Source organism: Symphalangus syndactylus, chromosome 7 (genome assembly GCF_028878055.3).
Source record: "Symphalangus syndactylus isolate Jambi chromosome 7, NHGRI_mSymSyn1-v2.1_pri, whole genome shotgun sequence".
NCBI classification, from domain to species: Eukaryota; Metazoa; Chordata; class Mammalia; order Primates; family Hylobatidae; genus Symphalangus; species Symphalangus syndactylus.
Window position 1 is genome coordinate 61,310,833 of NC_072429.2, and position 144,179 is coordinate 61,455,011.

General features: G+C 40.1%; 3 protein-coding genes and 1 non-coding gene across 13 annotated transcripts; 3 read left to right on the forward strand and 1 right to left on the reverse strand.

Moving 5' to 3' along the window:
• Window positions 1-25,322: 25,322 nt before the first annotated feature.
• On the reverse strand, window positions 25,323-32,178 carry CHCHD7 (coiled-coil-helix-coiled-coil-helix domain containing 7). 5 transcript variants are annotated; one of them, XM_063643309.1, is made up of 6 exons: window positions 32,060-32,178; window positions 30,987-31,134; window positions 29,224-29,293; window positions 27,402-27,500; window positions 26,465-26,607; window positions 25,323-26,341 (listed from the first exon to the last, which is right to left on the reverse strand). In XM_063643309.1, the coding sequence occupies exons 2-5, from the start codon at window positions 31,043-31,045 to the stop codon at window positions 26,503-26,505; spliced, it is 333 nt and encodes a 110-aa protein (XP_063499379.1). In that variant the 5' UTR covers window positions 31,046-31,134; window positions 32,060-32,178; the 3' UTR covers window positions 25,323-26,341; window positions 26,465-26,502. The 5 variants fall into 5 exon arrangements, with proteins under 5 accessions (XP_063499379.1, XP_055142339.1, XP_055142337.1 ...); XM_055286364.2 differs by having other exon boundaries at window positions 25,323-26,607; window positions 31,007-31,134; XM_055286362.2 differs by having other exon boundaries at window positions 25,323-26,607.
• Window positions 32,179-32,537: 359 nt separating this feature from the next.
• Window positions 32,538-82,905, forward strand: PLAG1 (PLAG1 zinc finger). 6 transcript variants are annotated; one of them, XM_055286366.2, is made up of 5 exons: window positions 32,538-32,776; window positions 64,275-64,379; window positions 72,614-72,712; window positions 75,418-75,776; window positions 76,300-82,905. In XM_055286366.2, exons 4-5 carry the CDS (start codon window positions 75,535-75,537, stop codon window positions 77,558-77,560), a joined length of 1,503 nt encoding a protein of 500 aa, XP_055142341.1. In that variant the 5' UTR covers window positions 32,538-32,776; window positions 64,275-64,379; window positions 72,614-72,712; window positions 75,418-75,534; the 3' UTR covers window positions 77,561-82,905. The 6 variants fall into 6 exon arrangements, with proteins under 6 accessions (XP_055142341.1, XP_055142344.1, XP_055142342.1 ...); XM_055286369.2 differs by lacking the exon at window positions 75,418-75,776; XM_055286367.2 differs by lacking the exon at window positions 64,275-64,379 and having other exon boundaries at window positions 32,552-32,776.
• Window positions 82,906-124,918: 42,013 nt separating this feature from the next.
• On the forward strand, window positions 124,919-125,029 carry LOC129487076 (small nucleolar RNA SNORA3/SNORA45 family). Its single transcript, XR_008659202.1, has one exon. It is a non-coding gene; the product is annotated as a small nucleolar RNA SNORA3/SNORA45 family (small nucleolar RNA).
• Window positions 125,030-132,278: 7,249 nt separating this feature from the next.
• MOS (MOS proto-oncogene, serine/threonine kinase) lies at window positions 132,279-133,438 on the forward strand. The gene has a single exon (XM_055286371.1). The coding sequence runs from the start codon at window positions 132,279-132,281 to the stop codon at window positions 133,317-133,319; it is 1,041 nt and encodes a 346-aa protein (XP_055142346.1). The 3' UTR covers window positions 133,320-133,438.
• Window positions 133,439-144,179: the final 10,741 nt, after the last annotated feature.

Here is a 144,179-nt window from a genome sequence, read left to right on the forward strand (position 1 = left end):
ATTCCAGCCAAAGTTGCCTTTTTTCAAAAACTTCACTGGTAGCCCAATCTAGTGGCTTCCACTTCTATCTTGTTGTCCAGAACTAGCTCACCTGGCAACCTCTGCCTGTAAGAGCATCTGGAAAAGTTAGTGTGTGAGCTTTCCAGCCCCCCAGTAGAGGACGGGAAAGGACATTGGCAATGGCTTTTGGAGCAGCCAAACTCCAGTATGTGACTCAGAGCTTTGGCTGTGTTCTCCATCGTGCCCTCACCGTTGTTTGGCCAAGTGAAGACAGTGCCCCCAACTCTTGTTGGTGCCCTACTTGGATATGGACCCCACCCAACCCTGCTGGCTGTGTTCAGTGGCTCAGTGAGATGTGGAAGCTGTGGCCTCATGTGTGTCACAGCCTCAATTCATCCCAGAGCTAGACATGGGACATAGCATGCCATGACATACTTGGAGCAATGCCACCTTACCAGACCAACTTTGCCATGATGTGTCTCCCATCTTATTCTGAAGCTGGTCATTGAAAGAAACTTTGTAGGTATGCCAGGCATCTTAAAGAAAATTCCTATGCCCTCTCTAGCATTTCACGTTCGCTCATCTTTGGGAGGTCTTCTATATATCTCCAGACATGGCTGCGTCTGTAGAGGGCATGCAGCTTGGGATCTGACTCTGGAATCTTCACAGATCTAAAAGGGGGAATGAAAGAAAGTGGAAGGAAATGGAGTTTCAGGAATGCCAGTGCTCAGGGCTTAGGTGGGGCCACAGAAGGCAGTATTGAACACCTACCACTTGCCACAAGCTTAAAGTCTACATTTTAATTATAAATGTGTTGTCTATTTATAAAACAGATCAGAAAAAAAGTCTTGGAAATACAGTGACTAGTACAACACTGTATTCATAAGTTTCATAAGAATTTGTATTTGATTGGTTAGATATTGGTTTGCTGGTTGGCTATTACTTTTAGTTACATTATATGCTAAGAAATAAAATATGTAATTTTTATTGTGTATTCTAGAAATAGCCTCACTTTAAAATCAATCATAGAGAGTTCTAAATTTTTCAAATCAGAGAAGTTGTACCCAACTCAAATGCATCATGAAAACCATACTTACCCCTCTACTGAATATGTTAAATTGGTCATGTGTGAACATTAACTAGGAATATAGCTAACATTATTGCATAGTAATAATTAATTTTGGTGCAGAACATCCAAATCTCATTCATGTGCATTCTCATTTGACTCTTACAATTACTAAGTCACTCCAATTTTTCTAGATTTGTCAGCCACCTCAGAAAAGTGACTGCCTTTATAGGCAGATTTTAAGGGGCACTGGTTGAGGGCCCCAGATATCCCAAAATATTTTTGCAACCTGCTCACTAAAGCTTGACATAAGAGATAAACTTTGATTCCACAATTAGAAGTGAGACCAAACAAAATTTCCACGGGATCGACCATATATTCTTCAGTGTCACACGGAGGTCCAAAGGCAATGTAGTGATTAGGAATTCAAGCTCTAGACAGACCAGCCAGTGATCAACATTGGCTCAATTATTAACTATGTAAAATGGAAAAATAATTTTCTCTTCCCCCATGTGTTTGTTTCCAGGATTGAAGAAAATAATATTTAGAAAGCACTCAGTGAGTCTGGCAGCTAGGAGGATTCAATAAATTTAGTCATTTTCTTGTTTTTCTTTTTGTTTTTTATTTTTGTTGTTGTTGTTGCTGTTGTTGTTTGATCAGGAAAGGAAAGACGATAAAAAAAAGGCACCAAGTTATCTGAAGGGAAGGGGATACATATTCCACAGAGGAGGAGAGAAAAGGACACCAAAACAAGAGGGAACCCTCTGTGGCACATAATGAACAAACAACCCAAACTTCCCAGTTTTTCTCTTTGGTCCACAGGGGCCAGCCAACAGTCCATGGGCTGGAGACTAGGACTTACTGGGGGAGGCAATGCAGCAGTATACCACCAGATGGCAGCATGGAGCCACTGCTGTTTTCACCCTTCGGCAGCATTGCGGCTTCATCATGCTGAACTCCACAAGGTTCCAAAGAATTGGTTCACAGCGATGGAAATAGCAAATGTCCCAGCCAAACTCCCCGCCTTGCACCATCTAATCCCTGAACATTGGTGTTCCTGAAATGCTATTTCTATCCACTTTCCCTCACTCAATCTTGTTGTTCTTGGGAATGTAAAATGACTAGCAAATCTGATTTACTGCAAATTCTCTTAAAAGAGAAACATTTCACACCCAAAGGAAAGAATTGCAAGGCCCACTCTGCAGCAAGTATTTGGCCTGTTTCTTTCAAACCCACAGTGGCTCAGCTACGGCTAAAATGTTATTAAAACAAAACAGCTCACATGCTTATAGGCAAATCACATTTTGACATGATTAGTTCAAAAGCAAAAATGCCAGAGAGATCCAATGGATTCATACAAATAAAGTATATTTCTTCCAAAAACTCAAAAGATTTTATAAAATTTCAGCATGGATCTAAAGAAATGGGTCATTTTCCTTTATAGCTACCAATAGGAATGACTATGAAGTGATCCATCATAGATTAAAGTATACATTATTGTTTACAACAGTCATCCTACAGTGGTACAGAACACTAGGATTTATTCCTCCTATCTAGCTGTAATTTTATAACCTTTAACGAATCTCTCCCTATTCCTCCCTACCCTCTACCCTTCCCAGCCTCTAGTATCCTCTGTTCTACTTTTGAATATATTCTTTTTTAATTTTTAATTTAATGTTTTAAATTGATAAATAATAATTGTACATATTCTGGGGTACCTAATGATGTTTTGAGACAAATAATGTATGGTGTTCAGATCAGGGGATTTTACATATCCATCACCTCAAAGATTCATCATTTCTTTGTGCTAAAAACACTCAATATCCTCTTTCTAGCTCTTGCAACTATCTAATTAATACATTATTGTCTACAACAGTCATCCTACAGTGGTACAGAACACTAGAATTTATTCCTCCTATCTAGCCGTAATTTTATAACCTTTAACAAACCTCTCCCTAACCCTCCCTTCCCTCTACTCTTCCCAGCCTCTAGTATCCTCTGTTCTACTTTTTACTTCTGTGACATCAACCATTTTCTAGTTTACACATATAAATGAGAAGATGTGGTGGTCAACTTTCCATTCTTGGCTTATTTCACTTAACATAATGTTATCCAGGCTCAACTTTGTTGCTGCAAAAGACAGGATTTCATTCTTTGTATGGCTGAATAGTATTCCATGGCATATATATCCATATTTTCTTTATCCATTTACCTGTTGTTGGACACCTAGGTTGATTCCCTACCTTGGCTATTGTGAATAGTGCTGCAATAAACAGAGGTGCAGATGTTTCTTCAATATACTGATTTCTTTTCCTTTGGATAAGTTTCCAATAGTGAGATGGCTGGATCATATGGTAGTCCCATTTGTAGTTTTTTGAGGGACCTTCATATTGTTCTTCATAGTGGCTGTACTAGTTTGCATTCCCACCAACAGTGGATAAGAGTTCCCTTTTCTTTGCACCCTTGCCAAAGTTTGTTATTTTTGGTCTTTTTGATAAAGAGAAGGTCGAAAGTGTACATAATATCCCCAAATGCTACAACTTACATTTGGCTCATAGATTTAGTCAACAAATGAGAAAAACATCCAAATAACTCCCTAGAAAATAAGCATATCCAGAATCTGAAAACAAATTATCCCTGCTTATGCCAGGATTGACTTATACTTAACCTGCTTTTGTATTGTAATAACCTAGCCTGACATAGCAATTACGTGCACACCCCTTTTCTCTGGAGATCTGTGTCACTTACTGTGGGGTAAATGTGAGCCCATATTAATTTAAATAGATAATTTTAAAACACTGCTTAACAGTGACACTACTTTGAGCCAAGGAAAACAAAAGAAACTACCATTTAAAATATGTAGTCTTACCTTAAAATTAGTACCACCGGTAATTAACTTTATCAGTGATATTAACATACCATATCATGTGCCTCTAGATACAGTGCACTGGGAAGGACACAACAGCATTTAGATCGTACTATGGCCAAAAAACTCCAGGTTAAATAACTCCAGGTTATTTAAACCTAGATCCAATGATGAGGAAATCACAGATAAACTCAAATTAACGGAAATTCTACAAATAAATGACCTGTACTCTGCAAAATTGCCAAACATGAAAGGCAAAAAAAAGAAAAAATGAGAACATGATCCAGAATAAAGGAAATAAAAAAGACATGAAAACTAAATGCAATATGTGATCCTGGACTGGCTCATTGACCAGAAGAATAAATTGCTATACAGGACATTACTGAGACAGTTGGCAAAATTCTCATAAAGACTATTAGACAATACTAATGTATCAATATAAAACTTCCTGATTTTGATCATTGTACATAGTTACATAAGCCAAGTGTCCTTGTTCCTAGGAAATATACACTTCAAGTATTTAGGAGTAAAGTGCAATGTACTCTCAAGTGGTCCAGAAAAAATATATAATTATATGTGTAGGAGGAGAGGAAAAAAAGAAAAAGAATGTGCAAATGTAGCAAAATGTTAACAACTGGTGGATCACAGCAGAGTGTATTTGAAAGTCCTTTGCACTATTCTTGCAACACTTCTATAAATTTAAAATTGTTTCAAAACAAAAAATAATCCATTTAAAAAATCGTAGCAACATCATTCCAGGCCAAAATCCTGTTATTACTTTATTAACAAAGCACCACTGTGAACAAAAAACAAGAAAATTTTTAAAAGAAAATGAAATCACCCATAATCTTCCTCCCTGTTATCCAGGTATCACCTGTCTACAGGTTTCCTCCCCTGTCTCTAAGTCACGTGTCTCTTGCACCCTCTGCTCTAAGCCTCTATCGTCTCTTGACTGGAGACTGGGTTCTCCACTTTTTCTAGTCCCCTTTCCATCTGATCTCAGCAGATGTGTGCCCCTCATGCTTGGCACTTGGTAGGGGCTCAACAAACATTTGTTGAATTAATGAGTGAATGAATCATAGTAAAAACATTCTGTCATTTGCTTTTTTAGGTAAAGCAAATTGAAATGATGTTGTACACATTCACATTTTTTTAAAAAACAGAAGTAGAGATTTGGGCAAAATGCATTCTAAAGTGCCTGCCTGAATATTTTAGCATTTGCAAAACATCCAAATGTTTAATCTCAGTTAAATTCCTTCTACTGTAGCTCATCCCTAGAGTAACAAGTGCCCCTGACTTTACCTTTATGCCCCCTTTTCCACACCATCTTTAGCTGGCTGCCCACATTCTATTGTACACTGTGGTTCTCTACCTGGGCATTATAAATCCAGGTGGCTACATCCAAATCTCTCGGATCAGATTAGATTGAGTTCTGCCTTCTGGTTGAACTAGAGCCTCCTGGGCCTCACTGAAATTGTGGCCCTCACGGAAATGGAAATCTGTAGGCATTTCCATAACCTGCAGGGTTGAGCACTTGATAGTAAGCATGACTCCATCACTAACCAGCTGTAGGCCTTTCTAAATTTTTAAATCTTTCCCGTTCTCAATTTTCAATAGAGTAAAAGGGAGGTGAGATTAAATAATATTTAAAATTACCTTTAGTTCTGAAACACTATGATTCTATTATTCTAACGCCAGGAAAAGTAGAAATCAGATAACAGAAAATCAGGAGTGGAAAATTTTTTAAACTCAACAGAATGTAAGTATGATGATCATGATTTATTTTAGGGTTTGGATGCAGAGGACAAAAGAACAGGACTCCCTTCACACAAACTGGTGGAATAGAATTAAGGTAATTACAAACTGGTAGTTGCTGAAGACGATAAATGACTTAATAAAACAGTTGACCATGACTCTTAACAGCTATGGTTGAATGACACATGCCCAAATGCTATAATTAAATTCCTCTGTAACCAAATTCTGGCAGTGAGTAAGCTTTTCTTCCTTTATACTTTCAAAGGCTTGGGAAATTAAGTACAGTCAGTTTTTTAGATTACTATATCAATGGTTCTCAAAGCATGGTCTACAAATCTATTTGACAGATTAGAACAGAGATCAGAGCACTTCAGAGTGAGACAGGAAGGGTTGATGAACAAGTCCCACTTGAGAAAAGTAAAGGCCAGATAAGTGGCTTGTCAAAGGTCACACAAAATGACACAAGAGACTCACTTCCTGAATGTCTGATTGGGTATATCACCACCATGCATCTCATCCATAAAACACTTCTAACCAGTCATTCATGAGCTGGTATCTGTTGCTGTTATTGAAGTAATGGGCATATTTCACTTCTGACATTGATTCACACACTTCATCCTTGTTCATACCTCTGGGACTGCCTGTAAGCTTAGGTAGGTCTTGTACAATGAGACTCTTGGCAGTCCTGGAGTCATTGCACCACCCTGGAATGGGGGCCAAGATGGATATCCCCTGCCTCCCTGATGTGCGTCCTTCTCTAAACTGCCTGGTGAATACAATCTCAGACAACTCTTCAGGCACAACCATTCCATTCAACTGTTTTTGCAATGGTAGTAGAAGAACAAGGCTACATATTCTTCTGGGGGCTATATTTCCACCAGAGTGCATTCTGGAAATTTGGACAGTTAGAAAGCCATTGCATCACAGCACCTTGTACATGTTTTGAATTCAAACTTATGTTATGTTAAATTAAAAAGCCAGTTCTTTTCTATAGATACTCAGCATGTCTCTTTTCTAGATTTGCCCAGATAGACAAGATGGAATTAAGAGGTACTCTCATGATAGAAGATAATTTTCTTCATTGTAACTATTGGCAAGAATAAAGATCACCTTTGCTATCTGACATGGTGATAGTAGTTTCCACTTTACCATGTGGTGGAGAAGAATGAGCACATGATCACGCCTGTGCCAGCCTTGCAGTGAGCCAGCTTCAGCACCTGGGTAATCCCTTTACCCTGCCAAAGCTAGATGAGAACTAAGCTTTCGCAGGTCCCTCCTGCTCTGTGTAAAGACTCCTCTCTTCAAAGGCTTGGGATCCAGAGGGACAGCAAAAGAATCAGTCACAGAGCCCCTCGCAATATTTTCTCACAAAAACCATATGAGGTTTTTTTAAATCAGGTCCAAAGCATCCTTAGGACAAACAAGAATGTGATTTTCTGAATCTCGTGGTCTCAGGCTTCTGCACCATCAGTAAGCCTTTCATAATCATTGGGAAGTTTCCGTATATGTGGCTCCAGCCTTTCCAGGTCTCTCAAGCTCTTCTGTCATTCATAACAGTCCCATGAAACGAAAGTGATTCCTTGTCAATTCAAAAGTTTGAGCATTCCTGAGCAGGAAATTTGGATTTGGGAGGATATAATATCTAAGTCCCTTTTTCTAGAGAATTGAGACCTGTAACTTAATTTGTGAGATCATTCACAGGAAGGGGAAGTGATCAAATCATGGGGTTCTACTCCCCTTTTTTGGGAATCAGACTGTATGAATTGGTATCCCTATTCATTGTTGTTGGTTTTATTCACATAAAGAAAATGTTCTTTTCTTCATCTTTCTGGTGATGGAGAAGAAAAAGAATTCCCAAAAAATGTAAAATTACCAATAGGCCCTCTTATAGATGTGTTTCTCAAGTTCCCATTATCAACGTTTCCCTAAAAATTAATAGCCAATAATTCATATTAAATGTTCCCAAATTATTAAAAAGCACATCCTCTCTAGAGAAATGTATTTACAAAGAAGTCTTACAGATAAAGTTCTAAAGAACATATTCATAATCGAAAACCACCAAACACAAACTAGAACAGGACACCACTGCATGCAAACTACATGAAATAGGCAAGAGAATAAGATCTGCAGAAATGTTAAATACTGGGACCATCATACATGGAATCACATATATATGTGTGATTAATAGATTTAAATTAAAGATCTACATGAGTTCTATGTACAGCAGCAATCCCCAACCTTTTTGGCACCAGGAATCAGTTTCATGGAAGAAAATTTTTCCATGGACCAGGGTAGGGGATGGTTTTAGGATGATCCAAGCACATTATATTTATTGTGAACTTTATTTATATTATTATTACATTATAATATATAATGAAATAATTATACAACTCACCATTATGTAGAATCAGTGGGAGCCCTGACCTTGTTTTCCTGCAACCAGACGGTCCCATCTGGGGGTGATGGGAGACAGTGACAGATCATCAGCCATTGGATTTTTATAAGGAGCATGCAACCTAGATCCCTCACACACACAGCACTCCTGTGAGAATCTAATGCCACCTCTGATCTGACAGGAGACAGAGCTCAGGCAATAATGCAAGTGATGGAGCGCAGCTGTAAATACAGATGAAGCTTTGCTCACTCGCCCTCTGCTCACCTCCTGCTGTGTGGCCCAGTTTCCAACAAGCCACAGACCGGTACCAGTTCGTGGCACAGGGATTGAGGACCCCTGATCTACAGGATTGAACATATGAATAAAGAATGGGAGATTATTAAATAATCAAGAATATCAAGCAAAGAATCAAAGAAAACTTCCAGTAGTTAAAATGTGGAATAATTACAAGTAATAATTAAATGGACAATTTAAAAAGCAGATTAGCCACAGATGAGGAAAAAAGCAAATTGGAAGGTAGAGTTGAAGAAATACCAAAACTGCATCTATTGAAGAAATACCAAGACCACATCTCAGAGACATAAGGAATAGGGAAATATGAGAAGTTAAAACACTTGAGGATAGAGAACTTTCTACATTTCTAGAAGCAAAATAAAGACTGAATAAGGGATGGACAATATGTTAAAGGATAACAATGAAGTTTAATTTTTAAAAATTAATGTAAAATACAAATTTTCAAATTCAAGAAGCCTAAAGAAATACATACCTAGACAAATCAACAAGAAACTAAAAACACAAAATACAAAAAAAAGAGTCTAAATACATCCCAAGAAATAATACAGGGTACTTATAAAGGAATAACGGCTAGACAGACAGATTTCTCCTAAACAAGAAGAGCAAAATTCTGAAACTATTATATAACAACTTCACAGCACCAAAACAATAAAAAACAAAAAGACCCTCAACCTAGAATGATTTATCCAGAATAAGCAGCTTATAAAGAGGAGGACCCCAAAAAAGGATAATTTTGTATAGGTAAAAATGAAGATAATTTCTAAAAATTATATTATAACTAAATAAAATTATAATTAAAATTCTTTAGAAATATGAAAGATAGAAGAAATTATCATGTTTAAGTACATTCATTTTGTTTTTAAAAAGTAGATATTAATGTCTTATTAAAATATAGAGTTAACAAGATGAATTAAAAACTTAAACATAAGACCTGAAATTATAAAATCCTAGAAGAAAACCTAGGAAAAACTTTCTGGACATTAGCCCAAGCAAAAAAGGTATGATGAAGACCCCAAAAGCAAATGCAACAAAGACAAAAATAAAGAAATGGGACGTAATTAAGGACTCTGCACGGCATAAGAAATAATCAACAGAGTAAACAGACAACTTACAGAATGAGAGAAAATATTTGCAGGTTGGGTGTGATGGCTCATGTCTGAAATCCCAGAACTTTTGGAGGCCAAGACAGGTGGATCGCTTGAGGTCAGGAGGTTGAGACCAACCTGGCCAACATGGTGAAACCCCATATCTACTAAAAATACAAAAATTAGCTGGGCCTGGTGGCATGCGCCTATAATCCCAGCTACTCCGGGGGCTGAGGCAGGAGAATCGCTTGAACTTGGGAGGAGGAGGTTGCAGTGAGCCGACATCATACCACTGACCTCCAGCCTGGGTGACATAGTGAGACTCCATCTCAAAAAAAAAAAAAAAAAGAAAATATTTGCAAATTACGCCTCTGACAAAGGACTAATATCCAAACTCTACGAGGAACTTAAACAAATCAACAAGAAAAAAACAACTCCATTAAAACCAGGCAAAGGACACGAACAGACATTTCTCACGAGAAGAAATTCATGCAGCCAACAATCAGATGAAAAAATGCTCAATATCATCAGAGAAATGCAGATTAAAACCACAATGAAATACCATCTTACACCAGTCAGAATGGCTATTATTAAAAAGTCAAAACACAACAGATGTTGGCGTGGATGCAGACAAAAGGAAATACTTATACATTGTTGGTGGAAATGTAAATTAGTTCAACCTTTATGGAAAACAGTATGGAGATTTTTCAAATAACTAAAAATAGAACTACCATTCAACCCAGCAATCCCACTACCAGGTATCTACCCAAAGGAAAAGAAATCATTGTACAAAAGACATCTGTACTCATATGTTCGTCACAGCACTATTCACAATAACAAAGTCATGGAACCAACCTTACTTAGTGTCTATCAAAGTTGGCTGGATAAAGAAAAATGTGGTACATACATATCATGGAATACTATGCAGCCATAAAAAAGAATGAAATAATGTCCTTTGCAGCAACATGGATGGAGCTGGAGGCCATTATCCTAAATGAAGTAACTCGGAAATAGTCAAATACTGTATGTTCTCACTTGTAAGTGGGGTCTAAACAATGGGCATGGGCATAAAGATGGAAATAATAGACACTGAGGACTCCAAAAGTGGGGAGGATGAGAGGAAGTTGAGGGTTGAAAAATTACCTGTTGGGTACAATGTTCCCTATTTGAGTAATGGGTACACTAGAAGCCAGTTTTGCAATATACTTATGTAAAAAACATACACACATACTCCCAAACCTAAATTTTTTTAAATAAAGTATAGAGTTAAGATATCATATAACAATCATTAAAACTGAATGGTAGATAAAGTATTCTAGATGGATCCTTATTTTCTAATTTACTAGCCTTGTGAACTTGAGCAAGTCACTTCACCTCTTCAACTCTCCTTTAGTTTATTTGTGAAAACAAGTTAGATAACCAGTTTGACCATAAACAATTAATACATTTCAACTTTTATTATAAATTCTGCTGGGAAGGTAATGTCACATTACATTTATGCTCATGGGTTCTGGAATTATATTGTTTGAGTTCAAATCCTGGCTCCATCCCATACTACTTATATGACTATGGGCAAATTATTTAACCTCAAGTCACAGGTTTTTCTCCTGTAATATGAGAATGAGAGCTGTCATGAAGAATAAATGAGAAGGAAAAGCAATGTATCCACAGAAAGCACATGGCATGGTGCTTGGTGCATACTAAGCATTTATAAAATATTGGTAATTGTTAGCCAGGCGCAGTGACTCACACCTATAATCCCAGCACTTTGGAAGGCAGAGCCAGTGGATCACTTGAGGCCAGCCTGACCAACGTGGTGAAATCCCATCTCTACTAAAAATACAAAATTAGCCAGGTGTGGTGGTACACACCTGTAATCTGAGCTACTTGGGAGGCTGAGGCAGGAGAATCACTTGAACCTGGGAGGCAGAGGTTGCAGTGAGCCAAGATCGCACCATTGCACTCCAGCCCGAGCAACAAGAGCAAAATTCCATCTCAAAAAATATATATAGGTAATTGTTATCATTAATATTAATGTAGTAGCAGCGACAGTCATGGTAGCAATATTGCTCTATTTGGGAGACAACTTATAATTATTAACTGTGGAATGTCTTTGAAAAATGTTCTTGGCAGAAGTAATGTTCCCATTCCTGACTGGAGCTCATTATAAATACCCGTCTTCTCTGAATACCACAAGGACCTTTGAAAAAGTGTTCTGAGTAAACTAAAAGTGCTCAGCATCCAGGAACATTCTAGATGGGGAACATTCTAGATGGGGAAAAAATTTTTCCCCCTTGAGGTTCCATTTAATTCATTTAAAATCTTTCTTGTGCTATTTTAACTGACAATTGGCATAATTAAAAACTACAAAACAAAAATTCCTGCCAATATTTCTAACATAAAAATTTTAAATGGCCTAACATTATGAACGTTATTTTACTTGAAGTGAACTTATTTTTTTTTTTTTTTTTTTTTTTTTTGAGACGGAGTCTCACTCTCTCGCACTGGCTGGAGTGCAGTGGCGTGATCTTGACTCACTGCAACCTCTGCCTCCCAGGTTCAACTGATTCTCCTGCCTCAGCCTCCTGAGTAGCTGGGACTACAGGCACCGGCACAACACTCAGCTAATTTTTTTTTTCTTTTTTCCCAGACAGAGTCTTGCTCTGTTGCCCAGACTGGAGTGCGGTGGCATGATCTTGACTCACTGCAACCTCTGCCTCCCGGGTTCAAGAGATTCTCTTGCCTCAGCCTCCCAAGTAGCTGGGATTACAGGTGCCCGCCACCACGCCCGGCTAATTTTTGTATTCTTAGTAGAGTCGGGAGTCTCACAGTGTTGGCCAGGCTGGTCTCAAACTCTTGACCTCGTGATCTGCCCGCCTCGGCCTCCCAAAGTGCTGGGATTACAGGCGTGACCCACCATGCCTGGCCGTGAATTTACTTTCAAGAGGCTTTATATTATATAATGGATGTGCACTGGATTTGAAGTTAAAACCAAACCAAACATACATATTTAAATGATTCTTCATCTACTGTATTAGGAAGAATATTGTGGCCCTGGACATCGCTGATTAATATTTAATCTCAATTTTCCTCAACTGTGAAAATAGAGACTTTAGAATCTGGCTTGTTTTACAAAGTTGTTATTGGATATCAGCTGATAAAAACTTGGATTAAGTTGTAATTGAAATCATTGTACAAATTTAAGTTTTTCTTATTTCAGAATGTGAGCTCACTCACCCATACAGATGCTGGTTCTTGAATTTAGTTTGTACTAACTGGGAAACAACTTATTTGGTTGGTTGACACATTTACCCCACTGGGGCCTGAATTCAGCTCTCTTTTAGGAGAGACAGTTTCAGAATACGCCATGAGATATCTGCGATGTAGATCCACGCTCTCTGCAAACAGGGCTGCGCCTCTGTAGCTGAGTCCTTTCACAGACTCCTTTAAGGAATTTCCACAGGCTTTCGCAGAGCTGTGCATGCTCCAAAATATACATTGACATGATAAACCACAGTGGATTTAAGTGTTTAAAATCAGAAATACAATTTTCAAAATAAGTACTTCAGTTGGCCGGTAGAGCAGTAATACCTGGATGCTGAATTGAATTTGTTTAGAATAAACCACAGAGTAAACTTTTTCGTTTTAACATTTTGCAATGAAGCAAGGAAAAACAAAGGGGAAAATACAATTCCATGAAATGCTTCCTTCTTTCTACAATATGAAACAATTGCAACTCGTAGCCGACTTATGCAGCCAAGCCAGAAACCCTGAAGTCTCCATAAAAATGTTTAGATTCGAATTAAAATTAAATATGCTTTCTATGCCTCCAGCTCTATCTGCTTCTTTCTGTCTTTCACTTGTTTCTTACATCTCCTGTAATCCCTTTCTGGTGCCCAGAAAATCTGCTGCAAAAGAATCCCCCAAGCTTGAAAAAAAATTGCAAAAACATTCAAGTGCCTATTTTTCCCTTATTTATTCTGTATTTTCCTGTCAGTGTTAAGAAACTTTCTCGTCCTTTGTTTATGTATAGTTCCTATATCACTGTCTAGTTGTCTCCATTGTTTTAATTTGGGTGGAATATTGTGAAATATTTTGATGTAAGCAGCGTCTTGTGTGGCTGGGCTACCCAGAGTGAACTCCAGTGTTCTGTAGTGTGGAGGTGATTTTGTCTCATTCATTCCATTCACTCAGACATCACTGCCCCCAGCATATCCTGAGAAGTGATATATTGTTTTATTATTTTGGAAGCATTCAAGCCCCAACTTGGAGCGTCAGAGGCTAAAAACCCTGTTTAACTAGATAGGTGGTTCAGCGAACACTCACCCCATATCGTGTCTTCCAATCTGTGTGGTGTTCAGATGAAAGGCTGAGCTCACCCTGGGGGTAGCCCTGGGAAGGTCAGAGAACTTGGCACAAGGGCCCTTGCTCCTCTGTTTCTCCTAAATTGGTTCTCTAGTGAAGAGGTGGGAATTGGAAAACAGTACTCCCACTGTGGCATCAATTTATAACAGAGTAGAGGTTGGCAAATTCTCCCTGTGGCTTAGAGGGGCCCTCCACATTTAGAAACATGGACTCACTGTGCTTGCCTCTGTCAGAAATAAAGGTCCACCACTAAACAACGTGGTTAGGATAGCATGGCCTCCAGCAGCCAGGACAACAAACGGAACATTTTCTAAAAGAGGGGGAAATGTTTCTTCCTTCTACCTAAGATTGCACTGCTCCAGTCTCACACAGGTATCTTATACTAGCCGCCTGATCCCAGCTCCAGGCTTGACCCTGAGTACACAGTGCAATGTCCTGGAGAAGTAAGAAATTGAGGCAATCATCTAGGAGCTTGACATTATAATAGCAAAGGACTAACTGAATTTTCCACCTAGGACCTTAGAATCCCCTGTGCTAAGGGATTTTTCTTCAAAGATGTTTGGCATATTTTTTTTAACCTTGCAAGGATGCAACAGACAGCACAGCAGAGAAGGAGCTGTCTGCCAAAGATGTTTGGCATTCTATACATTCAAAATTGAAAGTATTTTTGAACTTCATGCACAGCCTTCATTTATTTTTTATATGACAATACACAAACTCACTCCCTGCTATCTGTGGATTCAAAGTTCATTTCACTGTCTTTGTCCTGGCATCCCTAGAGTCCTTTGTTGCCTGAACCCTAGAAAGCTTTGACACTACTATTCACTGCTGCATTTTCATTACCTCAATAAACATTATTTCTAAGTTCCTTAAATGCCCACTCCTGCTCTCATAGGGACACTCATATGACCTCTTTTATTAGCACATTCTAAAACCCAGGAGAGGTTCAATAGAGAAACAGTCAGATAGGATAGCAAGAAGCTAAGTCACCCATTTGGGTGGTAGCCAGGAAGGAACAAGCTTTGCTGCCCCTGCCGCTTGTCATGTTCAGTACAGTCACACTCCCTCCTCCCCAGCATCCCTTTATTCCCCACCCCTAACCCTCTAGGCACACACCTCCAGCCCCTCTTATCTTGCCTTATGGATCCTTTTGTTCACAGCGTTTATAACTTCCTGATACTGTATCTAGTTTATTTATTGCGCTTATTGCAAATTGTCCATCTCTCTCCACTATCATATAGGTTCCATGAGGGTAGGGATCTTGCCTATTTTGTTCAGTTATGAACCTCCAGTTCCAAGGACAGTGTAACACATGGCAAGTACTCAACATTTATTGTACAAATGAACGAATGCTGAAAGATAGCTATGTCTCTAATGCTCAAGTCATTATGTATACCCCGCTCATCTCTAAATCTTTTCCTTGCTTGCTTTCCTCATTTCTAGGTGCAAAGCCTTGGCAAAATTTCAAATTAAACATTGTCCGTGTCATTCTTCTCTCTCTCTCTCTTTTTTTTTTTTTTTTTTTTTGAGACAGAGTCTTGCTCTGTCACCCAGGCTAGGGTGTAAGAGCACGATCTCGGCTCACCGCAACCTCTGCCTCCCAGGTTCAAGAGATTCTCCTGCCTCAGCCTCCTGAGTAGCTGGGATTACAGGCACCTGCCACCACGCCCAGCTAGTTTTTGTATTTTTAGTACAGACAGGGTTTCACCATGTTGGTCAGGCTGGTCTCGAACTCCTGACCTTGTGATCCACCTGCCTCGGCCTCCCAAAGGCTGGGATTACAGGTGTGAGCCACCGTGCCTGGCCTCTTCTCTCTTTTGCTACCTTCTTCCCACATTCCCCATTGCCCAGAACTTTTATTTAATCTAAACGCATCCTTTCCTTGTCCCACCCTAGCCTATATTCTTCAGAGTGCCCAATGTTTCATTATATGATGCAGTCCCTCTTTTGGTTACTCACCCCTTCTAAGAAATCCCATCCCACCATTTATTTTATAGTTTAGGAGGAAGGTCTCTATTCCAATTAATTGCTATAATATGCTCTGGCTATCTTTGGAAATATGTTACTGTCTTCTTGAAGATTAATGACTTGCAACACCATGCAATTTTATCGAGCTTGCCCTCTCCCTTAGAGATATCCAGATACTAAAATAACTATAATTAGTTTTGTAATCATTCAGCAATAACGAATTCTTACTCAAGACTAGGATGCAATTTTGAGAACATCAGGAGCTCAACAGCATGGCGGTTAGGGAATATTGATCTATTATTTCAGCAGATAAAAACCAAAATATAACCCCATTGTTTCAACAGAGACTTCATAAGTGTCTTTTTACTTTCCCTTCTCTTCAAAAGGTAGCAATAGAGAATAATAAAAGTAGCCAATATTTATTGGTGCTTCCTATGAACCAGTCACGGTGCTAAGTTTTTTACAGACATTGTCTTACTCAATATCCACAGGTCACTCTTTGAGGTTGGCATTTTACAGTTACAGAACTTAAGACTTTTAAATCTAAGAATGTATCCAAAGCTCCCAGTTAAAAATAAGTAAGGAGAATTATAAATCCAGCCAGCGAAGAGACCATGCCTCTCTAATCACCAGTGGCACACCTCCCATTGTATACCCTCTCTCCTCAGCTTTTCATATCTTCTCTTCCATCCCCATACAACAATTAAAAATAAATAAGCAAATAAGTAATGAGATTTAAAAAGGAAACATAGGAAACTGACCCAAACACTAGTCTAACACCCTTGTACTAGGCATGGGAAGTCATAACGCTGAGAAGGCTGGAGATGTACAGCCTCAGCTTAGCAGGATTGCAGGAGTATTCACCAGTCTGGGTTTTCTGCCGCAGTGGTGGTCCTTTGGTTTTGTTTTCCAGAGAGGGAGACAAATGCAATCTATTAAAGTTATGAAAGACATTCTTCGAAAGTAGGAATTATATACAGAAGCTGTCAAGGGTTTGGAATTCTGTTCTACAAGATGACATACATGTACATATGAAGTGAAAGAAACAGGGAGATGACACTCTGGTTGCCCAGGGTGTGTACCATAAATTCAAAACACCCCATGCCAGTCCACAACTCCCAAGTCTTTAAGGAGTCCACATATGTGTCAGGAAACTCCAGTACAAGAAAATGACAAAACCAGCCTACTTATCCGGGGGGGGAGAAGTCCACTTTGCAGATGATCAAGTCTTTTTGCTTTATTCTTCCTTTTGACTTTATGACAAGGGGCATGTTATAATCTCTCACCAATGTCATCTCTCACTGTTATCAGAGGATAACAGTGGATGGGATGAAGATGTGATGAGGTTGGCAGGGTATACAGAATCAAACATTTTGAAAGACTTCTTAGAGTTCATGAGAAGGTTTAGTAGAGAATCAGTTATCCAATCAATGGTGTTTGTTAATTTGTAATTTTCTCCTACAGTATAAACATCCTCATTCACTTTTACATCTTCTACAGAAGCATTTTGTGTGTGCGTGTACCACTCAGTAAGTATGAAATGGTGAAATGAATAGTAATCTGAGTAAGAGTCACAGTCAGGAGCTGCAAAGGAAATGAAGGACACTGAGCAGGTGGAGTTCACCACAGGAGAAACTGGAGACAGGGGGCAACATAGAACCCCGTTCAGTAGGCAGGTCACTTAAACTTTGTGAGTTTCCATCTTGCACCTACAAAGGAGGACAAATACTGATTTCATTGGGTTGTATTGCATCTTAAAGGTGATCATGTTTCTGACAATATCTCATAAACTGCAAAGGGCTGTGCAAATATGAAGTACCCCGGTGGTCTCTGCTTCTGCGTTTTCATGCAGGACGTGACAGATAAAACCTATGTGTACAATGTGGGATAAAATGATAGACACCAACATATAATCATGTACAGAGCCATCTAGAGCTGTACTCAGCGCTACAGCACAGGGAAGGTGGAAAGCCAGGAAGCTGCAGGTGAGGTTGAAGAGGTGCTTGAAGAACAGGACTAGGAGAGGCACAATTAGCACACAGATTTCAGTGGAAGTGAGAAGAGACTAGAGCAGTTCTTGAAGGAAATGAAGCATAGCTTTGGAAGCAAGAGAAAGGAGAGGACTTCTGGTTATAGTTACTGGGACCATCTAGCTGACAGTCAGCTTTACCTATATACGTCGTGCTCTAAATGTTGATGGATGCTATTAAGTTTCTTCTCAATGATTTGGTATATAGGTCCAATTCCTTTTATAATCTCCCCACCTCCCCGCAATAAAATGTTTTTGTACTCCTTGCTTATTGGAAATTCCAGGTATATATTAAGGAACTATGATCGTGGTAGGATGTGAAGGAGAAGAAAATTATCGAGAGAGAACATTCTGGACCAAGTCACATAATAAAACTAAAAGTAAAGGAGTGAAATAAAAGAAAAAACAATTTGGCTTTTTGTAACTTTTCATAGGAGAGGTGGAGAAGTTTTTTAAATTGTCATTTTGGATTTTTGGGGGGTGAGTGGGAGAGAAGTTTCAGAGGTGGCTAAGTAAGAAGAGTAAAGTAAGTAAGAAGTAGTATTGATATTATGGCTTTACCAGAGTCAATCAAGAATTAGCTGAGGCTTTTACTTATTACAAATACATCAAGTATCTATGTAGATGCATTTCAAATATTAATAATGTCTACTTGCACAACATGGGAACCTTCTTTGGGTTTCACAACAACCTATAGATTATTTTTTTAAATATGTATTTCACAGAAGGAAAGGTGCTGAAGATGAAGCAAGCTACTCAAGACCATCCAGGTGATAAGAGGCAAGGCCAGAACTCACACCCAGATATTTGGACTCTGAATGCAACCTTCTTTCCACACCCTGCTGTGTTTTACTTCTGTGTGTGCAGCAGGATTTGTGGTTGAGATTCTGGCACGAGGATCTTCATATTTATGGTAGATGAACTTTTATCCTCAGGACCTACTGCAATCCACAGCCCCCATCCTGTACTCAGTGAGCCATTCTCTTCTCTTGCAAGTGCCTCATCTGTCTCTATCACTTCCTCTCTTCCTGCTTAAACTTCCTTATATTATAACTGGCCCTGTTTCCTTCAGCCCACCAATACTGAAGTATGAGGCTTTGCAATGAACCTGATTTTCCTTTAGTTTCCTTTAGTTTCTTACCAGGACTGGTGGGAGGAATCTGAGTCTATCTCAAGCCTATTCATTTGTGGTCACTAAACAATGACAAAAGAAGCAGAAAATAGAGTGTACAGTCACCTAAAGTTTTTGTAGGTGAACAGTTTTTTAAATGTAATTTAAGAGTTTTCCTGGAAAAAAAGCATCTGTTCTGAAACAGACTTTGCATTTCGTTGCACAATAGCACCATCCAGTTGTCAGAGGAGAAGCCCAGCAGCTCTGAGAGAAACCGTGGGCTCTGAACGGGGCAGGAGGCCTGGCTTCAGACCTCACCAACACCACACTTGACACTTGCAGGGCTGTCACGTGCTGACGGACACAAGCAATGACAGACACCACTCATAATATGGAAGATTATGAGTGAAAATTGTTCTTGTGTTATAACTGAAAAGCAAAACAAATCTGCCTCTTTTAGTCTCCTTTTTGGAATAAAGCAACTGATGCTTAAACTACATTTTATTCTTTTATTTTTCCTCTGCAAAATAAAAACTGAAGGTGAAATAATTAGAGTGCATTTAGGGGACTTGATTTGCCTAATTTTACCACGTTCAGTAATGTACCCAGCTACCCAGAGTACACAAAGTAAATATTACAGTAGAGATGAGGGGGAATTAAGAGGAGGTGAGAAGAATTCTGACCGGGCATATGAGGAAGGACTTAGAGAGATTTCATATGAGGTGAGCCTGAACAGACAGGTGAAATTTTAACTGGAGCAGTCAAGAGATGGCCATTCAAGTTCAGAAAATAGGATACATCGGGAATGCTGAGTGTGCATGGAAGGAATGCACAGGTTGAGCATCCCAAATTTGAAAATCTGAAATCTAAAATGTGCTGAAATCCCAAATTTGACGCTCATACAAAATGTTTATTAGAGCATACCAATTTCGGATTTTCAGATTTGGGATTCTCAACTGATAATGCAAGTACTCCAAAATTTCTTTAAAAATCAAAATAAAAAACATTTCCAGTCCTAAGTATTTCAGATAAGGGATGCTCAGCCTGTAGTTAGATATTTTTATGTCTGTCTATCTAACTAAAATCTAAGGTCACTGAGGACATGGGCTGGGTCTTATGTGTCCAAAACCAAATCTCTTTCTAACTTCCTCAAGCTGCTCCCTTCATAAACGTGCCAGCTCTCAGAGGATTTTGTAAACCAAGGGAAGAAATGTGAACGTTTGCCTGAGGTGGTGAGCAAGTCTTGGGATTTTTTTCCCAAGAAGAGGAATTATTTCATTTGTGTTTTAGAAAGATTTGCCTGGCCATAGTATAGAGAAGGAATGGCGGTGGGAGGTCGGGGTAAGATTTGATGGGAGAAAAGTTAAGACAGCTGCAGTATGATTCGGAATCACTGTAATAACCTGTCTGCCTCAATGCCTCTAGATTTTTCTAAACACAAACTAGATTTGATCCTCTCCATCTCAAAATGCTTCATAGCTTTCTCTTGCATACAGAATAAGGTCTAAAATACCAAGCATGGCATTCAAGGCCCTTCATAATCTACACCCATGTTACCTTTCTAGACTTTTTCTCTTGCTACCTCCCTTCACACACCCCAGCTCCTGTAAGAACTCCTCCTCCAACATGCTATGTGTTTATTGCCCCTTTGTATTTATTGAGGCTCCCCTCTTAGAAGTTTGCTCTTATTCCTATTATGGTGCTCATTTCATTTTCCCTTACAGCAGAGTGGAATTCTTTGAGGGCCAGGATAGTGTTATCCATCCATGCTCCTCCACAATGTTAGCCTAGCATTTTGCACATTATAGACACCTGGCAAATATCTGTTGAGCAGAATTGAACGGTAACAGCAGTACTGGTACTTGGAGTCACTTAATATTTATTGAGCTCCAGAAATCATAAATAAAAAAACTGATCCACTTAATTACATTGAAATGTAAAACACTGTACAGAAATATCTTTACAAGCAAAAAATAAAGTTAAAAGACAAACTAGGGAAAACACATAGAATACATATGACAAAAAGGTAATTTCTTTGATAGACCAAGGGTCCCCAAATCATTCACACCAACATTTTTTAAATGGGCAAGGGAAAACCAATAACCTGCAGTTCCATTTTTCACTGATCAGATTGGTAACGATGAAAGAGTTTTAAAGTATCCAGTGGGACTGAGGGTGTCAGGTAAGAAACACTCACAGGCTTTGTTTATGAGCGTATAAATTGGTGTGGTCCTTTTGGGAGGCCAATTGATTTGCAGTATCTACACATTTTTAAATGCAGAAAGCTTTAACCTAGAAATTCCACTCTTAGAAATTTTACAGATAAAAACATGCACAGACAAAGACCCAAGAACAAAGATGTTGCAACCTTGTTTATAGCACACTCATCAACAGGAGATTGCTTCAATAATGGTATATCATAAAACAGAAACTGAAGCCACTGAGAGAAATAAAGTAAATCTATAATCACAGATAGAAAATCATTCCAAACTTAATATCACTTAATATCATTAAGTGAAAAAAGCAAGGTATCCTATAGCTCATGTACTATGATGTTCTTTTTATGTAATAGATAAGCTTTTATATGCATGGAAAATCTTGAAAATTCTTGACACGGGCTGCTTCTGGGGCAGATTTATTGTATACTGTATACCCTTTTGCATTGTTTGAACCTGCATGTTTTTCAGTGTGGTCAATTTTAAAAGCCACCACCTCCTCAAACACACACATTTGTTGATCATTTACTACATAATAGAAGCAGACCAGGCATTATGGCTATAACCGTGAATGATATTATGTCCTCCAGGAGCTTACAAATACTAGATCTGATTCTCAAAAAGGAAAAAAAAAAAAAAAAAAAGATGCTTTTCCATGCTACAGACACAGTGCACCATCCTCCCCCAACCCACTGAGAATCTGTAATAAGACGGTTCCTGCAGGACAGAGATGCACATGAACACAGTAAAATGCCTTCTCTATATTTTGTTAGTTGATAATTGATATCAAAGGCTTGCCTGACGCCAAAATTTCTCATGGCACCCACTGACACAATTTATCAAATTAATTAGCTTCACCTCTCCCAAAGTAGAATCTTGGAAAGGGAAATAAATACAATAGAGGCAAATTTAGCAGTGGTGATGAGAAAAACTCCCAAGACTCAAAAGTGGTGCCATGAGATCTTGAACAACCAGGTTATAAGAAGAGTATACTGAAGTTTTCAGGGTAGGTGTAAAGAGGCAAACTAGGAATTAGGGAATTAGTGAAGACAAATTTTAAACTGAACAAGTTTTGCCTGGACAGAGTCATTACATATATGTTAAGGATTTGCCGATTAAAAATCCCAAAACAATTAGTTTGTCATTGAAAGTACTTTATAAAAAACACACTTATAGAAACCAATCATCAAAGAGCTGTGCCATTACTACAAAGCTACAGTAATCAAGACAGTGTGGTGCTGGCATAAGGATAGACCTATACAGATCAATGGAATAGAATTTCAGGCCAGAAATAAACTCTCACATGTACAGTCAACAAATTTGCAACAAAGGTGCTAAGACAATTCAATGAAGAATAGTCTTTGTCAATAAACGGTGCTGGGAACACTGAATAGCCATATGCAGAAGAATGAAGCCTAACTCCTACCTCATAATGTACAAAAATTAACTCAAAATATACAAAGACCTAAATGTAAGAGCTAAAACCATAACACTCTATGAAAAAAGGTGGAAATCTGTGACCTTGGATTAGGCAATGCTTTCTTAGATGACACCAAAAGCAACGAAAGAAAATAAAAAATTGGAGTTCATCAAAATCAAAAACTTTTGTGCTTCAAAGTACACCATAAAGTGAAAATGCAACTCACGGAATGGGAGAAAAAAATTGCAAACCACATATTTGATAAGGAATTTGTATCTGGTATATATAAAACTCTTAAAACTCAGTAATTAAGACAACTCAATTTAAAAATGGGCAAGGGATCCACATAAACATTTCTCCAAAGAAGAGATACAAACTGCCAATATACACATTAAAATTTGGTCGACATCATTAGCCATCAAGGAAATGCAAAGCCATAAGGAGATATCAGTTCACACCCACTAGGATGGCTGTAATTCAGAGCAGATAACAAGTGTTAATGAGGAAGTTGAGAAATTTGGAACTCTCATACACAGTGCAGCCACTTTGAAAAACTGTTTGTGCCTCAAAAGGTACCACCTGACCCAGCAATTCAACTCCTAGGTATATATCTTAAGGAGAAATTAGTGTCCACATAAAAACTTGTACAAAATGTTCAAAAAACAGCATGACTCATAATAGGCAAGAAGTGGAAATCCAAATGCCCATCAGCTGATTCATGGATAAATAAAATGTGGTATAACCATACAATGGAATGCTAAAGCACTGATACATGCAACAACATAAATGAACCTTGAAAACATCAGGTTGTCAAAGAGGCCAGTCACAAAAGACCACATATTATATGATTCCATTTATATAAATGTCTATAAATAGGCAATAAGATAAACAGAAAGTAGATTACCAGTTGCCTAAGTGTTGAAGGTTGGCATTAGGAGAAAATGGGAGCCAGGCATGCAGATACTACTCCAGCTACTCAGGAGGCTGAGGCAGGAGGATGCCTTGAGGCCAGGAGCTGAAGGCTGCAGTAAGCTATGATGACGCCAACGCACTGAAGCCTGGGCAACAGAGTGAGATCTCATCTCTAAAAAATAAAATGAGCCAGGCACGGTGGCTCACGCCTGTAATCCCAACACTTTGGGAGGCTGAGGAGGGTGGATTACCTGAGGTCAGCAGTTCGAGACAGCCTGGCCAACATGGTGAAAGCCCGTCACTACTAAAAACACAAAAATTAGCCAGACGTGGTGGCTCATGCCTGTAATCCCAGGTACTTGGGAGTCTGAGGCACAAGAATCGCTTGAGCCTGGCAGGCAGAGGTTGCAGTGAGTCGAGATTGCGCCACTGCACTGCAGCCTGGGCGATACAGCAAGTCTCTCTCAAAAAAACATAAAATAAAATAAAAAGTAAAATGAAAAGGGGAGCGAGTGCTAACGGGTACAGGGTTTCAGTTTGGGGTAATGAAATGATTACTTTCTAAAATCGATTGTGGTGATGGCTGCACAACTTCATGAATATACAAGATCACTGAATTGCATACTTTAAAGAGTTGATATACATGACATATCTCAATAAGGCTGTTATCTTTTTAAAGTCTTTCAGGAAGTCAAGTAATAGACCTGTTTTTGTGTGGACTCCATATGCCACAGTCCTAGGAGGGAGGCTCTGGTGATCACTCGAACCCTGCAGACTAGTTCTGCCCCCACATCCAGCTTCGGACTGAGCTACCCCTTGGTCCTGAGCATTTAAACATTTCTCCCTTGGGCCAGGTGCAGTGGCTCATGCCTGTAATACCAGCACTTTAGGAGGCTGAGGCAGGTGGATCACTTGAGGCCAGGAGTTTGAGACCAGCCTGGCAACATGGTGAAACCCCATCTCTACTAAAAATACAAAAATTAGCTGGGCGTGGTGATGGGTGCCTGTAATCCCAGCTACTTGGGAGGCTGAGGCATGAGAATCACTTCAACCTGGCAGGCAGAGGTTCCGTGAGCCAAGATCACACCACTGCACTCCAGCCTCGGCAACAGAGCAGAACTCATCTCAAAAAAAAAGTTTCTTCCCCAATATCCAGAACTATAGCTCCCTATAGAGTGACACTGGTAAGCCAACTGCAGTTTTTTTTTTTTTATGACGGAGTCTCGCTCTGTCGCCCAGGCTGGAGTGCAGTGGCGTCATCGTGGCTCACTGCAAGCTCCACCTCCCAGGTTCACACCATTCTCCTGCCTCAGCCTCCCGAGTAGCTGGGACTACAGGCGCCCACCACCACGCCCAGCTAATTTTTTTTTTTTTGTATTTTTAGTAGAGACAGGGTTTCACCATGTTAGCAAGGATGGTCTTGATCTTCTGACCTCGTGATCCGCCTGCCTTGGCCTCCCAAAGTGCTGGGATTACAGGCGTAAGCCACCGCGCCTGGCAGCCAACTGCAGTTCTTGAACCTACATCAACCTCAACTCAGAGGCCCAACGGGCAGGAGGGCCTGGTGGGAAGGCGGGTGTCCAAGTCTTTACCTGAAGTGCTCAGCAATAAGGCAAAGGTACTGAAAATAAAGACTCAACAAGAGTGGCATCAGGACAACTAGTTACAAGATGAATGTTGATATTGGTATGTACATTCAAAGAAATGACATTAAAATTCCAAGCCCTTTAACAAGTGTGCTTAAAAGTACAAAAATACTTCTTACACAGGTATGCATTCATTCTTTTCTGGTCCTATTTTAATCCATCATTTTTATAGCAGTCAATACAAATCAAAAGAATTTTGGAAATGATCCATTTTTTATTCAAATATAACTACATTTAACAATCAAGGTCATGTGGCTTAAAAACCTGAGCTTGGTTTTAGACTCAGACAGACAGTTCATTGTCGGCAGCCATTAAAACAATGTTCTTGACCCAAGACCAGATGAAGAGAAGGGACAAAAGCAATGTTCTCAAGTACACATTAAATCTCATTCAATAATAGTATGTCTTCATAAAACTACCATGAATGAAACAAACGATTCTAAAAGGCAGTGGGCACAAGGAGGGCTGCTTCACAATCTACCCCAGTCACCACACTGAATAATCGTATTGTGTTTATATCATAAAGTGAAGTTCTAGTCTCATCCCAGTGTTGAGTTCACCTGATGAACCCTGACCCTTTCCCCTGCCCAACTCATCCTGCAAATAGAAATCCTACTTCTAAGGGAATCCATTTGTCTTTCTTCCCATTACTGTGGTTCAAAAACTGATACTACAGCTGCAGAAGGCTACTCAATATTTAAGGATTTTAATCACAGAATCCTGTAACTAAGCCTTTCTTTAAAGAAAGACAACCAGTTCCTTTTTATACCATTTATTTAGAAAAACCCATTTGCCCCTAGTGAATGTACTAACCTTATTTAAACAAATATAAGTGAGGGAAGTAAGAACTGATTTGAGGAATGAGCCTGGGATCTGAGGCCTGCCACACATTCCTTACCTTCAACTTACCTTTCCAGTCTTCTCCCACCACTGCTCCACCCAAGATTCTAGGTGGAACAATCTACAGGATACTCTCTGAATGTGGTTCCAGCTTCCCTTGCCTCACACTCTTGCTCATAACATTTCCTTTCCTTGGAAACACTGCCTTCATCTCAGCCCCATTCAGTCTTTACTTGTTCACATCATACTCTTCTTTCAAAACCCAGTGGAAAAGCTCAATTTCTCATGTAGCCTTACCTAATTCCATGCCTCCAGAAAGTCATACAAACTCATGCCACAGCACAGCCAGCAGCAACATACCATCGGCATGGCACTGAGAGCAAGCAAAAAGGACATGGGGTGATTTCACTGTCTCCACTTGAAGAACTTAAGGTCTGTCTGGGTAAGGGGTGTACAGTCTTAAATGTTACAGCAATCATTTATTAGAAATATTCACCTGCTTCTAAGTTATATAAACACTTTTAATGCAAACATTCAATAGGGCATCTTTCCCACTGCTCTCAAAATTTCATCTCTTTCTGCTGCCGTAGGCATAAATGGCTTCACTCCATTCTTTCTTCTCTGCATCACGATAGAATTCTGTGTACAGGCATTAAAATAAAAAGAAGAAACCAAAATCAGTCATGTATTAAATGCTAATCATTTGCCAGTAATTTGCTATTGCTTCCTCAAAAAGGAAATTCTACAAACCAAGTTTAAAAAAAAAAAAAAAACCCAAAACCTAATTATAGGACTCCAGATAAAGGTATTTAAATTATTAACAATTAAATAGAAGTAGTCATTCCCACAAGAATACATTAACAGCAATTGGGATAGGAACATACAAAGTACAAAGTACAAAAGTATATACAGTCCATCAAGAAGAGCTACTGAATAATCGTGAAATAAAACCAACAGTGCATTTGGCAAAGGGAAAGGAAATAGCTGGATCCAGTGGTTCAAGGAAACAGAAATTACATACCAATGTTTTCAGAAAAATGGACCATTTTAACTTCCATGGATGGCAGTGAGAGAGAAAAAGGCAGAAATGGAAGCCTAACATGATGTGTTATGATAAGGGAAGTTAAACATTCTGTTCATCTCCAGGAAAACTAAATTTATAACAAAGACATTGTTTTAGGGCTGCAGATACTTAAATGCCTACGAAGACCCACCTATATTAAAATTGCATTCTTATAGCTTAGAGGACGACAAGGCAGCTAACAAGAGCTCTCAAGGATCTTTCAGGGCTAAAGTAGCACACAGAGGATAAAGTTGAAAAGTTAAGTTTCCCTACAGCCATCAGTGGGAAAGGATTGTGGGTACTAATTTTAGGCTTCAGTTTCAAGCCTAGGAGATGGGTTTTAACACAAAGCTAACCAATCTAGGCTTACCCAGAATCTCCGGCAGTTTTTGTACCTCAAGAAGTAAGTGGAACACCTTTCCTTGTCATAGTTATTTTCATCCAGACATCTGGTGGAAGCATCAGATTCCTTACAGACATAAGAGAGGCATCATTTAAAAGGTAGAATAGGATCAAAAAGCAAACAAACAAACAAACAAAAGCTCCTTCCCCAGAAGCAAATGTGAAATAGTTCGTTTGTGTTCATTTTGATGGGTAGACTAATAAAAACTGGACAATCTCGCCAACTATCCCAGTATGCACTCTGCTCAGGCTAACACCTTCCTTTTTGTAATGTGGGCCAGTTTTCTGAATATGTGATCACAGGAATTTGAGCCAAATAACTGTGATCAATTAATCCAGTAACCATTTTAGTAAGAAACTGAGGCAAGGTGCAATGTGTTAAATGACTACTGCACAACTAGAATCAGAATCCATCTCCTGACTCACAGTACATCTCCCCTGCTTTTCCAGATTTTCACTTTGGCTTGAATGTTTGATCATAATGTTGGTTTCAAGATTCCAAGTAAATCACTAATAACTGGTCTACATCAAGGCAACCTAAATTAACACCATTCATCTCAATGCATTTTTGGCTACCATTTACTCCATTATACAAATACACTATTATATAAGCAATTTTAATAGATATTACTTCAAAACCAAAGTCAACAACACAAGCTATAAATTCAAAGGAAAGTAGGTGCCACATGGGGATTAAATTTAAGCTGTGTGAACTGCAAGTAGATTGAATAACAAACTTAAAAGTGAAAGGTATGATTCTGTGAAGTCACCTAAAGCAGGGGTCCCCAACCCCCAGGCCACAAAGTGGTACTGGTCTGTGGTCTGTTAGGAACCCGGCCAGATAGCAGGAGATGAGCAGTGGGCAAGTGAGCCTTACCGCCTGAGCTCCCCTTCTGGTCACATCAGTGGCAGCATTAGATTCTCATAGGAGCATGAACCCTATTGTGAATTGCGTGCATGTGAGGGATCTAGGCTGCAAGCTCCTTATGAGAATCTAATGCCTGTTGACACCCACCCCCTTCCCCGTCCGTGGAAAAATTGTCTTTCACAACACCGGTCCTTGGTGCCCAAAAGGTTGGGGACCACAGATCTAAAGGAAAGCTTTAGCTATATGGGTAGATAGTTTGCAACACATATCTAAGAAACACATTCTACCTAAACAGAACAAAGCTGAATTTCTATGCCAAATATTTAATGTATATATTTGGAAAATGCATATAACTAAACAGTATAATTTTCATGGGATAGGTATGATAACTACATTATTCAAACATAGCAAAGCCACAAGTATAGCAAATCATACCAAATAAATGCCAATAAAAGCTTACTCTTAAAACATTTTGTTTATCAGATACCTTTGTGAAAACCTTTAAGCTTTAAATAGGCTAATTCTATTATCAGCCCATTACTCTCAGCCAGGTTGTCAAGGACATGGTGATATTATTGCTAGTGAAACAATAAATGTCAGTGACAGTTTAAAAATATCACACCTTCCAGTTTTCCATGTTTGGACTAAATATTCTCAGTGTTACAGTTTCCTGTCTAGTTTTACAGTGACAACCAAATGCTTGCATATTATACAAATAAGGAAAACTAAAGAAAAGATGAATGTTTGTTAGAGAAATTATAAACATCTAAAAATGCTCTAGTTAAATAGGATATGCTGGCCAGCAATATTTTTCTAGAGAAACAACTTTATTCAACAACTGCAGAAAACAAAGGCCCACAAAACTAAAGGCAGCCTGTTTTTCCAACTTAACACTCATGAAAATTAAAGCAAACCATCCTACCGACAAGCAAGGATTTATGTCAGGATCTCTCAGCCTCTGTGTTACCAAGGGCATTCTAACAGTCTTCTTACTGAGGGCAGACAGAAAAAAAAAAATACAGTAGTTGACAGAAAATAAATCAATACATCTCAATAGCACTAAAAGTACCTGAAATTTTGATTTTGGCATAATGATCACTTAGTGAGGAACTTCATGTATTCTCTGTATTTTGTGAATAAAAACTTGAACGTGTTTTTCCTTTATATTGCCATGCCTCAACACAAAGGCCATATATTGGATTGAAATGCATCTATAGGCCGGGTGCGGTGTCTCGCGCCTATAATCCCAGCACTTTGGGAGGCTGGAGCGGGAGGGCTGCTTAAGCTCAGCAGTTTGAGATCAACCTAGGCGACACAGAGAAACCCCATTTCTACCAAAAATACAAAAATTAGCCTGGTGTGCCGTGTGCCTGTGGTCCCAGCTACTTGGAAGGCTAAGGCGGGATAGCCCAGGAAGTCAAGGCTGCAGTAAGCTGTGATTGCACCAGTGCACTCCAGCCTGGGTGACAGAGAGAGACCCTGTCTCAAAAAAACAAAAAAGAAAGATAGTTCAATTATAATTCAGTTGTTTTTTACCCTTTTTTCTTAAGTTTAAGCAACCAAATGTACTAATAAAACCTAAGAATACAGTATGCATTCCAACAATTACTTCGTATTTTACACCAATTAGCGTACAAAATAAGAATGAAATTCAGTACAGTCCAACTTTAGCAAAAACATTGAACAACTGAAGTACCAGAGTGCCTATTTTATGGCCAATAGTAGGGTAGCCAACACACCAAAAAGCCAAGTTATTGCTTAGTTGACATTATGAAAAGCTATACTGTTTCAAAAACAAAAGAGTTGAAATTTTACTTCCAGTGGCATCTTCTTTTTAAGTGATTATTTCCCTGCGTCGCAGGAAGTCAGGGAATGCTACTGTGCTTCAGTAATCTTCCAATTCAATTCCTAGAGATACAGCCTTGCAAAAGTTTAGGAGGCCCAGTCGGGCGGATCACGAGATCAGGAGTTCAAGACCAGCCTGGCCAACATGGTGAAACCCCCTCTCTACTAAAAATACAAAAATTAGCTGAGCGTGGTGGCATGCGCCTGTAATCCCAGATACTCAGGAGGCTGAGGCAAGAGAATCGCTTGAACCTGGGAAGCAGAGGTTGCAGTGAGCTGAGATCGGGCCACTGCACTCCAGCCCAAGCGACAGTGGGAGACGCCATCTCAAAAAACAAAAAAACAAAAAAAGAGTCGCCCAGCCCAGTTCTACTATGGGAAAGATCAGGATGTCCAGGCCAAAGGAGACCAGCCTTTGCAAAAAAAGAATGGAAAAGGGTTTGGTTATTCTGGTGTCCATTAAGTAATCGCTGAATAATTTTATGATTTTCATTGAACAATACAAGAAAATATCAAGCCAACAGTAACATCTTAGCAAAAAAGAAATCAAGATGCTGTTCAATTAAATCTACAAGCTTCTTCCTCTCCTAAAGACAATTTTTTTCCACACTTGACTTCTTCCTAAGAGAGATGATGATAGTAAATAAGTTCACAGCTTTCTTTTTTACATCTATCCTATGATGTGAGAACACAGAACTCTTCTTAGCTTTTCATACACCTTAGACTTAATAATCTCAACAAGGATCAGATAACCTTGCATTAAATTTAAGTTTCGTGCCTTACATGAAAGTATCCTACTCTATATTTTATTGTCAGTCAGAAATTCTTCAAAAATAATACCTAGGTAACATCACATATACCCAGTTCGAGTTTGGTGCATGAGTTTCTTCACATTTCATTTCCTTTTCCTTCCGGATTCTAAATACAAGGCACTCTAAGTTTGGATTTCCGAAAGTCCCCTCCTTTGCATGAGTTCCTCGTGTATTAACTGGAATTGAAGAGGAAATGTCAATTTACAATGAGAAGCGGGGCTGAAGTGCAACATCGAGTGCTCCGCTAAAGGGGCCTTATCTATTACTTTTTGAATGTACTAAACAAATGTTACAAGGCTCTCCTACTTGCAGAGGATAGCCGGAAAGAAAAACCAAGCAAAGATATGAAGGAGGGGCCACAAAACCATAGCACATTCGGGGAATAACTCTAATATCCACTCCGAAGGGCAAACTGCTTAATAAAGCAGTTCCTGATTTCCCATCCAGTGGTTCACGTTCCCCCTCTCTAAGTAACTTTGAAAGGGCAGGGGGAAGGAAACGTTTCTGAACACGTTCATGCCCACACGCCCCGTGGTCGGAGCCCGGGCAGGGTCCGCGGCTCTGCTAAACCCGGAAGCTGCACACGCCGTGCCGTTAACCCACTGCCAGGTGCAGAGGGGAAGGGGGCAAGAAGTCATGGGTGGCCTGCCGGAGGTGGGAGGGCAGGGCGAGGAGAAACGAGGGGCGAACCCGAGGCCTCGCCGCCTTCTGCGATGTAGCCCGTCAGCGCCTGATCCTGGACGGCGCGCACAGGTGAACACACCTTGCTGTGCCCTGAGACCATGCCAAGAGAGGCAAGAGGCGAGGAAAACGCAGGGAACTGGGGGTGGTGCCGGCAACTGCGCTTCAGAGGCTACACAGGAGAGTGGAAGAAGAGCTGGGGTTGCCCGGACTAGGCAGGGGTCATCTTCCTCGCCCCCGGAGCGAACAGACCCGTGTGGCGGGAGGAAGAGCAACGGGAAGAGGTCCGCGCCGCGGCGAAGCCTGGCAGGAGCGCCTCCGCTCCGCAGAAGTGGATTTGGGCCCCGCTACGGCCCAAGGGCACCCCTCTCTTCCCGCTTTTCTGCGGCCGCCGCGGAGGTAGGGCGGGGGACCACTCACCTCGGGCCTCCGCTTCGCCAGCACCCAGGCCGTCTCCAGCTCCAAACACGTCAATGGCTCACGCAGCAGGACCTTAAGTAGCGCGCATCCCAACTTGCTGCCCCCGCTCCCCGGCGGCAGCCCGCCCAATCGGCGCGCGCGGCCGCCAGACTGACAGCCGCGCGGGGCCCTGGGCCGCAGGGGCGGGCGGGCCTCGCCCCGCCCCCGCCTGGCGAAAGGAGGGCCGAGGCCGGAGGAGTGGGCAGGGCGGTGAGCGCGACCCCGCCCCCTCTTCCCCCGCCCCACCGCGCCCCCCAGCCGCGGCCCGTCTCTTAACACTTCGGCTTGACGGGCGGTGTCGTCGCCCAATGGGCGAGCCGGCTCCCGCCAGCGGCGGCTCCGAGTGGCCAGCTCCCGGGCGGAGCGCGCCCGGGGGGCGGGCGCAGCGGCGGGCGGGGATTGGGGGCGGGCCGACGGGAGGCGGGGGCGGTGGCCGAACAGGCGGGGGGAGGCAGCGGTGGGCGCGACGTCGGCGGCGGCGGCGGCGGCGGCGGCGGCAGCTGCAAGTTGGGCTGCAGGGGCAGCGCATACACTACAATGGCTGCTGGAAAGAGGCGTAAGGAAACAATTTCCAGGCCCGCCGCGTCCAGCCCGAAATATGAGAAAAAAATTATTAGAAATTCCGCGGGCGGTGTAGAGGCGGCGGACGGGCCGGAGGGAGGATGTTAAAGCCCCGCGGTGAGTTCTCCGGGGGTCCGGGGCGGCGGCGAGGCGTTTAGCGGGAGAAATATCAGGGTTATTTAAATTATGGGACTAGCCGAGGGGGCAGAGGAGCAGCGGCGGCGGCAGGAGGAGGAAAAGTTTGTGCTACTCTCAGCCCCTGCTCAGGACCCCAGAGAGAAAAATAATAATAAAAAAAATAAAATAAAATAATTACGCGGGGCTGCGAGGACTCCCGAAGTCGCTTCTGACAGGGCAGGGGGCGATGCGGCTGGGGACCCGAAGGTGAGGTCGGTGGGAAAAAAAAAAAAACCTTTATTCAGGGTCTGGAAAGTTTGAAAAGTTTTCCTCCTCCTCCTCCTCCTCCTCTCTGGTGCTGTGAATATTGTGACAGCGGCAGCGGCAGCAGCGAGAGCGGAAGACATTAGAGACCCGAAAAATAAGGGAAAAATTAATATAAATTCAGTTTTGAGAGTAAACTCTCCGCATTTTCCACCAAAACATCCCGGGAGAAGGTCGCTTCCCAAAGGGCCTGGCGGAAACCCGCAGTCGGCAATATTTGGGGGGCACTTTGAGTGACTTGGGGTAACTTTGCCCCTTTTCCAAAAGAGGTTTTTCTTTTCTGGAGAAATGAATTTGTTTTTGCCCTTTCCTCAGGTGGGCAAGCCGGGGTCGGGGTGCGGGGTCTGCAGGGAGGTGTGAGCCCGGGGTGTGTGGCTGCGAGGGGGGGTAGGGGGAGGGGGTGCTAAATGAAAGCAGGAGATCGGCACAGAGCAGGGACAGCTTGTTGTCAGTATCATAAACAACCAAAATGGAGGGAGAACTCAGGCATATAACCAAATAAAAATTTTTAAAAAATCGCAAAAAATCCCTAAAAATCCGGGATGCTCCCCCTTTTCTCGCTAAAGGTAAAAGTATGTACCGCCTTTCCCCTGAAGTCCATTTTGACTTTGCAGGGACCAAGGAGTTAATATTTATTTATTTTTTAAAACTTTCGAAGGGCAAAAGCCTTTTATAACTCAACCGACAATGAGAAAACGTGAAAATCCGATGCAAGAGAAGCAGGGGGAGCGAGGGGGGAGGTGGTAGTGCAGAAACTGCTAAACTTATTGGTAATGTGGACTGATCTGAGATAAGATAAACACTATATTTGCTATTTTATAACTCTCTTTTAATGATCTTTGCGGGGTTTTTTTGGGTGGAAAAAAAAGTGATGCCATTTTCTTAATAGAGTTAATATGTGTGATTGGAAGAATAAACCTTTCCGGCTTTAGATTGCATTTTCGTCGCATTTATGCTTCAGGTTTTGTTAGTGGCTCCCTCCTTTCTTTAAACTGGGCTCTGCAGAGGAGGGATAGAGAGGTGATGGTGCTCAGAGAGGCTGGAGTGCAAGGCTGGAGTACCTTTTGGGGAGGGGTGTGGAGTTGCTTGGTTTCCCCCTTCCTGACACGTTTGCTTCACCTGTTCATCCTTCCTAAAGAATGTTAAGCTGAGGTTTTCTGGTTTTATGTATATAAAAGGGTGATGTCTCCTGCATCACATTGATGTTAATGGGAAAGTGCTGCTGATGTTGGTTCCACGTGGGATATGGGACAGAGCAGGGCATTTTAAAGGGACAGCTTCTCTTTTCTTATGATTTTCATCACCTACACAGAATCACTGTCTGAGGACCAAAAGCAGAGGTGCTGGGAGGGTGTGGTGATGGAAGAGCCTTCCCTTTCTGTTACTCCAGTGCACCCACCCATAGGAGTGATGGAGGGACAGGAGGGATAAACAGCCTCAACCGAAGATGGATATGTGTATAGTTTGTATCCAAGCTGTTCCTTTGTGTAACAAGCCCTCCCAGGAACTTTTCATGTTACATTGCTTTGCTTTGGAAGCTGATTTTGGAAGGAATTGTGGAAAAATGGAAATAGTTTAAGGTGTGTGGTGTAATGGTATAGCATTATTGAACAGTTATGAATTCTGTGCAGTGAGATCAAAGAGCTGTGTATGCCCATAATGTGATTTTACAGCCATTTTGTAAAAACTGTAAAATACCTAATATTCAGTTTGGCTTAAGGTACATTGAGGACTTCTGGTTGAAAATTACAGAGTGGTGAAGATTCTTTAAAATTGTAAGCAGTAGGCAATTCTTTAGGGGGAAGGAAAGCACACACACCAACACCATGGAAAAGTTTACACATCCATTTTTAAAGTCCATCCTATACATGGGCTGTAACTTTGCGCCTTTGAAATGAAAAGATTTTTAAAATCCTGAGCCCTATGAGTTTTCATTTTCTAAGTTGAATTTATTTGTGTTATTTAACAGAAAGTGTTTACTACCATAAACTACTATCGGCTCTTATGTTTTAGATTTCCGCAATATTTTCAGAATTTAAAATATGTAAATTGTTAGCTGTGCTATAATGGGGATTAAGGGTAATCTTCAGTAGAAATTACTTGTGTTCCATTTTCCACAGGTATATGGAGTTTCTGAAATAAATCCTTATTTCCTTTTGTTTTTATGATTTATAGACATGGATTAAAGTTAGAGCTGAATTTTTAGACTTCTTATATAGAATGTTTTTTCTTGCCCTACTGTATAAACAAGTTATTATTTTTGTAGTCTATTGTATGTTAACTTGTGTTTACAACTGAGTTCTTCCAACTTTCTGTAAATACCTCCATACAACATCACATCGGTAACGTGTTTGAGTACATCATCTTGTGGTTTCTGATTTTGGAAGCAATTACAACTTTCTAAGAACTCATTAAAAGATTAATCTCATCACCCACAGTTAAATCAAAATTGATTGGAAAAGGATTAAGCTATCAATAGAGAAGGGAAACTCCTCCATGCCCAGTGATCTTCTGTCCAGAGGTTTCAGAATGCCATTAAGACTTACAAAGCCTTTTCATTTTATCTTACGTTTTCATTGTATTTTGGCTCAAAACAGTTACATTGTCTATAAGTAGTCAGAATTATGCTGTGCATTTAAAATAAATGAGACTTAGATCTTGAATAATTGCCACTTTGACAAACCAGATACTAATATCAATAAATTCAATCTCTATAAAAAAATGAAGGAATTCAAGTTCTATTAGATCATCGTGTTATTCAGGTTGTTTGGACACTTTATGATTGGTTTATTGTCAATCTAAATAAAAGTGCTGGTATTGTGATTTTTTTTCTTCCTCTCATATAGGGTGGTGTAAAACTTTCTTCATGTTTGTATTTTATGCAACTAGCTACTTGTCTGATTTAGAAAATGCACTCAGAGTGCACCAATCTAAAATCTGTAATCGCTTAGAGAGTCTTATTTAGATGGGGCACAGCACAATATTTAATTTGGAGTGATTGTACTGAGGTTTCGTGATGCCTTAGAAATACTACCTGTTCATCCTTTTCTGAAGCTACTATTAAATTACACCAATATACAGAAATAATGTCATGATATTGTGTACTCAAAATCTTTATTTCAGTTGGAATAGGAGAAACCTCATATATTGATAGTCTTATTTTAAATTTATATGCCTAATTTTGCTACTTGAAATTCTATAAAGAATTTAGCTGCTGTGGAAGATTTGTAAGTGTGGGCTAATATTGACACATTCTATATCTGTATATTATTACCAAAATATTTTAGCGAATAATAAATAGATATTTATAGCAAAATAAATTAGTGAATTTGCTTTGTCAGTATAGTTTTAAAATTTGAAGGGTGCTATTTGTGTTTTAATAACATGCACAGGTGGGGGTTATTCCTTCATTTTTAATGTAATCCTGATTGTCACTATGTACATTTTGGTTTGATATTCTGCAAATTTTCCTTTCTAAGGATTAAATTTGTTGTTTCCTAAATTAAATGTGATGCTCCTGTCTTAAGTGAGATTTGGAAAGCCAGATAACTAAAACATATATCTATAGCTATCTTTGAAGTTTTGTTTCAGTAATCATTTGCCTCTTGAGCTGTGTAGTCAAAATAATTTTATCTAAGAATGTTTTAATATTTTTTCTTTAGAATCCTGTTCTTTGAAAAATTAAGATATATAAAAAATTACCAGTTACACACATCCCCAAGGAAAAAAAACTTTTACTGAAGAAACTTACTTACATTGCTTGGAATACATATTCTTTTTGGTGTGTTTGCAAGTGTATAAGAAATATTAATTTTTTCTCTTTATATTGATAACATCTTAGATTCTTTAATTATTTGAGTAAGGGAAGAGTTTCAAAAGGAGAAAACTGAATCTGTTCAACAAAATCCAAGGTAGTGAATATGATCAAGGTAAAAGGGCTATAAATCATCCCTTGAGCCATTTTTAAATGTCCTAAGAACCTGATAAACACCTTTTCTGAAACATTGAATACTTTGAAACTGTATCAGTCACTTCTGAAAAACAAAGGTAGACCTTTAGTTTCTTTAGTTTTAGCAGGAATTAATATAGGTAGTATATTTAACCAATTAGTAAGTGTTTAGGTAGTCATGGAAAAGTATTTACAAATAAGTAAAATATGAATGCAGGATAAATCAGATTGATTAGCTGTAACGTTAACCTGATTTTAGAATTTATGCATGGGAATTCTTTTCTATTTTACCATAAGAATACTTTGGAGGTAACTAATTTTTGCTTTTTGCATTTTATTGCCTTAATTTTTTGAAATGCTCAAACCTGAAATCCACTGTTACTACTTTTCATTTATATTAGGTTAACTTTTATATCTTATTTGCAAATTTCATTGTAAAATATCATTTTAGAAATTAAATTAAGATTTTTAGATTATAACATTTTATGAAAGTATTGAGCTATTAACATTTGAAGTTACAAGAAATGTATGTGTATGAAAGCCTAGTAGAAATTATTACAGGGACATAATTTGATTTTTACTTTTAAATCGATTAGCCTGCTGCCCAGAGGTTTGCTTTATACTCACTGTTTATAGCTATCCCTGCCTCCTCTTTACAGGGTGGTACTGACAAGGATATGGTGGTGTGGAACTTCCAAGGGCACTTGGGTATTTTTGTTTTCTGATTTTGCGTATGTATTGGTGTTTGTTGTTAAGAATTTTGCTCTTTTAAAAAAATGCTTATCAGAACATTTAAACATTTTATAAAACAGAAATATCTTATTTTTTTTAAAAGGTGGTGTGATACTGCATTAAAATTGTTAGTATTTAAAAGTCCCTGGATGTCTTGTAAACAGAGTTACTACAGGATCATGGTATTAAAACTAACCACAGTGTGTGTTGGGAATTTGAGATGAGTACCTAAAAAATGTGTGTGCATGTGTAGAATGAATGAACTTACGCAGTTATGTCCTAGGTTAATAGGACGAGAAATTTGCTTAAAATATTTCCTTACATTTAAAAGTGGAATCTTCTTAATCTAAAAACAGAAAACCTAGCAATGTGAAGATGTTAGGAAGCAAAAATTTTTTTTGGTGCCTTTTAAAAATAAGAATTTTAAAAAATGAAAGTATATAACAATAAGTATGGACTAAAATGTCCAAAATTCATGGTAAAGAATTTGGTAGATAAGAATTTCAGAGTAAAATAACAGTTGTGGTAAATTAAAAATTCATCTTATGTGAATAAATAATAACCAACTACAGGGCAAAAGTTATAATTTTGCCTTAAAAATTAGATAATTGGGGAGATCTACCAAAGAATATTTTTAATACCAATTGCTGGTTTGATAATGACCTTTTTAAAATAGATCCCCAAAGCCTGCCTTCCTTCTCTTCTTAGATTTGAATTAAACTAAATTAAATTCTAAGAATAATTTGTAATGGTTATTCAGAATTTTTTTTAAATAAGAAAAATTACTTTCTGCTATTTTTATAAAAGATTTTAAAGATTATTTTAAATGTGTGTCTTCATGAAGTGTCCTGAGAAAGTTAGAAATTATTGAAAATCATTTTCTTCATTATTCATCAGAAAGCTTAAAACTTTAAGTTAATGAAATAAATTTTAAAACCTCAGTCTAAGAATAGTTTGCTTCATGGACTTTTTTAGAGCAATTTAAATAATTTGTTACAGACTTAGTCACATTTAAAAAGCCTTTCACAAGATAATGATAACATTTCACCAACAAAGTTCTTAATTTCTGGTATGTTTTTAGGTCTATGCTGCCGATTAAAGGAATTTTTTCTTTCCCATTTATTAATTAACAATTGCTTTTCTGAAAGAGTATCTAAACTTTTGGTATTATCTTCTGGGATAGAAGTTGTCTTTAGTATTAGAAAATATTTTGAGAGTGGAGGGGGGCATCTTTTCTTAAAAGGCAACAGAATCCTTTAGAGATTGTGAAGGATGTGCCATTAGAGAGTCTTGAACTCTTCTTTTTTGAGAATGAGAGCCCCATTTTAGCCTTTCACTCATTAAATATTTGAATTATTATTGCAGACCAATATTGGAATTGCACATACACATATTGATTGTGATTTCCTATATTTTTGTTTCTGAATATGATAGTATTCTCAGAATAAGTGCTACATGTAAAAGGCTGCCATATCAGTTTTTAAAAAATTATTTCTCTTTAACCAATGGTTAGACATTAGAGCCCTTTAACTTTAAAATACATTTTTGGAAACTGTTAAACTAGAAATCAATTAGCAAATGTGGAATTTAGCCCCTTTGGCTCAAAGGCAAAATTGGAAAGTGTCATAATCAATTTTATTCCTTTGAAGATACATTAGTAAATATTTATTGAATTGTTCTTGATCATGAGAATTTTAAGAAATTAAACCTGGAAACTTAAGATAGTTCAAGTGTACAGGTTCAAAATAACACCAGTTGGATTTTAGTCTACCAGATTTTCTGAGTAACTTGATTTTTTCTTGTATTGTCTTAATGCTGGAGTTACATAGAGCTCACATCACTTTTCATCATACCCTGAAAGAGTTATAATAAGTAGGTTTTATTTTTATCAACTTTGGGCAATGAAGGGAAAATGCTGTTTTATTATATATGAGCACTTTCCTTTTCTTAAGCTATCTTCTGTATTTCCTAAACATAATTTATTTAAGCATTGCATTCCATTGAAGAGAAATTAGCTCCATTATTCTATGTTACACAATTGGAACTTATAGAACAGTTGTCACTTTATGTATTTGGATTGTTATGACCTTATAACCTATTATAAGCCTAAAAACAAATATTAATATGACCAGCATATCCTATTATAAATAAGCTACATCTCAAACATGAATTTGTTTTCCTTGCACCTTTAAAATTGTTTCTAAATAAATCTGAGAAAATGTTCTTCATGTGTTTTGCTAATTTGTCATAGACTGAGGTAATTTAATTGTATAAATTTCAATCTAGATTTTTCTCTTCTAATATTGGTAGCATTTTACTTGATGTTTACTATTCAATTTCATAGGATTTTAGCATTAGAATAGAAATAGATGTATAATAAAATAGGTTAATTACACCAAGAGTGGTGGAAGCAGCTCTACTAGTTATTTGGAAGATTTTTAAAATGTTTCAAAGAAGGAAAGGTTCTGTGATGATCAGGCACACCAAACAGGAGTTAGTGACATTTTATGTTTTTCTTTATCTTGCTTCATAAAACATGAGCATTCTCAGAGCTACTGTCATACAAACAAATAACTGATTTAACTATGCTGTATGTTAAGCACATCTATCAGGTCTAGCTTTTAATGTAATTTGCTCAGTTTATTTTTAAGAAAAATGTGTAAGACATTTTTTCAGCAATAATTTGGCATATATTACGTTTTGAAAGATGCTGTATTCAAATATATTGTCATATTTGCTTACCCAAATCAAAATGAAAGTAAACTATCAAGTAATAGGCTTAATTAGACATAGAATGAAAGCTTTAAATATTTAACTGAATAACGATTTACTGCTGAAATATACATAATTTTAATTCAAATAGTTGTTTTTGTATCTGAATCTACTTTTTATGCCTAGAAGTTTGTAAACAAAGTACAAAAAATACATATAAAATTCTGTAGAAGTTCGTAAGCAGCTAGCCTTTAACAGTTAATAAATTTATTAATATTTTTTTCAAATATATGGTCAAAATTACTTAAAGATCATGATATATTCAATTATTTTCATTATTGTTCAAAGAAAAGTAGTGACAAATAGGTCAGTACTTGGTTGAATGTCTGTTGTATTTAAATTCTTAATTATCAAGCATTTAATACTTTTAATAGTATTTCAATTTTTTAAGTACGGTTACAGATGTTTTTCTTAAAAGCCCTTCTTTTGGGAAAGTATAAACTAATGTCTGTACCTCCTACGTCACAATATTGCTGTTGAGAGATTGCTGATAGACAGTTATTTTAAAACTTTACTTCTGTAACTGCTTTTATTTAATATGTTCTCAAGATCATGTTATTCTTAAATTCCTATCTGGGAGCACTTTTAATCATAGCCTGGGTTATCTTTTCAGATGTATACCAGAGATACAGTTGCTCTACTTAAACATTAGATCTCATGTGGTGCTTGAATTTAATTGTTCTTAGTTCACCTTTTATCCGTCAGTGCAGGGAAAAGTAGAGAAAGCAGTTTGTTGTGGGAGAAGTGCAATTGATCACTTTCAGAGGCTGACTCATAATAGCTTTTGTTCAATGCATGATACTTTTCCAGAATTAAAAGAAATTTTTTAATTAAAGCCAAAATACCCGCATGTCTAAGTTTGTCCTAATCAGATTTCAGGCACACTTGTGTGCTCCCATTGGCCCTTCCAAGTGTTCTTGCTGTTTGCATGTGTTTGGTTCTCAGTGCTGCCACCCTGTGTATGGCAGTGCCTTACGTAGACTAGTTTTCTGTGCTTTTTAAAATCAAGAAATAACATCCAAAATCACTTCTGGAAAATGAGCATATGTATTAAAATTAATATAAAAATCATTGTGGTATACTCTGGTTCTATGTTTAATGCTGTACTAAAATCTAGATCTTTTTTAAGTTGCACAGTTCAGAAGTGTGGTCTTCAACTGCTAAGTATAAAATTCAGAAAATTTTAAAGATCAGTAACTTTATTTCATCCATCATTTCACTGAAATAAAGTAGAATTAGACAAGTATTTTAAATCTAGCTTGAAATTGATCAAATAAGAAAGCAGAGGTTCTGATCCTTTAAAGATGAGATGTTACAAACTTTTTTATTTCAGCCGAGTTTTAGTTAAAGGTTTTTCCTAGTAAAAACAAAAAAAAAATGAGCACAAAAAGAAACTGTTTATGTTTAAAAGAAAAAGAAATTCAACTTGATTGGTTGAATTATTCCCTGAATCGTTAGCAACATGACTTTTATAACTCTCAAAATATTTTGAGTATTAATGCTATGCTTCAGCCATAAAATACTTTGGCTACCTATCAGTCTTTGCTTCTACCTATATTATCTCATTTAGTTTTCACAGCAATCTCATGAGATAGGAATTACAGGGATAATGTGTATGCAAGAAGCAATAATGATTTCAGAAATTGGAATTCTGTTACTTTTTATAAGTAAATCTTTAGAATGGACAGACCTATAGCAGCTAATTATTATATGTTATTTGGGTAGTATAAACCTAACTTATGTCCATATTGAAGTTCATATATTTAAGAAAAATTGTACATTCTTACAAAATGAAGATTTCAGGCATAGAGTTGACAGAGTAATTCAAGTTAGAAAGTGCTAAATGTCAACTTATCTTTAAGCTGTACATAAGGAATTGGGGAAATTTATCAACTTATTAAGCTAAAGGAGATTTTTCTAAAGATATAAGCATAAACTTTGTCTCATAGTAAGGATCTTAAATAGGTAGTTTTATTAATTTTGGCCTTAAACAAATTTGTTGCAAAGCTGTCTGATTTCAGAATAATGAATAAACATTTTTCCCCAAATTTTTGAATGGTCTTATTTCATTAAACAATGTAATTCTACATGATGACAATTGAAAATATTGCTTAGCTTGGTTAATTTTAGATGTTAGGCTTCCAAGCTAGAAATGCCACTGATTATCTTCCCACCCAGGAGAGTTAAAAGAATTTAATACAGTATATGGTATTGTCCCAATTACTAAAGAATTCCAAGTTTCACATCTCCATTTTGTTATTCATGTAATCTCCATGGGTTTGGGGGATTTGGGGATTTCTCTCTTCCTTTGTGTCTCCCCTATAATAAACACATAAATATTCCTTAAATTTATTTTAAAATAAAAATGTGATTGACACGGGAAATGTGGCTAAATGTTGAATTGGGAGAAAAAGAAAAATTTTTTAAACTTCTCTGCTTTTATGCCTTTGGATGATGAGTTAATATATAAAGAGATCCCAAAGCATTATTTTTTAAAATGCTAAATGAATGGTAAAGACAGTAAAAATTATAGGTGCTCAAGGGAGGGAGAGGTGGAACTTGAGATGGGCTTTGAAAAAGGCATGAGTTAGGAATCGGCAGAAAGAAGCAGGGGTGTTCAGGTGAGAGGAATGGTTTTGGCAGAGGTTAGGAGACAGAGAAGACCAGTCTGACTGGAGAGGATGGTTTGCAAGGCGACCGTTCAGGAGCAGCTAGAAAGGTGTGCTGAGATCTGATTGTGAAAAGCCTTTATTACCAGCCTGAGGAATGTGCACTATGTGCTGTGGAAGGCATTGTAGCTTTTTGAGCAGAGGAGGATGAATTAGGAAAGTTAAGTTGATCCAGAGTCCAGAATAAACTGACCCCATGGATGTAAGACTAGAGTTACAGAAATGTGAACATACTCCACATCGGAAGCAGGGCCCGCTGCATGCAGAGGTCTCAGGTCTTTACCACTAGGTCCATTCTGCCAGCAATTCAGACTTCAGCTATTCTGTGAATGGCTCTACCATTTTTTTAGTTCCCCAGTCATGGAACCACCTTTTTCTGTATTCAGTTGGAACTTCCGTCATAGGTTTAATACTTGTGTTATAGAGACATTAACGAAGTGGACACATAGAAGAAGTTAATACCACCTGGGGGAATTAGACTCACAGAGGAGGTACCTGTAGAGCCGAGAATGGGGGGGAAGGCCAGGGAATCCAGGGAAGGATGCTTGGGCCCGCATATGTGGCACGTGCCCCATTCTTCTGCAGTTGAGTGTCAGGGTGTCAGGGGTGAGCAGAATGATGGTGGAGAAAGCTAGAAAGGGAGATGGGCCAGGAGGCATCAGGTCCCGAAGGCCACACAGAAGGGGTTTTATTCCGTTGAGAGGGCACCCACTGGGGTTCAGAGCTGGGTCTTTCATGGTGTAAACCCACTCTTTCACCTGCGTCCCCATTCTCTCTCCTTTTGCTCATTCCTCTCACCAGTGATTCTCAACATCTAATGTTCTCCTATAACCCTCTCACCAGATGTCTAGCTTAGCTCCCAGAGAAGACTGGGACTGTCAGTGCTGTCTTTACCTCTGGATTCCTCTGTAATGATGGCCAGCCCTCCTGTAGGGGAGGATCGGGGGGGTGGCAGAGATGTACTGCCTAGTGCCAGGAAGGGTTGGTCTAGCTGGGGAGGCTGGGCCAGGGCTGTATGCCGGGGCTACTGGAGCCAGCCGGTTACTCCAGCCCCTCGTAGGTGCTTGTATTGTCACTCACCCCTCCCATCTTGGAATTTCCCATCTCTTCCTCTCCACTTGCAAAATATGCTCAGATCTTCCCAAATCAAAAAAATAAAATACACCTTTGTCGTCATCATCCCCCTTCCCTCAGTACCTTTCTCTTCATCAGTGCCAGACTTTCTGGAAGAGTGGTCCATGTGCTGTCTGTTTCTTTCATCTCCCCTTACTCTTTAGCTATCCTGCCCCTTCATTTTGAGTCTGCATTTGAAGGGAACATCCATCAACAGCCTCCCAGGCACCAAAGCTGGTGGCATCATTTCCATTTTATCCCCACTTGCCTTTCTGCGGGATTCCACATGTTTGGCAAACTCCTGCATCTCTGACTTTTCTGGCTTTGCTGTTCCTTCTCTGGCACCTCCTTTGCACTTTGGTTGGGTGGCACCGTTTTTCCACCTGTCCCCCCAACCACCAGCATTTTGGCATTCCCCAGGGTTCGCAGCATTCCCCAGTCCACTTCTCTCAGTGTACACTTTTCCTGAGCACCCGTTCCCACTCCTGCGGTACCTTTAGCTTGCAGCTTCTTGCTAATGAAACCTTACTCTCTACCTCTCTCTAGGGCCTCCATGTCTCTTTTCTGTTTACACTAACATCTCCACATCTATGTGCAAGACACCTTTCCTTTCATATCTTATTCATTCAGCAAATTTTACAAAGCGCCTGCCACACAAGTCAAGTACCATGCTGGGTACTAAGCCAGGCCCCACCCTCAATGAGCAAAGGACACAGTAGTTAGTAGAGTTCCCTTGGGGTGCAGCAGGCAGCATGAAGGAATTAAGGAGTTCAGAGGTGAGGAGTCCTGGGGGCCGGGGAAGAGGGACCCTAAGAGACAGTGATCAGGGGAGACCTCTTGATAAAAGTCCTTTATATGAAGGCCTGAATGATGAGAAGGGGTGGGCCACGAGTGACCTGGAGGGACGCTCCAGACAGAGTTCCCTGAGGTCTGGAGGAGGAGCCCTATGTGCTGGAGGCAGAGGGAGCGAGATAGGGGACCGGGCAGAGAGCCATCTTGCTGGGCTGTCTTGTAACCTCTGTGAGGACCACTGGCCCTGAGTGCAGCAGAACTCCAGAGCAGAGCGGGGGTTGTCCTTTGCAGGGTGGCTGTCACCTCCAGCCTCATCCTCTTCTGTGCTGCCCTCTGCACATGGCTATAGGACCTGGATGCTCCCGTCACCTCCTTCCTCCCCTGCCCCTTTGAGAGGCATGTTGCTGGGGCACCCGCAGCCTGCCTGCCTCAGCTGTGGTGACCCCTCTGTGCCTGCACAGCCACGTCCTTCTCACTGGTCCTGGAGCACCGCTCCATACCATGCATGGGTATGCAGCTTCCTCTCAGGGCTGAGCCTTGGAGGGCAAGAACCGTGTGTTGTCCTCCACCCCGCTTTCTCTGTCTCAGAACCGGCACGCGGTAAATTCCTGGAGAGGAGTGCTCTGTTTTCAGGGGCAGTCCAGAGGTTTGATTGTGGTGAAGGGGAGCTAGAGGAAGCCCTGAGCAGCAGTTAGAGGCTGTGTGATGTGGGTCGTCCATTCCAGAGGGTGTCTGGAACGACATGAATTCCAGGGAGAAGTCAGTAAGAGGAGGCCTGGGATCACTTCTTTGGAGTCACTCAGCCCCTTGTTAACTGTGAAGTGTGGAACAGCAAGGTTGGGAGAGAGGAGGTAGTTAAGTTTGTCTCTGCTGCTCCCTACCCACCCTGTTCCCTGCTCCCTCCATAGCTAAGCCCTGCCCAACAAGTACAGACAGACCTCCTGACCGCCACCAGGCCAGCCCTCACCTGCAGCAAGCCTTGTTACCATGGAGGTGGCAGAGACAACTACACATGCTCCAAAGAAAGACACAGATGCATGAGGGAAAAGGATGCATACCCCCCAGAATACCCAGAGCAGGGGAGGCTCACAATCCCAGACAGAGAAACACATGGACCTAAGCACAGTGGGCGTGGGAGGCTGTATCTGTCTGTGCAGGTATGTGTAAATTATGTTTATATTTATATTTCAGGAGAAAGCCAGTGGGAGAAAGACAAGCACAGAGAAAGAAGAGAGAAATACACCCAGTTCACACCCAGAGAGGGGAAAGAGATGCACCAGCAACTCTGACTCTGTCTTTCCCCTGCTTGAGGGGAGACCCCAAAGCAGGGAAAGACACTGCACGCTCACCAGGATAGGCTGGGAAGAGACACTGAGGACACCTGGACTAGGGGAGAAAGTGACACATCCAGAAGTTGGAGGTGGGAAAGACAGATTCCAGGATGGGCGGGAGAAAGAGTTACACTCACGCCAGGATGTGAGCAGAGACGCACTCACTCCCATGGCGGAGGGAGACACACAGTCCCGGATGTGAGGGCAGGACACCAGTCCCACCAGGATTTGGGGAGAGAGGCACACATGCCCAGACGGGGGTAGACACACAGAAGCATGCAGAGGTGGGAGAGAGACACAGACACCTGGTCTGCAGCAGGGAGAGAAAGACCCCCAGAGAGGAAGAGAGAGACAGACCCCCAGAGTTGGGGGGAGAGACAGAAATACACGCCAGAATGGGAGGGACCCAGAGATCCACAAACATACACAGCCCTGGAGGGGGGAGAGGAACGCACACACGCGCGCACACACACACACACACACACACACTAGGAAGGGAGAGGGTGCCTGCACCCCATGTGGGAACACAAGACAGAGCAACTCCAAAGGGAGGCGGCACATGTGTGCACACACATGCACACCCCCACGCATCTGGATGGGGTGAGGGGAGAGAGAGACATGCATAGAGGAGGACGCACACAAGTGTACTCATGCCAAGAGACAGGAGGGAGGCCCACACCCTTGCAGAGGAGTTAAGACAGGCCAGGTGAAGGACAGCACACCAAGGGCAGTGAGAGGAGACACACGGGTTCACGAGATGTGCACACACTACTCGTCCATGCCTGTGGTACTTGCACCATCCCCGAGACTTGGGGCAAGAAACGCTCGCGGTGCCACCCAGTTCTGACTGACATGTCCTCACACCCCACTGGGTGTGCCCATAGAGCCAGGTCTGAATGGCAGTCAGCACTTGGCCCCTGAAAGTACCTGAACTCTTCCTATCCTCCTCAGGTCACCCATATCCAGACAGAAGGTCACACTAAGTTCCTTTACCCTAATTAAAATGCTGGAAGTATACAGCGGAGGCATCACACACTCATATAGCCAGTTCTATCCTCTGAGTGTGATGCACACGCTTGAGAGTACAACAGTAGAGTGAAGAACCCCTTGGTTAAACCAATACAGTAAATGCTGGTGCATCACCAGGTTCAACAGTTAGTGCCTCCACAGCCAGGCTTGTTTCTTCTGTCCCGTACCCATGCCTGTCCCCATTCCCTCGGGCTTGTTTATTTTCCTGCGGGTGTGAAGTTATTTCATGTCATTTGTATATTTATGATCATGTGCCTTTGGCTCCCGAGCTCCTTCTATTAGGGATTCTCTTTTCCCCTGCTCCATAGACAGCACCTTTCTGGCCAACTCTGGTTCCATGGCACTTCTGTGCCCCCCAGATTCCCCTGTGGTGCCCATGTTATAGCAGTGAGCATGCAGCTGGCTTGCCTTGCAGTTAGGTGTGTCCTCCCACACCCGCGGGACTAGGTCCGTCATCTTGATGTCACTGCTCACCTGCACACAGCAAGCACTTGGGAGGTTTTGTGAGACAAGTGCCCCGAGCTGTAACAGCTCAAAGGAGAGACTTATGTTGCCCATCTTGGGCCCTGTCTTCTCACCAACCCAGGGTTCCCTGGGCACTGGCCCTCTCCCAGCTTGCACCGTCACCTGTTCTCCCACAAGAAGCCAGGCGCCTTGAGCTTCAGGACCTCCTGCCTGCTTAGATTTGGGCTGAGGTGGCCTCAGGCCAGGGAACCTGCTCAGTGCTCTCTCCAGCCGCTGGCTATGAACTTTGGGCCTCCTCACATCTGTCTCGCCCCCTGCAGTCTTCACCAGCCCTGGACGCTGGCTTTCTGGGTCGTGGCTCCACCACCACCCTACCCCAGCCTCTCTGGCATCTGCCCTCTGCATGTTCTCCCCTGTGGGCCCAAGAAGGCTGGTTAGCTTCCATGAAGAGTGTAGGTGGTGGGCCAGCTAGCTCTGTAACAGACCCCGTGAACTGGGAAGTGACTCCCTTATGTGGAATAATAGTGCTGTCTGACTGAAGTGCTTGCCCTGTGCTGACTGTTCAGGGCACCTACGCATAGTGATGCCATTTATCCTGGTAATGGCTCCCTAACATGGGTATTGTCTTGATTCCCAGTTATAAAGGAAGAAAATGAGCAGAGATAATTTAAGTCACTAAGTATTAAATGAGATAATGCATGAAAAAAATTCTCAGCATAACACCTGGTTCCATTCAAGTGGTCAAATGGTTTTTGGTTGTTTGTTCTAAACAAGTTTATTCACTCTATTTCATGAAATTTTGGCTAATAATGATGATAATAATAGTCTCTAATAGAACTAGAAATCTCTGATAGTCATTAGGTAACTTTACCCCCCAAGTTCACTGAGAAAATTGAGTCTATCAGATGTGCACCCTCAGCAGCTTCTTCTCTCACCACCCACCTTATTTGCTTTCTAACCCCTCCTTGTCTTGGCTGCAGAGGAGCTCCGCTCTTCTGCCCAAGGCTCATCCACTCTTTCACTGTCCCATTGAATATGGGATTGTGTTTGGTCCCACTGACTTCTTCCCTTCAGCCAGTGGAGGTGTTCAAGATTCTCCAGACCAAAACGGTTCAGAGTCTTCACTTGTCTCTGCCATCTCCGTTCTCTTTCTCCTACAGGCCTTCACGTCTTTCTCAAACCACACCCGGCAGACTCCTGCCTCACCACTCCCCCAAAGCAACTTTGGCAAAGGTTTCATGATGGCCTCCTGCCGCACACGCACGCTGCACCCACATACACACATGCCACACACACACACGCCACACACACACATACACACACACACACCCGGTGCTGAGTCCAGCAGATGCTCTTCCAGTTCCTCCACCTGCCTGCTCCATGACCCAAGTCTCTTCCACTGTAGTGCACCCATTGCATGCATGAGCCACCATATTCTGCCACCTCAGCCTGACACAGCTCCTTGATCTTGCTATGCTTATTTATTCTCCACCTTTATTAGTTAAAAAATGACTAGTCATCATATGCTGAATAGTTGCTTGATAGCCTAACTGCAATATTTCTTTTTCCTTTTTTTTTTTTTTTGAGACAGAGTTGTGCTCTCTCACCCAGGCTGCAGTGCAGTTGCATGATCTCAGCTCACTGCAGCCTCCACATCCTGGGTTCAGGTGATTCTCTTGCCTCAGCCTCCTGAGTAGCTGGGACTACAGGCGTGTGCCACTATACCCAGCACATTTTTTGTGTTTTTTTAGTAGAGACGGGATTTCGCTGTGTTGGCCAGGCTGGTCTCAAACTACTAGCCTAAAGTGATCCAACAGTCTTAGCTTCTCAAAGTGCTGGGATTACAGGAATATTTATTTCTAAAAAATAGTTTAGCTAATAAAGGCTGGGCGTGGTGGCTCACGCCTGTAATCCCAGCACTTTGGAAGGCCGAGGTGAGCAGATCACGGAGTCAGGAGATCGAGGCCATCCTGGCTAACATGGTGAAACCCCGTCTCTACTAAAAATAAAAAAAATTACCCAGGTATGGTGGCAGGTGCCTGTAGTCCCAGCTACTCGGGAGGCTGAGGCAGGAGAATGGCATGAACCCAGGAGGCAGAGCTTGCAGTGAGCGGGGATCGTGCCACTGCACTCCAGCCTGGGTGACAGAGTGAGACTCCTTCTCAAAAAAAAAAAAAAAAAAAAGTTTACCTAATGAAAGATCTGACTGTTAAACATTTGTTACTGTGTTACTTGTACATCAGTCTCGAATGCTTAGAAATAACCGTTTAGCCTCAGTAGAGTAGAATTATCTGTTGATTGGTCTGTGGCCTTTGTAGCAGGGTCAAGGATACAAAAATGATCATGTGCATTCCTTAGGTTGGAGAAGATGTAAACATCATAAACTGTATAAATAACTTCTGACTTTGTCATTGTCAACCAGCTTTTTTTATGTACCCAGAGCTTGTGGTACACGTACATGTAGGTTTATTGTGTAGGGTGAAGTGTAGTGCTACCTTTAGGTATTTTTTAAAAACTTTTTATTGTAGAATATTTTAAAGATATACAGAAGTACAGAGACCAGTAGAATGAATCCTCACACCCATCGCCAGTTTCAAGTCACCACACCTCAGCAGCCAGTCTTGTTTCCTTCATCCCCTACCCCTACCCATTGCCTCTCCTGCAGATTCTTTTGATGCAGTTATTTCATATCATTTGTATATTTCTTGGTGTTTCCAAAAAGCATAGACTCTTTTTAAAGGTGTAGTTACAATACAATTATCACACACCGAAAGAACAATAATTCCTTAATATCTAGTGAGTTTTCAAATCTGCCTACTTATCTTTTGTTTTTAAAGATTTCCATGATCCAAATCCAGTAAGGTCCATACCTGCTGTTAGCTGTTATATCTCTTAAGTCTTTTTTGACCCACAGTTACTCATTTTATTTTCTTCCTTAAAACACATTTGTTAAAGAAATGGGTGTTTTGTCTTTTGTTTTTGTGTCTGTCTGTCTGTCCTGTAGTGTTTCCCCCAAGTCTGAGTTCTGCGGATTGCATCCCTGTTGTATTCTTTACGTGCTCTATAAGGTTCAGGTTCTGCTTTTTGCCTCCAAACACGTTATAGTCTCTTAAAAAGGAAAGCTGGAAAGACTGAATGTGGAAGAAATACATATTGAATTAAGTGCCATAAGCAATCCTGATAACATTGCTACCAATATAGTTAATATAGCTATTTATCATAGCTATAGTATTACGGTGTAGAATTAGTGTTCCCATCATTTTAAAAAATGCATTAAAAACTAACAGATATTTCCTTCTGGAATGTTCTTCTATAAAACTATGTAATACTTTAAAAAATTGAATTGGGATCTTTGGTTTGTATCTTACTTTTTAAAAATGTAACATTGTATAAAGATTGTTTCCCATGTACTTGTATGTTACTTCTTTGTATTCCTTAAAAGCTAGACCACTTGAGAATGAATGACCGCAGTTTATTTAGCCTTCCCTAGTTGTTGGCGAGTAGGTAGTTTCCAGTCCAGTCTTTGAATAATGCAGTAATGAATGACCTCATGCATGAATCTTTATGGGTGTCTCAGGTTATTTCTTAAGTTAAACACTTAGGTGTAAAATGAGTGGGCGAAAAGATAAGTGCCCACTTTCTTTGGCTTGGCAATTGCATGGCAGATTTGACCTCCAGGGAAGACTTACAGTCGCTGTCGCTGGTAGTACACAGGAGTGCCCATTTCCTTCACTTTCCCCACCATGGGCCACAGCCACTTTCAGCAACCTTCCCTCTCTCTACACTTGATTTCTTTTGTTTTAATTTGTCCTTCGTGTTTTCCGTTCTTAGCCGTCACCTACCTGCCATCATTGCATTTCCCTTTGATACCTGGGGCTGCTAATCTTCCCTGTACCAAAAATCCCAGTTAACCCCAACTTATTATGATTTTGCCTAAAAGATTGACACTGAGTAAGGGTGCACAGTACACGCCTCAATATGAAATGCTTGATATGTGTAGATTTGTAGTATCTACTTTGGCTGTTCAGAACCTGTGTTCCTCTTTTCTGGGTTTTTTTTTTCCCTGTTTTAGATTATTGATGTTGCCAGATAAATGAAAGATCACCCTATGTTAATACCACAGGTTCTGTTAAGGTGGAGAGAAAAACACACCTGCCAAACTCTGAATTAAATGGAATTTGTAAAGCAGATAAATTAAGGGAATAACTATTCACATTACCCAACAATTTGCCTTTAAAAAAAAAGGATTGAAATTGGCACCTCTTTTGGTACCTTTAGTTATTATCTATCTGAGCAATGTCAGTTGAGAATCTTAAGTATTAGAACTCCAAAAGTCATCATCGAAGTGCTCTGAAATTACAGTGCATACTAAAAATACCTCACATTTGCATAATGCTTGTAAAGTCACATCATTGTCTGGAACACCCCACCCCTGTGAATTTGAACCCTAAAATGGCCATTGCTGACCACAGGCTCGCGTCCTCTGCCTCCACTTCCTTCCTTGCTCCTGCCGACTTTGTCTCTGCTGCTACAGTTTATGCTTCTGGGCCTCCTTCTCTCTAGCTCAGCTCTCATGTGCTCCCTGCCGCCACCACTGGCTCCTGCTAGTGCTCTAGAATGTTCTGCCTCTCCACTGCTCTCTACTTCACCTTCCTGCTCCCAGCCCTGGGAGAATCCTCTCCTCTTGCCTTTTCCAGATGACTCAGGACAGTGACATTACTGGGTGATCTAAAAGCAGCGCGTGTAAAGCAGGCCTGCAGTGATGGCATGAGTCCAGGGCCTGTGGTCGTTTGGCCCTCCTTGGTCACTCTCCAGCCCTGTCATGGGAACATACCCCCATTCCCTTTAAATTCCATAGCGCCGGGCTCCCACGTCCCTCCAGCACGTCAAGCCACATTTCCCATCCCTGCCCTTGCACGTGCTATTTCCTCTGCTGGAATGTTCTTACTACCCCTTTAGTTCACTGGACCAATACCTACTCATCCTTGAAAACTGCTCATGTGTCACCTACTCTATGAAGCAAAATTAATTACTGTCTGTGTCCTCCCCCTGTGCCTTGATGGTCTTTGGTTTGGCATCTGCGCACACCCTGTCCTCCTCTATCTCTTCTTATGCCCTGGGTCCCGTCCCCTCTAATTCATTATCCTTTCTCTCCCTTTCCCTCTCCACCTGATCCTTCCTGTCAGCATTTAAACATGACAAATCTCTGCCATCTTTTAAAAAATAAAACAGTGACAGCTCACTCTCCTCTCTATACCTTCCCCTTCAGCTGATAGCATTTCTCCAAAGAGGGATGTGGACTTAGTGCCCTAGGTTCCTCATGCAGCACTCCTTCCTCACCCCAGGCCTCCATTCTGGTTCCCCAAAGTATAATAGTTATTTTCAAGATTAGTAAAAACCTGCATGTCACACAACCAGGAGGAAGTAGGGTTTAGTCTTTATCTTGGCTCTGCGTCCCTGAAACATTCTCTTCCCTTGGCTTCTGTGACCTTAGAGCATCCTGGCTTTCCCTGCTACGCAGTGGCATACCTTCGACCTGTTTGCTGGCTTCCCCACTCTGTCCATTCTCCAGGTAGTCCCTCCTTTCCTCTGTCCATGCCCCTTTCCACACCTTGCAGTGCCATGGTCTCTGCCGTATGCCATCTTCCCCCTAGTCCTTACCCTGCTCTTCAAAACCTTTGCTGGTATGCCACTTACTGTGTTATGTGCCTTACATGCAGTATCATTTATTCCTCACAACAACTCTGTAGGGCTTCATTATCTCACTTTATAGCTGAGGAAACTGAAACTAAAGAAAGATAAGTCATTTACCCAAGGCCGTGAGCTAGTCCACTTGACTTGCAGTCACCAGGTGAGATTGCTTCCACACCACTGGCTGAGTGACCTGTCCTGCAGCCCTTCCATCTCCAGTTACACTTGTTAAAGCAGTGGCTCTCAGCCTTCAGTCGGCTCCAGCCTTGCCTTTCTGCAGCCTCCCTTCCCGCTGCTTTCCTTAAAACACCATCAGCTCCAGTCACAGGAGGAATAAGCATTTCTACCCTAGTCTGCCCTTTTCTTCTTCTCCCCCTACTGGGACGCACTCCCCACCTCTCCAGCTTCACCTGTGCAGGCCCACATCTTACCTCCCCCCAGTCTCAGTTCAGTTGGCTCTTTCGTCCCAAATTCCTATCTCCAAAGCTTGGAAAGATCTTTTCTTTCTGTGAATTCCCACTGTACCTAATCTATACTTACCTTGTGGCATCTTCTACCTTCTGTTTTGTATTATCAATAATTATAAATTATGAGTATCCTTTTGGGATACCTCCCCTACTAGGCCCCAAGCTCCTTGATGGTAGAACTGGTGACTGATTAATCTTTTTGTTCACCATGATACCTTGATAGTTAAATTAAATGATAAGGATTTGTTTATCTGTAAGTTTGTTCTTATTTCCCTTACCCGGAGCTCTGTGCAGACAGGGGGACTATACTGGTCTGTTGGGGAAGACGAACTTTCTGGACATGACCACAAGATGGCAACAGTGACTGCAGCGTCCTGATATCTGTAGAGGGTGGGCCAAGTCAAGAAAGAGAACAATGTCTTCTTGATTGCAGGAGACTCAAGGGAAATCCAAGAGAATTTTCAAATTTAAAGCATGTCAATTCCTACTTATTCACAGAGATGAGCAAATAGATCGGGCAACTGTTTTCTTCCGTAGGTTCATTTGGCCAACAGCATGGAAAGCTCTCCTCCTGCCCTTCCTCTCATCTTCTTTTTATTCATTCAACACATACTTGCATGCCCCCTCTGTGCATCTACTGTTCTAGGTACTAGACATACAGAAATGGGCAGTAAAAGGCAGGATCCTGTTCTGATGGAGCTTACGTTTGGTGGCCTTCACTGGGACCCAGTGGAAGATACTGGAGACAGAACCAAGAGTCTCCTTGCTGTTTTTTGTTACTTCTGGAGTCATCTTTTCCCCTTTCCCCCAGCATGGATCGATCCATAGTTTTATATTATCCACACACGTTTCATTTAAACAAGCAAAGGCACCACTGGTCAGCGAATCACAGTGACTGATTTTGTTTTAGCCATGATTATTGGTGGCCTTCTCCCCTGCTTCCCAGTTACCCAGTTAATCAAGAATTGACTGTGTTCTTCTTACAGTTGAAGATAGGGAAGTTAAAGAAAGGTAAAAAATCATGTCTAATGTTGCACAGGTAGATACATGAGAAAGTACATACTCAGGTCTTGGTATCATTCATTCCTTTCTGATCATTGTCAGTAAAGTTTTTTAAAGCAAAAGAAAGCAAACAAGTCCAGCATTGTGATAGGTGCCTATAGACAAATTTGACATACACTGTGTCCATGCTAAAGGTGACGATAAGGTGGACCTAATATAAGTTTACTTAAAGTTGCATCTAGTGTTTAGAAACATTCTTCAAGGGGTAAACAAGAGTGTAAGAAGAATACACATGTAATAATTTAGAAGCATCAACTATCACAGATTGCTTGTTTTAAGACTAAGAAGTTACTATCTGTTAGAGCAGCCTTCTTTGTGGTGTGAGTCTTAGTTGAGCATTCATTATTTTCCAGCATCAGATCCCTGTCCCCTCCCTCCATCTTCCACGCATACCGAATGGCTCTGCAAGATGGGATTCAGTTCCACACAACCTTTTGCCAAACCTTGCCTTCATTTCAAGAGGACAAGAGAAGGGGATTAATTTGAAAGGCTATGTGAAAGAGGCATCCTGTGTTGTAGAACTCACAGTAGGAAATCTTGGCTCCTATGTACTTCAGTCGAGTAGACTTTTTTCTGACTTGTAGCTATTTTCTCTGATTTTTAGCTATTATAATATTTTCATAGGTGCATTATCATCTTTTACCAGCCAAAGTTAAGCCATAAACAGGGGTCAGTCCATTGCTGGATAGTCAATAATTACATATTACCCAAGTTACTTTTCAATTTAACATGCAAACTGACTGCTGGCTTCCCGTGGATCAGTTTTACTTTAGCTGTGATTTGGGTTTATGTATGACCATGGCCACCATAAAATTTAAGGTATACCCTGCCTATGCCACAGAGATGAGAAGATCAGAAGTATGCTACTTCACCAAATATCACTTTTAATACAAATCTCATTATATATGAGCCTTCTTCTCAGGAAGTATTCCCATTGTTTGTCCTTCAAAGATTCCATTGACTGTGATTCTGTATAAGAGCCTGTGCCCAAAAAAACCAAACCCTTATTTTTTTAAATCCACATCAGGCCAGGGCAGCACTTACTTCTGAGTAACACTCTGAATATAATAGCTTTGCATTTTGAGCCCTCAGAACTATGCTAGAGACTTTACATACATCACTTTAATTCACACACTACTGCAAGGTAAGTATTTTTCCCATCCTACAGAGGAAAATGCTGAAGAGAGACTAAATACATCATTTAGTCTCTCTTCACAGATAGTGAAGGTCAGAGAGGATTCAAGCCTAGTTCTGATTCTTGCCTTCACCTCCCTGCTGCTATTCCCCTGCACTGCTTTAGGCTCTGAATCAGGACAAGGATTCATGTTTTGGGGCCCTCTCCAAGTCAGAGTTTTAAAGTAGCATTGCAAAGGTGATTTTCAGAACTATACTGCCTGAGATAGTGGAAAGACCTACTCTCTGTAACACATCTGTGTATCGCAGTAGGGAAGGAGACCAGGGGAATGGGGGCAAACTCAGGAGTGTGTCATCATGCAGTGTAGGGGCCACCCCAGATCCTGGTGCTGAAGCTTCAAGAAAGAGGAGCCTGGGACTTTGCATTGATGGATTTGAACCCCGTTTTGTTAATTAACTGTCAGCAAACACTGCAAAGGCTTAAGTGAGTTTATAATTTAGGAAGGTCAGGCCAGGCACAGTGGCTTATGCCTGTAATCCCAACACTTTGGGAGGCTGAGGCAGGTGGATTACCTGAGGTCAAGAGTTCGAGACCAGCCTGATGAACATGGTGAAACCCCATCTCTACTAAAAATACAAAATTAGCCAGGCATGGTAGTGCGTGCCTGTAATCCCAGCTACTCAGGAGGCTGAGGCAGGAGAATTGCTTGAATATGGGAGGCGGAGGTTGCAATGAGCTAAGATTGCGCCATTGCACTCCAGCCTGAGCAACAAGAGCGAAACTTGGTCTCAAAATAATGTAATAATAGTAATTTTGGAAGGTCACTTTTTTTTTTTTAGTGGTAACCAGCTGGGCACAGTGGCTCACGCCTATAATCCCAACACTTTAGGAGGCCAAGGCTGGCAGATCGCTTGAGGTCAGGAGTTCAAGACTAGCCTGGGCAACACGGCAAAACCCCGTCTCTACCAAAAATACAAAAAAATAGCTGGGCATGGTGACATGCACCTGCGGTCCTACCTACTCGGGAGGCTGAGGTAGGAGGATCACTTAAGCCCAGGAGGCGGAGGTTGCAGTGAGCCAAGATTGCGCCACTGCACTCCAGCCTGATGACAGAGTGAGATCCCATCTCAAAAAAAAATAAAAATAAATAAAAATGAATAAAATAACCTAATTAGAAACTGAAAGGAGAATGACCACTTAATTGTTTTGGAGAGCAACAAAGGCACACAAAGATTGGTTGCTTTCTGAAGAATCTAAAAATGGCATTGGGTATAGGAGTTGGGGAAGCAAGTTGTATAGGCACCTACACTTAAGATAATTTGTAAATTATACAAATAATTTTTAAAGTTTAAGCCCCTTCTGACATGACACGGACATGGCTCCTTCACCCTTCTTGTCTCTTGCAGAGCTCCAGTCTGCCTCTCTTGCTCCTAGCTCCAAAAACAGTGAATCTCCTGAAGTTACCTAGACCCACCATACAGTTTGTGACTCCCTCTACCTGGAGTACCTGCCCATGCCTGGCTAATACTTGTTCTTTTGTTATCTTGGCCTCTGTGTTACTTCATTTGTTTTATTGAATTCATCAAAGGCAAGCCTATCAATTAGCATGGCACTTCTTTCTTTTAAAGCAGCTGCTAATGAACATTTTTTAAAAGGCTATGCAGAGGCTGAATTGAAACACTTCAGGGGGTACTTCCTTTGGTATTTGATAAATGGAATGTATCCCAGAACTATTTATCATCCATAGGTCTCAGTTCCAGTTAGATGTATTCTTGGAGCCTTTAAATCATGTAGTGTGATACGCCAGCCCATAACGCAACAGGTGAACCGAACTGGCTTCCTCCAAGTTTGACAGCTGAGAATGTGGCTCTAAAACCTGCCTAGACATATATCCTTTTCTAGTAAGGACTGAATGCAACTCACATTTAAGCCAGTATTCCTTTCCTCTTTTTTCCCTCCCTCTGAATGGGAAGGAGAGGTTTTAGTCATTTTGAGTCATTGCACTTAAAGGATTTTAGTTTATCAGTTTGCAGAAAGTTTTATTTTCATACTTCTGTAAATTTATATGATGATGAGTTTCTCATCCTCATTAATTTTGTTTTTTATAATATGAAAACTCTACCATTTTGTTGTTTTTTAACAGTTTTGGGGGGTATAATTGATATTGTACAAACTGCCCATATGTAAAGGGTGCTTACAGTTTTCACATATATATGCATACATCCCTGAAACCATCACCATCGTCAACATAGTGAGCATATCGGTCATTCCTAAAAGTTTGCTCATGCCCTTTTGTGATGGATCCCTCCCTATCCTACCTCCTGTTCCTAGACAACCACTGATCTGCCTCCTGTCCCTTATGGATAAGCTTGCATTTCCTAGACATTTGTATAGATGGAATTGTGCAGTATGTACTCTTTGTTTTGCCCAATTTCTCTCATTCAGCCTACTTATTTTGAGGTTCATCCATGTTAATGTATGTATCAATAGCTTATTCCTTTTTGCTGCTGATTAGTAGCCCGTTATAGGAATATACTACAACTTGTTTATTTGTTTTGGGTTTTTTGTTTTTGTTTTTCTGAGACAGAGTCGCACTCTGTCACCCAGACTGGAGTGCAGTGGCATGATCTTGGCTCACTGCAACCTCCAACTCCCAGGTTCAAGCCTCCCAGGTTCAAGTGATTCTGGTGCCTCAGCCTCCCGAGTAGCTGGGATTACAGGCACCCGCCACCACACCCAGCTAATTTTTGTATTTTCAGTAGTTTCACCATGTTGCCCAGGCTGGTCTCAAACTCCTGACCTCAAATGATCCACTCACCTTGGCCGCTCACTCACCTTGGTCTCCCAGAGTGCTGGGATTACAGACATGAGCTACCGTGCCCAGCTAAAACCTGATTTTATCCATTCACACAAGGATAGACCTTTGGGTTGCATCTAGTTTTGACTATTATAAACAAAGCTACTATAAATATTCATGAACAAGTCTTTGTGAAGACCTATGTTTTCAGATCTCTTGGTAAATAGCTAAATGTGAAATGCTGTGTCATATGGTAGACACATGTTCAACTTTTAAATAAATTGCCAAACTTTTTTAAAACAATTGTACCATTTTTACCATCCTGTCCATGGTAGATAGGAACTCTATTTGTTTCACATTCTCAGCAGCTCTTGATACTGTCCAGCGTTTTTAATTTTGGTCATTCTAATGGGTAGATAGCATTATCTCGCTATGGTATTAATTTGCATTTCCCTAATGATCAGTGATCTTTTCGTGTGCTCCTTTACCATTCATATATTTTCATTGGTGAAATGTCTGATCAGACCTTTTGCTCATTTGTTAATTGAGTTGTTTTTTTATTGTTGAGTTTTGGAAGTTCTTTATATATTCTGGATACAAGTAATTTATCACAGAGATGATGTTCTAATCTTCTAATGGCTTGTCCTTTTTATTCTCTTAACATTGTCTTTTGAGGAGAAGTTTTATGTTTTGATGAAATCTGATTTATCAGTGTGTTTATTTTATGGGTTGTGCTTTTGGTGTTGTGACCAAGGACTTTTTGACTAAATGAATGCCACAGAAATTTTTCTGTTTTCTTCCAGAAGTTTTATAGTTTTAGGTTTTACATTTAGGTTCATGATCTGTTTAGAGTTAAGTTTTCTATATGGTGTGAGATGTGATTCCAATTTCATTTACTTGATGTATAGATATCAAACTTTTCCAGCAGCATTTGTTAAAAAAAATTATTTTTGGTGAAATAATTTTTTCTGATTATAAAGACATTTGTAAAGATTGTAAAGACATGTGAAGATTATAAAGACATTTGTATAATGTAGAAAAGTATAAAGCTTATATCTTCCTAATCTTCTGTTTGTAATTTACCTAGGTACATTTAACAATATTGGGAGAAGGAGAGCTAGTTTTAAGTGCATACTTTTAAAAAATTGGAATCATAGTGTAAATACTTCCTGTATGTCCTGCTTTTTACAATTTTAACATTATAACTTTCCCCATGTAACTTAGTACTCTTTAACTGCTCTTTCCCATAGGATTTAATATTCTTTAACTGCATGGTTTTTAATGGCTGCATAGCTGTTCTATCACATGCATATCACACTTCACTCCTTTTGACATTATCAATTTTTAATCTTAAAATATACTTTAAACATCTTTATACTTAAATATTTTTTATTTTTGCTTAAATTTTTCTAAACGAATTATCAGGTCACCATATATTAACTTTTATATGGCTTTGATTACATAGTTGCACAATATATTCCAGAAAGGTTTCAACAATTTACACTCCCATCGGCAGTAACTAAGCAATTTAATCCTTTATTGCAAGTTTTGTTCGTTTGTTTTTGTAAAACCCTCAAGGATACCCTGGACACTCCTGTGCTTCTCTTAAAGGCAAATATTTTCCCCTAGCCAAGTGCCATTCTCCTTTCTCATTCTTCCCAGACATAGGACCCTTCTACTCAGCACTGGCCAAGGTGAGCAAACTCCATGCATTTCTTGCCTTTGCTACCAAAAAACTTAGCAGGATGAACATACCTCCCTCCTAAGTCTAGTTTGATAAAGAAGCCCCTTTTCTTATCCAGGGCAAAAGCCTCTCCATCTTCTCTAGATCCCATTCTACCCTGATTCTTCCAAGAATGCCCCACTTGCTTCCCCACCTCTTTATCCTCAGCATGGAAGCATTCTCTAGTCTCTCCCTCTGGGATCTTGAGTTTCCCCCTACCTTGTTTTTCTCTTCTCTTTAGGTGCAAAGCTCCTAGAAAGAAAACATCCTCTTGTTGGATGTCATTTCCTTATCACCCAATGAGCTGTCCTTATTTACACATTCTCATTCTCCCTCCCCCGATTATCTCACTCCCTCCCGCCCCACCCAATAACTTCTCTTGCTGAAGTTTGGCGTCCTCATGCCTAAGTGGTGAACCTATGGGCCAGTTCTGTAGCTCTTAGCATTTTTATCTTTATATGGTTTCTGCCACATTTTTCTTCCTTCTCCTTAAAGTTCTATCTCTGCTCTTTCTCCCCTTAAATTACCTGATTTTGCCTCATAGAGGTGATCTTTAGGCTGTATCAGCAATTAACCAGTAACTTGGCTTGAATCTGTTTCTGTAAGAGTTGGCTGTACAATTATCATTGTCTTTCTTCCTCATATCTCTTTTTGTTAATACTATTAGGCACATAAGTGGACTTTCTCCTAGTAAATCTTGTTTTTGCTGGTTTTCATCTCTGCTTTGGATAACTCCAACACATATCTTCTGTGTCTCATTCAAACAAGCACTTCCTTTCCTCCCTCTCCCGTCCTACCTCCCCAAGCATTTGCTGTTCTCAGTGCTTTCGATCCATCTCATAATGAGTACATGAGTGTGAACAGTCCAGCCCATTGGGCACTTTTCTCATCTGAATTCGTACAGTATGTATAAATTACACTGCACGGTAGCCAGAAGGTCATCTTAGAATCTAATCATCTGTGGTTCTAATCTCTGACTTCTTTTTTGGCAGTCATGCCCACCCCTACAACCACACACACACTTTTTTCTTTGTCTTTCTTAATTGTACATTTTTTAAGGCAAAAATCACCAAATATCCATAGTACTCTTTTCCTTTTCTGACCTTCTGTGGTACTTTTTTATACCATATAATATTGTTTTTAAATGTTGATTTGTCACTCTGATACTGCCTTATGGCAGATTTTATTTAACATTTATATTTCTTAACTTGACAAAAGTATATATTCTTTTTTTATATACATACTTTAAGTTCTGGGATACATGTGCAGAACGTGCAAGTTTGTTACATAGGTATACACGTGCCATGGTGATTTGTTGCACCCATCAACCCATCATCTATATTAGGTATTTCTCCTAATGCTATCCCTCCCCTACCCCCACCCCCCACCCAGCGACAGGTCCTGGTGTGTGATGTTCCCCTCCCTGTGTCCATGTGTTCTCATTGTTCAACTCCTACTTATGAGTGAGAACATGTGGTATTTGGTTTTCCATTCTTGTGGTAGTTTGCTAAGAATGATGGTTTCCAGCTTCATCCATGTCTCTGCAAAGGACATGAACTCATCCTTTTTTATGGTGGCATAGTATTCCGTGGTGTATGTGTGCCACATTTTCTTAATCCAGTCTATCATTGATGGACATTTGGGTTGGTTCCAAGTCTTTGCTATTGTGAACAGTGCCACAGTAAACATACGTGTGCATGTGTCTTTATAGTAGAATGATTTATAATCCTTTGGGTATATACCCAGTAATGGGATTGCTGGGTCAAATGGTATTTCTAGTTCTAGATCCTTGAGGAATCACCAAACTGTCTTCCACAATGGTCGAACTAATTTACACTCCCACCAACAGTGTAAAAGCATTCCTATTTCTCCACATCCTCTCCAGCATCTGTTGTTTCCTATTTAATGATTGCCATTCTAACTGGCGTGACATGGTATCTCATTGTGGTTTTGATTTGCATTTCTCTAATGACCAGTGATGATGAGCTTTTTTTCGTATGTTTGTTTGAAATATTTCATATGTTTCAGATGTCTTCCTTTGAGAAGTGTCTGTTTGTATCCTTCGCCCACTTTTTGATTGGGTTTTTTCTTGTAAATTTGTTTAAGTTCCTTGTAGATTCTGGATATTATCCCTTTGTCAGATGGATAGATTGCAAAAATTTTCTCCCGTTCTATAGGTTGCCTGTTCACTCTTTGATAAACCTGACAAAAACAAGCAATGGGGAAAGGATTCCCTATTTAATAAATGGTGTTGGGAAAACTGGCTAGCCATGTGCAGAAAACTGAAACTGGACACCTTCCTTACACCTTATACAAAAATTAACTCAAGATGGATTTAAGACTTAAACGTAAGACCTAAAGCCATAAAAACCCTAGAAGAAAACCTAGGCAATACCATTCAGGACACAGGCATGGGCAAAGACTTCATGACTAAAACACCAGAAGCAATGGCAACAAAAGCCAAAATTGACAAATGGGATCTAATTAAACTAAAGAGCTTCTGCATGACAAAAGGTATATATTCTGCAGCCACAACTAACTTGTGTGCTCCTACGGAACAAGGATCATGTCTGTCTATACCCACAGTAATTCAGATTGGTACCATACATAATAGGTGTTGGTAATGTTTATTCCATCAGTGTCAGATATTCGTCTTAGTAGAGTGGTAACCATGTATAATTGAGCCTTGACCCTCTGTTGTAGGGAAATGAAGCAGGTGATTTTCTGCATAGAACTTGTGGCTTCTTTTTCTCTCTTAGTTAATATCCCTAGAGATCAGTCTTCATAACCTGCACCAACAGACGGATGCAAACATTGAATACTTGAGAATACATTTTGCATTTTCTTTGTATGTCGTTGAGGATGGACGTGACCTGGGAATTTAATTGAAAACAAGCAATAATCACATCATAAAGACTAATTCAAGAGCTCAGAAATTGTCCCTGGCTCTTTATTCTGCCTCTGCTTGAGGGCGCTCAGTGGCTTGCACCCTTCTCTGTGGACAGGTGGCCTGGTCTCTGACTGCGGAAAGCACTCATGGGGCAAGATTTCTCCCATAGCGATTGTTAAGGACAAGATAGACACCACAAAAGGTTTTTTCTGAAAACTGTGTTGCAGAGAAGATAATGGGTGTGTTTAGAACATAAGGAAAATAAGCAGCAGTTTTGAGAAATGACAGTAAACTTGAAATAATTTATCAAAATAAAACTGTGAATAATCCAGATAACTGTGATTCGGGAGGAAATATATAAATCTAGGGATATTAATTTGTGTACTTTACATTTTTCCATGTACTATACGTTTTTAACAGGATTTAAGATACATTTTTCAATAAAGTGCAAAGAATGTGAATAAATGATAATGAATTAAAAGCAGTTTGGTTCATATGCCATTAACCAGATTGGCCTGACTTTTGGAATTTAAAACTAACTCTTCTTTTCTTTTTAGGTTGCCTCTTGGTGCTGCCTTGGCCGTATTTGGCACCCAGAATGCTTCATTCTGTGACGGTCTATTAATAAGGTTGCCTTGCTAGAGTTTGGAGCAGGGCCTCAGGTAGGTGGCTTTTATCATTATATGGCATGACTTTCAAAGTGATTAATTATTCCAGTTCCTAAATACTATAAGATATAATATTAAAAGCTTTGAAAAGCATGCCACATAATAAGCATGCCACTTACGATCTTAGGGTCTATCAGTATGTACTGTGATCAGGACTTCAGTAATAATTATGGTCAAATGGGAGGCTTTAAATACTAGCAAGGAGCAATCTTCCTCTCTCTTTGCACAAAACACATAGCTGCTGTAAAAACTTAATTTGTTCCTGTTCCCCAGATAGCCCACAGATGTACTCTTAAGCTCTTCTTTCTCTAAATCTTGCACAGTGATACACTATCCCATGTTGCCTTTATGTCTTTTTTTTTTTTTTTTTTTTTTTTTTTTTTTTTTTTTTGTCTCCTGGGCGGGATCCTATTACCTATGGGCAGGTGGAGAGGGGGATTAGACTTGCTCACAGGGATGGGGCAGATGCTAGAATAAGGAACTCAGTGCAACAATAGCAATTTGCCAGCATTGTTGGGAAGAGGACACACACAAGCATCTAGATTTCCCAACCTGTAGGCGCAGCTCAGTGTCACAGAATCAAGGTGTAGCAATACTTGGAAATCCAGGCACACGTGGATTTGGTACCAGGTAAGTCTGTCAGTACGACCTTCAAGATAGGGTAGAGGTTGAGAGGCCAGGACCCCCAGCCCTAGGACTGGGAGACTGGAAAAAAACCAATGGTGCTGTGACAGATACCAGGGGATGGGCTCCTGAACTCTTCACTGATGGCAGATGGGGGAAGGGAGGCCTTGGGCAGGGTTTCACAAGATACATGAACAGAGCTTAACAATCAAATCAAAGATACACAAATTAATCAGGCTAAAATTTTCTATAAGAACAACGTTCTATGGGTTTAAGCATCAACACTGTTAGCATTAAAATCTTAGCTATCTGTATGCTATAGATATTTTAGCTATCTGTATACTATAAAAATTTCAGCTATCTGTATACTATAAAAATCTTTAGTGTTAGGGGTTATGGATTTTTTTTCTTTTTCTACTTTACTGTAGTTTTTAAACTTGTTTTCAATGAAGTTGTTTTTTAGTAGCTAGAAAAAGGAAGAATGACTAGTTTTTACTTAGCCAAACTAAATTTATGCAGGTTTTCTCCTTTTTTATTGTCCTATGTCTGTAGTCAGTTGAAAATTTTCTCTGGTATTTTAAACATGATCCTCACATTTTATTTTCACATGAAGGATACCCTCTTTTAAAGATTTTGAATTTTACTTTGTTCCTTTTTCCTTCCCATAGAACTTCACTGGCTATTTCTAAATGATAAATCATGATCAATACAGGTTCCATGTGCTTAAGGAGCTATGGAACAGGACATTTAGAGCAGAAGTGTTCTAAACATCCAGGCTGGCTGAGTGTTACCCAGGTTTGTATCCGTGCTTGGCGGGCTCTGGGTAGCACATGCCTGAGGCTCCCTGGCTTTTGAGGTCTGCCGAAGCAGGTGACGCCTCTCCTGGGGACACAGAAGCAGTACGGACTCCCAGGTGGTGGTGGTGCTTTCCCTAAGTTCCTACCTCTCTGCCAAAACAAACTAACCATGTATTTCTCTGGGGCTTGTCTTCTGAGCTTGCTTTATAATCAATTTGAAATTTCAGGAGACCTGAAACATATTTACCTGCTAGCTTTGATTCCTGAAATTTCCTTAAAGGGACCACAGTTCTGTTCAGCAAATGTCTATCAAATGTCTGCTACATGCTAGGGTGCTGAGCAGGTGCTAGGGATACGAGGATGAATAATAGCATCCCTGCAGATGAATTTACTCTCGCTGGGGGAGAGACATGTCAGACAGGTCATTTCAAGAAGAGCTTTCCAGTCCATATTAAGAGTGAAAGGTTCAGAGAGATAAGGTTTTCAAGGTCATTCTTGATCAAATAGAATTGGTCAAGGAATATAGATAACAAATCTCTTCTAATTGTTCCAGCCAAGAGAGTACCTGGGGTCCTCTGGAGGCAGAGGAGAGCGCGGCTACCCTTGACATGACAGTTTTGCCTAGAACTGATCCTGTTTACCCTTAACTATGTGGGAATAAATAGAAATGATTGTTTCTAGAAGTGATTTTATCCTGGACATCCACATGAGCATAACTTAGGGAGGACAGATGGATGGTATGTGCAGACCTGAACCAGGCCATGAATTCTGTTTTCATTACATTTTTTAGTGCTACTCAAGCATCAGCACATACACAACATTTATGCCATAGCACAAGCCTGTCTTTAAAGTACACTTTACTTTGAGATGGCTTAAAACTAATTTCTGCTTGAGCTTTTATAGATAAGTAAAGCTTATATTTATAGCTAAGTAAAACTTTACTTTCTTTAGCACTTTTCTTATAAAGTGTCTGATGTCTGCCTTTTTGTTTGAATTTATAGACAGATTCAGTATGGGTGCTTGACAGTTCAGATATGAAATCTGGATTATTCTGTATTTGCGATTTTAATAGCATTAGGCAATTTGCTATACATGAATGGAGCCATGTTCTCCAGATGTTTAGGGTTCTTCATTGTGAACATTTTTATAGTTGGTGTCAAACATTTTTGTTGTACCCCCAGAAACTTAAGCAGTTACTGGTAATAAGATCAATAACTTACCACAATTTGGGATACATGCAGTTTTCAGATTGAGCTGACCTGTGGGCTACCTACTTTGTAATCAGACCCAGATCACCAATATTTTGGGACTGTTTTATAGAAAAAAAAAAAGCACGGGAAATTATCTAAAAATAGAGTATTGATTAAGCAATCTTACTTTGCATTCAGATATAATTGTCCTTCTTTGCTCTCTGAGGCATCATTGCTTCCCTTTTGCACAATTTCTTTTTCATTTCCTCTTTGAAAATACTAATAGCCCTATGTGAAGAAAATGAAAATATCTCAGTGTTATACCACCCATTGTATTTTTAAGTCTTTTTATTTTGATAAAAATACACAATCATAGGGAACCCCCCACCCCCACCCCACATAGCAGTTAAAATGAAGTGCTTCTAAGTTATGTATCATTAGAAGGGAGCTTTCAGTTGGGCATGGTGGCTCACGCCTGTAATCCCAGCACTTTGGGAGGCCAAGGCGGGTGGATCACTTGAGGCCAGCAGTTTGAGACCAGCCTGGCCAACATAGCAAAACCCCCAACTCTACTGAAGATACAAAAAATTAGCCTGGTATGATGGTATGTGCCTGTAATCCCAGCTGCTGCGGAGGCTGAGGCACGAGAATCGCTTATACCTGGGAGTTGGAGGTTTCAGTGAGCCAAGATTGCACCACTGTACTCCAGCCCAGGTGACAGAGTGAGACCCTGTCTCAAAAAAAAAAAAGAAAAGAAAAGGGAGTTTTCAAAAGAGAAAAAAAAATTTAACTTAACATGGCATTTTTGCTCTATAAAATAAGTAACCAAGGAAAATATGTCTGAATTGGGAGATGAAATTTACTTGATACTCCTTCTTCATTGGGTTATCTGTTCATCCTCTCTGGCTACTCTAGAAAATGAGTGGCCTGAAAAGGAACATCCTACTTGTACAGATTAGAGAACTGATAATTGGGATTTTCTGATTCCACTTTGGAATTCATTGACTTTTTCCTGTTGGTTCTTACAGACAAAAAGTTATGCCATTTTTCCCCTCACTTCTCACTTCTCAATTAGTTTTTATTATCTGTATACTAAATATGAGACATTTCTAAACATCATTAAGGCTAATTTTTGTGGTAAATTTCAAAAAGATGTCCTAGAACTATATTTTAATGATTGCTCAAAATGAGCTAAAAATATAAAACACAGTAATTCAAAAAGGGCATCCTTATTTTTGATTAACTTTAGTTAACTATGACATCTAATTTAGGAAAGTAAATACTGTAGTTTTCCACAATCCAGTTATAAAATGCATTTGGGACCTGCTGTAATTCAGGAGAGTTAGGTGCATGTCTTGGCTATGTCTCCTGCTTCACAGTAGTTGCTCCAGCTCCTTTCTGTTACCCTCTGTAGGGACCAGCAGCCCCAACTGAGAGTCTCGTCCTTCCTGCACCATACCAAGGACTAATGCAGGCATCAGGCATGTTTTCACTTTGGAAATTTTTATTAGGAATGGGAGCCAGACTGATGTTACCTACTTGTATTAGTTGATTTCTTAGTATTAAGATTAGAGAATGCTTGTTTTCTGAGGCAAAATAAGTATTTTTAGATAACCTTTTATTACAGTTGCTATTGTTTTAATCTTAAGACTTTTCAAATAGCTGCTTAGTTTCAAAAAAATACTGTTCTATTAGCTTATTCAATTTGTTGGACCAAATTGTGTGCATACTACATTATCTTTGACTTGAATATAGATATATACAGTTGTCCCTTGCTATCCATGAGGGATTAGTTTCAGGACTTCCCTGGGATACCAAAATTCACAGATGTTCAAGTCCCTGATATAAAATGGCATAGTATTTGCATATAACCTATGCACATCCTGCCATGAACTCTTCACATCATCTCTAAATTACTTATAATACTTAACACAATGTAAATACTATGTAAATAGTTGTTATACTGTACTGCATATGGAATAATGACCAAAAAAATCTGCACATGTTCAATACAAATGCAGTTTTTAAAAAATATTTTCAATCCATGGTTGGCTGAGTCCGTGGATTCAAAACCCACAAATACAGAGGGCCAACTGTAAATTCTGTCTTATGTCTATTACGATGACTAAGCAAGCCTGTAGGTCATTGTGATGCTGGTAAGCACTTGGCCCTGTTTTAATTTTTTTCATTCATTCAACAGTTATTTTAACTGCCTTTTGTGGGAAACAACAGTGAATAAAACTGGCACAACCTCTCTGCCCCTGTACCGTCTGCAGTTGATTTTTCATTCTTAGGTTTTTATAAGATAGTTTTTTCCTGTTATTTTTCACTAATAAGTGATTTTACAGACCTGTGGAAAGTGAATGCTATAAAAATTTACAAATTATACAGAAACACTGAAGTTGTTTCTTAAAAATGTTCTAAGTATACTGTTGCCCTTACTTCAAAACTGACTGCCTTCAGTTGGGTTATCTTAGTAATAGATTCTTTCACATTATTCAAAACTCTCTTGTGTTTCATACATGTAAATTACAATATTAAGAACTGGTAAGTTTCCTTTTGCAACCTACTTTATTTACTCTATATGAAAAACCTGTTTTAAGGAAATTTTTTGACATCTGAATTACTTACTAAAGGCATCTTGTAAGCATACAGGAGAATAAAGCTTTGATGCTTGATGGTATTTGCCCTTAATTAGCAAAATCTATGTTTGACTTTTAAATATGAAATAATTATTGATGCAGGTAAGTGAAAAAATTCACAGCTCTTAGCAAAATGATTATCAGAACTATGGAATTTAAAATAAAGAAGCAGTTTTAATACAGGCCTATTCTTTTGCTGGCATCTCATAGGAACTGATTTTAGTAGACCCTCTGATGTATGACTCATTTTTGCTTGTTAGTTTTTTATATGAGTCACTGTTTTAGAATAATGTAAAACATTGGAAGATAAACCTGGGTGTGTGTGCACAAACATGCCATACTCTCTCTATTGTTTGTGTATGCAAAGTTGCCTTGGAAAAAATTGCTTCTTCTGATACCAACAAAACCTAGAAGGGTATTCTGAATGGCTGTTCATCTTAGAGTGATTTGAAATGGGTGTATGTATTTTCTACTTTGGTTCACAGTTCATCAGACCAAGGCAAAGAAGAATTTTCATCACTTGAAAAGCACAATAACCAATCTTTGATGAGTTTTGTTTTGTTTTTTTAAGTAGAAAAGAAAAACATGAGTACAAAACCAAGTTTTGTTGCACTTTACAGAATAGTACTCCTGGTGCTTTTTAAGTTTTTCTTAATCTTATACAAGAGAATATACAGATAATTTTATCTAACTTTTCAGTTAGGATTACATAAATACAAACTGTATGTTTTTTATTATATCAGTCCAAAGAATAATTTCTAACCAGTCCTGCTTTCTTTTTTGGGGGGAAATATTTAGCAGAACTTTGAAATTATTTGGCAGCTCATAAGAACTCAAAATAGGTTCAATTTAGGGAAATTAAGAAATTCAAGATTATGTTTGGGGATAAAATAAAGTAAAATGATTGGCTGTGTTATTTTAGACTGTAAAATACACAGCATGGGTGATTTCTAGACTATTGGAATATGTCACAATATACATAATTTTAAACTGTATTGAAATACTTAGATGCTAAAGATTTTTATTGTAAAATGCCATTGAATAATAAGCATAAATAAAGATTTTATGAATGTATTTGAGAATGCAATGAAATTTATATGGATTGGAGAATAAAGGAAAAAATACATAAACTTATTGTTTACTAGTTAACTTGGGTTTTCAATTTGTTTCTACCCAAATCGTTTTCCACTCAGACAGATGTATTAGCTATTACTTTACATTAACAGTTGTTTAAATTATTTAAAACTGCCTTTATAAACTATCTTTTAAACTTTTTAAGTCTTAAATTTATTTCCTTTTGGATATTTGGCAGCTCTAAAAGAGAAAGTAGGCACTATCCCCTCTTTTGATCTTTTAAGTATAGTGACAGGATTTATCCACTTGCAAGTTGGTTTGCTAACCTGCCTTGTCATAGAAAACAGTAGAATAAAAGTGAAGTCGCGGTTTTAGGGCATTCATCCCTTCTTTATCACACATATGCTGTCAAGTTGTTCATCTTCTGTGGGCCTCTCACCTTAAAATGGCAATGATGGTAAACACATCCACCTCTCAGATTCATTGAATTCCAGGGAGATAATAGAGATGAAAACACTCCACACGTGTCAGGTATTTATATTCTTAAAATAACTTAATACACAAAATGGTCTTTCATATTCTTAATTACCCTACAAAAAACTCAGTATGTGCCCTGGGCAAGTAAGTATGTACAAAGTTAATGTTATTATTTTGTAATTTTGATGTGCAGAATTCCATTCTTCCATTTATGCATGTCCTGTGCTTTACAAAACAATGGAGCTTTTGCTTTAATGTTTAAAATATCTTTTATAGGTCTAAATTTTTGCTTTTCTTGTCTTTTAAACTATAAAAAAATGCTGCTTTCAGATATACCCTTGGCATTTTTATAATGATGCTTGAATGCCTTCTATTAAATACTTTATTGAGACATCATCAAATTCTTTAAGTATGGAAGTTTTATTACAGGGGACATTTTTAGATTTGTGTTAAGAATCTGAAAGTTATTTTTATTTAACCTGTCATTAACATATCTGTTAACTGTTTGATTTAATTATCCCTTTATAATCATGATATCTGAATGTTCATCTTTAAAATACTCTGAGTTTACTGATCTCTCATGCCTTGTGCCCTCTACAATAGGTGATTCTAGATTATTCTGCCTTTTGACCATTATTCTTTTCATGTTTACTTGTACGATCAAGAATTAACAGATTTTTTTCTGTGTGTGATCTCAGTCTACTAATGATCATACTACTGATAGACATTATAAGCTACTTTAAGAGTTTTCAACAATGACCTCTTAAACCAAATGATGCTCTCTTCCTAACACCCCTTTCTTCTGTAGCAAATCTATATTTAACTTCTCTTGCATGCTTTTGAAATCTAAGGAGTGCAGAGTTGTTGCTACGTTTCAGCCATCCTTGCAGCATCCTGAAAAATAAATTGGCAGGTGTTGCAGATAGCAAAAGTGTAGCTCTGAAAAGCCCCCATTGTGCTAGTGTGCACAGTATGGGCGTGAGTGCTTTCACCGGGAGCCTGTTGTTCTTTGGGTGGCTCCAGATGTACCCTCCGAAAGGGGCCTAAGATTGTCACTTCCATAATATTAATAAACTTAATAAAATTTTGATCATTTGATTTATAAACAGTAGCCCTAATATCTGTTTCAGTAGGTAAGTCAGATTTTAGAAATAAATAAATTTGGGAAAGAAGTGGGGAGTCATTCAGCATCACAAATTGCTATTTATCTAGGTAATACTTTTTATTTATGCATTTATTTGGTCATGTAAATGTGATTAGACCTAATAAACATATGTAGTTGGTGAAAATTAATGCATGACTCGTAAGCAGAGTATGGAATGTAAGCATGTGCCATGAAACTGCAATTCTTTTATCCTGTATTTTCCATCATTTACATACCAGTTCCATTTAGAGGATAGTCCATTTTCACTTTTTTTCCATAGATTGGCCAAAATGGGAAGGATTGGATTCCACTCTCTTCCACGAAGAGTCAATGGGACTGGCTAAGATCAAAGTCTGAGGCTTTTTCCATCTGTAATCAGGTATGCATTGAACTAAAAATCACTATAATTCTATGCATGCACCTTTAAAGTATTTGACTGATATGCATATTATGAATGTGATCTTTTATTAGATTTTGAGCTCACAACCTTATCCTATAGTTTGAAATGCACCTATGATAATTAATTTGAGTTTTGTAATATGCTAAAATAAAAAGGTATTATCAGCAATGAAAAAATTTCAGCTGGTCTTAGAAAAGTGTAATATTTGAAATCAGTGCAATCTTCATTGCTCAGTATGTACATCCAAAGATAACAGAATTCATTTGTTACTCCATATTGACTATCACCAATTTTAGTAACAATCAAATGTTTGTATATTGCATATTGGTGCACTTCTAATAATTTTTTTTAATAACTTAGAAGTTGTTTTTCTTAACTGGAATTCTTTGCCCATTATGGTTGGATTTTATAACACAATGGCAAATATGACCAGTCTTTGAAGTATTTTCAGATATTAGTTATATGCAGGGATTTAGATACTTTGCATTCCATGTAGATTCTGCAATTGGGAAATGATCAACTTGTTTCCCACGATGTTCTAAATAGATGCATAAAAGTATCAGGTTAGGAAATCAAATAATGAAAATTAAGGTTTGTTTCCTGCCTTGGTAGAATGCCTTATACCAGTTTACAGTGTCATTACTGGTCACAGCAGAATAGCTGTTTAGATATTTCCGAGGGAGGCAGAGGAGCTAGCTTTTGAATGAGAATATAACAGAAATAGAGCAAGAAGTCCTTGAGATCCAGAAAATCTAAAACAAAAAGAACATATGTTACTGTTGGTAATGTCAGTTGCACTGTGTTAATGTCACTTTTAAACAGCAAGGCAGATTTTTAGACCATTTGAATAGCACAAAGGCCTTGCCTGTTATCTACCCAATAAAGAAAGACACTTGAAGCAAGTGCTGATGAACTTACCCATATGCCTTACTATGTTAATCAAGTGAGTGGATAATTGCTGTATTTTGCCTGTTTAGAAACAGCCTTTACATAAAACACAGTTAGACCTATTGTAACATACAGTTAATTTTACAAAAATGTAGGTATTTAGAGCTCCTGGGAAAGTATAACTGGAATCCGTGAAAGTCAGTCTAATAGTAGCTTGGTAGTAGCTTGGGACAGCAAGTGTCAGTGTCAGTCTGGTGCCAAAACACAGGTGATATAAGGAAGTTGGTTTTAAAAGAGGTTGCAGGTATTATTTCTATGGTTTCTTAAAAGTACATCACAGGCCAGGTGTGGTAGCTCACGCCTATATTCCCAGCACGTTGGGAGGCTGAGACTGGAGGACTGCTTGAGCCCTGGAGTTCAAGACCAGCCTGGGCAACATAGTGAGACCCTGTGTCTACAAAAAATAAAAAATAATTAGCCAGGCATAATGGCATGTACCTGCAGTCCCAGCTACTCGGGAGGCTGAGGCACTTGAAGATAGCTTGAGCCTGGGGAAGTCAAGGCTGCAGTGGGCCATGATTGCCTCACTGCACTCCAGCCTGGGTGACAGAGTGAGACTCTGTCTCAAAAGAAAAAAAGTACATCACTCAACTAGCCTTTGTAAACGTTGAGGAATTGGATCTTTGAGGAGCTGGTTTTCTTACCCTAGAAACAGAGTCGATAATATTTACTATGTTTTGTCGATGAATTTTTAAAGGTTTTAATTCATTTTTAAATTTTTTGTTTAAAAAGATATACTCCTTGCTGTACCATATGTACATTTCATTCTTTTTCGCAGCACCAATAACAAATTGAAACTCTGACACACCTTTTTACCAACCTTAAACACCTCTTTGGTGATGTGTTGTGTGCCATGTCAGAAGTCCACACAGGTCTGCTGCACACAGGTTGCAGGTGTGTCCAAAGGCCAATGCCCTCAGCTCTCGGGGATGCCTGCTGACGCGTTTACCTACTAAACCTGTGTGCCTAAAATTTTTGTGATGTGAAAAACGATGAGGAAAATTACATTAACCATGTCTTTCTCCCAAAATGACAAAGAGCCATGCTCTTCACCTAATAAAACATCAAAAGGTTTTACTATTTGAAGAATTTGTATTTGTTAGAAAGATGAATCATTTCTATTCTTGACTCAGGAATCCCTCAGAGTATGATGACACTGGTATAATGCATCACTTCGGGTGGTGCATTCAACTCTTTCAGGCCTCTAGTGTCTCTCCGTGAAGTACCTCTTCCACAGACTCAATGGTTCACAAGGTGCCTAAAAGAGTTTTCAGTTGCTTATCTCTGTTTTCCTATAATGCAGTCTGACTAGAGCTGACATGCACAAATCAAACTGATTTTTAGAGACTGAAATATTTGCTGAAACGTTTTTAGTCAGATTTATGTTCTCTCATCTTTTGTAAAAATTGAAGCTTAATAATGCCACTTTTTAGAGTCATGTTTTGATGCTTCATGAGAGTTCCTGAAATCACTACTACTATGCCTAAGTAAAACATGTGTCAAGTGGAATTTCAGGGTATGTATGAACTGTTCATTCTGAGCAATGCATTTCTATGTATTCTGACAAATATAAAGAAACCTATGGGGTTTCTAATGTAATGTGATGATATTACATTAGACCAGCTGAATCCATTTTATTGGTTTCTTTTTTAATTCAAAAGCATCACATAGCAAATAAAATTTTTAAAAATTGAGTTTAGTTACAAACTAGTTGTTTCTTATTTTTTTTTTTCCAGTCCCTTTTTGCTTTCTTTTACGACCACATGAAACTTGAGAAGCCACCTAAAGCTATATCATTTAGTGGAGTTGGGCAGTTCCCAAGTGTCCAACAAGAAGGCCTGGTTTAGGCTGCGATGGCCACTGTCATTCCTGGTGATTTGTCAGAAGTAAGAGATACCCAGAAAGTCCCTTCAGGGAAACGTAAGCGTGGTGAAACCAAACCAAGAAAAAACTTTCCTTGCCAACTGTGTGACAAGGCCTTTAACAGTGTTGAGAAATTAAAGGTTCACTCCTACTCTCACACAGGAGAGAGGCCCTACAAGTGCATACAACAAGACTGCACCAAGGCCTTTGTTTCTAAGTACAAATTACAAAGGTATTAAACTCTATTTGTCTTTCAGATTATATTTTCTCTTATGTTGGCTGTTTGAAGCCATTGTAAACGTATGTATTTGTATACACATTTTTCAGCTAATTTGCAAAGAGGAAATGTTAAGTAGATTAGACATTGGTTAGTTTTTAGTATTCTAAATCACATACTTTTATGTGTTAGTGTCTTTGGACTTTTTAAAATAAAATGCTTAATGAGTAGAATTTCCATTTGTAGAAAGAAATTACAACAAGAAAAGGGTAAGGACGTTTACGTGAGTATATTCAGTCTTGCTCATTTGCTTTTGTAATGATAGCTGGAAACCAGCAAAAACTAAAGTGGCAACTTAAATGGCTCAAGTTTTGCAGTAATTAGGTATATTAACTATCCTTGTGGTATATATTAAGTTAAACAGTTTCCATTACTAAGGGAATTCTGTGTTAGCATAGTAGTTTAGCTTCCATTTGAAAAGTGAATACATGCCATTTTTGTCATAATAACTACTTATAGATTATATCTGTGTTTAAAGGCACATGGCTACTCATTCTCCTGAGAAAACCCACAAGTGTAATTATTGTGAGAAAATGTTTCACCGGAAAGATCATCTGAAGAATCACCTCCATACGCACGACCCTAACAAAGAGACGTTTAAGTGCGAAGAATGTGGCAAGAACTACAATACCAAGCTTGGATTTAAACGTCACTTGGCCTTGCATGCCGCAACAAGTGGTGACCTCACCTGTAAGGTATGTTTGCAAACTTTTGAAAGCACGGGAGTGCTTCTGGAGCACCTTAAATCTCATGCAGGCAAGTCGTCTGGTGGGGTTAAAGAAAAAAAGCACCAGTGCGAACATTGTGATCGCCGGTTCTACACCCGAAAGGATGTCCGGAGACACATGGTGGTGCACACTGGAAGAAAGGACTTCCTCTGTCAGTATTGTGCACAGAGATTTGGGCGAAAGGATCACCTGACTCGACATATGAAGAAGAGTCACAATCAAGAGCTTCTGAAGGTCAAAACAGAACCAGTGGATTTCCTCGACCCATTTACCTGCAATGTGTCTGTGCCTATAAAAGACGAGCTCCTTCCGGTGATGTCCTTACCTTCCAGTGAACTGTTATCAAAGCCATTCACAAACACTTTGCAGTTAAACCTCTACAACACTCCATTTCAGTCCATGCAGAGCTCGGGATCTGCCCACCAAATGATCACAACTTTACCATTGGGAATGACATGCCCAATAGATATGGACACTGTTCATCCCTCTCACCACCTTTCTTTCAAATATCCGTTCAGTTCTACCTCATATGCAATTTCTATTCCTGAAAAAGAACAGCCATTAAAGGGGGAAATTGAGAGTTACCTGATGGAGTTACAAGGTGGCGTGCCCTCTTCATCCCAAGATTCTCAAGCATCGTCATCATCTAAGCTAGGGTTGGATCCTCAGATTGGGTCCCTAGATGATGGTGCAGGAGACCTCTCCCTATCCAAAAGCTCTATCTCCATCAGTGACCCCCTAAACACACCAGCATTGGATTTTTCTCAGTTGTTTAATTTCATACCTTTAAATGGTCCTCCCTATAATCCTCTATCAGTGGGGAGCCTTGGAATGAGCTATTCCCAGGAAGAAGCACATTCTTCTGTTTCCCAGCTCCCCCCACAAACACAGGATCTTCAGGATCCTGCAAACACTATAGGGCTTGGGTCTCTGCACTCACTGTCAGCAGCTTTCACCAGCAGTTTAAGCACAAGTACCACCCTCCCACGTTTCCATCAAGCTTTTCAGTAGGATTCTGGGACATGGATTCATTACAGAAATGTATGTGTAGCCGTGCCCTAGATGACCATTTTTATTTTAGTGCCTACTTTAAAACAGTATAAAAATTTCTGCTTTTGTATAATACAAATTTTCATTAAGCCAGTATAAAATAGAAACTAGCTTTTAAAATGAGCTTTGGAACCATTTGTGTTCAGTTAAGTTTACCTGGGTATTTTGTCCTGATTCACTGCCAATTGTCATATTTTAAGACTTTTTTTTTCATATAGGAAAGCCATTATTAGTAGTAAACTTTTACAAATCCCATTTTCAAATTAGTTTTAGATCTTAAAATTTTCATTTTTGTCTAATAACAGTGGCTCTACCTTTTGACATCTGGCTCATTAAAAAATTTAGCAATAGAATGTAAATTGTATAAAATGTTTGTGAATAACTCAAGGGTTTAAATTTTCTTACTAGCTTCTAAATGGATTAATAATCAAGTGCTTCAAATGAATTAAGAGTCCAGTTTGGGAAGATAACAAATGTTTGTTAGATACACCATAATTTCAGATCAGTATATTCTGAAGACTCGCTATTGTCTGGCTAAAATATTTGCCATCTTTATTATGAGCCTTTAAGGAAAACAAACCCTAAACACAAAGCATCAGTATTTATAGCAAAAAGAGACTCTTTGTTAGGTGACATGGCATTTCGTGTCACTTAATAGTTGGCCCTAAATTAGTACACGGGATATTTTGTTGTGTTTCATCCTTCCTAACATGCTATCTTTTCATTTAATAATAGTAGTAGTGTATGGCATTGGGGTCTTCAGAGTCGATATATAGGTAGATCTCTTTAATCTTTTCCACCTTTCACATCCAAGGGGTGGGTCAAGTGCAGCCAGCAATTTATTTTCATTGTTGGTCCACAGTTAGTCCATAATCTGGAGCCATTGTGGAACTGCAGCCATGAGGTGTGTTTATCCCACAGTGGATTGACTCAGCCTCTGTGGGTGACAGACTTCTAAGCAGGAAGATAGACGTGAAGCACATGGTTACATTTGGGAACTTGTCTAGGGATCATGGCCCCTGTAGCCAGGGTTAAAAACTGGACTTTTTAGAAGTAAAGTAAAAGCATATCGCTTATATCATTTCTTGCTCAATGTGATACGTTTTTCTTTCCCTTAAGAACCAAAAGCAGAAAACAAAAACAACAGTCCTACTCCCATGTTATCTTCCTGATTCAATGTGAATCCATCTGTCTTTGCAATATTTTGGATGGAGAATTTGAAGTGAAATGCATTAGAAAACTACCTGAGGAACTACCACAAAGTTTTAAGTGACTAGAAATATATACAGTAAAATCCCACTTTCATGCATCTCTGGGAAATGATAGGAGTGTTGCAAATAAGTTGAGTTTGTAGAGGGTAACAAAGTAAAGTAAAACAAACCTGTCTTGGTTAACATGAAAGTAACAGTTGAGAATATATTATATTCACTGAATAATTATAGGCTTTTCCTCACGTTAGACAACCAACATAATCTTCTTAAAGGTCTAATTAATATATTTTTCTAAGGGTCAGTTGGGACATTAACCTAAGAAACATATCTATTAAGCACTTGTTAACACCTTATTTTGGGACCATCTCCACTGGGGATGGGGGCAAGGGTGGGAGGTTTTTAGAAGAGTATATATCTCTTTAAAAAAAACAAAAATATTTCTGAGCACTCATTAGCCCTATATGGAAACTTCTTTCCTTTTTCTAGGGCCAGTTATCACTGCAGATTGCAATGTTTACCAAGAATTTCTAAAAATGAGTGCAGATTACTGAATATAATACGTTATTTAAAATATTTGGGAGTAGTATAATTTGTGGAGAAATGTAAATTGTAATAATGTAAATGGGGGCTTCAATATATATATATATAATACACACACACACACACACACACACACACCGCACTTCATAGAATCAAAGTTGCTCTCTGAAGGAGCTTTGACTCCTGATATTTTATCATGCTCCTATTTTTTTTAATCCTAGGAGCAGTAGTTTTTATACTTATGTATTTAAATTTTATTATGAAAAATTACATTTATTAAAAATGTGTGTTCCAAAGGCATTAAAATTATATATGTTAATAAGGAAGTACATTTTTAAATTTCTCAAACTGCTCCTAGCTTTTAGTTAGGAGAATATTTGTTCTGAAAGTAGGCTTTTCGCTCTGCTTCATTACTGCTTCCTTTAGTTTCTATGAAACAGATTGCTTACCTAAATCTTTAGTTGAATGATTAGTGTTCAATATTGCTTTAATCACCATATAAAAGGAAAAAAATTGGTGACAGAGCACAAATAGAAAACCTATTTTTAAATAGAAATCACAAATAGCAAGTGTGGAAGCACTACTTTATCTGTTTAAAATGTACTTAAGAAGTTATCAAATTAGTGAACTGAGACATTGGCCTTAGTAGGCTGTATTCACTGCTAATTTAAAAAAGGGAGTACCAGGATTTATTAAGTAAAGCATTTTGGAAATGGGGAATAGCGCCATATATGTATATATGTGTATGTATGTGTGTGTATATGTATATATATGTGTGTGTATATGTATATATACACACACACACACACACTTAAATCTTGCCCTGCGTGAAATTCAAATACATGGAGGCACATCTTTCAGGGCACCAGTGTTAAAATTGTGGAGTCTTAATTTTCATGTGTACACCTCTTTGCCTGTTCCCGCCCCCACAGACTTGAAATAACACTTCAGAGTAAGAGGGAATTCAGCTAATTTGTCTTTAAAATTGACTGTAGTGGTCACTAAACCCTTTTTGAGAGAATTTCTATTAAAGATGAGGCAGACTCGCTTATTTGAATTGCACAATGTTCTAACAAGGATGTAACACAGAATTGGCATTTTTTCCTAGAAAAAGATTGTTTATTTCTATGTCAACAAGATATGATTAAAAATAAATATTGCCAATGCTGTTTTCATTCTCTAGTGGCCAGAATCATTATCCTTGAAATTTCTGGTAGTGCCTTAGCTTGGTTAAAAAAAAAAAAAAAAAAAAGGGATTAACATTAAATAAAAGTAGTTTAGAATTTGGACCTCAGACAAGATATTGAACCTCATTCAGTTTCACTTCCACATGTGTGTACAAATTAGGTCACCAAACACGGAAGTGTGAGTGTGGAAGGATCTTGGCACTGTAAGCAATGCTATCCATTGATGTATACAAGTACCTTTATAGTTATCGATCACTGTCAAAACTTTCATTTTAAAATCGTATTACCACGTTCAGTTTTTTAAAACTTCAGTTGTCCTGGCTGATTATGCATCACTCTGTGTGCAACTTTTTTATTTCATTTAATGTTTCTTTCAAGATGTGTATTTTTGCCTATTTGTTGCTTGTGCTTTATTTTTCTTAGTCATTTGTGGAATATAGTGATATATTGTGTTAATTTGGACAGTAGCGGTTTTTAAAAACCATATACTGACTGAAACATGAGCCAGAGCCGATTGCTTTATTAAGCTAATAATGAATGTTAAAGAGTACATATTTTCAGGATCGTTCATCTAGTGAGCAATACACATATTATAGGCCAATATTTTTTTAAAAAATAGAGCTTGGTCAACCTCTATACTACACATATTACAAGATATAGCACTTTCAAAATGAATCTAAACCTTTACAGAAACTTTCTTATAGGTTATGCCTTTTATTTTAAGACTTATTATAATTCAAGTGCCATTAGATGATATATATGTAGGCCTTTGATATATAATGCTTTGTGTACAAAAATGGTAGATGGTATTTTAAACAGGTACATTTTTACAGTGTTTTCTTATCAATTTGCTATATTGCACAGAATCAGTGTGTGTCTTTTCATAAGGTTTTACAATGGTTTATTTTTTTACAAGGTTTACGCGTCTCAAAGCACACTGTCTTCCCAGTACGTAAGTTAAAAAATACCAGTTCACCCAAGTTGCTTCTAGCCTACTGAGATCCATGTGACATTGGAGGAGATCTTTTAAATGTTTAGTATTCGTCATTAGCGATGGCTGGCTGTTAGTTCTGGTAAATGTGTGCCTAAGTTGAATTTGTCTTGTTTTTCTCACACTGTGTCAGCAGCCATGTCTACAACACAGATAGTCTGTTGTGATCACACAGATCTACATAAGTTGTGTAGTTTTGTGCTAAAAGCCCATAGGCAGCTCCTTTGGGATCATAGAAAAGAAGATCATGTGAGCAGCAATGGTGAAGGCACACTGAGATTGCACTTAGGGCCTTTCTATGATGTTGTCAACCCTCTGAGGATGGAAGGCAGTGTCTTTTGATGTTATCTAGCCTAGAAATGACACAGAACTATTGCTAATGTATAAAACACTTCATTGTATAAGCTTCAGTGGTACAGATGAACCAGAATGAATGTTTATGTTCTCAGAAACACTCCTTCAATATTATGTTGGATCATGCTGCTAATGTAACTTGGGCTACAACTCTTCATGGTGCTACAAACTTCTCTGTCTCATGCAGTCGTATTTTTTTATCCATAGAAAAAGGACTACATTAGGTGTAAAAGTGTACAATATATTTTTATACTGTGACTTAATTTGTCTTTAAACTTTTACACCACCACAATGTATTCATGTGCACTTGCAAAAGGAGATCTCGGACATGCAAATGTTACCAGAACAAACCCAGCATTTGTCCACAAGGTGACTGTAACTCAGAATGGAAAGTGGGCTTTATAATAGGGTGTGGAGTGAAGAACATGCTGTATGTTACTAACAGCCCTTTGAATTTAACAAAAACTGGGAATCCATTAGGAAACGGATTGCATCATACCTGAACATAAGCTGGACTGCTGAAATTGTATTTTTAGCTAATGAAAAAGAGTTTGGACTAGTATTCTAAAAATGTTCTAATGATAAAATTTTGAGTCAAAATAGAAAAGAAAAAAATCTGCATTCCAGGCCGAATTTTGTATATTTTTATTGCATTTAAAATTGCTATTCTGTAATATTGGGAAATCAAGTGGCTTATCGTGTATATCATGTACTTAAAATGTATTCACAAACTACTGTTGTATTTGTATAAAATATAGACAAAGATCATATTTTTTGTGTGTGTATAAGCTCTGTAAAATAGCAATCACATTATGAAGCTGCAGTGATACTACATTTTAAACATTCACATCCAAAGAAGCAGACTATTTATTGTCCATATACCAGATTTAAAATATTAATTTGCTGCTAATTAAACAATAGTACTGCAGCTTCTTGTGGCCTACAGTGTTATGTTTGCTGTAAGAATAAGATATGTGAATTCCACAAAATATATGAATAAAATTATAGAATGGCTTTAGATAATGTAGATCTTCCTGAAATCTTAATAGATGATAATTTTCTATTTGCTATCACATTTTTTCTTCAAATTATAAGTATTTTCTCATTTGTTTAATAGTCTAATAGCTGGTTCTAGGACAATATTATTGAAATGTAAAATCTAGGTTTTTGGTTTTAAAACTTTTGTATCTTTAGAGGAAGGATAGAAATTTTAAATAAAAAAGTCAAAAGATGATGCATCAAAACTTGAATCCAGGTGAGTTTAGAATTCAAGAAAGGGTATTAGTTGCTTGTTTCTGGGAGAAAAAAATTGGTATTTAGCATTTATTTAAGACTTATGTTTGTCAGTACTAAAATTATTCTTTCAGAGTTCCCTTTGGGCTATTTGCCTAAAATTTTGCTGAAGAAAGCTCCCTTGACAATTTGTGTGGACCAAAATGGCAATCACACATATTTCAGCTAAAACTCATCTGCTAAATGGTCAGCAACACAGCTTCCGAGACAGGTATTAATTCTAAAAATTCGGTTAATACCTTTCCAGGAACCAACTGTAGAAATAATTTGTTATGTATCTCATAGCACCTCTTTCAGTATAATAGGAAAAATTCTTGCCTTACCTTTTTGACTTTCCTATTTTCAGAGGGGTAAAGAAAATGAACATAATTCCAGTGTGGCAATTCCTTCCTCTTTTCACTTGTTTAATTTCTGCAAATTAATGCAGTATTTCTATATTTTTAGAATTAACACTAAATATGTTTTAAATTCGTATGAAATCATTCAGGACTTCACAGAAGGAAAACACTTGTGCCCTTTTGCCTTTTTCAGAATATGTCTGCCATTCTTTGGAGGAGCTAGTTTTACCTTAAAGGAAATGAAAACACTTTTCTCCCTGATACACTGTTAACAGCATAGCACATAAATTCCCAGGTTCTGTCTGCTTGAGAAAAGGAGTGGGAAAAGAGCACGGTGCTTGATGGAGACTGTATCCATGAAGGAGTGCACAGAATATCTTCTTTACTGTAGTCTTTGCCTGCCATTATTGCAGATGAAAATTAACAATTTTTTTTATGTAAACAGGCTAACTTTGCTTTACTCAATAGATACTTTAAATGTAAACCAATGTGTATTATAAATGCACAAGTGGAAAATTCTATAAATTTGAATCTTTTTTTTAAACAGGCAGATAGTCCCTTTAAAATAACACCTGAGTCAAGGTCTTAGGGTTTTGAGAGAATGAGAGTGGGAAGAGTAAAGGCCCCTCACGTAAGATTTTCTGCTTTATGGTATTAGAATTATTGGAAAGGTATTACTTTTGGTTTATTCTATTTGTCATTAGAGAACTTTAATAATTTCTTGAGGCTCCTTTCAAAGTGTTGCTAGTGCAGCTAGTAGTCTTACTGGAATAACGTTAGTAAACTGCTGTTTCTAACAATAATTGATCTGTTATTAGGATTCACACACACCTGATATTTTTAAGCAGGTTCCTGTAAACAGATTCTCATGACCTAGGAATGTTCATTGTGTAAGGAAGTTAATAACCTAAGCCATGATGCCCTATTTAAAGATTTTTAAGTTAAGTCGGCTTTTCCCACCCCAGAATTAATGGTGATCAGTGGCTGTAACAAATATAAACCCTGTAAGTGTCTTGAAGACCATATTGTCTAATAACTTCCAGCCAGTAAGTTCAACTCATCCCCAGCTTTCTAAGTTAAATTATTTTTTTTGCAGTGGTAAAGTGCTACTTTTGTATTTTGTCATAAATTCTTTTATATATGTCCATATTTATTCCTATATGCTAGCTTTATTGAGTTAGTCAGTGACCCTGAAAATGTTCCTCCATCCTTAATAGTACCTGCCCATTTCCTGCTCTGCCTTTTTCCATCATTATCTTATGGAGTCACCCTCTTATGGGATCACCCTCCTGACCTCAGCTGATCAGTCCGCCTCCACCTCCCAAAGTGCCGGGATTACAGGTGTGAGCCACCACGTCTGGCCTTCCCCTGCTTTTTTTTTTATTAAATTTTTCTTTTTTTGCACACAAAACAGTAAACATTTTCTAAAAATACATACAAACAAAAAGATGCATATCAAACATATTAGGAAGGTTGCACATGGGAAGACGGGGCATAGAAATGGGGGGTGGGAATTAAAGAAAATAAATGAGAGAGGGACTTTGTATGGATCAATGATAACTCAATCCTCTATTTGACAAAGAAGAAGGAGAAGGAAGAGGAAGAAAAAGAAAGTGGGATAAAGGATCAGAAAGGGAGGAAAATAGAGTATGACTCCAGGGTAGACCTGTTTTGTTGTTGCTGGGTTGGTTGGTTGGTTTGTCTGTTGTATTTTTCATATGTTTCACCATGTTGGCCAGGCTGGTCTCCAACTCCTAGCCTCAAGTGATCAACCCACCTCGGCCTTCTAGTGCTGGGACTACAGGCGTGAGCCACCACGTCCAGCCCCCACATTGTGTCTGGCTTCCGTGGTACACTTCCCAGACGGGGAGGCCAGGCAGAGGCACTCCTCACTTCCCAGACGAGGCGGCCGGGCAGAGGCATTCCTCACTTCTTCCCAGACGGGGCGGCCGGGCAGAGGCCCTCCTCACTTCCCAGACGGGGCGGCCGGGCAGAGGCGCTCCTCACCTCTTCCCAGATGGGGCGGCCGGGCAGAGATGCTCCTCACTTCTTCCCAGATGGGGCGGCCGGGCAGAGGCGCTCCTCACATCCCAGACGATGGGCAGCGGGGCAGAGGTGCTCCTCACTCCCCAGACGATGGGTGGTCGGGCAGAGGCGCTCCTCACTTCCCAGACGGGGCAGCCGGGCAGAGGCGCTCCTCACTTCTTCCCAGATGGGGCGGCCGGGCAGAGGCGCTCCTCACTTCTTCCCAGACGGGGCGGCCGGGCAGAGGCGCTCCTCACTTCTTCCCAGATGGGGCGGCCGGGCAGAGGCGCTCCTCACTTCCCAGACGGGGCGGCCGGGCAGAGGCGCTCCTCACCTCTTCCCAGATGGGGCGGCCGGGCAGAGATGCTCCTCACTTCTTCCCAGATGGGGCGGCCGGGCAGAGGCGCTCCTCACATCCCAGACGATGGGCAGCCGGGCAGAGGTGCTCCTCACTCCCCAGACGATGGGTGGTCGGGCAGAGGCGCTCCTCACTTCCCAGACGGGGCAGCCGGGCAGAGGCGCTCCTCACTTCTTCCCAGATGGGGCGGCCGGGCAGAGGCGCTCCTCACTTCTTCCCAGACGGGGCGGCCGGGCAGAGGTGTTCCTCACTTCTTCCCAGACGGGGCGGCCAGGCAGAGGCGCTCCTCACATCCCAGACGATGGGCGGCCGGGCAGAGACGCTCCTCACATCCCAGACGATGGGCGGCCGGGCAGAGGCGCTCCTCACTTCCCAGACGATGGGTGGCCAGGCAGAGACGCTCCTCACTTCCTAGACGGGGTGGCGGCTGGGCAGAGGCGCTCCTCACCTCCCAGATGGGGTGGCGGCCGGGCAGAGGCTGCAATCCCAGCACACTGGGAGGCCAAGGCAGGCGGCTGGGAGGCGGAGGCTGCAGCGAGCCAAGACCACGCCACCGCACTCCAGCCCGGGGAACACCGAGCACCGAGTGAGCGAGACTCCGTCTGCAGTCCCAGCACCTCGGGAGGCCAAGGCGGGCAGACCACTCGAGGTCAGGAGCTGGCGACCAGGCTGGCCAACATGGCGAAACCGCGCCTCCAGCCAAAGGACAAAAACCAGGCAGGGGTGGTGGCGCGCGCCGGCAATCCCAGGCAGGCCACAGGCCAAGGCAGGAGAATCACGGGAGCTGGAGGCAGGGAGTCTGCAGCGAGCCGACTATACTCCAGCCTGGGCCACAGAGGGAAATAAAGAAAGAAGAAGGGAAGGAGGGAAGGAAGGAAGGAGGGAAGGAAGGAAGGAAGGAAGGAAGGAAGGAAGGAAGGAAGGAAGGAGGCGTTCCCCTGCTTTTTAAGTCTTATCACACATGACTCTTTTTTTTTGGTTTTTTTCTTTTTGTTTTGTTTTGTTTTGAGACAGAGTCTCACTCTGTCACCCAGGCTGGAGTGCAGTGGCGCGATCTCGGCTCACTGCAAGCTCCGCCTCCCGGGTTCACGCCATTCTCCTGCCTCAGCCACTCCAAGTAGCTGGGACTACAGGTGCCCGCCACCACGCCCGGCTAATTTTTTGTATTTTTAGTAGAGACGGGGTTTCACCGTGGTCTCCATCTCCTGACCTCGTGATCCGCCCGCCTCGGCCTCCCAAAGTGCTGGGATTACAAGCATGAGCCACCGCGCCCGGCTCACACATGACTTTTATTTGTAGACGAAAATACGAACTATTTTCCTCCATTGAGAACGCCCCATAACACACTAATTCTTCCGTACTCCTTTTCCTGTTCCTTATACTGGAGCCTGTGCTTATCTGTCCCTTCACTTCCAGTTGTCCACCATCCCTGGAATGCTGGATTTCTCCTCCTGCACAAGAATTCCACATGCCAAAATCTTACTCATTATCCATCCTCCACCCCTTTTTAAATTACCTCTCTTCCACAAAGTCTTCTGGTCTCATTCACTGAACAGTAATTTATTTTCCCTCTAAACATATATTACAGTTGATTAGATCATCTCAGAATAATATATTTTCTAGTACTTGAGGGCAAAACCCTATCCACATACAGTTGATTAGATCATCTCAGAATAATATTTTTTCTAGTACTTGAGGGTAAAGCCCTATCCACATAGTTCCAAGCAAAGGGCAGATAATCAAGTATTTGTTGGATGAATGACAAACAGTGCCTCCCTGAAAGACTCAGCCATTTAAGATTTAGGAGACTTTTAAAAAACTTTTTCGAAATTTGACACTAGAAATTAATAAAATAATTTTGACATGGGACATCCCTGTTCTGTGGAAAAGTTTGTTATACCCTGAAGAGTGTGTAATCATCCTTAAACTTCCTTTTGTTCTGGTTTTCTGCATCAGCGTGAGGAGATAGTACACGTGTACTGTCTCTTCACAAGTACATCATCACTAAATGCTTTCCCTACAATGGACCAAAACTAGGGAGCCATTGAAGATTCTAATCATCCTTTGAACTTCAAAGGCTCATTAAGCTCTGAATTAGACGGATAAAAAGAAAAAATACACAGGTCCCAGCGACCTACAATTTGAAAGAGAATGAGACTTACCTGAAACACAAAGAAGTCAGTGGAGCCAGGTGTGGAAGTTATCAACCAGGTGTTGAAGCAAAAGACGAGTTCTGATACGTAAGGATTCAGAAAGTATACTTTGTATTTTTTTAATTACAAATAACCCAGAGAAGCAAAAATCGAATCAATATGAACATCTCCAGAAAGCAGAAGATAAACGTAGTGATAAGGAGTCACCAATAACTTGGTTAAATCTAAATTATTGATAATTTGCTAGTGAATAAGTGTTTTTGAAAGTGATTGATGCTAATGTAATATAAATATTCTCAATGGCTATTTGATAAACATAAAAGTGGCTAGGGTTGACATATCAAGTTCCTATCTCCCTCTCCCTCTCCCTGCTCTCCCCCCCACCCCCACCCCCACCCCCACCCACAGAAAGGAATAAAAGACCCCTGTTAACCCTTTGGAGACATACATGGAACCACAGAACAAGCTGCTATGGAGTTCAAGTTGGAAAATCCAGTTTGGGGAGCAATTTAGAGCAAAAGTAATACAGTATTTTTCTAGTGTCCATGCCAGTTATTTCACGTTCTTGTTTTATTACATTTACTAAAACCTCCAAGAAAATACAATGGCGATAGGCATTGGTGTCTCATTCCCCACGTTAAGTGAAATGAATTTTTTTTTGATAGTTAAGATACTGTCTGATAGTTTGGGGAAAATCCAGGCGTTTCTCCTATAACATCGTTTCCTGAAGAACCTTATATTCTGTAAACACTGCGCACGAAATAACGGGGCTTACCAGCGAGGAGTGCCAGAACCTGCCGGGCGGATGCCGGGCCAGGGGCTAAGAGTCTGCGGCACCTGGACCCTCCTCCCTCAGGGGGTTGGGCCGGGGCGCCCCGCTCAGGGGCGGAGCAAGGCGGTCTGGCGCCCCCACCGCAGTTCTCTGAGGTGCGCAGCTCGCCCGCGTGGGCGCTCCGGCCCGGGGGCAGCCTGTACCCACCAGCCTTCTCCGGCGTCCGCTGCGCCGCTTTCCGGGCGCGCGGGTCTCGGCCGCAGCTGGCTGCGGGCTCCGTGCCGAGGACGCGGACGGTGCGGGGCCTGCGGCTCTGGGACAGCCCGGACGGCCTAGGTGTACGACCTGGGGCGGCGTGGATGTGACGCCTGCATCCGGCCCCTCCTGTTAGGAAACCCCCTCCGAGCAGAACAGACGGTCGCCTTTATCACATGCAAGAATTACCAAGTTTGGCTGCCGACTTCTAGGAAATGCCTTTTCAGCATCTGTTGACGCGTCTGTATAGGTTTTTCTACTTTTCGTTTATTGGTGCTTCCATCTTTGTTGAAACAGGTTGGCATTCCGGGAACTATCTGCTTCTTGTCGACACATTACTGGATTCTCTATGCTAATACTTTGTTTAAACATTTGACTCCATATCAATATGTGAAATCGGTACCTAGTTTCCTTTTTACTGAATTTATTAGCCTTTGGAACTCAAGTTATTCCGGCTTTAGAAAGACTGGTTGGGTGGGGAGGAGGGTGGAGGATGGGGCTCATTTTCTTGCCGTTCGGGAAGAGCTTAACTATGGGGAGTTCAACCTGCTCTCTAAAAGGCGGGTGGTGCTTGAGGCTCCGCTTCCTCTGGGCAGTTCCTCCTTCCCATCTTTACTCAGGCAATCGCTCACTTCAAATGCTCCAGTTGTTCTTGGATCCATTTGGGGACTTGGAATTGCCAGGAAATCGCCTATTCCCTGCAGAGTCTCACCTGTGCTGCCACAGGATTTGCATGCTGGGACTCTTTCATCCCCACTGAAAGGAGACTCCCTTCTGTCTGTCGCCCTTCTAGTCTGACTTCACCAAGCTGACACTCAAAAAATTAAACCATCATTTGTGATGTGGTCACCCTTTGTTTGCTTTAATTTTGTGTTTGTAATAGTTTACTATTGGTTTTCAGCTTTTCACCTAATCAGTCTTTGTCTTTAATGAGTTTATTCAGTTCATTCATCGTTAAGACTGTTTGATTTTATTCCTCTTACTCTGTGCTTATTACTTTAAGGATGGTTTCTCTTTTTCGTTTACCTTATTTTTCTGAGTTTGATAAGAGTTGTTAATCATTCCACTTCTTCCCCTTTTTAACTTTGATGTTCGTTTGTATGTTTTAGTCTCTTTAATCACTACAGTCCCTTTTCCCCTGCTTTTTATTTTTTGTTTGTTTTGTTTTTGTGTTTTTGAGATGGAGTCTCGCTCTGTTGCCCAGGCTGGAGTGCAGTGGCACGATCTCACTCACTGCAACCTTCCCCTCCCGGGTTAAAGCCATTCTCCTGTCTCAGCCTCCCAAGTAACTGGTATTACAGGTGAGTGCCATCACGCCGGGCTAATTTTTTGTATTTTTAGTGGAGACGGGGTTTCGCCATGTTGGCCAGGCTGGTCTCGAACTCCTGACCTCAGGTGATCAGTCCACCTCCACCTCCCAAAGTGCCGGGATTACAGGTGTGAGCCACCACGTCCGGCCTTCCCCTGCTTTTTAAGTCTTATCACACATGACTCTTATTTGTAGACGAAAATACGAACTATTTTCCTCCATTGAGAACGCCCCATAACACACTAATTCTTCTCTACTCCTTTTCTCTACCCTGTTCCTCACAAATGGACACATTTACCACCCCCACCTACACACACCCCCATGGCACTTCTCGGACAACTCCAATACTTTGCAAGCAAACTTTTGCATTATTATTTTCCATAACTCTGGATGACCATCTAATTAAATGTATTCTGATGGCAGATTAAGTGCTATAATCTTGGTTCTTTATTATCATTTCTCTTTCTCTACTGAGATTTCCTATGTGTTCATTCAGTGAGCGTGTACTTTTATGTCTTTCAGTATCACCTTCAAATCCTTTTCTGCTGATCCCAGCCATTGCTCCTTCCCAAGGTCTTCCCACGGATCACTTTTTCTCTTGTCTATGGCTCACATATTCCTGTTCGTTATTGTTGTTGTTGTTTTGTTTTGTTCTGAGACAGAGTCTTGCTCCATCACCCAGGCTGGAGTGCAGTGGCACTGTCTTCGCTCACTGCAACATCCACTTCCCAGGTTTAAACGATTCTCCTGCCTCAGTCTCCCGAGTAGCTGCGATTACAGGTGCGTGCCACCACACCCAGCTAATTTTTGTATTTTTAGTAGAGACGGGGTTTCACCATGTTGGCCAGGCTGGTCTCAAACTCCTGACCTCAGGTGATCCACCTGCCTGGGCTTCCCAAAGTGCTTGGGATTACAGGCATGAGCCGCTCACCCAACCTCTGATATAGAGATTCTTTTAGCCTAAATTTGGCCCCTTGGGGTCTGCCCGTTGTATGGGTACAAGAGTCAGACAGAAATGTGGGCAAAGTTTATATACAGAATTTGGCTCCTGTTCTGGGTCTCTCTGCTTTCTGGGATTCTCATCTCCTCCTCTACTTTCCAGCTGCTGTTTTCCCTCCAAACTCTATTGTCTGATTTTTCAAGTCAGTAAGACTACAAAGTTCTATCTGAGATTTAGTTGCCCCGGGAGTGTGATACACTTGGAAAGTGAATTTTATTTGCCTTGGTTTATAATACCTGCATCTGAAAAAGCTATGAAATCTGTTAATTCTCAGAAAGAGTTCCCAGTTTTTATGGGTTTATGGCCTTTATATACAATAGGAATGAAGGATTGTGTGTGTGTGTGTGTGTGTGTGTGTGATCTTTGTAAGTAGCAAAGATTCTGTGTGATGCCTAGGTCAGATAAGTCTATGATTAACTTTATAACAAACTTTCATACTGTCTTCCAAAATGGCTGTACCAGATTTTTATTCCCATGAATAATGAATGAGAATTTCTGTTGCCCCACATTCTTAAGCTGTTTTGATATTGGTCTCAGGGGGTTTTAGCTAATTGTTGTTTTAATTTATATTTCCCAATAATAAATGATGGTGAGAACCTTTATATGTTTATTTTCCAACTGCATAAAACATTTTTAGTAAAATATCTGTTCAGATCCTTTGTCTATTTTGTATTGGATTAATTTTGTATTAGGTTGATTTTTTTATTGTTGAGTTTTAAGAATTCCTTATGCATTCTAGATATGAATGCTTTATCAGATAAATGATTTGCAAACATTTTCTCCCAGTCTGTGGCTGGTCTTTTCGCTGTTTCAACAGTATCAAAGAAAGCAAAAGTTTTCCATTTTTGTAAAGTCCAATTTATGTATTTTTTTCTTTTGTGGATTGGGCTTTTGAAATTGTATCTAAAAATTTATAACCAAAACTAAGGTCATGAAGATATTCTAGATTTTTTTCTATAGGTTGTGTAGTGTTATGTTTTACATGTAGGCCATGATTTAATTTTTGTATAAGATGTAAAGTATATTAGGTTTAAGGTTTGTGTGATTTGGGTTTTTTTTTTTTTTTTTTTTTGCAAATGTATGGTGATTTGTTTTAGGACCACTTGTTCATTTCTGGCTTAACTATTCTGTTCTATTGATGTATGTATTTATCATTTCACCAGTCTCACACTATCATAATTACTATAATAGTCTTGAAATCAGGACACATGCATCTTCCGAGTATATTTTCCTTTTTAAGAGTTGCCTTGGCTATTCCTTTTGTTCTGTGTACATTACATAGATTGTATATATTTTATAATCTACATATTGATACCTATTAAAAAGTTTCTTTGGATTTTTATTTGGGTTGTGTTGCATATATAATTTGGGAAACATGAACACCTTTCAAATATTGTCTTTCAATCCATGAACTTAGTATCTTTCTTCAGTCATTTAGATCTTTGTTTCATTTGTATTGTATAGTTTTCTACATACAAATCTTCCACATATATTATAAGACTTATATCTAAGTACTCCTTTAGTGTTATTGTAAATGGTATTTTTTTAAATTTCAGATTCCAGTTTTTATTGGTGATGTATAAGAATAAAATTGACTTTTGTATATTAACCTTATATCCTGTGACCTTGCTAAACTCACTTATTAGTTCCAGGTAGGGGTGTGTGTGTGTGTGTGTCTGTGTTTCTTTCTTGCTTTCCACTGTATATGCCTTTTATTCCTTTTTCTTGCCTTATTGAACTAGCTAGAAATTCTAAGATGATGTTAAGTAAAGGTGTTAATTAAAAACACCTTTGCATTTTTCTGTATTTTATAGCGAAAGCATTCAGTCTCTCACCATGAAGTATGATGTTAGTTGGAAGTTTTTCATAAACATCTTTTATTAAGTTAAGGAAATTCCTTTCAACTTCTAATTTGTATGAGTTTTTTAAAATTATGAGTAGATGTTGAATTTTGTTGAATGTTTTTTCTTCATTCACTGATATGTTTTTTCTTATCTAGTCTACTCATATAGTGAGTTGCACTGATTGATTTTGAATGCTGAACCAGCCCTATATTCCTGAGATTAGCCCAACTTCATTGTGCAGTATTATCCTTTTTTATGGACTACTGGATTTTATTTGCTAATATTTTGTTAGGGATTTTCATGTCTGTGTTCATGAGCAATGTTGATCTGAAGTTTTCTTGTGAATATATGAGAAAACGTGTGTATATATGTATGTGTGTATCTATCTCTATAGATATAGAGATACATACATACAGATAGATATATCTCTACCAGTCCATAGTTATGCATCAGCAAATTTTAATACAACAATTCAGAGTTCAGTCTAACCTTCCCCCTTTTCATATATTAACTCTCTTCTCCTGGTTCTTATTATCCACAATATATTTACTTACTTACCCAGTTTTATAATATACATAAAAGTACTTCATAATTGCTAACCCATATCTACTCACAAGAGCATAATATTTGTTTACAGTTCTTTTGGTCTTTACCCTGAAGACATGTAGTCAAAATACTGTGTTCACAGTTACCCCCCATCACTTTCAGTTTAGTCATGTTATCTGTTTAAAATATAGCTGGGTTTGCGAGAGGTTCCAAGATGGCCGAATAGGAACAGCTCCAGTCTACAGCTCCCAGCATGAGCGATGCAGAGTATGGATGATTTCTGCGTTTCCAACTGAGGTACTGGGTTCATCTCACTGGGACTTGATGGACAGTGGGTGCAGCCCACGGACCATGAGCTGAAGCAGGACAGGGCATCACCTCACTCGGGAAACACAAGGGGTCGGGGAATTCCCTTTCCTAGCCAAAGGAAGCCATGACAGACAGTACCTGGAAAATCGGGACACTCCCACCCTAATACTGTGCTTTTCCAATGGTCTTAGCAAACGGCACACCAGGAGATTATATCCCATGCCTGGCTCGGAGGATCCTATGCCCACAGAGCCTCACTCACTGCTAGCAAAAACAGTCTGAGATCGAACTGCAAGGTGGCAGCGAGTCTGGGGTAGGGGCATCTGTCATTGCTGAGGCTTGAGTAGGTAAACAAAGTGGCTCAGAAGCTCGAACTGGGTGGAGCCCATTGCAGCTCAAGGAGGCCTGCATGCCTCTGTAGACTCCACTTCTAGGGGCAGGGCATAGCTGAACAAAAGGCTATGCAGAAACTTCTGCAGACTTAAACATCCCTGTCTGACAGCTTTGAAGAGAGTAGTGGTTCTCCCAGCATGGAGTTTGAGATCTGAGAACGGACAGACTGCCTCCTTAAGTGGATCCCTGACCCCAGAGTAGCCTAACTGGGAGGCACCTCCCAGTAGGGACCAACTGACACCTCACAGGTGCCCCTCTAAGACAAAGCTTCCAGAGGAAGGATCAGGCAACAACATTTGCCATTCTGCAATATTTGCTGTTCGGCAGCCTCCGCTGGTGATACCCAGGCAAACAGGGCCTGGAATGGGCCTCCAACAGACTCCAAGAGACTTGCAGCTGAGGGTCCTGACTGTTAGAAGGAAAACTAACAAATAGAAAGGACATCCACATCAAAACCCCATCTGTACATCACCATCATCAAAGACCAAAGGTAGATAAAACCACAAAGATGGGGAGAAACCAGAACAGAAAAGCTGAAAATTCTAAAAATCAGAGTGCCTCTTCTCCAAAGGAATGCAGCTCCTCACCAGCAATGGAACAAAGCTGGATGGAGGATGACTCTGAGGAGTTGAGAGAAGAAGGCTTCAGACGTTCAGTAATAACAAACTTCTCCAAGCTAAAGGAGGATGTTTGAACCCATTGCAAAGAAGCTAAAAACCTTGAAAAAAGATTAGACCAATGGCTAACTAGAATAAACAGCCTAGAGAAGACCTTAAATGACCTGATAGAGCTGAAAACCTTGGCAAGAGAACTACATGATGCATGCACAAGCCTCAGTAGCCGATTTCATCAAGTGGAAGAAAGGGTATCAGTGATTGAAGATCAAATGAATGAAATGAAGAGAGAAGTTTAGAGAAAAAATAGTAAAAAGAAACAAACAAAGCCTCTAAGAAATATGGGACTATGTGAAAAGACTGAATCTACTTCTGACTGGTGTACCTGAAAGTGACAGGGAGAATGGAACCAAGTTGGAAAACACTCTGCATGACATTATCCGGGAGAACGTCCCCAACCTAGCAAGGCAGGCCAACATTCAAATTCAGGAAATACAGAGAATGCCACAAAGATACTCCTCAAGAAGAGCAACTCTAAGACACATAATTGTCAGATTCACCAAAGTTGAAATGAGGGAAAAAATGTTAAGGGCAGAGAGAGAGAAAGGTCGGGTTACCCACAAAGGGAAGCCCATCAGACTAACAGCAGATCTCTCTGCAGAAACTCTACAAGCCAGAAGAGAGTGGGGGCCAATATTCAACATTCTTAAAGCAAAGAATTTTCAACCCAGAATTTCATATCCAGCCAAACTAAGCTTCATAAGTGAAGGAGAAATAAAATCCCTTACAGACAAGCAAATGCTGAGAGATTTTGTCTCCATCAGGCCTGCCTTACAAGAGCTCCTGAAGGAAGCACTAACCATGGAAAGGAACAACCAGTACCAGCCACTGCAAAAACATGCCAAATTGTAAAGACCATTGATGCTAGGAAGAAACTGCATCAACTAATGAGCAAAATAACCAGCTAACATCATAACGACAGGATCAAATTCACACGTAACAATATTAACCTTAAATGTAAATTGGCTAAATGCTCCAATTAAAAGACACAGACTGGCAAATTGGATAGAGTCAAGACCCGTCAGTGTGCTGTATTCAGGAGACCCATCTCACGTGCAGAGAAACAGATTGGCTCAAAATAAAGGGATGGAGGAAGATCTACCAAGCAAATGGAAACCAAAAAAAAAGAGGGGTTGCAATCCTACTCTCTGATAAAACAGACTTTAAACCAACAAAGATCAAAAGAGACAAAGAAGGCCATTACATAATGGTAAAGGGATCAATTCAACAAGAAGAGCTAACTATCCTAAATATATATGCACCCAATACAGGAGCACCCAGATTCATAAAGCAAGTCCTTAGAGACCTAAAAAGAGACCTAGACTCCCACACAATAATAATGGGAGACTTTAACACTCCACTGTCAACGTTAGACAGATCAATGAGACAGAAAGTTAACAAGGATATCCAGGAATTGAACTCAGCTCTGCACCAAGTGGACTTAATAGACATCTACAGGACTCTTGACCCAAAATCAACAGAATATACATTCTTCTCAGCACCACATCACACTTATTCCAAAATTGACCACATAGTTGGAAGTAAAGTACTCCTCAGCAAATGTAAAAGAACAGAAATTATAACAAACCATCTTCCAGACCACAGTGCAATCAAACTAGAACTCAGGGTTAAGAAACTCACTCAAAACCGCTCAACTACATGGAAACTGAACAACCTGCTCCTGAATGACTACTGGGTACATAATGAAATGAAGGCAGAAATAAAGTTCTTTGAAAGCTATGAGAACAAAGACACAACATACCAGAATCTCTGGGACACATTTAAAGCACTGCGTAGAGGGAAATTTATAGCACTAAATGCCCATAAGAGAAAGCAGGAAAGATCTAAAATTGACACCCTAACATCACAATTAAAAGAACTAGAGAAGCAAGAGCAAACACATGCAGAAGGCTAGAAATAACTAAAATCAGAGCAGAACTGAAGGAGATAGAGACACAAAAAAAAACCTTCAAAAAATCAATGAATCCAGGAGGTGGCTTTTTGAAAAGATCAACAAAATTGATAGACCTCTAGCAATACTAATGAAGAAAAGAGAGAAGAATCAAATAGACGCAATAAAAAATGATAAAGGGGATATCACCACTGATCCCACAGAAATATACACTACCATCAGAGAATACTATAAACACCTCTACACAAATAAACTAGAAAATCTAGAAGAAATGGATAAATTCGTGGACACATACACCCTCCCAAGACTAAACCAGGAAGAAGGTGAATCCCTGAATAGACCAATAACAGGCTCTGAAATTGAGGCAATAATTAATAGCCTACCAACCAAAAAAAGTCCAGGACGAGACGGATTCACAGCTGATTTCTACCAGAGGTACAACAACAACCTGGTACCATTCCTTCTGAAACTATTCCAATCAATAGAAAAAGAGGGAATCCTCCCTAACTCATTTTATGAGGCCAGCATCATCCTGATACCAAAGCCTGGCAGAGACACAACAAAAAAAGAGAATTTTAGACCAATATCCCTGATGAACATCGATGCAAAACTCCTCAATAAAATACTGGCAAACTGAATCCAGCAGCACATCAAAAAGCTTATCCACCATGATCAAGTTGGCTTCATCCCTGGGATGCAAGGCTGGTTCAACATACACAAATCAATAAACGTAATCCATCATATAAACAGAACCAAAGACAAAAACCACATGATTATCTCAATAGATGCAGAAAAGGCCTTCGACAAAATTCAACAGTGCTTCATGTTAAAACTCTCAATAAACTAGGTATTGATGGGACATATCTCAAAATAATAAGAGCTATCTATGACAAACCCACAGCCAATATCATACTGAATGGGCAAAAACTAGAAGCATTCCCTTTGAAAACTGGCCCAAGACAGGGATGCCCTCTCTCATCACTCCTATTCAACACAGTGTTGGAAGTTCTGGCCACAGCAATCAGGCAGGAGAAAGAAATAAAGGGTATTCAATTAGGAAAAGAGGAAGTCAAATTGTCCTTGTTTGCAGATGACATGATTGTATATTTAGAAAACCCCATCATCTTAGCTCAAAATCTCCTTAAGCTGATAAGCAACTTCAGCAAAGTCTCAGGATACAAAATCAATGTGCAAAAATCACAAGCATTCCTATACACCAACAACAGACAAACAGAGAGCCAAATCATGAGTGAACTCCCATTCACAATTGCTTCAAAGAGAATAAAATACCTAGGAATCCAACTTACAAGGGATGTGAAGGACCTCTTCAAGGAGAACTACAAACCACTGCTCAATGAAATAAAAGAGGACACAAACAAATGGAAGAACATTCCATGCACCTGGGTAGGAAGAATCAATATCATGAAAACGGCCGTAGTGCCCAAGGTAATTTATAGATTCAATGCCATCCCCATCAAGCTACCAATGACTTTCTTCACAGAATTGGAAAAAACTACTTTAAAGTTCATATGGAACCAAAAAAGAGCCTGCATTGCCAAGACAATTCTAAGCCAAAAGAACAAAGCTGGAGGGATCACACTACCTGACTTCAAACTATACTACAAGGCTACAGTAACCAAAACAGCATGGTACTGGTACCAAAACAGAGATATAGACCAATGGAACAGAACAGAGGCCTCAGAAATAATACCGTACATCTACAACCATCTGATCTTTGACAAACCTGACAAAAAGAAGAAATGGGGAAAGGATTCCCTATTTAATAAATGGTGCTGGGAAAACTGGCTAGGCATACATAGAAAGCTGAAACTGGATCCCTTCTTTACACCTTATACAAAAATTAATTCAAGATGGATTAAAGACTTAAATGTTAGACCTAAAACCATAGAAACCCTAGAAGAAAACCTAGGCAATACCATTCAGGACATAGGCATTGGCAAGGACTTCATGTCTAAAACACCAAAAGCAATGGCAACAAAAGCCAAAATTGACAAATGGGATCTAATTAAATTAAAGAGCTTCTGCACAGCAAAAGAAACCACCATCAGAGTGAACAGGCAACCTACAGAATGGGAGAAAATTTTTACAATCTACCCATCTGACAAACAGCTAATATCCAGAATCTACAAAGAACTTAAACAAATTTACAAGAAAAAATCAACCCCATCAAAAAGTGGGCGAAGGATATGAACAGACACTTCTCAAAAGAAGACATTTATGCAGCCAACAGACACATGAAAAAATGCTCATCATCACTGGCCATCAGAGAAATGCAAATCAAAACCACAATGAGATACCACCTCACACCAGTTAGAATGGCCATCATTAAAAAGTCAGGGAACAACAGGTGCTGGAGAGGATGTGGAGAAATAGGAACACTTTTACACTGTTGGTGGGACTGTAAACTAGTTCAACCATTGTAGAAGACAATGTGGCGATTCCTCAAGGATCTAGAACTAGAAATACCATTTGACCCAGCCATCCCATTACTGGGTATATACCCAAAGGATTATAAATCATGTTGTTATAAAGACACATGCACACATATGTTTATTGTGGCACTATTCACAATAGCAAAGACTTGGAACCAACCCAAATGTCCATCAATGATAGACTGGATGAAGAAAATGTGGCACATATACACCACTCTGCAGCCATAAAAAAGGATGAGTTCATGTCCTTTGTAGGAACATGGATGAAGCTGGAAACCATCATTCTGAGCAAACTATCACAAGGACACAAAACCAAACACTGCATGTTCTCACTTTTAGGTGGGAATTGAACAATGAGAACACTTGGACACAGGAAGGGGAACATCACACACCGGGGACTGTTATGGGGTTGGGGGAGAGGGGAGGGATAGCATTAGGAGATATACCTAATGCTAAATGACCAGTTAAAGGGTGCAGCACACCAACATGGCACATGTATACATATGTAACAAACCTGCACTTTGTGCACATGTGCCCTAGAACTTAAAGTATAATAAAAAATAAATAAAAATAAAATAAAATAAAATATAGCTGAGTTCATTTGTTTTTGTGTTCTACTTTTTTTAATTCCCTGCCCTCGCTGATGTTTTCTTTAAGTATATTTTCTTTAATTAAGTATGTGAAACATTAACATGGTTCTAACATTCAGAATATATTTTTAAACTATGTCAAAGAAATGCCACTTCTTCATCATTTTTATCCTATTCTCATACTTTCACATTTTCTACCCACATCTTACGCATCAGCTTTGGTAAGCAATCTCATTAGTTTCCAGTCTATTCTTCCTAAATTTCTTTCTTTTTTTTTTTTTCCACAAATAAGCAAAACATATATATTTTCTTATTCCCCTCCCCCACTTTTTACACAAAAGATGTATTATGGGATATATATTATTCTATGTTTTGCTTTTTCATGTAACAATATATCCTGGAAATCACTTCAAGTCAGTCCATAGAGCTCTTCCTTGTTATTTATTTTGCTGCATCATTTTATCTTCTGTGGATGTAGCATAGCTTATTTAACCACTCTTCTATGTATGGACACTTAGATTGTTTCACATATTTTGCAATTGCAAATAATGCTGCAATTAATAACTGCACATGCATTTTCACATTGTTAGCAATGTATCTTCAGGGTAAATTCTAGATGCTGGATTGCTGAGTCAAAAGGTAAGTGCATATGTAGTTTTGTTGATTCTCCAAGTTTCCCTCCAAAATGGTTATACGAATGTATATTCCCATTTACGTTGCTTTTAAGAAGTCATTTTTCTCTTTATACATTCCCCCAACATCTGTAGTTGTTTTCATGGAAAGGTGGGTCTAAATAAACTATTTCAGCATTATAGGGAATAATCCCTTGTGCATCACTCTTTTTTCTTTTTTTCTTTTTGAGATAGAGTCTCACTCTGTCGCCAGGCTGGAGTGCAGTGGCACAATCTCGGCTCACTGCAACCTCTGCCTCCCAGGGTTCAAGCAATTCTCCTGCCTCAGACTCCTGAGTAGCTGGGACTACTGGCACATGCCATCACACCTGGCTAATTTTTGTATTTTTAGTAAAGACAGGGTTTCACCATGTTGGCCAGGATGGTCTCGATCTCTTGACATCATGAACCGCCCACCTTGGTCTCCCAAAGTGCTGAGATTACAGGCGTGGGCCATCATGCCCGGCTGTGCATCACTCTTAAATATGAAATCAGTCAGTGACCACTGGATGTTTCAGGCAACATTCCACATGAAGGAGACAGAGACCTAAATGGCAAAAAAGAAAAGTGGAAGCACAGATGAAACAAAGGCAATGAGGAATAGAAAATAATTTTTAAATCTTCTCATTAATATTCTGTATAAGAAAGGATATTTTGTCTACAAAGAAAAAAACCTTATTTTTTTTAAAAGCAATGTTTGTATATATGTGACATAGAGATATATGTATATATACACACACACAAGCATGCATATGTGTATTTCCTAACTCTGCCATCTGAGCAGGCTTAGAAGCAGTGATAGCTAGTAGTAATGAGCACACTAAATACCCAAATCTTGGTTTCCAAGTACCATTCTCCACTAAAACATTCAGGGCTGCTTCTAGGAGTGGGGCAAGTAAAGTACAAGACAATCCTCTAACATATTGTTATACTAGAAAGTAAGGAAATCCTTAAAGAATGATGGGAGAACATGTGAAAAAGGACACAGAAACCAACTTCGAGGGGCACCCACTGGCTTCGCTTGGGCAAAAATAAATATAAATAGTGATGGTAATGGATTATAACCCATAGAATAAGACAAGAATATATGAAGCCATGGTCATAAAAATAAAATGATCAATTAGCTGGGCACAGTGGTGTGCGCATGTAATCCCAGCTACTCAGGAGGCTGAGACATGAGAATCACTTGAACCTGGGAGGTGGAGGTTGCAGTGAGCTGAGATCACGCCACTGCCCTTCAGCCAGGGCAACAGAGTGAGACTCTGTCTCAATAAATAAATAAACAAACAAACAAATATGTATTGAAGTAGAATTCCAACTAATAATTGTAGAAAGAATGATGAAATTGCAAAGCAAGGAATTGGCAACTATGAATCATCAGTGGATACCTGCTAAGGGGCAAAACTATGTTGTTGAAAACCAGGTTATTTATATAAGATTGAAGTATCCCCCCATGAAATCTAGAAGTGAAATAGGAAGCCTATTAAATTCTTATCTGATAGCAAAAAAGTTATAGGTCACCTGAATAAAAGTCTAACCTGAATTATAAAAACAGACAGTCACAACCCCTCAGTCAGTTCCCAGACTTACAGAGCCAGTTTACAGGCCCAGAACCGCTTGAATGAAGAGGCTGAGTCTCCTTGAAGAAGGACCCCAGACATTGCCAAGAATTTATATTGTTAATCTTTTTCCCAGCCTTCCCTAAAAAAACCTATGGCCTTCTATCAGGGTAACTGTGCATGAGGAAAAGGAAATAATTAGACTTTCCAGAGACTACTAGACATTGGCTTTGAGCTGACACTAATTTCAGGTAACCCGATATGTCACTATACTCCACCAGTCAGAGTATAGGCTTAGGTCCAGTGATCAATGGAGTTTTAGCTCAAGTCCAACTCACAGTTGGCTCAGTGTGTCACTGAACCCATGCTGTGGTTGTGTCACAGGATCCTTGGGGTATTGCTTCGCCAGCCAGAAACCTCTGTGGCTGGTGGCGCCTTTGCCCGAGTTTTGCTCAGGCCCACTGGGCTCATTCCACCCACTCAGCCTGGCAGGCTGCACTTGGCTTGTGCTACTAGCCCAGATTCCATGACTGCAAAAGGTGAGCCAGGCACAGAGTGGCAAGGGGTGTGTGAGTGAGTGTGGGGTCTGGCCACTGCACGCAGCCAGGCATTCTGGCTGCAGTGAGGCAGGCAGGTCCAGGCACTGGCACAGGTGCCGGCTCCATGTGAGGCTGCAGCTGGACCAAGTGTACTGCAAGTGGCTTCCACTGTGGGCACCAGGGAACATGGTGGTGCCCAGAAGCTTGGAGATGCCAGGAACTGCACAGCCCCAAAGAGGGTATCACAATCCTGGCCCAAGGAGCTCCTAGGTCTGGGCTCCTTGATGTTCTGCAGCTCTTCTCTCGTTCTTGTCACCTGCAACATGGCAAGTGATGGGGTGTGTTTTAGCCCTGTTTGTGTTACAGCTTTTTCAGTCCTGTCATTTGGCACGTCCCAAGTTCTTATCCTGCATCCAGGAAGAATGAGGGATGCAGAAAACTGGAGGGTAAGCAAGGCAAAGAGGTTCTTTATTGAGCAACATTAAAGCTCTCAGGAGACCTGGAATGCATAGCTCCTATCTGCAGGCAAGTCATCCCAACGAGTGTCAGCTCTCAGCAGAGGGGAGACCCACAGCGGGTAGCTCCTATCCACAGGGAGGTTGTCCTGACCAATGTGCAGCCCTCAGCAGAGAGGAGACCTGGAGTGGGTAGCTTCTATCTGCAGGCAGGTCATCATGTTGTCTCTGTGAGTATGACTGAGTCTAGGGTTTTTATGGGGTTCAGAAGGGAGGAAGTGCATGCTGATTTGTCCATGGGCAGCCATGAGTGGGCCCAGAAGAAGCACCATAAGTTCTCACTCCAGGCTGCAGACTCCACTCAGAACTGAAAGCCCAACCCCCATGATTCAGGTGGTCTCTGGCTTGAAGGGACTTCACCAGAGACCTGCCTCCTTCCACCCAGGAGCCTGCCTGCCTCCTGCCACCAACTACATGTCATCCATGACACCCAGGCTGTTCGGGTCAAGGGGCACCTGCAGACCTGTGCGCACCCACCCTCAGCACTCCCTTGGCCTCCCTCCTGAGCTCATCAGTGACCAACGTCTGGAGAAGGCTGAGGTGGCAGGGGGCTGGCATGTCAGTGCCACCCCAAGTGTGTGCACACCTAGCCGGGTCAGACAGCATCCAGGGCTCAGCCAGAACTTTGCTCCAAAATTGGAGCTGGCACCGGGAGCGGGGAGAGGCCAAGCAGCAGGACCAGGCACTTCTAAGCCTGTGGGGAAGGGGGGTTTCCTGGGCCCCAGAGAGTACAGGGATGCCCAGTATGCAGCCATGGCTGAGAGGCGGCAGCTGCACCCAGGAGGGCAGTGCTCTCACCTGCCAACTTGGAAGGGGGCAGGACTTCTGCCTGTTCCCCGGTCCCTGTGGCTCCATGGAGCATGCAGCCCTAGCTGGGCCTCCCCTGCTGCAGCCAGTGTCATGGCAGCAGCTGCTCTAGACAGGCTGCTGATGCCATCAGGTGTACCTCTGTTCTAGAAGGCGTAATTGAAATAGATACACTCAGCAGTTGGCAGAATCTCCCCATTAGTTCCCTAACCTGTGTAGTGAGGGTTATTATTGTGGGAAAGACCAAATGGAAACCATTAGAGCTGACTTTACCTAGGAAAATAGTAAATCAAAAACAATACCACATCTCTGGTGGGACTGCAGCGATGGTGCCACCATCAAGGACTTGAAAACTGCAGAGTGAAAGACTGCTGCCTGGCCACTGGGGATCTCCATGCCTCTGAATCAATAGGCAAAAAGGGGAGTTACTGATCTGGCTAGAGTGATGGATCCTGATTACCAAAGGGAATTTGGACTACTACTCCACAGTAGAGCTAAGGGAGAAAATGTCTGGTATACAGGAGATACCTTAGGGCTTCTTTTAGTATGACCATGACCAGTGATTAAGGTCAATGTAAAATTGCAACAACCCCATACAGGCAGCACTGCTAATGGCCCAGACACTTCAGGAATGAAGGCTTCGTTCACCCCACCAGGTAAAGAATCACAACCAGCCAAAGTGCTTGCTGAAGGCACACGGCATACAGAATGGGTAGTGGTATTTGTAACTACTTACAAATACCAGCTACGATCATGTGATCAGTTACAGAAATGGGATTGTAATTATGAGTACTCCTCCTTATCTTGCTATGAATATGTTTGTGCGCATTAACATACATATACACGTATATGCAAATACCTTTGCTTTATTCCCTTTCTAATTCCCTTATGTAACCTGAGTTAACTTTACATCATAATATTTAAATGTAGTTAAGTATTTCAATTATAATATTTAAGTTATGAGATATCAGAAGAAGGGTAAACATCATTCTAGGATTTTACCTCATCTTCTGGGGAAGGCGTTAGTGTGTTTCTGCTGGTATGCAGGATAGCTGTATCCTGTTAGCAGAATTATCACTTCCTTATTATATTTATTTGGAAATAAGCATGGTTTAAGGAGATGTATATGGGTGCCCAGTTGACAAGGGGCAGACTTGTGATGGTTAATTTTATATATCAACTTGACTGGGCCATGAGATGCCCAGTTGTTTGGTTAAACATTATTTCTGGATGTGTCTGCGAGGATGTTTTTGGGTAAGATTAACATTTGAATTGATAGACTGAAGAAACAGATTGTCCTCCCAATCGTGGGTGAGCCTCATCCAATCCACTGAAGACCTGAATAGAATAAAAGGACGAGTAAGAAAGAATTCTTTCTCTCTGCCTGACTGACTTTGAGCTGGGACAATGGGCTTCTTCTCCCTTTGGACTCAGTCAGACTCAGACTGGAACTTACACCATGGACTCTCCTGGGTCTCCAGTCTGACAACTGCAGATCTCGCAATTCTCAGCTTCCACAATCATATCAGTCAATTCCTTATGGCAGAGAGGGGTGTGTGTGTGTGTGTGTGTGGGTGTGTGTGTATTCCTGCTGGTTCTGTCTATCTGGAAAACCCAGACTAATATATATATTAAACATAAAGCTTAAGTACCAGTGTGAATGCAAATGTAGTAAATGAGTTGCATTTCCCTATAAAAAGATATACACTGTCATAATGGATTTTTTTTTAACTTAGCCAGTTGTTTACAAGAACCACACTTAAAGCTAAGAGATAAAATAAGATTTAAAATAAATGGATATTCCTGTTCTAATATCCAGAAGATTATTAAGAAACAAAGAAGGAATTAGATTGTGGACATAAAAAGAAGTGACTACTGACAAGGTAGAAACATGTTGGAGAAAAAAACAAGCTTTCAGGTCTGTAATTTTACGTTTTTTTAACCACATGGGAACCAGTGGAAGTTGTGCTAGAGGCATTTTGTCATGTGCCTGCTTGCAACTATAATTTTATTGTGATTTAAGAACAATTTTAAAATCCTGGCTCCCCTCCTATTCAACATAGTGTTGGAAGTTCTGACCATGGTTATCAAGCAAGAGAAAGAAATAAAGGTTATTCAGATAGGAAGAGAGGAAGTCAAATCATGTTTGTTTGCCAATGACATGATCCTATATCCAGAAAAGCCCATTGTCTCAGCCCAAAAGCTTCTTAAGCTGATAAGTAACTTCAGCAAAGTCTCAGGATACAAAAATCAATGTGCAAAAATCGCTAGCATTCCTATACATCAACAACAGACATGCAGAGAGCCAAATCATGAATGAACTCCCATTTATAATTGCTACAAACAGAGTAAAATACTTAGGAATACACCTAACAAGGGAAGTGAAGGACCTCTTCATGGAGAATGATAAACCACTACTCAAGGAAATCAGAGAGGACCCACAAAAAAAAATGGGAAAACATTCCATGCTCATGGATAGGAAGATTAATATCGTGAAAATGGCCATAGTGCCCAAAGTAATTTATAGATTCAGTGCTATTCCCATTTAACTACCATTGACATTCTTCACAGAGTTAGAAAAAAAAACATTTTAAAATTCATATGGAACCAAAAAACAGTCCGTATAGCCAGGTCAATCCTAAACAAAAAGAACAAAGCTGGGGGCATCACCCTACCTGACTTCAAAGTATATTACAAGGCTACAGTAAACAAAACAGCATGGTACTGGTACAAAAACAGACAAATAGGCCAATGGAACAGAATAAAACACTCAGAAATAAGACTGCATACCTAAAACCATCTGATCTTCAACAAACCTGATGAAAACAAGCAATGGGGAAATGACTCCCTCTTTAATAAATATTGCTGAATGAACTGTCCAGCCATATGCAGAAAATTGAAACTGGAACCCCTCCTTATACCTTATACAAAAATTCACTCAAGATGGATTAAAGACTTAAATGTAAAACCCAAAGCAATAAAAACCCTAGAAGAAACTCTAGGCAATACCATTCAGGATATAGGCATGGGCAAAGATTTCATGACAAAAACACCAAAAACAATTGCAACAAAAGCAAAAACTGACAAATGAGATCTAATTAAACTAAAGAGCTTCTTCACGGCAAAAGAAACTATCATCAGAGTAAACAGACAACCTACGGAATGGGAGAAAATTTTTGCAATCTATCAGTCTGACAAAGGTCTAACATCCAGAGTCTACTAGGAACTTAAACAAATTTACAAGAAAAAAAAATCCCATTAAAAAGTGGACAAAGGACACGAACAGACACTTCTCAAAAGAAGACATTCATGCAGCCAACAAACATGAGAAAAAGTTCAATTAGAGAAATTTCTCATTAGAGATATGCAAATCAAAACAATAATGAGATACCATCACACCAGTCAGAATGATAGTTACTAAAAAGTCAAGAAACAACAGATGCTGGCGAGGTGCGGAGAAAAAGGAAATCTTTTATACTGTTAGTGGGGATGTAAATTACTCCAACCATTGTGGAAGACAGTGTCGTGATTCCTCAAAGATCTAGAAGCAGAAATACCATTTGACCCAGCAATCCCATTACTAGATACATACCTAAAGGAATATAATTCATTGTATTATAAAAATACATGCACATGTATGTTTATTGTAGCACTATTCACAATAGCAAAGATATGGAATCAATCCAAATGCCCATCAGTGATAGACTGGATAAAGAAACTGTGGTATATATACACCATGGAATACTATGCAGCAATAAAAAGGAATGAGATCGTGTCCTTTGCAGAGACATGAATGGAGCTGGAAGTCATTATCCTCAGGAAATTAACAAAGGAACAGAAAACCAGACACTGCATGTTCTCACTTACAAGTGGGAGCTGAAGGATGAGAACACATGGACATATGGGGAGGGAACAGCACACACTGGGCCCTTTCGGGGCTGCAGGGCAAGGGACAGCATCAGGAAGAATAGCTAATGGATGCTCGGCTTAATACCTAGGTGATGGGTTGATCTGTGCAGCAAATCACCATGGCACACATTTACCTACGTAACAAACCTGCACATCCCGCACATGTACCCTGGAACTTAAAATAAACATTGATTAAAAAAAAAAAAAAGTGCAGCCTCCCCACCTCAGCCCCCAACCAGAGTATTTCTTATTTGATGCTTCACAGTAGCTTGTTTTCTTGAAACACTGTATATGTTTTTAGATAACAATAGTAGGAAAATAAAAATAAACATACTTTTCACTCTATACTTTATGGGTTCCAAAATAATAATGGTATAAATATTCTATCTGGTATTGGCAATGAAAACGGGTAGGTGTGTGATATAGTTATGTTGGAATAGTAGATACAGCCCACTGCTAATGACTAAATTGGTTAGAATCATTAAATAGATAGATAGATAGATGATAGATAGATAGATAGATTGATAGATAGATAGATACATAATAGATGAATAGATAATGGATAGATTGATGATTGATTGATAGATAATTAATAGATAATAGATCTGATCTGCCCAGAAATGTATAATTGAAGTCAGAGAACAACTTAGGCAGGTCCACAGACCCAGTAGCAGAATGAACAATATTTGTTATATGTGTAGTTCTTCATGATTTACAAAACTCTCCCGGCCATTATCTTCTTTCAGCCTTATAAAAGACAGAGCATATTTTATTATTCTCATTTACCTTCTCTAGTAAGGCTTTTTTTCTTTTTTTCTTACTAGAGATAGAAGGCTTAGGAAAAAAGTGAATACTACGATAAATGAATACTAGCAAAAAAGACATCACAATCACAAATTATTAATATCAGAAAACATAGATTTAAGATTAAATATTCAAAAAGAAACACATGGATACAAATAACATTAAATGAACAATGTTTAAAGAAAATATAATAAACTTGGCAAGGTGCAATGGCTCACGTCTACAATCCTAGCAATTCGGGAGGCTGAGGCAAGTGAATCACTTGTGCTCAGGAGTTTGAGACCAACCTGGGCAACATGGTAAAACCCTGTCTCTACAAAAAACACAAAAATTAGCTGGGCATGTGCCTACTGTCCCAGCTACTTGGGGGGCTGAGGCAGGAGGATCCCTTGAACCCAGGAGGTCAAGGCTAAAGTGAGCTGAGGTTGTGCCACTGTCCAGCCTAGGGGACAAGGTGAGGCCCTGTCTCAATAAATAAATAAATAGGAAAATATAATAAACTTAAATTTAAAAACATAAGAGGTAAATATATAAGTGGAAATTATTAGAAATGCAAAAACTTAATTCTAAAAATTATATTAGAATGTGGGAGGTTAATAAATCTTTCAGAATTAGATATAAAAGACAAAAATAAGAAAGGACATAATGTAATCAAACTTGTGTGTAGTTATTAGATAAATCTTTGTCATTTGAAAAAGGAATACATACACACCCATATGTGTGTCCAGGTATTACAAAATTCCTTATTCATTTGGTCATAAACACATTTGGATAAGTATACATTTTAGGGACATATTCTCTTAACAAATAGAAATAAATAATCAAAATATGACTTTAAAAAATACTTAAGTATTTGAAAACTAAGAAACATCCTCCAAAATATTCCTTAAAGAAGAATTCCAAACTGAAATTACAAACTACCTAAAAAAAGCACAATGAAAAGGAGGCTGTGTCATACCAGAACCTCTGAGTCAAAGAAGTTGTTCTGGAAAAAAAAAATCATTGTTTGACATTTCTTCATTATTAAAGAAGAAAGACAGAAAATATAGGCACTTCATGTTTATCTAAGGAGGAAATGGTAGGTATCCTTCAAACTCCATTCTCTCCTTTTACCACAGTGAAAGAATAGTAGGTGGGTCATGGTGTGTGTAGCTGATGCCCAACTACACTGCAGTCCCCAGACTCCTTGCAGCTAGATGCGGCCATGTGACATAGTTTCACCAGTATAATGTGGGTGGAAGGCTGTGTACAACTTCTTGGTACAGTGGACATGACTTCTCCACATTTCCTTTTCTTTCCCCACAAGCTGAAAACAGCCAGGACATGTTGGTGACACAGTTTTGATTATGCAGACTGGACACTGCCTTACAGCAGCATCAGCAAGCTCTTTTGAAAAAGGCCAGAGGGAAAATAATTTCGTTTTTGTGGGCCATAACTACTCAACTCTGCCATAACTCTGCCATAACTACTCAGCTCTGCCATTATAGATCAAAAGCAGCCACAGGCAATATGTAAACAAATTAGCATGGTTGCATTGCAATAAAACTTTATTTGCAAAACAAGCCACAGGTAGAATTTGTCTGCATGCTGTAAGTGCTAATCCCTACCTTAGAGAGTGGCAACATCATCCTGTTTGCCTGTGTTCCTGAAATAAATATGTAGAATAGATCACCTGTCCCTCCTGGGCTGTTCCATGAAAGAGAAATAAAGAGGTTTTGGGATCCTTTTGCTACAGCAATTTAGTCTTCATCTTAACTAATACACAACCTTAAGAAATTAGGGAAAAAAGACAATAAAATGAACCCAAATAAATTAGATAAAAATAAGGTGAATTCAATGAGGTAAAAATACAACAAAAATAAATGCAAAATTCATTAAACAAAAAAATGATAAAGTAGAAAACTCATGTTGAGCCTTATAAAAAAAGAGATTAAAAAAATATAGAGTAAAAGAATTATAAGAGACTACTAAATCTATGGAAATTATTTTGGAAGTGTAGAGGAAACTGATAGTTTTTGAGCAAAGTATTAATTACCCAAGGAGTAGAAAATTGAATTAAATTACTATAGACAAGAAAGGAAAAGTGATTTAAAAATCTATTATTTTAAAAAAACAGGACCCCATGGATAAAACTCACAGCTGAGTTCCATTTAAACGTGCAAGGGCATGTATTCATTCATTCCACAAATACGTACTGAGTGGTTACCACCAGCCAGGCACAATTCTGGTCCTGGTGAAAAAGCAGTGAACAGAACCCAGGGTTCCCACCCACATAGAGATTACATTTTACTGGAGGGGAACAGACAATAAAGAAACAAATAAATACATGATATATACTGTGATGATAAATGCTGTAGACAAAGACAAAGCAAGATGTGAGAGAAAATAAATATTCCTAATGATAGTTTCTCTAATAACACATCTTTGCATGTGATTGTCATCTGTACATCCTCATGCATGAATTGTCTCTTTTTGTCTTTTGCCTATTTAGATTGAGTTTTTTTTTAACTGCTAAGCTTTGAGAGTTCTTAATATATTCCATAGACTAGTTCTTTGTTGGATATGTGGTTTGAAAATATGTGGTGTGTGGATATGTGTTTTCTCCCGGTCTGTAGTTTACATTTTCACCCTCTTAACAAGGTCTTTTGTAGAGCAAACGTTTTAAGTTTTTATGAAGTCTAATTTATTAACTTTTTCTTTTGTGGATCATGTTTTTGGTGTCCAGTCTAAGAAATTTTGGCATAACATTAGTTCTTGCAGATTTCTCTTATTATTTTTTTCCCTAAAAGTTTTATAGTTTTACATTTTATATTGTCCTTGATCCGTTTTAAGTTAATTTTTGTAGAAACTGTGAAACTCAGGGAAAGGTTTCTTTTTTTGCCTCTAGATGTCCAATTGCTCCAGAAATCATTCATTGAAAAGGTAGTCTTTCCTGGGTTTATTTGTTTGTTTGTTTGAGATGGTGTTTTGCTCGTTTCCCAGATGGAGTGCAGTGGCGTGACCTTGGCTCATTGCAACCTCTGTCTCCCGGATTCAAGTGATTCTCCTGCCTCAGCCTCCTGAGTAGCTGGAATTACAGGCATGCGCCACCACACCCAGCTAGTTTTGTAGTTTTAGTAGAGACAGGGTTTCGCCATGTTGGTCAGGCTGGTCTAGAACTCCTGACCTCAGGTGATCCACCCACCCCGGCTTTCCAAAGTGCTGGGATTACAGACATGAGCCACCGCACCCGGCCATCTTTCCTGTTTTTAATTACTTGTGAATCTTTGTCAAAAATCATTTGGGCACATTTGTGTGGATATCTTTCTGGGTTCCCTATTCTGCTTTATTCATCTATGTGTTTATCCCTCTGCCAATACTACACAATCTTAATTGGTATAGCTATAAAATTAGTCTTGAGATGGAGTAGACAGATTCCTCTCATTCTTATTCTTGCCTTTCAGAATTGTCTTAGCTCTTCTGATTTCTTTGCAGTCCCATCTAAATTTAAAATATTCTTGTCTATATCTGCAAAAAAATCTTGCTGGAATTATATTACACCTGAATATCCATTAGGGAATTGAAATATTTACTATACTGAGTCTTCCAATCCATGAACCATGGTATGTCTCACCATTTACTTAGGTCTTCTTTGATTTCTTTCATCAGTGATTTGTAGTTTTGTAGTATACAGTATACAAGTTCTGTACTTTTTTTTTAGATTTACACTTTATATTTTTTTAATGATTGTAAGTGGCACCGTATTTTTAATTTTGGTGTGCACATGCTCATTGGTAATTACCAATGAACAATTGAAGTGCAATTGATTATTTTATGTTTATCTTGTATCATGTGACCTTGCTAAACTCACTTATTAGTTCTAGGGTTTATTTTTATTTTTTGTAAGTTTCGAGGGGATTTCTATATATCTAAGTATGTCATTAGCAAATAGGAACAATTTTGTTTCTTCCTATATGATCTTTTTGACTTATTTTCTTTTCTTGCTTTACTGTGCTGGCTACAACTTCTCATGCTATGTTGAATAAGAGTGGTAAGAGCAGACATCCTTGTATTGTTCTTGAACACAAGGGGAACATATTCAGCCTTTATCATTAAGTATGCCATTCAGTGTAGGTTTTTATAAATACGCTGTATCAATTTGAGGATATTCCCCCTCTGTTGCTAGCTTTTAAAGAGTTTATCATGAATGGGTGTTGGATTTTTCAAATAGTTCTTCTACATCAATTGCTATGCTGATTATGCACTTGTACCACCTAAATCTATTTTTTAAAGTGGTCTATTAATGATATGACATGTAAAATTGAGAGACCTTATCCATTCCCCTCACCCTGCACCGTAGTGATCAGGAAGAAATCAGGAAATCACTGTGGATAGAGCTTTGCACTCAGAACAGGGGCCTAAAATAGATGAGTGCATTGTTCCTAAGTGCACAATGCATTGGCCAGCTTGCTGGTTCTCATACTGGACTTGATGAGGGGTACGCTTGTGGCTGGGCTGAGGAGGGCATGGGGCTGAGGAGGGCAAAGCTAGAGCTGCCTTCATGTTTCTAGAGCTGCCTAAATGTGTCCCCTTCATTTAAATTTCAAATGAATGTCCCAAGGTATTTCTGGGGCACCTGTCAAATTCCAACAGTTAATGGAAAGGTGATTGGGGCTATTAGCTATCTAGAATTGTTGGTTTGTTTAGATGAAAACCAATTTTGGCACAGTAAGTCCAAACACTAAGAAGCTCAATCCCTGCGGGTGGGAGAAGAGAATGTACAGTTGTCTCTAGAAAACAGCAATTCTAACGTTTATGAAACACATGGGTGTTAATGCTACTCCATTGACTGAGAGCTGACCCTAAAAAATTCCATGGTTACCACTTGCTCCTGAGTTCTATTAATTACAGGAAATTTATGATTTAATAGCAATTATAAGAGATTCAAAAGGATTATTTCCCAATTCTTAAACCTCTCAGCAACTTCACTTAAATCATCACACAAAGGCTTCGAAGACTCTAAACACAGCAGTGCACACTCCTGGGGGCCACCTCTGCTCCCCACTGTGGCCTCCTGGACCCTCTGGAGTAAGGCGGGGAAGGGACCCTGCAGACACTCAGGGCACTGTCTGTTGAGTGCAAGTACCAAATTTAGCCTCCCTTACTCTGTAAGTGCTTATTCTCCATATGTACATCAGCTTTAAGGGGTTCTATAGGAGCTCTTCTGAACTGAGATGAGGAAGGAGAATGAAGAGAAACTGCATTCACTCAATTAGAATTGCGAGACTCCCAAGTGAGACTTCCTGTCCTTTTGGTGGTGGTGTTAAAGACAGGGTCTCACTCTGTCACCTAGGCTGCAGTGCAGTGGTGTGATCATAGCTCACTGCAACCTCAAACTCCTGGGCTCAAGCCTGGCATGCCCCAGTCTCCTGAGTAGCTAGGACTACAGGTGCGTGCCACCATGCCTGGCTAATTTTTTTTACTTCCTTTTTTTTTTTTTTTTTTGAGACGGGGTCTCGCTGTGTCATGAAGGCTGGAGGGCAGTGGCACAATCTCGGCTCACTGCAACCTCTGCATTCCCAGCTCAAGTGATCCTCCCACCTCAGCCTCCTGAGTAGCTGGGACCACAGGCACATGCCACCACACTTGGCTCATTTTTGTATTTTTTTTTTTTAATAGAGACACGGTTTCACTATGTTGGCCAGACTGGTCTTGAACTCCTGACCTCAAGTGATCTGCCTGCCTTGGCCATTTATTTTTTATTTTATTTTTTGTAAAACCAGGGTCTCACTACACTGCTCGGGCTGGTCTTAAACACCTGGCTTCAAGCGATCCTCCCACCTTGGCCTTCCAAGTGTTGGGATTATAGGTGTGAGCCACCATGACCAGCAGAATTCCTAATCTTTTGGGGGCCATTATCTATCTATTCCCAATTGTGTGAGGTCATGTATCAGCATGGAATGTAAGTAACAGGACAGCTAACTAACTTTGATTTAAGCAATAATGGCAATCAATTATTTAATATTACAGGAAATATGGAAGTAGGCAGTCAGAGCTGTCAGAATACTTGTCACCTTAGTGTGCCACTTCCTGGTTGGAAGGTTTTCACAGCTTCAGGCAGCACATCTACATCCAGGGCAGGAAGCTGGAGGGTGTAGCTGTCCCAGAAGTGGCCTGGAAGATTATCCTACGTCTCTCTCATTTGCACAAATGGGTCCTTTGACTACCATTAGCTGCAAGGGTAGCTGCAAAATAAATAGTAAGTAAATAAAAATGGGTGCGTAGCTTTTTTCAGCTCCTAGACAGAGGCAGGCAAGAGGGTTGGAAATGAGTGTGTGGTTGTGCAGCTCACAGTGCCTGCCTTTGGGTGCATTTTCAAATGTGGACCTACAATTTTGTAGTTTTTAGTGTGCAGATCTTACACACATTTTGTTAAATTAATCTTTATGTTCATGCTTTCTGATGCTATTGTAAATTAATTGCTAGTATACTGACCTTGTATCCTGCTACCCTATTAAACTCATTTATTATTTCTTGAAGATGTTTTGTAGATTTCGTGAGATTCTTTATATACATGATTATTTTTTCCAAGTATAAAGAAAGTTTTACTTCTTTCTTTCCAATCTCTATGACTCTTTTTTTTTCTTTGCCTTATTTTGCACTGCATAGGTGATCCAGTATTATGTCGATTTAAAGACTGAAAGCAGACATTTTTGCCTTGTTCTCAATCTTTGGATGAAATAATTCAGTCTTTTACTATTAAGCATGATGTTAGCTCCAGGTGTTTGGCAGATGCCTTTTATCAGGTTGAGGGAGTTCTCTTTTATTACTAGTTTGCTTAGACATCTTAAATGGATTTAAATGTGATGTGCTTTTTTTGCATCTATTAAAATGACAATACAGTTTGTCCCCTTTATTCATTAACTTAGTGACTTAATTAGTTGACTTTTTAAAGTTAATTCAACCTTGGATTTCTGGAATAAACCCTACTTGATTATAATATAGTCTCTTTTGTATATATTACTAAATTTAATTTGTTAATACTTTTTTTTTTTGAGATGGAGTCTTGCTTTGTTGCTCAGGCTGGAGTGCAGTGGCTCGATAGCGGCTCACTGCAACCTCCGCCTCCTTGGTTCAAGCGATTCTCCTGCCTCAGCCTTCTGAGTAGCTGGGATTACGGGCATGCACCACCATTCTCCGCTACAGAGACAGGGTTTCACCATGTTGGCCAGGCTGGTCTCGAACTCCTGAACTTGTGATCTGCCCGCCTTGGCCTTCCAAAGTGCTGGGATTACGGGTGTGAGCCACCAAGCCCAGCCTGTTAATGCTTTTTTAAAAATTGTGTTTATGTTCATGAGAAATATTGCACTGTACCTGCCTTCCTTCTTCTCCATCTCCTGCTTCCCTTTCTCCTCCTCTTCCTCTTTCTTCTTCCCCTTCTTCTTTGCAATGTCCTTGTTTGCTTTTGATATTAGAATGATGCTATTTCTTAAAATGAGTTAGAAAAATGGATACGCCTCTATTTTCTGAAAGACTATGAATAAGATTGGTATTATTTTTTCCTTAAATATTTAATACAATTAACCTGTGAAGCCTTATGGTCCTAGAGTATTCTTTATAAAAATATCTTTAATTATAAATAAAAATTATTTAACAAATGTAAGGCTATTCAATTTTTTATTTCTTCTGTAGTCAGTTTTGGTAATTATTTTTTTTTCTTTTTTGAGGCAGAGTCTCGCTCTGTCACCCAGGGTGGAGTGCAGTGGCGCGATGTCAGACCACTGCAACCTCCGCCTCCCGGGTTCAAGCAATTCTTCTGGCTCAGCCTCCCGAGTAGCTGGGATTACAGGCATGTGCCACCACACCTGGCTAATTATTTTGTAATTTTTAGTAGAGATGGTATTTCACCATGTTGGCCAGGCTTGTCTCAAACTCCTGACTTCAGGTGATCCCCCCACTTCAGCCTCCCAAAGTGCTGGGATTACAGGTGTGAGCCACTGCACCTGGCCCAGTTTTGGTCATTTTTTTCTAAAGGAATGTGTTCATTTTACTTAAATTGTCGAATATATTAGCATAAAATTGTTCATACTATTTCTTTAATATCCTTTTAAGGTCTTTAGGCTCTATAGTGATATGCTCATATTCATTCCAAATATTCATAATTTGTGTTTACTTTCAATTTTTCTTGAGCAGTCTAGCTAGAAGTTTATCAATTTTATTGATTTTTTAAAATAAAGCAACTTCTTTGTTTCATTTACTTTTTCTATTGGTTACCTTCCATTATTTACTCTATTTCTAGTTTAAGACAAAAACTTACATGAATTACTTAAGACTTATTTTTCTAATATAAACACTTAAAGCTATAAGCTTTTCACTAAGCACTGCTTTAGCTGCATACCAAAAATTTTTGATATATCGAGTTTTCATTTTTATTCAGTTAAAAATATTTTATAACATTCTTTGTGATTTCTTCTTAAATTCATGAATTATTTGGAGGCATATGATCTAATCTCACATATTTAGGGAGCTTCCAGATATCTTCCCCTTAATGAATTTAACTTCATTGCGATGTGAGGATGCACTCTGTTTGATATTAATCCTTTTAAATCTAGTGACACTGGTTTTATGGCTTGTCTTGTTAAATGTTCCACGCAAACTTAAAAAGAATATGTAGTTTGTCAGTTTTTGGGTCAAGTCTGATCAGAGTTGTGATGATTAACTTTATGTATAATATCTTAGCTTGGCTGGGCCGCAGTGTCCAGATACTTGGTCAAATGTTAGTCTGGATGCTTCTGTGGGAAACATCACTTTTGTTTTCTATGAAATTAACATTTGAATCAGCGGACTTTGAATTAAGCAGATCACCCTTCATAACATGAGTAGGCTGATGTATCCAGTTAGCTGAAGGCCTTAATAGAACAAAGACTAGCAGACTAGCCTCCTCCAAGCAAGAAAGAGTTTTGCCAGGAAACTGCCTGTGGACCTGAACGACAACTCTTCCCTGAGTCTCCAGCCTGCCAGCCTACCCTACAGATTTTGGACTTGTCAAGCCCCTACAGTCACGAGTCAATTCCTTAAATGTTGATAGATGATAGATAGATAAATAGATAGACAGACAGACAGACAGACAGACAGACAGACAGACAGATAGATCAATCCTGTTGGTTCTGTTTCTCTGGAGAACTCTAATGTAAGCGTTGTTCTCTTTTTCTGTATAATTGACATTTTTTGTCTGCTTGTTTTACCAATCACTGAAGGAAGAGTGTTTATCTTCAACTATAATTATAGATAGTCTCTTTCTGTTTCATCTTTTTTGCTTTATTAATTTTGAAGCTCTATCATGCCCATTTAGGATTACTACATTCCTTGATTCCTTTACCATTCTGAAGTATCCTTCTTAATTCCTAGTAAAAGTTCTATTTTAAATTATGCTTTTTCTTGCTGTTAATATAGCCATTCCAACTTTCTTTTCACTAGTCTTTGACTAGTATTTTATCATTTTCTATTCTTTTACTTTTGCTTTATAGGGATATTTATATTTAACTTAGTTTTCTTATAAACAAAATATAGTTGGGTTTAGCTATTTTTATCCAGTCCAACAATCTCTGCCTTTTAATTGGACTATTTAGAACACTTATGTTTAATTTGATTATTGACAGGTTTGGGCTTAAATATATCATCTAACTATTACCTTTCCATATATTATATAGATATTTTGTTCCTCTTTTCCCCGCCCTCTTTTGGGCTAAGTTTTGGGATTTTTTTTTAACCTCCACTCTTGGATTATTAGCTATACCTCCTAGTTTTACTGTTTTAATGGTTCTTCTAAGGTTTCAATATATATCCTTAACTTACCATAGTCTATCTTCATAAAATATTATGTTACTTCAGTGATAATGTGAACTTCAGAACAACAGGCTTCTATTTTCCCTTCCTTTCCTTTGTGCCATTGTCATCATGCTTTCTACATATGCTTCAAATCCAACAATGCATTATTATTATTACTACTACTACTATTCTAAATATTCAGTTGTCTTCTAGAGACAATTGAAAAATAAGAAAAATCTTTTACTTTGGCCCATATTTACCATTTCCAATATTCCTTATTGCTCTGTATGTGTCCAGGTTTCTATCTGGTATCATTTCTCTTTTTGTATTTTTGATAGTGCAGGTCTATAGGCGACAAATTCTCTTAGTTTCCATTTGCCTGAAAAACTCTATTTCATCTTCATTTCTAAACAATATTTTTGCTAGATAAAGAATGGTAGGTCGATGCTTATTTTCTCTCTCTCAGCAGTTTAAATATTATTTCATTATCTCCAGCTTGATGAGAAGTCTGTGAAAGCAGAAGAAAATTATATTAATTATATCAAACCTTACTGCAGCCCCAGCTGAAACCCTGATTGCAGTGTTTTGAGAGTCGCTGAGCCAGAAGACCTAGCTAAACTGAAACTAGATTCCTGACCAAATGGAAACAATGAGATAATAAACGTTAAATCAAACCCACTAAGTTTAGGGATAATTTGTTTTGCCAAAATAGATATCTAATTCAGAGAATATCCTAAAAACTTCCACAAAAAAAAAAGTTAGTTACATGCAGAGTACCAGGAGGAAACCATTAGACTTCTCCATAGATGTTCTTAAAATTGTGAGAGAAAATTAATTTCAATATACAATTTGGACCAAATTATTAATCAAATGTCAGAGTAAAACACATTATCAGGCATGTAGGGACTGGAACAAATGATCTCCCATGTATTCTTTTTCAGGAAGCTACTGAAGGATGTATTTCACCAAAATAAGAAAATAGGCCGGGCATGCTGGCTCATGCCTATAATCCCAATACTTCGGGAGGCCGAGGTGGGCAGATGGCCTGAGCTCAGGAGTTTGAGATCAGCCTGAGCAACATAGTGAGACCCCATATCTACAAAAAATACAAAAATTAGCTGGGTGTGATGGCACGAGCATGTAGTCCCAGCTACTCGGGAGGCTGAGGTGGGAGAATCACTTGAGCCCAGGAGGTTGAGCCTGCAGTGAACCCAGTTCACGCCACTACACTCCAGCCTGAGTAACAGAGTGAGAGCTTGTCTCAAATAAATAAATAAATAGAAAATAAATCAGATGAGAGGAAGGCATGGGATTCAGGAAAAAGTGAATCCAAACTAAGAGAATTCTAGGAATAAAAGTAAAGGGAGGCCAGGCTCAGTGGCTCACGTCTGTAATCCCAGCACTTTGGGAGGCTCAGGTGGGTGGGTTACTTGAGGTCAGAAGTTCGAGGCCAGCCTGACCAACATGGTGAAACCCTGTCTCTACTAAAAATACAAAAATTAGCCAGGCTTGGTGGCATGTACCTGTAATCCCAGCTACTTGGGAGGCTGAGGTGGGAGAATTACTTGAACCCAGGAGTCGGAGGTTGCAATGAGCTGAGATCGTGCCACTGCACTCTAGCCTGGGCAACAGAGTGAGAGTCTGTCTCAAAAAAATAAATAAATAAAACAAAATTTTTAAAAAGTAAAGGGAAAACCCAAACTGGTAACTAAGTAGTAGGCATAACAGCCATCAACTTTGGAATAGGAGAGCTACAAAAGTGTATGCCAAAACAGAAGGTAAATACCCAAACATCCATCTCAAAAATTTGAAAATAGTTGCCTCTGGGTGACAGGAGCTAGGTGAGAAAGGGAGATGGTGGTGAGCAGGAGGTTCCTATCTCACCTACCTATAGGGAAATTTTTGTTTTTTTTTTTTATTTTTGAGATGGAGTCTCGCTCTGTAGCCCAGGCTGGGGTGCAGTGGCTTAATCTTAGCTCACTACAACTTTTGCCTCCCAGGTCAAGCAATTCTCCTGCCTCAGCCTCCCAAGTAGCTGGGATTACAGGAATGTGCCTCCATGCCCAGCTAATTTTTGTATTTTTAGTAGAGATGGAGTTTCACCATGTTGGCCAGGCTGGTCTTGAACTCCTGACCTTGTGATCCACCCACCTCGGCCTCCCAAAGTGCTGGGATTACAGCTGTGAGCCACTGCGCTTGGCCCCTATGGGGAAATTCTATCTCAATCCCAATCAGGTCTTCCCCACACTCGCTATTTCTCCAAAGATAATTTATTTCCAGGATCACAGAACTGATGTGTCCATGAAGAGCTCTAACTTTATGCAGAATTAGTCTTAAGAGTTCAACCATTGTTTGTTCTGCCTTATTTTACATTCATTTTATTCTCAGACAAGCATACTCCTAAGGGCACTGTTTCTTCATTGCTGTAGAATATTCCAGCAACTGAGACACATTGCACCAATCATGATAACCAAGAGAAATGGAATATGATAATCAGCCAGGTCTGAAGACCCTAAGAGGTGAAAAGAACCTCCACAGACACTGGAACTTATGGAGCCATGAGTGTGCAATTTGACTAAATTGTGCTGACACTCCAAGCAAGCCTCACAAGCCTGGGGCATTACCTGTCATCACAGGGTCACTCTCCCCTTCCCAGGAGTGGTGTAAGAACTATTTATTATAGTCCCGTGGGGGGAAAAGAAACTATCCTTGAATGGGTGGAGAGTAAATTTTGGGAGGGACTATAACTGGGTTATTCAAAACTAGAGTCTTTGGAATCCTCTATTATTTTTCTTGAGACAGGGTCTCACTTTGTCACCCAGGTTGGAGTGTAGTGGCAAGATCTCGGCTCACTGCAGCCTCAACCTCCCAGGCTCAAGCAATCCTCCCGCCTCAGTCTCCTTAGTAGCTTGGACTATAGGTGTGTGCCACCACGCCAGGCTAGTTTTTTTTTAAGTTTTAGTAGAGATGGGGTGTTTGTTGCCCAGGCTGGTCTCAAATTCTGGGGCTCAAGTGATCCTACCGCCTCAGCCTCCCAAAGTTTTGGGATTACAGGCATGAGCCACCACGCCCCACCAGAATCCTCTATTGTAACCTAAACAATGAGCATGAAATAGCACGAGGGGCTTAGAGGACTGAGACCCATCACAGCTGAATGCAGGAATTAGGTACCCCGGGGTAGCTTAAACCTCCACTCCCCTCTATTGCTCTGGTCTTTGCCAGAGGTGCGTCCCCTGGTAAATGCAGAGGACATTCGTTGCCTTTGGCTGTACATTTAGAGAAATTACTTCCCTCCAGATGTTCATGGTCTGGTTGAAATAGTATTTTTAGGTGCCTGCCTCCCAAAAAAGGAGGCAAAATTATGTACCAGCGTATCTATCGGTACACTGGTACAGCCAGGAAGTCAGAAAATGAACGAAATTGGCCTGTCGGTTGCTTCCTTTGAAGACTAAAGGAAGGGCTGAAGAATCAATCCAATGGTGGTATTCTGGCCCTAGCTTTCTGCTGGGACCACTGCCATGGCTCCTGCTTCCTAGTTCTCTAGGAACTAACTTCTTGCCTACTTTGGAGCATGGTTCTCAAGGTTCCCATTGGGTCTGTAATCCTCCAGAATCTTTCCAATAAATTTCTTTGCTTAAGTTGGGTTCTACTACTTCTTGGAACCTAAGAACTCTAATTAATACAGTGGTTAACTGTGGACTGTAGTAAATTGAATGCGGCTATTCCTGTTCTGTCAATGCTATGCCTAATTTTGTTTCTATATTGAAAAATTATCATTAAGTAATTCTCAGTTTTCATGAGCTCTCTTAGGAATCAGGCTAATACAGTCTTCTCTCTCCCTGTTAACACCACTAACAATAATATGTTGATGTACCTACTCCAGCTTGATGTCATCATGTAGTGCAATGGAATTTAAACCAATGGCCTAAACTAGAGCCAAATATTATAATTACCCATCACATGGTAATATATTGATTAGGAAGGGTAGGAACATGGAAGACAAGGTGTGGATTATTTAATAAAACAAACCAAGGAGTAGAGAAGTGTAAGTTAAAAGCACAGGAAACAATTAACAAGGGACAATACAACGTAAAACCCAAGTTATTCAAAATGGTGACTACTTTTGAATAATTTCCTATATTTCTTCTAGTGTTTCCCTGCCCCTACTTTTTGTTTTGTTTTGTTTTGTTCTGTTTTGTTTTGTTTTTTGAGATGGCATCTTGCTCTGTCGCCCAGGGTGGAGTGCAGTGGCGTGATCTCAGCTCACTGCAACCTCTGCCTCCCGGGTTCAAGCAATTCTGCCTCAGCCTCCCAAGTAGCTGGGACTACAGGCACACACCACCATGCCTGCATAATTTTTTGTATTTTTAGTAGGGATGGCGTTTCACCGTGTTAGCCAGGATGGTCTTGATCTCCTGATCTCGTGATCCGTCCACCTTGGGCTCCCAAAGTGCTGGGATTACAGGCATGAGGCAGCAGCCTGGTCCCCTACTTCTTCTGACACTGGCTGCTGTTAAAATCTGGAGTCGCAGTCCTACTTCGCTTGGATAGACAAGGTTGCTAAATACACGAACTCAACACTGATCCTTTTGGTGGAAAAAATGACACTAGCTACAGTATGTCTGCTATCTCCTGTGGGGCCATCTGGGGCAAATTATTGCCCTTTCCCCACCATGCTTGGGTTGGGCCGAATGTGAGGACCAATATGGACTCAAGTTATTATAACATCTGGTTATATAACAGGATATAGTCAATGGGCAAGAGCTGCATCAATATTCAATGGTGGAAGGGACCGAGCCATTCTGTTTTGGTAACTGGCAACTCACTTTTTCTGAAAACAAGTGTCAATGATAATTGGGATGTATAAACCTCAAGTCAGCCTCCCGCTGACCGTTCCATGGATTGTTAAGAATTACACTGTGGTGAGCTAATAAATACAAAAGCCTAAAGCAAATGTTACTGTGAATAACAGGGGAACATTTAGTAAGTGTCCACTGGTCTGAGTGGAGGAGCAAGGATTTTGCATGATGATTAGCCCACTCCCCACTCCCAGAAGCACTGAAGCCCCACTTGAGACAGGTGCCCCTCCCCACATACTTCACTGCTTCCCAGGGATCTCCTGCACAGAGAAAAGCGACTCTCAGATATGTTCTGGGTTACTCAGTAAATGGGTTATGAAAGTCATTAAATTAATTTCTCATATTTGTTACATACATACACAACAATATCAACAGAGCAAACAAAACTTAAGATTCTAAGAAGGCTGGGGAGTCGAGCCACTGGTGTGTGCGTGCTTCTCTATTTCCTCTTCTTGTGTACAGATTAGGATGCGACAGAGTCTTAATTTAAAGTTTGAAACTATAATCCTCATTTCCACAAGAATTTGTAGTAGTAGGGAACCTGAGCTCAGCAAAGGAGGCTGCGGACGAGCCTCCAGTCTTTGGTGAACCTCTTGTCTTCCTGTGGACTTCACCTCCTCACCTGCCTTTGCTATCCTGGGTTACCATGTTTAGACTCAACTCCAGCTCAGCACCCTCCGGTCTTGGGTAGGTATCAAAAATTAAATCTTTTTGTCTAGCCTTGGTTTCACACCCCCTCCCTTATATCTTTCCTATAGCATCCAATAAGAAGATATCCTGCTTTCCTCCCTAGCCTAGATCAACTCGCCATGGGCACCACCATGTCTAAATGTCAGCAGGGCACTTCCAGCCTTCCTGAGTTTGTAACGGACCATTATAGTGCATGGTCTTTTAAATCTGCAATAGGTACACCAGGGTGACCCCAAATTTTAATTTCCCCTTTATGGATCCTGGAACTATGATATCCTGAAACATTTAAAGGAGGACCAAGGAAGTCACCATGCCAATTAGATTGTTTCACGTATACATGGAAAGATTAGGTTCTGACACAAGTTGCCAAGAAAGTAACCAAAACCTCACTAAAGAGGTTGAGAGAACCACTGGGAAGTCCTGTCAATTTCCTGTTCAAGTGTGACCCACTAAGACCACACCCTGGCCCCCATCTCACAACAGCTAAAGACCGAATAATTGACTTCCTCCTCCTTCTCTGCCCCCAGAGTCACCTAAAATCGCCTTGAGTAGAGTTCCAAGTGTCCTGATGTTCCACTTTCAAAGATGCCAACCGGAGATGCCCAGAGCTTTGCTATAAAGTGCCTCTTAATCTCATATAAAATTCAGCCTCGCCAAGACTCAAGTCACGTTCTGAGTGTCCTGGTGTGCTAGGGCACTTGCAGAGAATCTGCTGGTCTTGATTCACTGGTGGGGCCAACCGGTGCCCAGATTACAAACATGCCCTGCCTGGGGTTTTAGACAGCAGGCTGGCAGTCATCTTTCCTCACACCTATCAGGCAGATGGTACCTGCCATGGTGTATTGTAAAGTTTTAAAAAATAAAAAAATTAAAAAGAACAAAGAAAAATTCAGCCTCAAACCATTAGCACTGCAATCCTCAAGCCATTAAGAAGGCACATCCTAGAAATAATTAGAATATTTTCCATCTAGAAAAGGCAGAATATGGCTGGGCATTGTGGCTCACACCTGTAATCCCAGTATTTTGGGATGCCAAGGCAGGTGGATCACTTGAGGTCAGGAGTTCGAGATCAGCCTGATTAACGTGGTGAAACCCCATCTCTACTAAAAATACAAAATTAGCTGAGCATGGTGGTGCACACTTGTAATCCCAGCTATTTGGAAGGCTGAGGCAGGAGAATTGCTTGAATCCAGGAGGTGGATGTTGTAGTGAGCCGAGATCATGCCATTGCATTGCAACCTAGGCAACAAGAGTGAAACTCCGCCTAAAGAAAAAAAAAAGAAAGAAAAGGCAGAATATTTGAATATTTTAGAATGGCTAAAAATAAAGTTAAGTCTCTTTTCAGATAAGTCTAGGCTGCAGAAGGCCAGGTGAGAAAGGAATTGTTTGTATTTCAAAAAAAAAATCTTAGTCGACTAAGAGGCATTAAGAAGATACATTCTATATACATAAAGAGAAACTATAGAAAAAGGAAAATTAAAGATTTGGGGACTAGGTTATGATAAAATCAGCTTAGAGAATCACTTGGATTTATGCATTGTAAACTTTGGTATAATATAATAATATGTTGGTAGGAAATGTTACATATTATAAAAGGAAGCTCAAAGAAGAGAAAGAATAAATTTTAAAGGCTTTAATATCATTACTATTTACTAAATTAAATTGTAATGAAATACATGAAGCTTTGTGGGTTCTAATATTGCCAGAAATTGAATAGTAGAAGATAGAATTGGGTGCCATCCAGAACTTGTGCATATGAACCTTCTGTGTGTAATGTTGCACCTGGTCACTACGTAAGGATCAGATAATGGCTAAATGAAATTTTCATACAGAACTGGGGAAATTCGTTTGCTTGATTTTCCCTTCACCCACGTCTCATAAGGTAGACTCTTACAGTTTTCTACCATACTCAAAGGTTTATTATCACAAAAGAAAAAAACCTCTTGGCTGAAAACTGCCACCTTCTAGGAAAACTGCCAGCTAGTTATACTGACAACCTCCCAGAACTGAAAACAAATTAATCATACATGGTTTATATAAAACAAAGCCTCACAGAATGAGCTATGAGGAGTGACTCTACAAGAAAATAATTTGATTACACATGTTAGTGGCATACAGTATAAGGATAAAAACAACTGCAAAGAAATCTTAAATGTTATTTAATAATTTTATCAGATAAATTAGTAATTAGATTAATTTTGTTTGGAATCAAGCTTTCAAGTATAAGGAAAGAGAAGGAAAATAATAAAATCTAAATGCTTTAATTGGGAATCATACTGTCAGAAATGAATTAGAAATATCAATAGAAACCCATGCCTTTTAAAAGAAAAAAAAGAGTATATGTTTTCCAATTCTGTCAGCTAAAATGAACTAGTAACAAGGGCTTAAGAGAATGAACCTAATGTGTGCACTTAATGCTGAGATTATGGCATCTTTCCAGGATACCCTGGAGAAATGACTGATTCCAGGAGACATTATGAGCCTTAGGCAACTTGCTGTATGTACCAAGAGGCAAGAAATAATTCATAGTAATGGGACTGTGTCAAAAGAACACAACAGGGCCCCCCACTGGCCAAAGTGTGTCAATTTGAGCAGCAAAAATAATAATTATTGCAGTTGATTAAATCACATTGAATCTATGAGAGGCCACGAGTCCATAATGACACGCATGAGAAAATTTTGCTTAAAATTGAGTAAAGATGGTGAATTGAATAGAGTATATTACTTTTGGATCCTTTATTCAAACATCCTATTATTTTGACACATTTATCAGTGAAAAATACAGAATTTAGTAAATATTAAATACAAAGTTAGAAAGCATTTTCTGAGGCGGGGCGTGGTAGCTCACGCCTGTAATCTCAGCACTTTGGGAGGCCGAAGTGGGAGGAAAGTTTAAGCACAGGGAGGTGGAGGCTGTAGTGAACTGTGATCGCGACACTCCACTCCAGCCTGGAAGACAGAGTGTGAGACGCTGTCTCAAAAAACAAACAAAACAAAACAAAACAAAAACAAGCAAGCAAACATAGTCTGGCTTGAGGGAGGATGCCAGTATGTGATCATAAATTGGACAAAATCATTCAAGACAGCCACATTTTAATCAGATCAAATTTCAAATTTTCAAATATCTATAAGCATTTTATGTTTTTAAAAATATGAGAAAATTGCAAGATATCATTAAATTCAAAGGTTTCCAAAACCAGTTTGAAACACATTTGTATGTCTTAAAACCTTTTGTGAAGTTTAGCTGTATTTAGAGAAGTAAAAATTTATTTACGTATCTCCAGAGTCAAAACACAAAATCCAAGCGATCAGGGCAAAGTGGAAGCAGCCAACCCCAACCTCCCCGCATGGAAACAGATAGTGTGCGCTGGTCACATCCAGGGACGTGCTCCATGCAATCCACAAACTTAAATCTGCCCCTCACCATATTATATGGACCATATAAAAAATTAAAGTAGCTGTATATGTACCTTACTGACATAGAAACAAGTCTATGTTATATTGCTAAGTATAAAATTCAAATTTTAGAATGTCAATAGTATAATTCCACTGAAGTAAAAAAAAAACTGATATGTTTTTCAAGTTTGACTATAATCTTTGTATGGGAATTTTTAGTAAGGCGTATATATTCATCTACAGCTTAACTTTTTAGTCTTAAAAAAGGCAAAAGTGAAATTTCGACGATGAAATTCACGGTTGTAACCAGCAATACCACACTTGCACGGTTGCAATACTCGCGCTCTTCGTGTAACCTCTGGAATCCACTGTAACCTCTCGAATCCGCTGTAACCCGAGATCGCTTAACCCGGCGGTCCCCTGCCAGGACTTGGGCGGCCGTCAAGAGTGCGCAGGCGCAAGCGCGGCCGCCGTCGGTGGGGTTTTATGTGCTGTTGAGACTGCTTTTGAGTTTCACGGCCTTTTTAAGACTGCCTTCCAAAAGACGACGTGATGACTCTAAAGAGAAAGGAAAATTTGTTGCGTACGCAGAAGGGCAGGCTGGGCGCACTCCAGCGTCTTTCGGGGACCGACGGCCTCGCCCACGTGCTTCCGGGCACCAGCGCGCCGAAAGCCCGTGCACTAGGAAATGCACAAAAGCCCCAGCGGGCGAGCCCACGGGCAGCCAGGAAGAGGTGAGGGCGGCTTGTCTTCCAGAGACTGGGGAATCAAGAAAGGCAGAGCCACCTCCTCGGCCCCAGCGCAGCAAGCGCAGGAGGCAGGGAGGGCGCAGCGCCCCGCCGTGCCCGGTACCCGTGGAACCCGGTGCGCGCCCCCGGAGCTGGGGCGGCTCAGGCCCAGCGTGCCCAGAAAGCCAACCACGTTGGTCAAGAGGACGCGCTCCCACGATCCGCGATCCTCAGGCTCTGATTAAAGTCAAATTAAAAGGAGCTATCCGTTCTGGTATCTATTGTTACTCTTGTGATAAATATGGTGTTTGATACGGAAGTATCTTAATAGTCATGCTGCCAATCAAAGAACAAAACACGTAAAGCCTGTGCGCTAAGAACACGAGAGCATTTTGCTCCTCAGGAGGTGCAGTTTATCTTGTCTTCTTTGTTTCATATATAATTCCAAGGAGAATTCCTTGTTATCAACACATTTTGCTCTTTGCCTTTGGGGGATGACATAGGCACATTGCATTTGATCAGATTAGTGTTAACCTTCCACCCATGTTTTTACTATATACTGTACCAGTAATACAGCAGGATTTTATACCTTTAACTGCAAAATTCAAAAGCAGAAAAATACTCAAATTTTATGTTAGTTTAACATGAAAACGAGTTACTTCAGCCCTGATAGGATACTTTTAAACCAATACTACCTAACAAATCTGTTTCTTATTCGTATAAGCCCATACACATGGTTTTTTAAATGAGTTTTATAAATAATAATTAGCATTGAGGCCCTGATCTAAGTATTTGAAACTCTGTTACTCTTCACAACAATCCTGAGGTGGACATATTTTCCTCATTTTGCAGATAAGGAAACAGGCACTGGGATGGTAAGAAACCCAGGCCATCTGGCCCCTAAGAGCCTTTTACCACCATGCTAAAGCTTTACCCATTTTTGAGATCCAAAATATTACATAGTGCACACATATTTGGTAACCAAATCAGGATTAAACATTAAACTTAAGGGCCGAGCACAGTGCCCTGTAATCCTAGCATTTTGGGAAGCTGAGGCGGGCAGATCGCTTGACCTCAGGAGTTCAAGACCAGCCTGGAAAACATGGTGAAACCCCATCTCTACAAAAAAATACAAAAAGTAGTTGGGTGTGGTGGTGTGTGCCTGTGGTCCCAGCTACTTGGGAGGCTGAGGTGGGAGGATCACTTGAGCCAAGGAGGAAGAGGTTGCAGTGAGCCAAGATCACACCACTGCACTCCAGACTGGGTGACATAGCGAGACACTGTCTCAAAAAGAAAAAAACAAAATTAAAGTAAGAACATAATAAGAAATGTGTTTGGCACTGTGTTACGGGGAGAAAAAATAAATAGGGAGATAGATCCTGCTTTCAGGGTAAGTGCAATTTGCTGAGTAAAAGAAATATTTTAAGATACCTTAAAAAAGAAAACAAAGGCTGTTGTAAATTGGATATTCAATTAAATATTCTTGGGCAGATTGGCAGATGATAGATCTAATGAACTTGGGGTTTATAAATACACAGAATGCCACATTTTCACTAATACCTTATGTTTTGTGTAAAGAGTAAAACCAACTTTGAAAATGAATTGTGTATGCGATTATCTTAAAAATAAAGATTATATAATAAGTCACATTATCTTGCATTATGTGTAATATCTAGGGGGTTAAGGCACTCTTACTCTGCTAATATTCACAGCACTCCTATTATATAATCATTTCAGAGCCCTGAATTATAATCCCAACTAGGTGACAGTTACTGAGTAAATTTTGCAATGTAGATTTATTATAGAATATAATTGTATTACTTTTTCTCTATTCATTGGCATCCTTTTATATTTGGGGTTTGACACAATTGCACACAGCAATCTTTCTACTAAAATATTCCATAGAGTTGGCCAGGCATGGTGGCTCACGCCTGTAATCCTAGCACTTTGGGAGGCAGAGGTAGGTGGATCACCTGGGGTCAGGAGTTTGAGACCAGCCTGGCCAACATGGTGAAACCCCGTCTCTACTAAAAATACAAAAGTTAGCTGGGCATGGTGGCATGTGCCTGTAATCTCAGCTACTTGGGAGGCTGAGGCAGGAGAATCGCTTGAACCCAGGGGGCAGAGGTTGCAGTGAGCCAAGATCGTGCCATTGCACTCCAGCCTGGGCAACAAGAGCAAAACTCTGTCTCAAAAAAAAAAAAAAAGATTAAGGCTCAAGCAGGTTAAATATTATACACACACTAGATCACATACTAAGCCACGCAGGTAGTATAGAATAGAAATCCTATTCCAGGGCTTCACAGACCTCAAATTGCTTCTGTAAATGGTTCATGTTTATTAATTTACCTTCTCAAAATCAATATACTTCAAAAACATACAACTGCTATCATTAAAATGTGGTTACACATAACCCAGCACATAGGTGCTTTAGAAGAAGGGAACTTTACCATTTGATTTTTTAAAATATAGATCCTAACACTTTTGTGTGTGTGTATGTGTGTTTTCTCATGAATATGGTATTATTATTGGTCCTTTTTCCAAAGATATGGTATGAAATTAATTTTTTGCTTAGAGTCAGGGTCTTGCTCTATCATCCAGCCTGGTGTGCAGTGGCACGATTATAGCTCACTATAGCCTCAAACTCCTCAGTTCAAGTCTCCTCCTGCCCTAGCCTCCAAAGTAGCTAGGACGATAGGAGTGCACTACCACACTCAGCTAACTTTATTATTATTTTTTGTAGAGGCAGGTCTCAAATTCTTGCCTCAAGTGGCCCTTCCACCTCAGCCTCCCAAAGCACTGGTATTACAGGCATGACTCACTGCACTTGCTAGAAAATTAATTTTCATTATAAAAATCAGAAAGGAAGAACTTACTGTTTGATGGCCAATACCCTGAATTTCATTCCAACTTCTGGTTTTCTACATTATATTTAGGTACCAGTGATTTTGTGCCATTTTTGTTTCTTCAGATTTTTCCTCTTCTACAATTCTCCCATATGTGTTATTATTTGAAGCCCTGATCACAGCTCTGAATCATTTCTATTCTTTTTTTCTCCCCCAACTCTTGTTCAAAACTTCTGTAACTCATTTGCTACGAAGTCTAGAACTCTCTTGCAAGTGAGCTGACCAGGTGAGCCAAATTGCCTTGTAAGGGAAGGATTGTTAGGAAGTCAGTATGTTGCTAAGACGTCTTGCTAATTTGCTGTGTAAGCTGCAGAGTGTCAGGGGATTCTCCTTTCCACTGATGAATTTAGGTGTGTGTTATGACCTGTATCAGTGGTTCTATTTGGATTGATTAAGGTTGCAATTTTTTATCCATATGAATGTTGCACCTAGTTTTTCCCTGTAATTGGTTAAACAAATGTCTGCTGTTTGAATTTTAACTCTTAGCCAATAACTGCTGGAAGTGATTTAATGCAGCTGGAGAATGACACTAACAATCATTATAGCCTGCAAAGTGTGAAACAATTTCATCGTGCTTTGTGGTCTCTTTAGTCTGAGGACTGATAATGTGCAGCGGATGAGACTTTAAAAAAACGTATTTTATTATAATTAAAGAAATACTGTAAAAGAGGGGTGAGTTCTGGGGCAGCTCCATGCTGTTTATCTGGCATGAGCTTGTTTTTATAAGAATTCACTTCAAGTGTGGAAGGGAAATGCTTTCATCTGAAAGGAATAGCTGTGCTTCATTCCGGTTTCTCCCTCCATCTGATAAAAACTCTTGCTGAGTGACAGCACAGATGTAGCTCATTTAGAACAAGTGAAGGAAAAGGAGAAAAGGGATGAGGTGGAGCGAAGGACTAGTCAGTCATGTTTCCAAAGTCCCGCGGTTTCCCCTGGTCTCTTCATTCACCCCAGCGGCCCTGGTGTCCCCCTGCAAAGTGCGATGCCCTCGCCCCTGGCCCTACGCCCCTACCTCCGGAGCGAGTTTTCCCCATCGGTGGACGCGCGGCCCTGCAGCAGTCCCTCCGAGCTCCCTGCGAAGCTGCTTCTGGGGGCCACTCCTCCTCGGGCCCCGCGGCTGCCGCGCCGGCTGGCCTGGTGCTCCATTGACTGGGAGCAGGTGTGCTTGCTGCAGAGGCTGGGAGCCGGAGGGTTTGGCTCGGTGTACAAGGCGACTTACCGCGGTGTTCCTGTGGCCATAAAGCAAGTGAACAAGTGCACCAAGAACCGACTAGCATCTCGGCGGAGTTTCTGGGCTGAGCTCAACGTAGCAAGGCTGCGCCACGATAACATCGTGCGCGTGGTGGCTGCCAGCACGCGCACGCCCGCGGGGTCCAATAGCCTAGGGACCATCATCATGGAGTTCGGTGGCAACGTCACTTTACACCAAGTCATCTATGGCGCCGCTGGCCACCCTGAGGGGGACGCGGGGGAGCCTCACTGCCGCACTGGAGGACAGTTAAGTTTGGGAAAGTGTCTCAAGTACTCCCTAGATGTTGTGAACGGCCTGCTCTTCCTCCACTCGCAAAGCATTGTGCACTTGGACCTGAAGCCCGCGAACATCTTGATCAGTGAGCAGGATGTCTGTAAAATTAGTGACTTCGGTTGCTCTGAGAAGTTGGAAGATCTGCTGTGCTTCCAGACACCCTCTTACCCCCTAGGAGGCACATACACCCACCGCGCCCCGGAGCTCCTGAAAGGAGAGGGCGTGACGCCTAAAGCCGACATTTATTCCTTTGCCATCACTCTCTGGCAAATGACTACCAAGCAGGCGCCGTATTCGGGGGAGCGGCAGCACATACTGTACGCAGTGGTGGCCTACGACCTGCGCCCGTCCCTCTCCGCTGCGGTCTTCGAAGACTCGCTCCCCGGACAGCGCCTTGGGGACGTCATCCGGCGCTGCTGGAGACCCAGCGCGTCGCAGAGGCCGAGCGCACGGCTGCTTTTGGTGGATCTCACCTCTTTGAAAGCTGAATTCGGCTGACTGAAAACCTGGTCAAGATAAGCTTTTGTCTGATTCTATTTGTTTTTAAAGAAAGTGGAGATGTCGAAGAAAACATAGCTGTAGGATGGAGTTTTAGAAAATAAAGTTACCAAAAACTCCTTTAGTCTCCAATGCTTTTTCTAGGACACATAGCAAAGCTACCAGTCTAGTACCTGTTGTCTCGGTACTGTTAGTAACTAATCTTATTCATATAGTCATGTGCTTTGTTTTCCATTGCTAGTGTTTCATTTATTTAAATTTGTTATGATAAAACAGTTTGTCCAAAACAGAACTCCACTGCAGAAATGTCAAAATTTTCTATAAATCCATATATATCCCATACCTACCACATAAATTCCAACTATTAATGGTGTACTTGCTCCCACACCAAATCAGTAAAAACTTTTAAAAAAATAAGTAATGCTTTCCTACTCTCCCCCCAGTAAAACTTCTTGTTTGTAATGACCTTCACACATAAAAGTCATACACTAAGGTATATTTACATTCAAAGGAAATATATCATAAATGACTTACTGTAATATTTTTAAGTTGTGCATTGCAATGAGTAGAAACATTTTGCTAAAACTTCTAAACTGGGTCATTTTTACCTGGTATTGGGACTCAGAAGATAAAGATTATATGATGTGAGAGGAAAATGTAGGAGTAGAAGATCAAGATTATATGATGTCAGGAATCATGAAATTTAACATTCGGATGGAAGAGAACAGACAAATAGAACTAGATTGCCCACTCTAGACATCAAAACAATGGGTGTTGGTACACAGGATTTAAAGGAGAAGGTGATTGGATTTTGTCATTGGGACAACTTTGACTTTCTTTTAGCAACAGCAGTTTCTGTGCATGGTGGAAAGCAAGGCTGATACAATGGCTGGTAGAGGGAATGGCAAGGCCCTGAAGCAGAGGCTGTGCATGCACTGTTAAGGAGGGAGAGGCAGGAACCTTAAAAGGGGGTCAGAGACACAGAAATGTTTTCAGATTTTTTTATCTGGTTTCATTTAGTTTTAGGTTGAAAGAAATAATTTTATTTGTAAAATGAACCACCAGAGGCAAAAATAATTGATAAAGTTTAGATACTTGTAGAAGGGATGAAGCATAGTACCTAGGGGAAGAGATTGTCATCTTGGAGAGAAAGGACATCTCTTCCCAGGATGGGAGCCAAGGGTGAGGGCACACTGGTATTATAGACACATTTACCATAGGAAAAAGAGGACTGGGGAAGCACACATCTGTTAACTTCTATTTTTTTCTGTTAAGAGTGGTTGAGGGTAGGGGGGTCTACAGAGTGAGAACATGGTTTGGAACTGTTCTTCAGAAAAGCAAAAGGGAGCTGCCTGTGGCCATGTAAAACATTGACAGAGTGCTGCTAACTCTGTCCAGGTAGCTGGGGGAACAAACCACCTATACCGATAAAGAATTCCCTTCTCGGCCGGGCGCGGTGGCTCACGCTTGTAATCCCAGCACTTTGGGAGGCCGAGGCGGGCGGATCACGAGGTCAGGAGATCGAGACCACGGTGAAACCCCGTCTCTACTAAAAATACAAAAAATTAGCCGGGCGCGGTGGCGGGCGCCTGTAGTCCCAGCTACTCTGAGAGGCTGAGGCAGGAGAATGGCGTGAACCCGGGAGGCGGAGCTTGCAGTGAGCCAAGATTGCGCCACTGCACTCTAGCCTGGGCGACAGAGCGAGACTCCGTCTCAAAAAAAAAAAAAAAAAAAAAAAAAAAAAAAAAAAAAGAATTCCCTTCTCTGATTATTATTATTATTTGAGATGCGGTCTCATTCCATCACCCAAGCTGGCATGTAGTGGCACGATTTTGGCTCACTGCAACCTCCACCTCCCCAGTAGCTGGGATTACAGGTACGTGCTACCACACCTGGCTAATTTTTGTATTTTTAGTAAGGAGGAGGTTTCACCATGTTGGCCAGGCTAGTCTTGAACTCCTGACCTCAAGTGATCCCCCCACATCAGCCTCACAAAGTCCTAGGATTACAGGCTTGAGCCACTGTGCCCAGCCCCCTTCTCTGACTATTGTGGCAATAGGAGTTCATGTTGGTAAGTTTAAATTACAATAGTATCTTCCCTTCACCTGGAGACCACATAGAATGACAAGGTGAAGAAGGGGAAATAAACACTGTAGGCTCCATAATCAGTGAAACTGGGGTAGAGAAAACAAACTCTAAAATGTGATAACTAAAGACTGAATGGAGCATTAAGGAAAGAGAGCAGAAAGGGTAAGGGGTGGCTGGCGTCAGGGCAGGGGAGTGGGGACCAAGGGACCCAGCAGTGACAGATCCCAGAGAGACCTGCAAAATTAGGGGCCCTGGAGAACAGCAGCCCGCTAGGAAGTGCGAATGTTGGGGAAGAAATCAGAGAACAGGAATGAGATCAAACAGTGCTGAAGTTAGAGGAGCTGGTAGAAAAAGAAGGAAGAGCAGGTGTTACGGAGGATCCAGCCATGCAGAGCTCAGAAATTGGCAGCAAAATTCAGCTGCTGGACAGGAGGGGGTCACTCTGGGGACAGGGCAGGGAATACTGGACAGGCGCAGAAAGAAGCCTCCTGGGCCCGGTTTGCTTTGGAGAGAAAGAAGGTTGGGGCTGCATGAAGAAACCCACAGAAATGCCGTATTGGAAGGAAACAAGCAGATGAAAGAAGTCTGAGTTGTTGGAAAACCACCCTGGTGAAAGGTAGAACAGGCGCATGACTGCTCCCTCTGTAGCAGCTAAGAGTCAAAGTATGCTTTTTGACATACACATCAAGTCAGAGGTAAAGGCATACTTAAGAGTGCAAAGATAAGTATTAAGCAAGATAATACGGGCAGGCGTGGTGGTTCACGCCTGTAATCTCAGCACCTTGGGAGGCCAAGGTGGGTGGATCACCTGAGGTCAGGAGTTCAAGACCAGCCTGGTCAACATCGTGAAACCCCATATCTACTAAAAATAGAAAATTAGTCAGGCGTGGTGGCACATGCCTGTAATCCCAGCTCCTTGGGAGGCTGAGGCAGGAGAATCGTTTGAACCCGGGATGCAGAGGTTGCGGTGAGCCGAGATTGTATGTGCAAGTTGACTAAAGACCTTTTCAGGCATGTCAGATCTCAAATTTATATCTGTGTACCCTTTTCCAGGAAGTTACTTGAGGGGGTTCATTCCACCAGGGCAAGAACATAATCCAAGAAAGAAGAAAACTTGGGAACCAGGGAATAAATAGGACTCAATAAAGAAACAAAGGGAATCCCCAAAGATTATGGCAAATAAAGACCATGAGCTGTGCACCAGTACAGATTAGAGCAGGTCCAAAAACTCAAGATAAAACTAATGAATCCCCGTGTTTGGACTGAAAGAACATTTCTAGAATTTGAGGCAAGTTGGGGGTTAACTTAATGATGAGTATAGAGAAAACAAAGCAAATGAAACAAAAAGTTTATTAACTTTAGGAGAAACAAAAAGTTGGGCAACAAAAGGAAAGCAAACATTGCATAAGGAATGGAACAATCCCAAATGGCTTTACGTAGATGTAATACTGTAACCATATATTGATCTAACCAAAGTTATAACTTAACTATGATGGAAAGATGGAGGGGAATTGTGACCAGATGTACTGGGGATAGGAGTGGGAAAAAAATAAATCCTCATTTTCCAAAAAGGGATGTCAATAGATAATGCTGAAAACTATAATAATAGTAATAATAATGAAGTAGTCATATAAGCATGCTATATTTAGAGGTATGAAGTTAAATACCAAAACCAACAGCAAAAAGGAGTTGAGCGTGGTTGGGAGACTCTAATTGATGTGGCACCCTAGAGGCCAGCTTTTCTATGCAATAATTCGAGTGTAGCTATTTGACTTGTTAACTGACATTCACGTACAACTGATGAAAATTAAAACTAAATTTAAAGAATGAAAAGAAGAAAATGTATGTATGGGCATGTTTTTTAAAGCAAACAATATCAAAAACCTTAATTTTTTTTAATACCTTGATATATGTGAATCAACTCACGTGAAATTTATACTTTCCTTATAAAGAATATTGAAATAATACAAGCTCCCATGAAAGGGGAAAACTGAAAAGATGAAACAAGCCACACATTCAGCTAAGGAAAGCTGAAGCAGTTGAGAAGGACTAAACTAAAGCAAGACAGCTTCCTGAATACTGCTGAATAGGGCATCAAATTACAAAGAGGGAAAACCTAAAGGTCTATGGAATAATAGAGTGCAGCCAGCAGAAATTTAAACAGAAGGGAGAAAAAAACTTGACAGAATAATAGCAACCAATGCCAGAAGCACATCCCCTCACATAGGGGTCAAGTTACAGAATTTCCCTGACTTAAGAACTGGAAGTAGATTTTCCCACTTTCAGAAATGGTGAACCATATTAGAACATATTGTACAGTCAGTCTGAGCAAACATTTGTCCAACATTGAGTAATCTTTAAGGCCTTAAGAAATGTTAATTCTGCCACAAAACAACCTGAAGAATAAATTGTTTAAGAAAGAAAGAAAAATAACCTGCTTTCTCTCATATTCAACTGAATGTTGTGACAAGTGTAATGCTAGTCTACTACATTAGATGGTCTATTAGTAATTGTCTACTGGAGTATATCTTTCCATAATTATCTCATAATTTCCTGCTCTTTTAACTTGAGCTAGGATAAACCCATGGCTAGAACAATTCTGTTTCTGAATAGAGAGTCAATTGAATGTAGGCTTGAGTATGCAATTAATGGATTGTTCAGGATTTTCCCTGCTGGCTCTCTTGCCACTATGTTTTGGCCATTCTGGTACTCAGTACCTCTGCCAGGGTGGTAGGAGAGAAAATGATGCAGATACATTCAACAATTTGTTTTTCTGTTTTCTAACAGGACTGATCTCCAGTGCTGGCTTTAATTAGATTTGAGGAATACTTCTAGGTTTCATTTATTTGAACTCTCCCCCATCCTGTTTTATAGATTCCTCCTTAGTGACAAAAATTCAATTTTAAAGAGTTTTATGGTTTTTTTCTTTTCTTTTCTTTTCTTTTTTTTTTCGAGACAGAATCTCGCACTGTCGCCCAGGCTGGAGTGCAATGGCGCGATCTTGGCACACTCCAACCTCCACCTCCCGGGTTCAAGCGATTCTCCTGCCTCAGCCTCCCAAGTAGCTGGGACTGCCACCACGCCCAGCTAATTTTTGTATTTTAGTTGAGATGGCATTTCTCCATGTTGGGCAGGCTGGTCTCGAACTCCTGATCTCAGATGATCCGCCAGCCTCAGCCTCCCAAACTGCTAGGATTACAGGTGTGAGCCACTGCACCCGGCAAAGACCTGTAGTTCTAACTCTAACAGCAGGAAATCCTCATTGGGATTTTATTTGTACAAAGACCTGTAGTTCTAACTCAAACAGCAGGAAATCCTCATTGGGATTTTATTTGTACAAAGCTTCAAAGATTTCCTGGGCCGGACGCAATGGCTCACGCCTGTAATCCCAGCAGGCCGAGGGGGGCAGATCAATTGAGGTCAGGAGTTCAAGACCAGCCTGAGCAACATGGTGATCCTGTCTTTACCAAAAAGACAAAAATTAGCCGGGTGTGGTGGCACATGCCTGTAATCCCAGCTACTTGGGAGGTTAAAGTAGGAGAATCGCTTGATCCCAGGAGGTCGAGGTTGTCATGAGCCGAGATCAGGCCACTGTACTCCAGCCTGGGCGATAGAGCACGACCCTATCTCGCAAAAAAAAAAAAAAAAAAAAAAAAAAGAGTTTCTGAAAGAGATCACTAAGAAGATGAGGCTAATAGCCGGCCTCCACCCACAACCCCTCTGCCTCTCCATATCAAAAAAAGAAAAAGGCAACCAAGAAATAATGGCTTCTCCTTAACTGAGGAGGAGCTGTTCAAATGAAGAAGAAATTAACCCTAAGAGCAATGTCAGAGCAAACTAGCCTAAGCTACCCCAGCGGCTGAAGGAGATCTTTTGAGGCGCCTTCCAGGAGAAATGACCAGCGGAGAGAATGGAGCATTGTGTGAACAATTAAAACGAAAAAGGCGCCAGGGGGCGCTGCTGGCTCAAGGCTGGGCAGCCCCGGGAAGGTAGCTGTTTCCTTGCTTCTACAAAAGCTCATGGTGGAAGATGTCCACAAGGGACAAGAGACCAGCAACCCCTGGGAGATGTCATGACACCAGCAAGGGGAAAGGTGCTTAGTGTCTTCCAGCAGAAAGAGCAGATGGAGGGAGTGGAGACCCATGTTTCCTGAATGTAGCTTAGGCTGCTGGAGCCTGAGGAAACAAAAGCTGCCTTTAGTGATTCTTCTGCCTGGGAAAGTCAGGGAAACCCAAGAGTGAATAAAACATGTTTCCTGTTTGCAAGGAGCTTTTAGCCTTCCACCATTGGTTTTACTAAAATTATATGTTTTTTCAATAAATACTTTACATACCACACACCAAAATCGCTTCCAGATGGATTAAAGAGTATATATAGAATTGAAAAGTTATGAATATGAACAGAGAAGCTTAAAAACAATGAAAAAACTATGAAGGAGATTGCCAGATTTAATTACAAAAAATGGTAACTTCTGATTATTAAAATATGAATAAACTACAGACAATGGGTGGAGAAAAATATTTTGTCAAAATGTGACAACAGGTCAATATTTTTATTATATAAAGAACGCATACATAGCCAGGTGCAGTGGCTCACGCCTGCAATCCCAGCACTTTGGAAGGCTGAGGCAGGTGGATCACTTGAGGTCAGGAGTTTGAGACCAGCCTGGCCCACATGGCAAAACCCCGTCTCTAATAAAAATATAAAATTTGCCTGGCGTAGTGGCACGCGCCTGTAATCCCAGCTACTTAGGAGGCTGAGGCAGGAGAATCACTTGAACCTGGGAGGTGGAGGTTGCAGTGAGCTGAGATTGTGCCACTGCACTCCAGCCTGGGTGACAGAGCAAGACCCTGTCTCAAAAAAACAAAAAGAAGAAAGAAAAGAAAGAGAAAGAAAGAAAAAAGAAAGAAAGAAAGAAGAAAAAGGAAGAAAGAGAAAGAAAAGAAAAGAAAGAAAGAAAGGAAGAAAGAAGAAAGAAAGAAAAAGAAAGGAAGGAAGAGAGAGAAAGGAAGAAAAGGAAGGAAGGGAGGGAGGGAAAGAAAGGAAAGAAAGAAAAAGGGAGGGAAGGAAGGAAGGAAGGAAAGAAGGAAGGAAGGAAAGAAGGAAGGAAAAAAGAAAAGAATAATTGAAAAAGAACACACACAAATAAAAATCATCATGCCCTAATAGAGAAATGAATGAAAATCTTGAAAGTTCAATTCATAATAAAGAATATGCATTTAGGAGACAATATGAAAAACAGGAAAATATGATCTCACAAGTACTTGAAGAATTGCAAATTTAAAATAAGTTATCTTTTTTTAAAACACCCACACATACACAATTCTTAATTTGAATACAGTTGTGGTAAAAGAAGATCTTGCCACTGCTAGTGACAATATAAGTTATTAAAGCTTTTTGGAAAATAACTGCAGTTTGGCAGTGTATCAAGAACCTCAAAAATATTTATATTCATTGATTCAGTAATTCTGCTTCTGGACCTCCATCCTATGAAATACTATAAAATAAGAATTTTAATTGAAAAAAATCACCAAAATTCTTACCAGAATTTCTGGTAAGAAATTCAAAGAAAGATAAATGTTTTAAACTAGCTAAATAAATTGCAATAAAACAGTTGATTCAAAAGGATATGACGATTGTCATAACAGAAATGGCTGTACTATAGTGTTCAATGAATGGGGCAGAGTACAAAATTACACATTGATTATAAGTGTTTTAAAATCAAGAAATTTTTCTTAAAACATACAGAGAAAAGACTGAAATTAAAGTTTTGTTTGTCTGGGGCTAGTTGTCTGGAGGGCTGTGGATTTATTTATTTAAAAAAAACTTTTCTTGTTTTCCAATTTCTAGAAATTCTTTATAATATAAACACCAATCTGAAAAGAAATTAAGAAAATAATTCCATTTACAATAGCATCAAAAGAACAAAATACTTAGGAATAAACCTAATCAAGGAGGTGAAAGGCTTTTACATTGCCATAAAACATTGCTGAAAGAAGACACAAATAAATGGAAGGACATCTTGTGTTTAAATTTTTTTTTTTTTTTTTTAGATGGGGTCTCGCTCTGTTGCCCAGGCTGGAGTGCAGTGGCGCCATCTTGGCTCACTGCAAGCTCCACCTCCCAGGTTCACGCCATTCTCCTACCTCAGCCTCCAGAATAGCTGGGACTACAGGCGCCCGCCACCACGCCCAGGTAATTTTTTGTAATTTTTAGTAGAGACGGGGTTTCACCATGTTAACCAGGATGGTCTCGATCTCCTGACCTCGTGATCCACCTGCCTCAGCCTCCCAAAGTGCTGGGATTATAGGCGTGAGCCACCGCACCAGGCCTCATCCTGTGTTTATGAATTGGAAGATGGAGTCTCGCTCTTGTCACCCAGGCTGTAGTGCAATGGCGCTATCTTGGCTCACTGCAACCTCTACCCCCCAGGTTCAGGCAATTCTCCTGCCTCAGCCTCCCAAGTAGCTGGGATTATAGGTGCCCACGCTCACGCATGGTTAATGTTTGTATTTTTAGTAAAGACAGAGTTTCACCATGTTGGCCAGGCTGGTCTCGAACTCCTGATCTCAGGTGATCTGCCCGCCTCGGCTTCCCAAAGTGTTGAGATTACAGAGATGAGCCACTGTGCCCAGCTGGAAGACTTAATACTATAAAAATGTCCATACTACCCAAAGCAACCTACAGATTCAGTGGAATCCTATTTCAGAATCTAAATGTCTTTCTTTGCAGAAATAAAAAAATTACCCTAAAATTCATATGGAATAGTAAAAGATCTTTAAGAGCCAAAACAATTTTGAAAAGAAAGAACAAAGTTAAATGACTCATGCTTCCTGATTTCAAAACATATTACAAAGCCATAGTAATCAAAACAGTGTAGTGCTGGCATGAAAACAGACAAATAGACCAATGGAATAAAATAGAGCCCAGAAATAAACTCTTGTGTGTACGGTCAAATGATCTTCAACAAATATGCTTCATTTAGTTCTTTTTTATTATTTCTTTCTTTACTAAAGTAACTTAAGCAAACACAAAAGTCACATCATTTTATTTCTTCATCCTTCTGTTAGCATCTCTAAAATATGGACATTTTCTTACATAACCATAATGTCATTATCACTCTTAATTAACAATTTCTCACTAATATCAAATGATTTATCAATAATCAAATTTCCCTAATTGCATCAAAATATGTTTTATGGTTGTTTTGTTTATATCAAAATCTAAATAAGATGCACACATTTCTTTTAGGTGTTCTTTTAATCTAGATTCCTCCCCCCACCCAATTGTTTGTTTGCTTGTTTGCAGAAACTAGGTTCATTTTCTTTTTTCTTTTCTTTCTTTTTTTTTTTTTTTTTTTTTTGGTGATGGAATCTTGCTCTGTCACCCAGGCTGGAGTACAGTGGCATGATCTCGGCTCACTGCAACCTCTGCCTCTTGGGTTCAAGCGATTCTCCTGCCTCAGCCTTCCAAGTAGCTGGGACTACAGGCACGAGCCACCACTCCCAGACAATGCATTTTTAGTAGAGACAGGGTTTTGCCATGTTGGTCAGGCTGGTCTCGAACTCCTGACCTCAAGTGATCCACCCACCTCGGCCTCCCAAAGTGCTGGGATTACAAGTGTGAGCTACCGCACCTGACCAAACCAGGTTTATTTTCTATTAAATGTCCCACATACTGGGTTTGCCTATTGGCTTCTGGGTTAGTCCCTTTGCATTGCTGTAAAGGAACATCTGAGAATAGATAATTCATAAAGAAAAGAGGTTTATTTGGCTCACATGTCTGCAGGCTGTACAGGAAGTATAACTCCAGCATCTGCTTCCAGGGAGGGCTTAGGAAGCTTCCACTCATGACTGAAGGCAAAGGGAAGCTGGCATCCCATGGTGAGAGAGGAAGCAAGAGCCAGGAAGGGGATACCAACCTCTTTTTTTTTTTTTTTTTTTTTTTTTTTGAGATAGAATCTCGCTCTGTAGTCCAGGCTGGAGTGCAGTGGCCTGATCTCGGCTCACTGCAACCTTCCCTCCCTGGGTTCAAGCTATTCTCCTGCTTCAGCCTCCCAAGTAGCTGGGACTACAGGCGCCCACCACCATGCCCAGCTAAGTTTTGTATTTTTAGTAGAGAAGGGGGTTTCAATATGTTGGCCAGGCTGGTCTTTAACTCCTGACCTCAGGTGATCTGCCCACCTTGGCCTCCCAAAGTGCTGGGATCACAGGCATGAGTCACCGTGCCCGGCTGCCAGCCTCTTTTAAATAACCAGATCTCATGTGAACTGAAAGAACTCACTCATTACCATGAGGATGGCACCAAGCTATTTGTGAAGGATCCACCCCCATGACCCAAATACCTCCCACTACGCCCACCTCCAACATTGGGGGTCACATTTCAACATGAGATTTGGAGAAGACAAAACATCCAAACCATATCAGCTTCTTTGTGGTGACATTTAAATCTTTCTATTATCCCCCCCTATTCCCTGTGAGGAGAATTTGGTTTTAGAGCCTTGACTAAGTTCAGGTTCAACATTTAGGGGAAGAATCCTTCATATGTGGTGCTGTGTGCCTAACCTCAGGAAGAATACATTCGTTTTTCCACCTTCAGAGATAATGAGATGGATCAAGGGGTTCCGTAAATCCGTACGGAAATTTGGCATCCGTACAGATTTACGTCCAGAAAGCTGGAGGATGCCATTCCATAAATCTGGCATCCTCCAGCTTTCTCTCATGTAATGGTTCCATCCATTACATATCACCTGACTCAACTATTTAGGACTTA

What these genes read in the sequence shown, in the direction of transcription:
- CHCHD7 (XM_063643309.1), bottom strand. Translation starts at nt 31,045, where the DNA reads ATGAAATGTGAAGAAACTCATGCACCAAACTCGAACTGGGTATATGTG. An exon ending in GTATATGTGATGTTACCTAG is followed by an intron (nt 29,294 to 30,986) that starts GTATTATTTTTG and finishes GTCTGCCCTCAG; the next exon opens with TAAGAAGACTGTTAGAATGC. An exon ending in ACATAAATCCTTGCTTGTCG is followed by an intron (nt 27,501 to 29,223) that starts GTAGGATGGTTT and finishes TATGTCTGTAAG; the next exon opens with GAATCTGATGCTTCCACCAG.
- PLAG1 (XM_055286366.2), top strand. Translation starts at nt 75,535, where the DNA reads ATGGCCACTGTCATTCCTGGTGATTTGTCAGAAGTAAGAGATACCCAG. An exon ending in TCTAAGTACAAATTACAAAG is followed by an intron (nt 75,777 to 76,299) that starts GTATTAAACTCT and finishes CTGTGTTTAAAG; the next exon opens with GCACATGGCTACTCATTCTC.
- MOS (XM_055286371.1), top strand. Translation starts at nt 132,279, where the DNA reads ATGCCCTCGCCCCTGGCCCTACGCCCCTACCTCCGGAGCGAGTTTTCC.